The 117,732-nt window shown below is 36.8% G+C and overlaps 8 protein-coding genes across 18 annotated transcripts; 6 read left to right on the top strand and 2 right to left on the bottom strand.

Moving 5' to 3' along the window:
- The first annotated feature begins 5,395 nt into the window (after window positions 1-5,395).
- Window positions 5,396-21,459, top strand: LOC109068679 (ADAMTS-like protein 5). 2 transcript variants are annotated; one of them, XM_042728224.1, is made up of 15 exons: window positions 5,396-5,544; window positions 6,051-6,310; window positions 6,392-6,637; window positions 8,419-8,491; window positions 11,992-12,143; window positions 13,029-13,089; window positions 13,938-14,043; window positions 14,154-14,281; window positions 16,366-16,489; window positions 17,593-17,676; window positions 17,961-18,124; window positions 18,268-18,475; window positions 18,739-18,846; window positions 20,333-20,404; window positions 20,505-21,459. In XM_042728224.1, the coding sequence occupies exons 3-15, from the start codon at window positions 6,621-6,623 to the stop codon at window positions 20,831-20,833; spliced, it is 1,626 nt and encodes a 541-aa protein (XP_042584158.1). In that variant the 5' UTR covers window positions 5,396-5,544; window positions 6,051-6,310; window positions 6,392-6,620; the 3' UTR covers window positions 20,834-21,459. The 2 variants fall into 2 exon arrangements, with proteins under 2 accessions (XP_042584158.1, XP_042584157.1); XM_042728223.1 differs by lacking the exon at window positions 6,392-6,637.
- Window positions 21,460-22,171: 712 nt separating this feature from the next.
- On the bottom strand, window positions 22,172-38,363 carry LOC122137997 (serine incorporator 4-like). 3 transcript variants are annotated; one of them, XM_042728219.1, is made up of 12 exons: window positions 37,960-38,363; window positions 31,508-31,675; window positions 31,124-31,302; window positions 29,993-30,072; window positions 28,005-28,098; window positions 27,362-27,573; window positions 27,117-27,212; window positions 23,972-24,098; window positions 23,815-23,887; window positions 23,344-23,383; window positions 23,081-23,228; window positions 22,172-22,845 (listed from the first exon to the last, which is right to left on the bottom strand). In XM_042728219.1, the coding sequence occupies exons 1-12, from the start codon at window positions 37,984-37,986 to the stop codon at window positions 22,635-22,637; spliced, it is 1,455 nt and encodes a 484-aa protein (XP_042584153.1). In that variant the 5' UTR covers window positions 37,987-38,363; the 3' UTR covers window positions 22,172-22,634. The 3 variants fall into 3 exon arrangements, with proteins under 3 accessions (XP_042584153.1, XP_042584152.1, XP_042584154.1); XM_042728218.1 differs by lacking the exon at window positions 37,960-38,363 and adding an exon at window positions 33,497-34,801; XM_042728220.1 differs by lacking the exon at window positions 37,960-38,363 and adding an exon at window positions 33,449-33,544.
- On the top strand, window positions 26,462-40,241 carry LOC109066947 (huntingtin-interacting protein K-like). The gene is made up of 5 exons (XM_019083993.2): window positions 26,462-26,486; window positions 38,957-39,126; window positions 39,493-39,548; window positions 39,642-39,693; window positions 39,797-40,241. The coding sequence occupies exons 2-5, from the start codon at window positions 38,965-38,967 to the stop codon at window positions 39,890-39,892; spliced, it is 366 nt and encodes a 121-aa protein (XP_018939538.1). The 5' UTR covers window positions 26,462-26,486; window positions 38,957-38,964; the 3' UTR covers window positions 39,893-40,241.
- Window positions 40,096-44,851, bottom strand: LOC109104347 (microfibrillar-associated protein 1-like). Its single transcript, XM_042728221.1, has 8 exons — window positions 44,629-44,851; window positions 43,939-44,155; window positions 43,734-43,866; window positions 43,447-43,640; window positions 42,555-42,824; window positions 42,307-42,466; window positions 42,140-42,229; window positions 40,096-40,528 (listed from the first exon to the last, which is right to left on the bottom strand). The coding sequence occupies exons 1-8, from the start codon at window positions 44,708-44,710 to the stop codon at window positions 40,349-40,351; spliced, it is 1,326 nt and encodes a 441-aa protein (XP_042584155.1). The 5' UTR covers window positions 44,711-44,851; the 3' UTR covers window positions 40,096-40,348.
- Window positions 44,852-44,968: 117 nt separating this feature from the next.
- On the top strand, window positions 44,969-47,306 carry LOC109067492 (vacuolar protein sorting-associated protein 33B-like). Its single transcript, XM_042728222.1, has 6 exons — window positions 44,969-46,075; window positions 46,192-46,284; window positions 46,375-46,429; window positions 46,532-46,578; window positions 46,730-46,861; window positions 47,229-47,306. The coding sequence occupies exons 1-5, from the start codon at window positions 46,055-46,057 to the stop codon at window positions 46,811-46,813; spliced, it is 300 nt and encodes a 99-aa protein (XP_042584156.1). The 5' UTR covers window positions 44,969-46,054; the 3' UTR covers window positions 46,814-46,861; window positions 47,229-47,306.
- A 235-nt stretch (window positions 47,307-47,541) lies between these two features.
- LOC109065730 (protein regulator of cytokinesis 1-like) lies at window positions 47,542-58,062 on the top strand. 8 transcript variants are annotated; one of them, XM_042728217.1, is made up of 15 exons: window positions 47,542-47,654; window positions 49,907-50,039; window positions 50,127-50,249; window positions 50,669-50,902; window positions 51,011-51,181; window positions 51,256-51,405; window positions 51,560-51,707; window positions 51,795-51,931; window positions 52,000-52,095; window positions 54,883-55,029; window positions 55,227-55,337; window positions 55,766-55,873; window positions 55,995-56,171; window positions 57,101-57,132; window positions 57,830-58,062. In XM_042728217.1, exons 3-15 carry the CDS (start codon window positions 50,139-50,141, stop codon window positions 57,876-57,878), a joined length of 1,671 nt encoding a protein of 556 aa, XP_042584151.1. In that variant the 5' UTR covers window positions 47,542-47,654; window positions 49,907-50,039; window positions 50,127-50,138; the 3' UTR covers window positions 57,879-58,062. The 8 variants fall into 8 exon arrangements, with proteins under 8 accessions (XP_042584151.1, XP_042584144.1, XP_042584145.1 ...); XM_042728210.1 differs by lacking the exon at window positions 47,542-47,654 and adding an exon at window positions 49,145-49,437; XM_042728211.1 differs by lacking the exon at window positions 47,542-47,654 and adding an exon at window positions 49,147-49,437 and having other exon boundaries at window positions 55,998-56,171.
- Window positions 58,063-62,033: 3,971 nt separating this feature from the next.
- On the top strand, window positions 62,034-80,212 carry LOC109081456 (tetratricopeptide repeat protein 17). Its single transcript, XM_042728209.1, is given in 26 exon segments — window positions 62,034-62,276; window positions 62,640-62,729; window positions 62,867-63,036; window positions 63,128-63,239; window positions 64,539-64,670; window positions 65,130-65,239; window positions 65,385-65,532; window positions 65,747-65,886; window positions 66,764-66,924; window positions 67,630-67,742; window positions 68,416-68,549; window positions 69,012-69,024; window positions 69,328-69,443; window positions 69,550-69,703; window positions 69,836-69,907; window positions 71,014-71,238; window positions 72,627-72,813; window positions 73,455-73,589; window positions 74,518-74,780; window positions 74,869-75,019; window positions 76,666-76,786; window positions 76,874-77,033; window positions 77,143-77,226; window positions 78,852-78,971; window positions 79,073-79,216; window positions 79,302-80,212. Coding segments are annotated over 26 exon segments (3,597 nt in total). The 5' UTR covers window positions 62,034-62,066; the 3' UTR covers window positions 79,434-80,212.
- Window positions 80,213-96,767: 16,555 nt separating this feature from the next.
- Window positions 96,768-116,356, top strand: LOC109046841 (very-long-chain 3-oxoacyl-CoA reductase-B-like). The gene is made up of 11 exons (XM_042728208.1): window positions 96,768-97,057; window positions 105,278-105,324; window positions 105,736-105,811; window positions 110,693-110,800; window positions 111,099-111,163; window positions 111,293-111,337; window positions 112,580-112,614; window positions 113,603-113,684; window positions 113,941-114,006; window positions 114,211-114,360; window positions 115,844-116,356. The coding sequence occupies exons 1-11, from the start codon at window positions 96,901-96,903 to the stop codon at window positions 115,949-115,951; spliced, it is 939 nt and encodes a 312-aa protein (XP_042584142.1). The 5' UTR covers window positions 96,768-96,900; the 3' UTR covers window positions 115,952-116,356.
- The last annotated feature ends 1,376 nt before the right edge of the window (window positions 116,357-117,732 follow it).

Raw genomic sequence — 117,732 nt, 5'->3', positions numbered from 1 at the left:
AAAACAGGCAGATTTAACCCATTAGTGTGATTAAGATACAGACAAATGAACTGACCGGCAAGCTAACAGAGGATTGTCTGGCATAAACGTGTCTCACAACACAAACACAGACACTGTGTAATCATGGACATGACCTTGTGTTGAGTCAGAGCACAGCTGTGTTTAAACACATTGTGTTTTATGAAGATACTTAGGAGAAGTTTATTCACCCCAATCTCCTCAGGTCCCCTTCCTTTCCTGTATGTAAAATCTCCATGTTTCCCAAGGACCCCATTAAGCATATGGTGGAATGGCTGAACTTGGGTTTATTTGTCCTAGAGTGTTATCAGTAAATCTCTGCACAAAGATGCCCGATATAGTGATAGAATCAGGGAGGGGAACTCCATAGTTTATCATGACAACTCTCAGGATATAGTTTGCACAGCCATGCTACTGTGATCATGTAGCCATGGCGCTGCTGCACAAATAGCATACGTGAAATTACCCATAGCAGATCTAGACAGGTGGAGCTGGGGAGGTGGAAGGTTTCACTGCAGGACCGGGGTGCGTTCAACTTCACTTTAGACATACACTCACAAACTTCCCTTCTCCACCTCCATTGAAGTGCATTCTACTTCGTCAGGTGGACAAGGGAAGTTTATATAGACAGACACTCAACCCCTAGATTTTACTAGAGGGAGCGAAATCAATAAATAAGTATACTTCAGGAGTTCCATATACCATGATGCAACATGATTGTGACGATATGGCAGATGATGTTTAATTTATCCCACCACACACAACTTAATTAATTATTTTGAGATATAAAGGCATAATAATTGTGGCTACATTAAGTTGACTGTTTGTTAAACAAGCTGTGTTTCCATCCAAAGTTGCGAATTTAACTTGTTTGCAAAATTGGAATGTCGCATAAAACATTTGTAAATAAGCACAGATTCCCTCCTGTTAAACTGGCATGCAATATCACTAAAAAAAGTTGGTCAAGCCACAGAATATAATAATTTTCATTTATTATTTATTATAAATTACTTGCATCTCAGAGCAAGCAGACAAAACACAATAAATGTGGTCATTGCTTTCGGAGGTGGATGCCTGCTGTTTGGGAATGCAGTTGTGTAAGACAGTTCTGGGAGGCAATTATACAAAAATACTTTGATGATAGACTTTGCTTGGGCATTTCAGAATGACCACAACAACATTTCAGATGCTGTGCAACAAGATCCATCTGCTGGTTAGTCAGGTTATGCCCTCCCATAGCGCACATGACTTTTTTGATGTGCAGGGAGGAATTTATTCAGAAAATGCGTTTCCATCTCCCATTATTCCCATTAATCCTTTTTTGCACAAGACAAAAAACACTTCAAACGAGCGTTTTTTTTTGCCATCTCCATCACTCGTTTCTGATGTGATACTTCAAAAACGTGCATTAAAGCAGGGTGATGGAATTATAGATAATGTCATTGTTTACTGAAGGGGTTCTCACTATGTTTTGACTACAAGGGAAATTCCCTTTCAAGGCTGTTTTTTTGAATGACATTTGCTAGTAATTTGTTTAGAATTTTTTTAAATCTTATTTTATTCTTGCCTCCCACACTCTATTTCTGTCATGGTGTTTGTGCACATTTCTGGTTGAGTGGGGGGGGGAAACCCTCTCACACATCTGCTGCCCTCTGGGCTTTCACACTGTGAGATTATTCCAGCTACTAAGCAGCTGTTCAATATTTTAACCTTTAGCTGATGATCCTCCGAGATTTCATTCCAAATCACTCAGCTATTTACATCTTGATGAGCAGAGCCTCGTACGAAATACCGCCCGGGTCAAAATTGTTGACGTGCTTGTTAATTTTCCTATTAAACTCAATTTAAGTCAGAACATTGTTTGGGGTAAGTGCTCTCTGAGCTAAAAGATGTCATGTAACGATCTGTCAACACAATTAGTGGTTTTCTGTTCCTCTCTACTAGGAATGAAGCATGCCTTCTTGCAGTCGCTTGTTTGTAAAGCCTAAATATCATGTATTCTGAGAGGGAATAATAGAGAGAACACCTGCCTATATATAATATTAGAAGCTGTGACCTGTCAAACATCCGCCACATCTGGCATAAACCATTTAGAGCAGCCGACAAAAGTGAAGGGTCACTCCTCCAGAGACCTGTTATCATTACTGAAACTCTCAAACATTTGCGCTATCTGGCTCGCAAGGCCTATCCCAAAACAGCCCTCACCATGCAGTCATTCCACTCTCACATACCTAGTAACTGCACACAGGGAATGGATTCATTTGCACTGTGGGATACATCACTACTGCCACTAATAAACAGCATGTGAGCTGAAGGCTAGTCAGGTTGCCAGGGTAACTATTAAACTTTGCACTTGCTTAATGCAGAAGAGTTGTGTACAAATATATCTTCATCAAGAGAGAATGTGTAAACTATCTGCTGTTTGTATATCATACACAGCAATTATGTATATATTTGCATGCAATGCTTATATATGGAGTGATTTAGATGTCTCTTCATCAGACTTTTACACTCAGTAACCCCCCAGTTCTGAAAAATTAGCTCAGTTGTGAGTTTTTCGTTTTTTTTTTTTTATTATTATTTATTTATTTCCTGCTCAGAGCAAACACATTTAAGCTATATCACACAAGCAGATAATCACAGTCCTGCTGAAATTCAGACTGGCAGCGCATCCATGAACGTGATTGTTTTAATATAACAATTCCAAGAAAGTTATACAGGATCGGCAAAGGACATCTAGACAGGAATCGAACTCAGGTTGCTGCAAGCACAGTTAAGCTATATGTCGGCACACTAACCATGAGGCTAAATGCCGGCACGAAACAAATTGGTTAAACTAATTTGAATCTAATTGGTTAAATAAATGATTCAGTGACTCACTTTTGCCAACTACTGGTGAAATGTCTTTACACGCAGAAAGACTATTATATACTTTTATTTGCTTCAAAACGTGAGAAAGAGATCTTGGTTCAATTTATGGAGGATTATGTTGGCAAAATCACAAGTTGAGTACAGCTGTCAGTGTCAGTCACACAGGCATGGAACTCAGGAACATTGTCATTCCCAGGTTTTTTTATTCCCTTGTATTATGGTTACTAAAGACTATTTTAGTCTGACTGACCAACCAGGTGGTTGTTGATGGAGTTATATAACCTGGTGAAATAAATTGAAAGAAATTAAAAAAAAAAAAAAAATGAAAGTACATACACACAAGTGAAGGCCAACAAATCAGAAGATGAGTTGTGGTCTATTCACTACAGCCTCTGTTATCATTAAAGACACCACTGGGACTGCTTATTAAAATTGCTACACATTCAGTTTTCAAGAAACATGTTAAACAACCACACAAATTTAGATCATATCAATGAAAGACTGCCTTTGGCTATTCAAATCTGTATGCTTATATGCAATTAATAGTTTCTGACTGGGATCTTTGTATCTATGTAGAGATTAGAGGGATAGTTGACCCAAAAATTAATCATTTCCTCACCCTGAAGTTCTTCCAAACCTTCTGCCTTCTGTTGAACACAAAGGAAGATGTTTTTAACCAAACAGTTGCTGGCTGCCAACATTCTTCAAAATATCTTCTTTTGCATTCAAGCGAAATTCATATAGGATTGGAAGAACTTCAAAATGGAGAAATTATGACAAAAAATGGTTGTGAATCACAGAGGTTGGCTATGTTTATTGAGGAGCATAAAGATGTGGTACACTTGCTAAAGACATTTATCTGCAAGCTGAAACTTGCCATTTGAGGCTCTGGGGCACTTAAACAATCATCATGCTCTGGTAAAGTGCTTAGTAGAGTTAGCATTGCTTTCTTTTTTTTAATCAAAGGACCTAGAGACAAGAGACATAACAACGGCTGGGTCTGTGGTTTGTATGTGATGATCCATTGCAGTTGATAGCAGTTATTTTAGGGTCTGTTTCCATGGTCATGGTTGGGGTCTGCAGGAGAGCTCAATATAACTGCAGCCACTTGTTGAGCTGTGGCTTGTCATTGTTGTGATATTTCTTAACATCTTGATTGACTAGAAAACAGTGAGAGCTCAATGAATATTTCACAAGAATGAGCTTATGCCTGAAAACTTTAATAACAGAATCCCATTCAATGACTGTGCATTTTCACATTTCGGTAATTTCCAATAATTTGTAGCATGTCTGCCTTTTGTTATCCACTACATGCGGATTGTTTCAAACAACAGTTCAAATTAAATTTATGTAACTACACAGGTTATCTTACAATTATGTTCTGACATAATAGAGAAACAAATCTTCACAAACAAAAGCACTAACAGACAGTATATTGATAAAATATCTTGTTGTTTCACTTATAAAGTTATATATCACATAGATCACAATAACACCTAAACATATTCTGTTTTAAAAGCCTAACTGTGCCAGCAGTGGCAAAAAGACAATCTGTCTTCCACAAGACGAGCCTCAACAGATTGAGCCTTGAAAATGACCTATAGAAAATCCATTTAAAAAGTTAATCCCTCTGGAAGTTGTTTTCTAATGGCATGCACACCTTTCAGCTTATTTAATCTTTCTGCAACTTAAGAGACACTGCAGGCAAAAACACTGTTTTTTCATGCACCTGTCAAGTTTGAGATTTTGGGCTTAGTGTTTTTTCAGACTAGTGGAAAGAAAACATCCACAAGACACTGTTAAGTGTTTCATTTCTAGCACTTTATCTATCTGTGTCAACAGATTTCAATTACAATACATATTTTTAAAGGCTGTTTTCTCAAAATGAGTTTTTTTTTTCTCCTACATCACTGAGCCATAAATCTCCACTTCAGTAGCACTTACACACACACACCAAACTTTACATTTTTATTCCTGTCTATATCCTGAAGGCTTTTACGGAGGGATTTGTTCATATATAAATTGCTTGATTATATACATTTTAATCCCCCACAAATTGTGAAAATATAGTGTTTTCTGTCCGTTCTAAGCATTTTCTGAATTATTGCGTGACAAAAATGAAAGATAAAACTTTTGACTCTAATATGTCAAAAAATAAAATAAACAAGATTTTTTAAAACTGACATCCAATGTTTAGATTTTTGTACAAGAAATGTATGCAAATTAGCGCATATTTCATTAAATAATGACTAATTTTCATATCTAAACCTAACATTTTAAAAAACTTGTAATACAAAAAAAGTTTGTAATTATCAGTGTAATCAATCAGCTGGTTAAATAAGGCGATAACCAGGCTATTAGTCCTTTTTTTTTACCCTATTCACCTGCAGTGTCTTCCCTTAAGGCTCAGAATACAGGGGACAATTTAGTACAAGCACGTACTACAGCTACTGGAGCATTTACAGTCTGGATTGGGCAACATTCCGTTTAAGAGGGGCGTGTTTACTAGTTTTCATCGGAATGTAGGCACACACTGGGCTGAGCTTCAGGTGAATGCGGCAGCACGCAATGCTGCGGCTCTCATTCACATCAGTACAAACTCTGGCTTACTTTATTTGCACACGCCGGATCATCACAGAAGCTGCTTTTTGACAGGTAACTCACTACTACCTTATTATGCGTGCTGCGTTTATATATGTTTTGTTTGTGATCGGAAATAAGTTTTACTCTCACAGAGGATGCTCATAGAGCCTATAACGGATTAGGCTACTATAAAAATATTTCATTATGATGTACACCTTTTTCCTGATCTTTTTAACTTGCCACAATAATTTCAGTCATTTCTAATCAGAGTTTCAACTTGATTTATTAACTTGAGTAATTAAATTCAAAGTGGTTGGAAATATTCAAAAATTGATCACTGCGCTGTCACTTTGATTGTAGCCTACTGAAACAAGACAGCATCTCAATGTGATTTAACTTAACGATAGTAGGCTATATTATGCTAAGATAGCCTATATAAATGTTTTTTTCGTTTATTACTATATTATCATTATCAAGAAAAAAGTCTAGCCTATGCTGTTGAGTTTATGAATGTAATGACGCATAAAGTTTGTGCAACGATAAAATTAGAACAAACGCAATATTCTGTCTCTTCTCAGATGATGTGAATCTGAAACTGAATGTGAAATCTACAGGAGGGTCATGTGTCCTCACCGAAGAGACGTTATTTTCTCTCAATCTCAAGGAAAGCTGATGTTGTTTGTGACTGAGAGGCTCAGGTAAAGTGCACAGAAACCCACCTGAAGACAGAAGATCTGAAGGCTTGTAACCAGACCTTCTCCTTGTGAGATCGGACGCTGGACCCTGATATGAAACTGAAAGCAATTCAGTTTGCTCTAAGAAACAGCACCTTGAAAAAGTGAGGAGGACTTTAAATAATGCAAATAAGGGGAGAGGATGTGAAGCCTATATTTATTTTCAATGATTCACTTTTATTCAGGATTATGTAGGATTCCTTCAGGTTATCCTCTTCGGGCCATGCGCATGAGAAAACTTTAGGAAAAGTCCCAGCAGAGGAAACACTTGTGAAACATGGATGCAATTAGGTTTCCTGACTTTTTTGATGATAAAAACCACCGGGATCACACATCTTGTGGTCTTTACTTGATCAGATGAGTCCAGTTTCAGATCTCAAGAAGTTATTTTGTGACACCTGATAAAGACCTAAAATGCAGAAGTCAAACAGGTATGTGGATCATGCATTTCCTCTACTGTGTCTGTGTCTGAACACACGTTGATGGTTTTATTGAATTGCTGAAGGGAAGATGGAAAAGAACAAAGGAAACAACCTGGAGTAGACTCGAGTTCTCTTTTTAGTTAAGGCTATGACGTTATGATTAAAAAAATACAGTAAAAATTCACCTCTTCTATGACGAACATGTTTTCATCTCTAAATTAAAATGATTATTATTATTTGATGCTTACCATTTAAATTCGGTTAAAAAGCACCAACACACAGGAAGCCAATTTTGTCAAGAAAACATGTGACCCTTTGAAAACTATATATTTCTAATGTTTTTCATTTTTATCATCTCAGACATCCTCATTTGTTATTGACCCATATGCTTTATTTGTTGCAACTGAATTATACAAAACCAAATTTGATTTCAGTCATAGATACTTTGCAATTTTCATCATTTGCTCCACATTTTTATTATTAGTTTCTGGAAACTCACTATATTTATTGCATTTGAATGCTTTTATAATATTTTCAACTATTATAATAGCTTTTCAGTAGCCTACTGGTGATTACATATCTGTGACACCATTTTTTTTATACTGTCGGTGGCGTTTTTTTTTTTTTGTAGTGTTAGTAGAATTTTTGGCTATGGTTGAACATTTTTCTAAAACTGTTTTAAAATGGTCCCACATCCAGGAAACAGCTGTTCTAAACTAATCTAATCTTTAAGAGGAGAACAGTTTACTGTTCACATAAACTTGGGGTGCATCTGCTTGACCCATAAACAAATTAAAGACATTAAGTTCAGATTTAGCACTTTGTGGTCCGTCTGCCAGAAACCTAATAGTTGCAGACCCGTTTAAGGTTTATTATATGTGGTTTTAACTGTAAAAACATATAGCCTATATTTAGAATTTAAAGTATTATTAATGTTAAAGTCATTTTGTTTTTGTTTTTTTATCACATTGTCATGAACGGCACAGGTTTATATTCTTACCTGAAGGCTTTAGCAGTCAAAACCATAAACATTAACATCATTTAACTATAGACCTCTTGACCTTCGACCTTGACAATAAATTAAGCTTCAATATGCTAAACTGTTGAGTGCAGGCTGTACTGTTATTATTATGCATTACTTACTGTCTGTATCTCTTTTGATCCTGTTTATTCACGATGATTAGAGATGCACATGTAATCAAAGGAAGATGTATTTCATCATATTACTCTTCTGAATCAGTTCTTCATGGGAGTGTATTGTTTATAATTGACCATTGTTCACTCTGGGTTGCTATTAAAAGAAGCCTCTTAGCCCATAAGCACATGTCCACAGACGATTAATAAGAGAAATAATGTTTGTACACAAATCTATGATGGAGAAAAGAATATTGTAGTGTGTTTACATGAGTTTTCCCTATTAATCTTCTCAAATTTCAAATTCATAGACATTGCAACAATATAAAAGAAGACGGTTGGGCTTTAGCAAAGCTGTAAAGAGTTTCTGAGAATCTGCTCCTTTGATGAGTCAGTCGTTGTGTGGTCTCTTAGTATTCTGACCTCACTGGTGGGAGTCAGACTCATACTCTAAAAATGCACGTAAACATGTTTTCTCAGTGGTGGTGATTTCTCAATGTATAGGCCACACTATAAGTCATTAATCAAGAGTCTTTGATGTAAAGCGACAACACATATACAATGAGCCCTGAAGTCCGGGCTCCATTTTAAAGTCAAATAAGGTGGTTTGTAAGACTTTGTGATTAACTTACATGATTTATTTTCTCTGTCTCCAGGAAGCTGTCTCTGTGCCAGGCCCTCACTCTCATAACACTGCTGTCGTCTCCAGGTTGCCTGTCCTCTCTGCCTGTAAGATGGTCCCTATATTCCATTATCCTTCAGTTTATAGACTGTTTGCAACAGTAACTTAAATGTCCTGTCAGGCAGTTAAACTGAATTTTTAAGGACAAGCTTGAACAGTCAGTTGGGTATGCTCAGACTGGCAAGGCACGCTGCCAGGGTTTTGCTCACTTTAACTAGAGTGTTGTCTTTCCTGTTGATTGCCAAGAAGAGAGCTTAATCAGAGAAACCCGGGCAGGATCACCTAGGGGGATTCAGAGACTGGGATGCCACCCTGTATTATTTTGGAATTGCTGTTTATACACAATGCAGAAGTGATAAGTTAAGAAGAACATGACATTTGGTTTGTGCTCTATCTTTAGCCTTTAAAATGTTCTTCACCCTTAAAAAAAATAATTAAAAAAATGGTTCTTTTAAGAACTGTTCTCTGAAAGGATCTTTGAGAAACCATGGTTTTTCTATGGCATTGCTGTGAAAAACCCCAACTGGATGCTTTATTTTTAAGAGTGTATGTGTATTGATCGATATTTATATATGAATAAAAGCCTAAATTAAATCTGTTCATCATATAAAGTGACCGTGTCTCTTCAAAAGACTTGGATTAAACCCTTTGATTCACATTGATTGCTTACAATGTCAACCAAAGCGTCAAAGTTTTGGTGGAATTTATTCTTCAGTGGAGAGACAGAAATCTCTCAGCTTTGATTCAGTGTTCATTTTGACAGGCATTTTTGATTTAGTCTTAGTCTTTATCTTGAGACAAAAATCGTTAATAGTCTTAGTCACATTTTAGTCATTTGAGTATTTCATAGTTTTAGTTGACAAAAAGTCATTAGCTTTTTGTCAACTTTTAGTCATTATTTTAGTCAAACTGCAGTTCCCAACATTTTGACAAATCTGAGCAGTACGCTCTTCTGTGTCAGCCGCGGTCTGCTGATGCACTGTTTTCTTTCAAACCAAAGCGTAAATACACGTAAAAAACTTATACTTGTGGTGCGGCTGACACAGAAGAGCATACTGCTCAGATTTGTCAAAATGGTGCTACGCTGATTTGGAGAGAGACAGAGGAGAGGAATTGTTGCTTTCCTGGACCTTGACAGTGTAATTTACTTGGCAGTCTACGGGACAGTCACAAGCCTCCCTGTTTTCATCCAAGCTTTTATGGGTTTGGAACGACATGGGGGTAAGTGAATAATAACAATTTTTTTTATTTTGCGGTGGAGTAACTCTTTAAGTTAATGGACAACGAACAGTGACGTCTGGTCACCTTATCCCTAACCCTTCAGGTGCTGAGGCCATTGTTTCATATCACTAGTTCACGTTGAAAAGTATGAAAAGCATCATCAGAATAGTCCATCTGCCATCAGTATTTCAATCTGAATATTAGGAAATGATGAGAAAACTTTTTGTACACGAAGAAAACAAAAATAACGACTTTATTCAATAATTTGTATACTCTGTGTCTCTCCGTATCACCGTATCGCCATTTTGGAGAACATCCGCTGAACGCAAACTGTGCACGCATAAAGTCGTTATTTTTGTTTACTTCGCATACAAAAAGTATTCTCATCGCTTCATAACGTTACGGTTGAAACACTGATGGCAGATGGACTATTCTGACGATGTTTTTCATACTTTTCTGGACCTTGACAGTGTAATTTACTTGGCAGTTAATGGGACAGTCACAAGCCTCCTGGTTTTCATCCAAAATATCTTAAATTGTGTTCCAAAGACGAACTAAGCTTTTATGGGTTTGGAATGACATGGGGATAAGCGATTAATGACAAAATTTTCATTTTGTGGTGGAGTATCCCTTTAACTAATATTTTTCATCATCGTCTTCGTTGACAAAATGAACACTGCTTTGATTAAAATATTTTAATTTATGCTCTGAAGATGAACAAAAATCTTATGGGTTTGGAAAGACATGAGGGTGAGTAAATGATGACTGAATATTCATTTGGGTGAACTATAAGTTTCACACGTAGCTATAGGGAAAGCTTGCATGTACTACTCTGCCTTTAGTACCTTCTGGGCCTCACCCAGTCATTTTCCCTCAGTTTCCCTCCCAAGATCCAAGCTAGGTCTTGTCCACCAGTCATTATCATCTTCATTCCACTGGAATTACTTTTACATCTCCTTTAAATCAACATAAACAAGACCTATCGACAGGAGGCCAACAAGTTCATTTCAGATTTATGAATTTCCTAAAACTCTTTCCAAGAACTCCAAAGTCAACATGTCCTTTTTAAAATCTTGCCTTTGGGGGGAAGCTAGTGTTCTAAAGGTTAAAGGTCGTACATTAATCTGCTTTGCCCATGGGCCACATGGCAGACTGTCATCAACACTAATTTGAGTCTTTGCTACGGTAATTAGGGCAGTTCCAGGTCATTCTGGTACTGAAGATGGTGGACGTCGGTCATAAAGCACTATTGTGTCTGTGAGAGTGCAGTCATCTGTCGTTTTAACCCTCACAGCTAGACATCCTCACTCATTACCAAACCTCTATTCACCACAGGTCCGTAGGCTAAATAAGTTCAGGAGATTCAGACACACATACCATTTCTTCCTGTAATGATAACCTAATTAAATGAGTCCAACCGAACCTACATTTTCTGTAATATTTCCATTGAAAGGGTTAATCTTAGGAACCGGTACACAGCTCTATACCAAAAAGCAGTATATATGTGCCAGTAAAACATCCCTTTAGGGGTCGAACTTTGGAATGCAAGTTCAATGCTCTGTTTGTATGCTGAAATCTTTTCATTTTGTTGCGACGTGTTAACACGCCTCATGTGACTCTCTGAGTTGCTCAAATTAGATTTACGTGATACCGTGGATGAATATTATTCAAGGAAGACAATCAGCTGCTCTGTGTGAAGTTGTTTAACACGATAGAAGCTGAAAAACATGCTCTCCACACCTACATTACATTAAGAAGAATACACACACCTTGAGGAGATGTTATGCCTCAGGCAACCTATGGAAGCTCCTCACTCTTCACGGGCTGTTACTGCCTGTTTGTCTCGGATCAAAGCCAGCAGCGGGTCTAAGAACGATAGAGTCATGTTATCCTTGAAGACGATGAGTGGTGGTCTGATAGGAATACCGCTTGTGTTATGGAGACTGTGTGTAAAAGAGCTGATGTGGCGTCCTCAGTCGAGCACCTGGGGAACATTCAAACACTTCCACAAATGTCAAGTGCAGTCTAGCAAAGCCGATGAGCAGGAAATGTTTAGGTGGGCTCTCATATCATGTGTCTTGAGCACTAGTGTGCAGTCATTTACACTGTAAGCACAGGATTCCTTCAGTTTAGTACTTAACATACAACAAATGACTTTATGAACAAATGCATTTAACTTTATATATTTTACATACTGTTGTTTTAATGTACAAGCTTGCAAAAAACATCTCAGCACAACTTAATTTATCAGCTCTACCACCTCTGCTGTCTCTCTTTGTTGTTGTTCTGCAACCTTTAATTCACTTCTTTGTTTATACCTTTGCAGTCATCCAGAGGAGTAGAGCTGGGAGTTGAGCGACCACAGATGCACAGGCAAATACATTTCATGAACGAGTGGGCCTCGTGGGGCGGGTGGTCCGTGTGTTCACGCTCCTGTGGGGGTGGGGCCTCTGTCCGTACACGCACCTGCATCACCAGGTAAAGCACAGACTTTGTTACCCCATAACACCATCTTCTCTGCTGTCAGATGATTATACATGTGGGCAAAGAAAAATTAGTAGTCATGAAAAGTATTGGACCCTTAATTTTTCCTCTTGACCATAAAAGGCACACAATCTAAATTGCAAAACCACAATTTTAAATGGAATAGCTGATTTCATATTTCCATTAATGACACTACAAAAATATACATTTAGTGCTGTCAAACGAATAATCGGATCCAAAATAAAAGTTTTTGTTTACATAATATATGTGAGTGTATTGTGTATATTTATTATGTATATATAAATACACACACATGCATGTATATATTTAAGAAAATGTTACGTTTATATATTAAATATATTTATATATATGATATAAATGATGTAAATACATGTAAAATTTTCAAAATATATGCTGTATGTGTGTGTATTTATAAATACATAATAAATATACACAATACACACATATATTATTTAAACCAAAATGTTTATTTTGGATGCGATTAATTGTTTGACAGCACAAAATAAATATTAATAATTATTATTTCAAAAGTAATTTATACATTCTGTAAAAGAGGCTTCTTGCTCCAGGTAGGGGGCCAATTTACTCCAATCATTGTATCTTATTTCCTTCTAAATAGTTCATAGTCATATCTTAAAAGTACATATGACTATACTCCAAGGTACTAATATGCAATTTTTAAGGGCAGATTAGGTGCAGTAAAGTTCCTTTATTGCCCCAGTGACAAGCTGTTGTAGCTCTAAAGGTTCAGTTTTTGCCAATTTTTTCTGACACTAAAAAAGAAAAAAGGACGCATCCTGTGTGAACAGCCTTATGGTGTTTTACTTGATCATGTTTGATTATTGTTTCTCTCTTTAGAAATCTGGTAGGAGGGCCTTGCTCGGGGGACACCAGGCAATACAAGATTTGTAACACAAAGGTGCAGTAAATTCTTTACAGTTTGAACAGGATGTCTATATACACATACATTTCAGTAACACCTTGCATATTAGTGCTAAATATTGATAGTTTTTATGTATTTGGTTATCTATTTTGTTGTATTTTTTGCTTGGACATAAGGTCATCTAGCCTCAAACCTGTCAGATTTTAAATAGATGGTTCTCAGTTTCGTAACTTCACTTTTTGATTTATTACTTACTACATAAATTGATTCAGGCTAACATTATAACATACCAAAAAATAAAAATAAATAGTTTCATCCCTAAAATATACTTTTACTATATTTTACTCCTACTGTAAATGTGGCATTTTGATTAAAATTGCTGATTTATAAATGTTATTTTAGTTAATCTCCTGTTTTAATTTTACTTTGGATGTGCATGGTTCATATGATCTGTGTCACTATATATTGATGTCAGGCAAACAAAAGTTCCCTGTCTTGTGAAAGTCAAAAGTCCTGTGCTTGTATGTGTATGGACTTTTTTCAAATTGTGCACAGTGACAAAGAATGTACATTACCAGATGAGTAAGCTGCCTTTCACTGTTCTCTGGGACACATCAAGATGGATTAGCAGTGTGTGTTCCTGACTACCTCTGAATGTGGTTTGTTTGAGTGATTATATCATGAAACGTATTGAACCTCGCTTACCCCTGTGATCCCAATACCTGGGACAGATATTAAAAACAGGTTTAAATGGGGTTATTCATGTGTTGTGTTTATCCTGAGTCCAACAGGGCTGTTAGTGATCCTAAGAGTGTTAATGAATCGGGGCTTTAGCAGCTCTAGATGTGTGTTTTCTCTCCTGAGCTTTGTGTCTGTAACATCAGAAGTGTCCTGCTGACTCAATGGACTTCAGAGAACTGCAGTGTAAAGCTTTCAATGACAGACCCCTGGTCACTGGCAGCAGTTACCATTGGACTACCTTTCATGGAGGTCAGTGAAGCATGACTCTTCTCTTTTGAAGCATGTGTTGTGTTACTGTGTGGATTTCTCCTTCTGCTAGGTGCTTATACTGACTGAAACCTGATTTATACTACTTTCAGGATCTGACCCATGTGAGCTCAGCTGCCTGGCAACTGGACACAACTTCTACTACAACTTTGGGCGGGTTCTTGATGGCACACCATGCCAATCAGATCAGGGGACAGTCTGTGTGAATGGAAAGTGTCTGGTGAGTAGATGGTTCTTAGGACACGGCTTCTTAATAGCTAACAGCCACAAAGTACTGTGCACCCTGCCAAAAAAAAATAAAATACAATAAATAAATAAATATATATATATATATATATATATATATATATATATATATATATATATATATATATATAAATACTTATATCTACCTGATATCTACCTGATGTGACACTTAAAAAATTAATAATTGATACATAAAAATGTATAATCTATTTTTAAATGGACAAATTATTAGATATATTTAAAAATGTTTAAAACAAATTAATAAAAAATAATTTTTAAATTGACTAACAAAATAGACATTTAACAGTATTTTTAAACAGATGTTTTAAATAAAATGCTAAGTAGAAAATGTTTGAAATGTATTTAGGGTTATTGCATCATATTTCTAAGTTGAATTTGTCTATTTCACCCTCTTCTTCTGTCTAAACTTATAAATGTTTTTACTATATTGTTTCATGTGTCATGGTATTATAATAGTATCTTGTATTGTTACTTGTCACTAGCATATGTGTATGGTGTTCAGTACCATGGTGTATATCACCATCTGATACCATCAATGTACTATTTTTTCACCACAGGTATTTTTGTAAGGACAAATTAAAGTATTACAAGGTACATATTACAAAATCCGACACATATTTGTGCATGTAAAGATGACTGAATGGACCATAAGCCCCATCTAGTCCTGAAGTCATGCTGGTGTGAATTTGGTTTCCATCACATGAGGACTGGAAAGGAGACGCACATGCACAGTGGGGCCCAATCATTAGCACCATGTGGCAGATTGAATCCATATGTGTGAAGCACACCTTGTGTGTGTGTGGTTGCCCCTCTGTGAGGCCCCGCGAATCATGGGAATGTGCCACTGAGAATCATTATTTCACAAACTACCAAGATCAAGAAAGGAAAGGCAGAGAAAGAGATAAGGATGGGAGGTCATGTATTAGGAGGAGGGTCGCACCTGCATGAAATGGAGTGCACAGGAGGTCTGAAGACAAACAAGGGCTTAATTATATCCTGCAGAAATTGCTGAGGACAGTGCACTCCTGCACACCTCCCTTCTACCTCTGCAGTCTCCCCTGATGTCTCCTCCTCCACCCCCTGTGCTCTGGAGCTTAAGCCAAACTTCTGCCTGAATGGTCCTGATCCCTGCCCGGGCCTCATGATCCCACTCATGTTTGTGTGCGGTGGCTCAGAGAGGCATTAAAGAGTGTCATTCTGCTGCCCGTCTGTTTTCACCTGCCTCTATTTGGACCTGTGCACCTAAACACACACAAACACACACAGAGACCTTTCAGGATGGTGCAGAGTTACACTTATATGATGGACGTTAAAACATATGATTTCTTTTTATTATTATCAATGTTAAAAACAGTTGTGCTTCTTAATACTTTTGTGGAAATCATGATTTAATTTTTTCAGGATTATTTGATAAAGGGAAAGTACAAAAGAACAGCATTTATTTGAAATAGAAATGTTTTGTAACATTATAAATGTCACTTTTAATCAATTTAATGCATACTTGCTAGATAGAAGTATTCATTTCGTTAACACACAAAAAAGTGCATTATGTATACTTCAGTGCATACTAGGAACTGAGGTAGACTTAAAGCAGAAGGTGCAATTTACAATGTTACATTTTTTTAACCTAATCCAACCATTCTGAACACACATATAATTAAAGAAATTAAGTTGAAATGCTGAAAACTCATAAAATCAGTTACAAATGCCAGAAAATATTATGCTGGAGATTAATGGATGAAAACTAATCGTTGCTGCTCTTACAATGATGAAATCATTTTTAGTGTAGTAGATAATGCATTTATTTTGAGGGTCTTTAATCTTGGATGCTTCACTCTTTAGTAGTGTCTAAATTTATTTCCTGGAAGGTCTCCAAGATTCTGTAGGCCATAAGCTGTTCCAGTTTTCATCAGGAGCATTATGGGATCAGCATGTACTGTTAAAACAGAATGTGACGGTGCTTGATATTTTGGCTTCTAATCACAGGGTTTGTGTGTGTGTGTGTGTGTGTGTGTGTGTGTGTGTGTGTGTGTGCAGAAGCCAGGATGTGACTTGATCTTTGGATCTGAGCAGCAGGAGGACGCCTGCATGGTGTGTGGAGGCCACAACTCAACCTGCCTTCATCACAGAAGTGTTTATCAAAGCAACGGGCAGAACAACGGTCAGCAATGAATCTAACTACACTCACTTGACTTTAAACAGCAGAACCAGAAAAATAAGCTCAGAATTCTGCAGATATGTTCTGATTTATATAACATAACTTTGAAATCAATACTTTTATTTAAACGTAGTGTAAGAAATGTGAATTAAAAGTAACTGTATAAATCTTGTTTGAATAAATCCGTGTATGAATCTTGTTATTCAGAGCAGCACAACTGTAAAATTTGGCATTTAGACATGAAATCCTTAACCTACACTACTGTTCAAAAGTTTGAAGTTGAAAGATTATTTATAATGTACACACACACACACACACACACACACACACATATATATATATATATATATATATATATATATATATATATATTCATACATATATTTTAAAATATAATTTATTCCTGTTATGGCAAAGCTGGATGTTCATTTTTGTGGAAACTTTTTTTTTCTGGATTCTTTGATGAATAGAAATTTCTAAAGAACAGCATTTATTTGGAAAAAATAAAGTTTTTGTAGCAAAGCAACAGTCTTCTTTGTCACTTTTGGTCAATTTTTACTTCAACTTTTAAACTGTAGTGTAAGTGATTTCTGGGTGACTCTCTCTCTTTTTCTTCTTTATCTCACGGTTTCTCTCGCCCTCACACATATCTGTGCACTTAGAACACCGACACCTCTGGCTTTGAACTTCTCTGCATGAAACAGAACCTCTTTTAAAATCTTCTTTCATGATGGCCAACTGAAAATACAGAGCATTTACATTGGGGAACACACAGCGATAATACTGGCATTGTTTGGCCACCCAAAAAATACTTGGTTTCCCACGCTCTTCTCCGCATCTGGATTTCTGAGAGTAGGATAACAGATTCGAAGCTGCCAGCACAGACCTCTGTAAAGAGGGTCAAAAGTCAAAGGAGATGAGAAAAGAGCAGCCTGGGTCATAATTCTGCGGTTCAGTGCCTTGCAGTCAGACCAATCCATGTTGCAGCTGCAGCAAGACACACCGTGGAAACGTACAGTTTCGAGCAGGACTGCGCACCTGTTGTAAATAACTGTTTCTTTTTTCAAATGGGCTGATGCATTACTCTCTCATCTGTTTCCCTGCAGGACTGTTTGGGTACAGTGAGGTCACTATGATCCCGGCTGGAGCTACACACATCAGAGTGACTGATAACAGCAGAAACTATCTAGGTTAGAGCACCGCCTTGTGTGAGATCGCTCCAACATATGGTTCTCAGAGCAAAGTGGCAAGGTGCACCATGTGAGACAGAATTGTAGAAGACTAAAAAAAGCATTAACTTTGTCTTTATTAGCACAAAAATATATCATAATGGAGAACAATTTTTCACTATATTCTTCCAGTAACAAAACGTTGTCCCTTTATGCAGTTTGTCAGGTTGCTATATAAGAACATCTGTGATGTGGTAGTGCAATGTCATTAAAAAAAAATCACTTCTTGTAACTGTTTTTCAAAGCACTCCAGAATGGGCGCTCTCAGTTTGTGATCAATGGGAACTGGAAGATCAATGTTCCTGGGGAGTACAATGTGGCAGGAACCAAACTTCTGTACCGACGCTCTGCTGATACCTGGGAGAGTTTTGAAGTTCCAGGACCTACTCAGGAGGACATACACATCATGGTTAGCTTTAAAAAGACACACACACACACACACACACACACACACACACACACACACACACACACACACACACACACAAAAACACAATTCTTAAACCCTATTAGCCAGTACAACTGTGTTAATTTGTTCTGATCTGATTGTAGGTCTTGTCCACTGATAAGATCTCTGGGATTGAATATGAGTACTGGCTACCTCCAGACCGCTATGCCCTGTATCATGGGAGAAGTCAACTTCGGCAGCCTCACCACACATCAAACCACTTGCCCTTTGAACTTCCAACCACTACAACTACCACTACTACAGCCACAACCACCGCTACAACACAGCCAGTCACAAATCCTCAATTCTGGGGTAAAAACCATTCATTCTTAGTATTTAGGAATAAAAATCTATTAAGCTTTTGTTTAAATTACATTAGTTGTAATATGGTATTTAGAAGGATCTTATCTGTGCAGTGACAAGATCATGGATTAAGATAAAGGTATATATTTAATTTGAGTTCATTTGAAGTATGTGTGATGGTAAATATTTGGCAGAAAAGCCCCAGTCGCTTAAAGATTAATGTTAGGAGTCTTTTGTAAATACAACTGTGATTTACGAGGTCATGCCCTCAGGTCCTGCTGCTCACTGGCCTCTTCAACCCCCCTATCAACAGCAGCCAGTCCCACGTTTGGAAAGAGATGAAAACCGCAGAAACCGACTGCCTGCAATACACCGTAGAGGTTAGTACTTTATCATTGCCATTAGTGTATGTCACCGCAAATTCTGAATTCAGTCTTGCATTTAACCCTTAAATGCATACCTGCTTCATTTTTAAAGTTAGACCAACTTTCTTAGTATTCCTCGATCTATTCATTGTAAACCTTATAACAAGAAAAAAAAATTTTTTTTAAAGAAAATGTTTTTTTGGGTAAAAAGTGAATAGGGTAGCTAGTGACCCGAGGTAGATTTTAGTTTAAGTTTATTTTTCCTGCGCAACAATAATTAAATGTCTGATGACTCAATAAATGCAGTTCAACTTTATTCTTCAAGGTGACACTGTTTGATACACAACGATGATGTGATGTTTCACTCATACTTACCGCAGGCATAAAGCAAGAATATCATCAGCAAAAACTGAACTGACTTGAATGGCTTTACTGCAGAGCAATTATTGTACGCAATGAATAATAACTGTCACTGTCATCTGATGGTTGATGTGGAGATCAAAATATGAATTTTGAAGATGTTGAAAACGATAGTTTTGAGAACATGATTGAGATTGCGAATATGAGCCAGATGCTGAATGTAGGGTGTAAGTGCGCTCTGACGATGACAGCGATTGTAAAATCATCTGCTCAAATCGAACCCAAGTTTCAAATGGTAATGAAACATGCTTTATTTTATTCTTTTGTGATTGTTATTAAAATATCAGGAGAGTTTTATGCTGTTGCAGCAGTTAGCGATCCATCCGTGTTGGATAGGTCTGGGTTGCTAAAGACCCGAATATGTAATAATGATTGGTGAAACATCCATGCATTTAAGGGTTAAATACAGTTATTATTTCTGAAACGTTGCAATGTGTTCTTAGCAGCATGAAAAGTAAATCTTTTATTCAAATTGTAAATTGGTTATATTCAGAGAGCAGGTAAATAGTGCTCCCTTTATCATCAGTGAAGATGTCAATCACTTCAGTTCAGCACGAATTGATCTCTGGCTGAGTTCTGCACTCTGGTGAAAACCCCTTTTATAATCAATGAAGCTGTCTACAGTATACTGCACAAATCATCTTTTATTAACATTGTTTATTGATGGGATTCATTCACGTATAGAACACAAAACATTGTGCTGAACAAAATGCCAGCATTTTGAATGGCATTCTGCAGATTCTGTCTATCCTGAGTGCCTGATTGCAGATGTCTTTGATTGGCTACAATTCTCAGGGGACATGTTGCAAATAGAAACCTCTGAAGCTTCACTCAAAAACCATTTGCACAGGAGTGTTTGAAAGCAGGAATCTATCATTGGGTACCAAATACTTGGTTCTACCAGTACTGCAGAAATGTTTTATATAAATATATATATTTTTTTAATTTCAGTGTAAACTTTCTACAAAATTATTTCCATTATTTGCATATCATCTTGAAACTTGATCATTCCCTGTGTTAATTGTTCTTTTGCACTGATGAAAAAGTCTGGTCTTTTTTATGTCATGACATCCTTTTGTAGCCCACTGTGGGAAATGTCGGCAGGTACGAGGGAAAGGTGAGCGCCAGAGACAGTATTGCCAAAAAGATTTTGGTGAGTTCAATCCGTATGTCTCTTCAATGCCAACATAATACAAGTGGTGTAATATGCATAGTGTATTGGATGATGATAATACATTTGTCTGCCGCGACAGTATTTCGAGCAAAAGTGCTGGAAAAAGTCTATCATGGTGAGGAGACCCGCTATGATGTCCAAATCATCCACACATACCGCAACCGTTATCGTCTAGAGCACCGGGAGTTCCTGTGGGCGCCCAACAAATGTGACTGTCCCTTTTTGGAGAAGGGGCATCAGTACGTGTTGATGCTGCGAAGGCATATTAATTATGAAAACACTCTCAATCGCATCCTGTTGGAGGAGGACAGTTACGTTCAGCCTTATCGAGCACGTGAGGACGGCCTGCTGCGCCCCCTAGAAGAGCGCTGCGGTAACAGAGGCAGCAGGACTCCGTTCAGGGGGTGAACACCTGGACGATCACACTTTCACTGCACACTTATTCTGAAGTTCAACTCTTGTGCCAAAAAACTAGGTGCAGACAGAAACCCTGCTCTGACGCTGAATTGAAATCAGTGATTTTACTAAAGCATTTTGCATTCCTCAATAAGGACAGTGGACACTTTGTCAGGATGAATTATGTCTGTGGGGGCATGAGGCAAACCAAAGCAAAGAGAGTCACTAAATGAAGCACTTTAGGTGGACAGTCACCTTTTAAAACTTATACACCAAAGTAAATAATTTACACAGAATTTATAATGCCTTTTCTAGCACCACGTGTTTGTTAATGGCATGAAATCACTTGACAGCATGTATAGCTATCTTTATCATGTGCATTTTGATGTTGTTTTTATATATGTATTTATAAGCAGACAGTATTTCTAGAGGAAACATTGATTTATATATCGACTTATAATTTTAAATGTTTTACCATCAATATTTTTGCTCTTATCAACAGTTATTAAGTCTCTCAGTGAAATGATAATGAGTGTTTATGAGTCACAAATACATTTACACATTCAAGATAAGCAGCATATACATAAAACTGTCTATGGCATAGCGCTTTTGCCAATAAACAGTTGTTTTCTGCTTTATATTTGGCAGCCGTTTTTCCCTTTCATCATTAGCAGACTAACTAAGATTATCCTATTACCTTGATGTGGTTGTTTAATTATAGTCCAGCATTTCTACAAAACACACATAAACTCTAGAATGTGTTTTGTTAAAAATATATTTACAAAAATAACTTCTCTTTTGTGACAGTCACATCAAACTTTCTAACATAAACATACAATTAGGACTAAATGCTCTGGCTGTCACCGGTCTATTAAAGTCATTATACTCTAGATAACAGCCTTTTCTCCCTGTGGCCTTTGATTGGCTGAGACAGTGGGTGGGGCAAGTCCCCAGAGAAACATATATATATATATATATATATATATATATATATATATATATATATATATATATATATATATATATATATATATATATATATATATACATACAGTATATATATATATATATATATATATATATATATATATATATATATATATATATATATATATATATATATATATAAATAAATAATATATATACTGCATATACTGTATACATATATATATATATATATATATATATATATATATATATATATATATATATATATCTATATATATATATATATATATATATGTTTTCTCTATATATATGCCCCACCCACTGTCTCAGCCAATCAAAGGCAGTATATACAGTATATATATATATATATATATATATATATATCTATATATATATATATATATATATATATATACATACACATAAGCCACAGATCACTGAAATAAAGCAATGCTCACATAATTTATCCATCTTAATATGCGTAAATTTAACAAAATCTTAAATTAAAGCCTATTTCGGAAAAAGCCTATTTCAGGTAGTTTCCATATGTCTACGCTGTAAACCAATAAAAAATTCTTCTACATTTAAGAAAAACAAGAAAAAAAACATACAGACATCCAGCTTGTGCAGAAAATGTTAGTCATATTCCTTTTGGCAGTTGCAGCACATCCCCTAAAGGTATGCTTGTACAGTCTTGTACATTTTCTGTTCCCATGTTGAATTGCATTCATAGTGCTGGTGATTTTAATCCTTACAGGATTATCAGGAGGATCAATGTTAATTTAACTGAAGAGATCCGCCGTGACCCATTTCTTTTAGCGGTGGAAATCCCCAGTAACTGGCACCCATCCCCACAGTCTGTAATTCACACGCTGACGCTAACGTGGCGGTGGGAGGCGGCCCGTCTCTTGATGCGGGCGCGGCGAGGTCGTTTGTGATCAGACTGGCAGTGGCACAGGGGACCCAGGAGAAGCCACAGATACAGAAGCACGCACGCCCAGCAGGAGGACAGCTTGACCCAGAACGTGGAGTAACTCCCATGGGTGAAGGTGGTCTCCAGCACAGCAGTCTCGTAACTGGAGGGGACAGAGCAGTACGATCAAAATTGTGATTCAAGCCCTCTTTATTTTCATGTACATTTGTGTGTGCTATACGTTTGGCAACAAAATTGCAGAAAAATTCTCAAGATATTAGCTAAATCTGAAAAAATATATATATTTTAGAGATGTTATCAAAATACAAAAAATTAAAAGAGAAAATATTCAGCTCAGTATTTCTACTCTGATCTCCAGAACAGCTTTAACAACTGACCTAAACCAATTAGTGAGGGTCATCATTACGTAGAGGGAAGCCAGAAAGAAAACAAAATGGAAGAAAAAGTAGCTGTAGGCGACGCGCTGGGTCTCATTGTGGATGACTTTCTGACAGCCTTTGTTCTCGTCAATGACGAACTCTTCCTCTGACGGGACAGAAACAAAGATGTTAATACCTTCTGTCTCATACACTATTGTGTTTAATGACATTAATATGTTTGTGAAATCTATGGATATTGGAACGTGTGATATTCTTCTCACCATCTTCAGCCTCTGGGCAGCAGAAGCAACAGGAGGCTTTCTGTTCAGGACAGAGAGGGAGAGACATTCATTCAAAGACAATATATTTAAGTACAAAATTTTCGTAATTTTAATAGTTTACTTTACCAAAAAATGAAAATTCTGTCATCATTTATTCCCCCTTGTGTAGTTCCAAACCTGTATGACTTTCTTCTGTGTAACACAAAAGAAGATATTTTGAAGAATGTTGGTAGCCAAACAGTTTCCGTTTCCATTGCCTTCCATTATATGGACAAAAAAATACAGTTGAAGTCAAAGGGAAAACTGAAACTGTTTGGTTAGCAACATTCTTCAAAATGTATTCTTTTGTGTGTTCTGCAGAAAAACGAAAGTCATACAAGTGACAGAATTTCATTTTTTGAAGGGGGTTAACTATCCCTTCAAGAGTTAAAGAAGTCAAGTCACTAATATTTTTCTTAGAAAGTCACATACCTGGAACTCATAGCGGTAAACTTTTATCATCCAGAAAGGTCCAAAGACCTCAGCTAAGTATGAAGCCTCATTGCTGAGAGAGAAAATCTGCAGTTAGCCCTTCTATTAATGTCTCAATACTAATACTTCTTTTTACTCTTTGTACTGTTTTACTCACCATGCGAAGAGAACACAGCAGTACATGATTGCAGCCCCAATAATGGCCACTGCATTGCCTTCATTTTGAATCTCATCCCTGCTGACTTTGGGGTAGCACACCGTCATGTTGACCCCCTGATACTCCACTGAAAGAACACACAAATGCTGGTGTTATTCATCACACATTTATTTTTTCCTCATGTGAATTCAATTCCTGTTTTGTTTTCCCACAAACTCATCAGTCAGGGTTTCAGAATCATGCCCTTTAAGTTCCTGTCGCATTAATAGTTCACCCCAAAATGAAAATGTTATTATTTACTCACCCTCATGTCGTTCCAACCCTGTATAAGTTTCTTTCTTATGTTGAACACAAAAGAAGATATTTGAAAGAATTTTGAAGAGCCAAACAGTTGTTGGTCCCCATTGACTTGCATAGTATTTCTTTCCCTACCATGGAAGTCAATGGGGACCAACAACTGTTTTATTACCAGCATTCTTCAAAATATCTTCTTATGTTCAACAGAAGAAAGAAACTCATACAGGTTTGGAACGAAATGAGGGTGAGTAAATGATGACAAAATATTCCTTTTGGGGTGAACTATTTCTTTAACAGCAAATTCTCAGTTATTTGAAAACAGCTAATTGAAAATGACTAATTACATTTACACACTCCATTTAAGAATTCTTGAGCCCATTGTTGCTGGGTTTAGAGATGCTTTAGAGGTCTGTGGATACTGTGTGTGTTATGTGTCTAAGAGAATTCCTCTCAGATGGGATTAAACTCCCAGCATGCCTCAGGGTGCACTTCAGTCCTTTATGAAGTCATGCAGCAAACAAAGGCTAAAAAGCCGCTGATAGTTAGGGAACAAGACAGGACACAACAAGCACACATATAAACACACAGCGCCATTCACCAAATAAAAAAAAGTGCAAGAAGTCAGTACACCGTTTCAGCAGAAGTTCTGCCATATTAATCTCACCACATACGTGATATTTCAAGTCAATTTTAAGCTCTTCATCAGACAATATGTAAATCATACCAAATCCAAAACCTGCCAAATGTATAAATTATTCTGCAATCATTTTACAGCAATGGCTGTAATTCTTCTCCTCTGAACTTTATCATCAGTATAACATCTGTATTTCAAATACCCACGTGAAACACCCTCAGCTACATCTGTTACATGCTTGAGAGCTTTTCTATGACCTCAGCAAAATCTTTCTTTCGGGAAATCTCGTTCATCTCTGTCGTATGTTGAGCATGCACCATTCATCACCTTTGCAGCGTGCCACAGTTTTTTTTCAGAAATTCACCACTAATGGAGGTGAGATGACGAACCAAGAAGAGTTTTGTGGGCTCCACTGATGACTATTTGTTAATGACTATGTGTTTACAGGCAGTTTGATTCATTTTGCTGAGGGATAAATCTATTCGGTTACTCCGGTCGAGGTTTGCACCCTGCATGGAGGCTGCACTGTGAGCTTCAAATATCAGATCAGTCTGTGATCTGCAGTGCGCTCTAGAAAGCATTTTAATGTTTCATGAATAGTGGAAAGTATTTAAAAAGGCCACCAATCACTCTACAAATGCCTGTCATCATTACTGTGACTGGATGGTTAGTTATTTGGCTTTATGTTGACAGCTAGAGACAGGCTCACACATGCTGGATCCAGGATTAGTTTTCTTCCAGAACAATCAGGGTTAAGTGTTTAATGATCTTGCAAAGAGGTAAATGTGTCATTAAAGTGTTAGGTCTACTTGATGCATCAGCAATGTTGCAATCCGTTTTATTTAAGAATTGTTTTAATACTTTTGCAGAATTTATTCATATTTTGAAATATAATTTTTTCAAATAATTTCTGTTTTCATTTTAATTCAGGTTTTAGTAGTTTTGTTATGTGCTTTTGTCATTTTAATGATATTTTGTATTTCTGTTTTATCTATTATTTTATTCTATTATACCTTTATTTTTACTTCAGTTCTATTGTAGTAATGTTAGTAGGACTCAAAATATACTTTCAATTAGTTCGCAAGTCAATTCACAATTCCGTTCTCGCTCATCTGCTCAGATGACGTCTTGTGAGGACAGCGATTGGTTCTTGTCTCAAACCTTCTCAAAGGTGATTGGTCGAGTGACGAATACGCTGCTCGTGACATCTACAGTGAACTTTTCCCCACTCGATAACAAAATACTTTGCATTTATGGTGAGAAGGAAAACATTGAATAATAATAAAAAAATTAATATACAATATACAATGCCTAATTTACATGGACAGGATTTTTTTGTTGAATGATTGTTTCTTTATTTAGTTAAAAATGAACGTAAAGGCATCTCTGTCTAGCTCTGGAGGTGTGTTGTATGTAAATCTGCATCCAGTGATTGGTCAAATCATTACGCTCAGGTGTTAGCGTCAGTCTGTCATTGTCCTTAACAGCAGCTATATTGATTCAAGCGTTTACAAAATGTTTCTTTTTCCGTAAAGTTTATGCTGACCTTATACCACGGAGAACCCAAACAACTTGCCCTTAAAGGTATGGTATGCTTTAATTTATTAGTTATTATTCACCTATGTGCACATGATATGATTTCCACACAAAAACAACACCAATAAGCCAAAGCACCATGTTTTTAGATCCGTTTAGGCTATAAGACAAGACACCACAGGGTAAAAATTGACTTACAGGTGCATGCTCCTTTTGATTAATAACAGCACATTCAGAGAATGGTTTTGTATTACAAGAATTCTGAAATGTTATAGGCTATTTAAATATTGTTGATATATTTTGTTGATAGCCTATATTAGTCAAAGGTTTTTAAAGGGGGATCTCTTTTCATCACTCCTTAAATCAAAAAAACTTTCAACAACCAGAAAAAACAAATCACCTTATTTTAGGGGGGAAAAAAATGTTATATAAATCAGGAAAATTATATTTAAACAAACAGAAGTGCTTTTGAAGTGACTCATTTTGAGAAAATGGCCTTTAGAGATGTATTCTAATTCAAATCTACTGACTCAAGTAGTGTATTTTGGATGTTTTCTTTACACTAATCTGAAAGAAGACATGTTATGAGAGCAAAATAGCCCAAAATCTCAAATCTGCAGTATCTTGTCTTATGACCTGACACTGTTATGCATCTGACTAGCAGTCTTTCCGACTTACCCTTCTCTGGTGGGCGGCTGGACAGAGCAGAGAAGGTCAGGTACATGACATAGCAGCAAATGATGGAAGCCTGCAGGAGTCCTGAGCGGGGCTGCTCTGAAAGGGACAGCAAAACGGGACAGGTTGAATTATCGCAAGAGTATTCCCACAAAACCTTTATCGTTTCTTGATTCGTTTATTTTAAAACTGCTGCTATAAACTACTAAACTATTGTTTCGGTGAGAGAACAGAAGCAGATCACTAACTTTGCTGCACACAGGGAGTGACCGCAATAAAGGACATGATGGTGCAGAGGGCCAGGTTAGTCCATAGCAGGGCTTTATTCAGGTGGCATCCCGCTGGGTGAGTGTAGTATTTGTACATAAAGGTGAAGGCCATGGTGGCAACGGTGTAGAAAAAGAGGGTAGCACACATGACTGCCACGTACCACCTCTTATTCTCAGCTGCACCGGTTAACCTGGAAATGAGAGACGGGATGAGATCAGTGACGCCTCGCGTCTAAATTCAAAAGAGAATTCACAATTCCATTGTGTTAAGATGACTTTCTGCCTCAATATGGCTTGAGGTATACTCCACAAACATCTGGGGAAAGCTGGATGTCAGAAGGAAAACAGGGAGATTGAATGTTTGAATGCGTGTTTGTATGAATAAGTGAGATACCAGAGCGAGAAACAGGAAGGGAGTGAAGGACAGAGATTATCTACATGTAAAACAGTAAAACTGTGGAGGGAGACATTTTATCATTCCAGAGCAAGATGTGACTCAGACATGAACCAGATGTGGTTCTTCATAGTCTGGTAATGGGTGCTTTCCTACAGTAGTTGTTGTGGGTTATTGCAGGTTTGTTTTAGCAGGTTCTGTGTGTGTGAACCTAGTTTCTTCACTCACCAGTTTTTATTCCATGTATGAGCGAAAGCAGTGATGAGAATGAGTTGAATGAGGATAAAAGCAAAGCCTCCTACTACTCCAACATAATGCCAGGCTACATGAAGAGAGGAGAAAAGAGAAAAAAAATATTAAAGCAAGACAGTGAAATCCAGTGAACTGAGATTTATGGAACGCTGGGTTTAATTCTGAATCTTGAGCAGAACAAAGTCATACGTAAAATATTTTTTTTTCTGTAAAATGTTACACTGAATTGAACATTTTACGCACAGTTTTTGAACGATTTTAAAAGAAATGTGTTCCGGTTGTCTTTCATAAATGAGGCCCACTGAGTGAATCCTCACTTTGTGCGCTAATGGAAAATGTCCAGTGTGTTTATAGTGCCACCTGGCGGATTTAAGTAAGAAGTGCATTTCACATTATCCAGACTGGCCAGAGCCATATAATCCCATTAAGCACATGATCACTTTAGATACAGACTAGTATTCACTACAGTCTCCATGTTTTGATCGATATACTTCCTTTCCATTTATAAGTATGGATGCACAATATATTGGTATTGTATTGGTTATTTTCCGATTTTAGAGATTCATTTCTGGTTATCAGTGTTGAATATTTAATTGTACATTCTCATTTTCCTTATTTTTACATTTAGACCATCATGTTAACACTCATTTAAAGTTAATCTCTAAAACTACTTTAATTACACAGTTTAATTAAATATGAAGCAAAACTCAAAATGAATATCTATCTTACATTATAATGTTGTGATGTATTACTTGTTTCAAATTATTTATTTTAGTTTTAGCATTATTAGTATTATTAGTAGTATTATTATTATTAAGACAAAGCAGAATTCTGATTAATCATGACTTAATTATAGAATTGGCCATAACATGCAAGTTTGGGGTCAGTAAGATTTTGTTAATGAGTTTGAAATGAGTCTCTTATTTAAAAAAATAATAATAATACAGTAAAATAAGCAAGATTGATGTCAGTAATATTTTAATAATGGGTATCTAGTCAGTAAATCTGGTTCCCTGATTAGCGCTAAATCGCCATCACCTGCTTTCAAATGGACCGGCATTTAATAGACAGAGCCGTAGATCACTGACAAGCTACGCAATATCGCGTTCATTATCGAAGGCGATACATCTGCGATAATGAACCCGATATTGCGTAGCTTGTCAGTGATCTACGGCTCTGTCTATTAAATGCTGGTCCATTTGAAAGCAGGTGATGGCGATTAAGTGCTAATCAGGGAACCAGATTTACTGACTAGATACGCATGATTATATCGTTAGATATATCGCCCAGCCCTCTGGTCCATTTGAAAGCATTTTACATATTTTAAAATGTGATTTATTCCTGTGAAAGCTGAATTGTGAGCAGTCATTATTTCAGTTTACAGTGTCATGTGATCTTTCAGAAATATGCAGATATGGCATACAAGAAACATTTCTTATTATTATCAATTTTGAAAATAGTTGTACTTAATATTTGTGACCCTGGCTGTGAAAACTACATAAAATCATCCTTCTTGAGGTAAAGAACATTCTGTGAAAATGTAACCTTAATAGCTTTAATATTAACCGAGTAAGATTGAAATCATAATGAAATTAATAAATAAAATCAAACTTTGTTGCTTCTTATCTCATAATGAGATTTTGAGACTTTAGCCTGGATTACACAGACCGGGTCACATTTTCACAGAACTTAGATATATTTTATTTTCAGGATACTTTGAGGAATAGAACAGCATTTATTTGAAATGGAAATCTGTAATTTTATAAATGTTTTTGCTCACTTTTGATCAAAATAATGTGATCTTGTGTCCAAAAAAATAAAAAATAAATACTGAGCCCACAATTTTGAACTATAGTGTTATTATTGGATTTATTAGTATCAATCCGATCTTGCAAATGTAGATATCGGTGCATGCCTATATATTATTTATCAGAAATATAAGCCTTCAGAGATGACCAGCTCACCATGCAAAAAGGATTCTGTGGGAATAAAGAAGGCAGCAGCAATCATTCCAAGCATGGTGATGAACTTCACAAACCAGAACCTAAGTGAAGATGAGGAGAATAAGTGTTGTGTTAGTTTATTTATAATAAACTCAATAAACCTGTTAAATGGATGAGCCAACATGTCATATATTCATAGTCCAAAATCTGTTGGGGTTGGTCATACAAGCACCTCCAAAGATCTGGTTGACCCATGTCCATATCATGCTCTTCCTCATAAGAACTATTTTCAGCAACTTCATAGAAGAAGTTTTAATAATCTAAAGAAGAAGAAGAAGAAGTGCACCCTTTTCTACTATAGAGAATCTTTATGTGCAATGGAAAGGTTCCATAGATGTTAAAAGTTCTTTATGGAACCATAGATGCCTTTATTTTAAAGGGGTCCTGTTATGCTTTTTCACTTTTTCAACTTTAGTTAGTCTGTAATGTTGCTGTTTGAGCATAAACAAGATCTGCAAAGTTACAAAGCTCAAAGTCCAATTCAAAAGGAGAGATTTTATTTAACATGTTTGAGCTTTTAAAAGATTTGAAAGGTTGAATAGTTTGGACTACAATGCATATTTTTTCGGGATTTGTGATATCACAAAGATCGACGAATGGGACGAGACCTAGTTGAGCTGCACTAGAGAACGCAATGAGTGTTATCACTATGTCTGAGACACGCTAGCTTTCCCAAGACAGACGAACTTGAGTGGTTACAATCATCCGGGTTTAAATCGCGCTCAGATTGATTTGATTTTGAAGCAATATTTTACACTGAAGCTCACAGCAGACGGTTATGGTAAGGGACATGACATTTCCCGATCAGGCGCCGAGTGCTGTCAATCACAACACACACTGGCCCAGCTAACCAATCACAGCGCATTTTGTATTTCAGAAGGCGGGTCTTCATTTGATGCAGGAACTATTCCAGCCGTTCATGCTGGACTGGGGAGAGTGGTGTTGTAATAATGTAAAATATGTGAAAAATATATGTTTTTTGAACAACCTAGTATGAGAGCCTGTTCTAGTACACCCCCAAAACAAAACCAAGACCTTGTAAAAGAGCATAATAGGACCCCTTTAAAGAGTGTAGGGAATAATGACACTGACCCGTTATGAATGAGGGCTCGGAAATCCTGACTAGACTTCACATCAATGAGGAAGATGGCCATCATCAAGTAGAAACAAGCTGTGCCAAAACACACCCTGTAGACGGCAGAGTATCCCACCAGCATCTGACAGTCTCTTCCACCATGAGCCTCATCACACACCACGTTAAAGAAAGGCACCTGAGGACGAATGACATCTGTTATTATTGCGTGCCACAGCGTTTCTGTAGGGCACAGACTGCTGGCATGTGTAGCTAGTGTGTGTCCTGCAAAGCAGATTATCCAAGATTTGATTGGATGAGACTACAAATGAAGCAGAGTTTGGGGTGTTTACATAAAACTAGATTAGAACCACTGGAGCCTGTGCAACTTGTAGACAACTTACATTCTCCCTCACTGCCTCTGACACAGTCTTAGACAGCATGAGGCATGAGACAGTGCAGGCCAGGATGTGGAATAACGTGTACATGACCCGCGTGGTGCTTGATGATTTGACGGGCGGACAGAAGGAGCAGCACAGGGAACATGGTGCCGGGCCACAGCAGCAGCATATCTGATGGAAAGAAAAGCAGACCGGTCAGGGTCTGGGATTAATCGAGATCACTCAAAGCATCTGGATTTTTCTGCTGGATCGGAGCTGGTTGCCTGGATGAGGTCCAAGCATCTTTTATCTTCAGTTAAACCCAGAAGCATAGATTGGGCTGAAACTCAGTTCCCACTGACTTTACAGATTAACAATCTATCTTTTATGAGCATATACAGGATTTGGAATGATAACGGCACGTGTTATAGTGAAAAATCTTTCAGATATGTTTAACACTGTGCTTCAATACAATATCCTGTTGCAGTCATTCACAATTTGAAATGCAGGGAAAGGCCATCAAAATATATAGTAATTCTCAATTGAAATGTCGAGCTATGTAAATGTTTAACTCATTATATTGTGTTCCAGTCATTTTGGCCTGGACGGTTTTCTTTTTCCTGAAAAATTAATGCTAGTGTTATCACATTGGACTAAAATTTGACCTTTTTTTTTTTACTATTAGCACAGATTTTGTATTTCTCTTTGGAACTAATTGATTGTAGACCTCAGTGATATGAGCATATGCACCTCAGTTTTTCAGTGAACTTGGCCAAAATTGTACACAATGTTCACTCAAAAACTGAGGTGCAGATTAATTTGCAGATTTGGTGATAATATAGCATAGTGAGAGATTTATAAGCAATTTTTTAAAGGCCGGCAATTTTTGACCAGGAACATGAAATTAGGTGATGCATTTTTCTTTTAAAACAGCAGAAGGAATGATATACCCAAATTGTATATTCTGTCATTACTCACCCTCGAACCTGTATGGCTTTCCTTCTTCTCAGAAACACAAATGATATTTAGAAAAATTGTTCATGCAATGAATGTCAATGAAGGACCAGTGTTGTTTTGGACCTCACTGATTTCATATGGACAAAAACAGAAACATTCTTCAAAATACCTTCTTTTATGTTCCACAGAAGAAAAAGAGTTAAACAGGTTTGGATTGACATGAAAGTAAGTAAATGATCATGAGATTTGATTTGACATAGCTGTTGGCCTATGACTCAGTATATTGGTACCAGCTGGAAGATTTAATTTTATTCTTTATAGAAATTGATTTACAAAAATTGTAAAAAGGTTTTATCAGTGAATCTCACATCTCAAAGAAAAAAACAAACAAACAAGCTTAACAATGTGTTTATTATACAAACCAATAAATCATCTACCCTTGATTAAGTAATTTGCTTATTAACTAAATGAAATAGGGCTACCCCTGTTTTATCATTAATTTATTTTATAAATGTTCATTAACATTAAAAAAACATGTCTAATAGTTCACTGATGGTGCATCATTGTATTGCACTTAAAATTCACTTGAGACAAACTGTCTAATTACTATATAACTCAAACTGCTCTTAATAATTCAGTGGCAATATTCCTACAGCCAGTGAAGGAGGATGAAAACAAACTGATTCTTAAAGCTTATGATGATGGAATGAGTCATCCATCCTCTTAATTTCATTTGACAGAAAGCACTTTCCATGATGCCTGTGCATTTCTGTGGAGAGAGGAGTTTTACCTTCGCATACCAAACAACTACAATAACAACAACTGACCAAATGACTTTAACAGTGCAATAAAAATAGTAATCACCTAAAATAGCAGTGGAATTAAAATTTAAAAGTGTGTTGTTCTATTCTGGTGATAAAGCACAGCCACTGAGTTATTCAAATGAAAATGCACTAATGCAGGGCTAAATAGTTGACAAAAAAATACAAATCATCTGAAAAATGTCACCTGATGTCATTCTCACATGATCTCCATGTCTCTCGCGCGCTCTCTCACCTGATAAGCCACCATGTTCAGGAAATAGTTGTAGACACCGCTGTGGTGTAAAGCTTGAGAAGTCGACATGGCTTCTTATTTCTCAAGGACGATTAGTCATTAAAACAAGACCTCCAGAAAAAAATATAATAAATAAAAAAGTATATGCTATAGCCAGTCAGGGTCAGGACACTGTATTATCTGTAGGAGCTCCTTAGCTTTACATGAAAGAGTCCTCAGCTAGTTTCTCCTGCAGGTGTAGTTCCACAGATCCCCAAATGCGCACCCTCATGTCACTCTCGTGGGAACATCCGAACAGTCTTCCCATATCCTATACGAGCAGCCTGGTGGCATCGAATGGTGCCAGGAGAGTGTGTGAGCAAGGATGGATGCCCAGTTGCCCTCCACCCAGTGAGATTAGGCAACAAGAGCAGCAGGAGGAGGGGGCAGCTTCCATGTGTTGGCCCATCTGTCCCTCCCTTCCCCCTCGCTCCAGTGCACCAGCTCCAGAGCACAGTCACACGCACAATAGGATTGCTAATCGCTTTAGGGCAAAATAATGTAATTACTTGCGATTTTGTGACTGCTCTCTCAAAGTAGACATACCTTTGGATCCCAACTTTTTGGTTAAGTGACACCTACACAACTGTTCACTAGTCTGACTATAAAGAGTCGTATGTAATCTGGTCATTATGCTTTGACCCAGAAACAGAGGGATGCGAATGAAGCGGGTGTTTGGAGGAATGCACAGGAAAAGTGGCACAGGTCCAGTCCTGCATTTTTTTGCATACATTGACCACAGCCTAGTGTAAAATGGGGGTGCAATTCAGCAAACGTCACATACTAAATCTTCACAATTATTTCAGCTGTTATGAAGTGGATAAGAATCATATATGTGGATATTAAGCATGATATATGTAACAGTGTGTCATGTCTCTGGCAGTGTTATGAGTTGAAAATGAGCGGCCGGTAGCTCTATATTTAGGACAGTGTGTATGGGTGAGGATGTGTGCTGGGATTATCCTGGAGTTTTTAGTCCTCGTCTCAGCCTGGGTGACCTTCTCTCTCCGGTACAGTGACACACTAATCCAGACAACAAGGGTCTGGCAAACACAGGCCCACTTGAATCATTAGCCTTCAGGATCATGTACAGATTTGACATCGTACATAACTGTTGTGGTGTTGATTCAGAAATCACACTTGAAATCACTCAAATGTAGAAATTGTTGCCATTTAACTCACCCTGCCATTATAAACCTATATGACTTTCATATTTCTTTTGTGGAACCCAAAAGAATTTATTCTAAAGAAAGTTGTGGTCCAAACAACACTGGACTACACTGACTTTCATTTCATTTTATTTTTCACAGTATCTTCTGGTTACATTTTTTAAGGTGATGGCGTTACAGTGTAATTACACAATTAAGTAATGAGCAACACTAATTAAATGAATTTACAGCCCTTACTTTATATTGAGTGTCCTTATATCCTTACATATAAATTAATAATTTGATACAATGCACTTATTGTGTACATACATGTTTTTACATTGTACTTATTTGAAAACACTGTCCTGCAATTACATCTAATTAATTTCTTTAGTTACATATATAATTACATTGTTGACCCTACCTCTAACTTATATTTAACTTATTTTTTTTTTCTCAGCAAATATTTTTATCTATTTTTTTTTTTGATTAATTAGATTAATTAATGAGCAAATCATGTAATTACCTAATTGTTATTCAATATATTACAATACAACATATCCACTCCCTGGAAAATTAATTGAAAATCATTAATCAGTAAGCATGATTTACAATTTCTTTAATCTACAATGTTATTTTAAACACTTTTGGAGATTTGTAACATTTAAAATGTAAAGTTGAAACAACAAGAAGCTGAAATGAGTGAGCTTGAGGCATGAAAACAAACCTCATTGGATTTCACATCAAGCGTGCGTGTTTGGTTTTCTGTTTACAATATTTTATGTGCCAAATATAAAATGTAAAAAAAAAAAAATGTAACTAGTACTTTTCAAGTTGTAACTTTTCAATTGTAATGAGAAAAAATACAGTTTTTTTTTTTTTCAGAAATATAATCAAGTAAAAGTACAGTAATTAAGTAAAATTACTCAAGTATTTTATACCCTGGGTTTAATGTTAGTTGTTTGGAACTAAGCACAATATACATGATGCATTTCTATTTTTGGGTGAACTATCCCTTTCTGCTGCCATTTACAAGGAAAGCATTCTTAAATGTAAAATTGAAAACTTTTTTTCTTGATATTTATCTTCAAATGGCAAAACTGTCAACCCAGCAGGGAATATTCTCAGAACCTCAGCTTTCTGAACTTTCTGGTTTCTTCCAGTCATTTTAATAGAACGTTTGTCCCAAGTTATCTAGCCTTTTATAGCATTCTCATAAAAGTTCTTTATACATGTTCATGGAATTATTTATTTTTTCCTCCCAAAGAGGTGCAAGACTCAACACAACTGTCAAGGATGTCCATTTAGTGCATTTTTTTTACCTAGAAAATCTTACCTAGAAACGTAAAAAAAAAAAGAAAAAAAAAGTTGAATGTGACAGTCACCTGTATAAAAATATTCCAATCAGCGTATGCTCTGTAGGTCTGGTGCAGTAATTTGACCTATTTGTTAATGTTCCTATAAATCCAGCAAGGAAGTGAATAGCGGGATGTGATTGTAAAGCAGAACTGCATCTGAACAGAAGCTTTTCAAGTGACTGTTTGAGTTTGTTGTTTAAATACTTCTCTCAGTACAGACTCTGTGTACTATTTCAGTCTGGAAAGAACTTTTCAGAGTATTGACAGTTCCAGAGAGTCATGTGGCCAAAACCTTGCTGGACACAATATCATTACATAACACTGTTCGTGGGATGCAGCTATCAGAGTGGCAGCACATTACAGCACAGGCATTGTGTTTCTCTCTTAAGAAGAGCAGAAGTCTGTGACATAGGTTAAGAGAGGAATACATTTGTCTGTTTTTGTAACTAACGTTATGCTTTATGAATAAGTGTTATTTGTTCTGTAGATAGGATGCATAAAAATGTGTTACTAGGAACTGAGAGTTTAATTTAGCAGCTGTAATCCTTGTTTAGCTAAATCACACAGACATGAACCTTTCTAAACCAATTAGAGTCTTTTAAAGTATACAAAGTGTATACTCAATGAACCTCTAATCTGTCTCTCAGAGTGAAACACCCAGAATGGCTGGAGGTCTTTTCACTCAATAATTGGGGGCCTTGAGTGAGAGAGGGACACTAGCACACTGTTCGAACAAAAGCACGGCTGACAACATACAATGCAAATCACTCAGCCAGGCCCATGAGAAACATTTGATCTATGCCATCTCATGGGCTTTAGAATAAGTGATGGGAAACATTCACACACACACACACACACACACACACACACACACACACACACACACACACACACACACACTCTCTTCTGTAATCTGGCCTTTACAAGAATGAATGTTTACATTCATGCAATTACCAATAAATAGGGTACTAGCTGCTTGTGTTATTATATCAAATTGTATATGTGAAATATTGTCACTACATTAACTTTTAGCATTTTATAAAAAGAGAAACATATTTCATCAGATCTGATTTAAAACATCATCTGATGCAAACATGAAAACCATAAGGAGATAAACAGGTTACTCTAATGTAATATATATATACACACACACACACAAGCGAATGGTCAAGGGTCCCAGCGACTGGTTAAGTGCTTTGCAAAAATGATTGTAGAAAACATAATACATACAAAACAACAAATTAAATGTACAGAACAAATATGTTCCGTAATAATAACAATAACAATGATATAAAGCTTAAAGGAATGGATTGTTAATTCCCTTCCAAATTCTGTCATCATACAAACATCATAGTGTTTCTATGGGTCTTAAAAAGACTTAATTCACCCTTCCACAAATTAACGCCTTAAAATATCTTAACTTGGAGCAGAAAGTCATTAATTATTTTAGTCACAGAGTCACAACATTAAATGTTGCTTTCATGGCACAAATGAATATCTTCCTCAGTATTTCTGTCTTGTTAGGCAGATATTTGTTCTTGTTTTAATCATACCACAGTTTCTCAGTTTCTTAGAAAATGTTGCGTCTCCGTGTATTTTGATTTAAGAAACTTTAGACATTTACAGTGGAAAACAAGACACAAATACTGAAAATTTATGGAGATCTGTTGAAAGCTGTTTTGATGTGTTGCTAATAGAACTCATTGTCAGCTTGTTAGACATTTACATTTGCAGAATTTGATCATATTGTGTTCCCTTCATGCCCTCTTCATCTACTGACTAATGTAACAGCAACAGCTCAATCCCATCCTTCACTGAAGCGTGCTGCCCTACTAAATAAAAAATCGAGCTACATTTTAGGTCAATCTCTACATGCTGAAGCTCACACAGTGCTACCATCACATGCAGGAAAGCTTACTTGGGCCCGGCAACAGCGACAACACATCACTTCCCACAGATCCGGCTGTCAGAGGAAATCTCCACGTCCAGTGGCTGTCAGAGATCAATCGTACAGTAGAATAAACAGATTGGTAATGATGGGGAAAGGCTTCCTATCAAACCTTTGTAGCATCCCTCAAAGATGGTCAACATATTCTGGTGAGCAGAGCAGGTGCTGCACTTCAGGTGTGCTCTGAAAAGGCTTCCTTTTTTGTTAAGCTGATTATGAGTTGAGGAGGAGGTAGAAAACCCATCGTGGAAGAGAAAGGCACGTAGTAACAGACTAACAGTGTACAGTAGTAGTGTTCGTCACTGGTAAACCTATTAAGAGATCAAATAGTTACGAGAAAGCTTTTGATTAGAGATAGAACCCTTCTGAACCCATAAACAACATCTGTTTGCCTAAAAGTGAGGATGTGTAATTTTGCATGATTTTATTTATTTTGTCACAACTCCATCCTTATGACTGTAATAAAATCAACAATTCACCCAACATTAATTATTATTATTTTTTTTTTAAATGAACACTTCTCTGAATTGCTCTAAAAATATTCATATGCCTGCATCTAAATCAGAGAATAAGTTGAACTTTCAGATGAATCTCTTTGACTGGGATTCTGCTTTGTCTGTCACTGGTTATTCAGTTAGTCATATACATTTTTAAATAGTAGGTTTACATTTGGTGTTTTACATTAATGACACTTTAAAAATATGAAAATATTAATAAGAATGATATTAAAAGTTATCCCTCTTTTAATATTTTACATTTTGTCTACATCTAAATTAGGAAGTATTCACATTGGCTGATGCATCATATTGCGCATGCTTTGTATCTAAATATGTTATAGCTTAAAAGTAAATTTTATATGTTGTTATAACTATTACTGTTATTGTTAAAACACGTGACCTCTGTGGTGTGTTACATGAATCTCAATCCGGGTATTTCCATCACCGTTTCGCGTTCCGGGTGCGTGAAGAAGCAAACATGGCGGCTGAGGGAGATGTGGATCTGGACCTGGAGGCTGAGGAGAACTGCACGGGGAAACCAACAGAAAAGCCCCGAAAACATGACAGTGGAGCTGCCGATTTGGAAAGGGTTACCGACTATGCGGAGGAAAAAGAAATTTCCAGCTCGAATTTGGAAACGGTGAGTTAATACGCGTATCAGAAGCGAAGGAAGCTAGTCAGGCTAACGCCGAGTAACCATGTGCGGCGGCAGTGGACAGTAGATTTCTGAGTTAACACTCAAATAAACAGAATCACAATATTACAACGCCATCATAACGTTTTAATAATGTGATGTTCAAGCAGTGGACTGATAAGCCGGCTTAATTAGTTAGCACTAAAGAGAGAAGTGAGATTGTTTAAGCTATCAGTGTTCATTTAGGTCTCCACCTTACCTTTAAATGAGATGCTGAAGCCCGAGGACTTCTGCCTGTGAACGCTGTCATTTCAGAGTACATTTACCTATGAATGCTGTTTGAATTTCTGTCTGTCGTGTGTGTCTTTGAAGGCCATGTCCGTGATTGGAGACAGAAGATCCAGAGAACAAAAAGCAAAGCAGGAAAGGTGAAAAATATTGATGTTTGATTGCAATCATCAGCTGTATATCTGTTTAATAAATGATCATCACGACGATACTCATCTCTGTCACTTCCACAGAGAAAAAGAACTAGCCAAAGTAACAATAAAGAAGGAAGATGTGGAGCTCATTGTAAGTATGCAAAAGTGTATTTTCATGCTAGATTAATGAGTGTGTGTAAATTAGATTCATAAATATTTATATTTTGACACTGAACTAATGATCATGCTGACAGATGGGAGAGATGGAGATTTCGCGAGCGGTGGCGGAGCGCAGTCTGAGAGAACACATGGGCAATGTGGTGGAGGCGCTGATTGCACTGACCAACTGAGTGGATGTGACTGCTTCCAGATGTACGGACACATTGGACTGCCTCTTACCTGCTTGTGATGACCCTTTCCTTTTCACACTGTACTTGTTCTGTAATAAAGAAGCCTTTTTTTAAACGGTCTTTACCAGTGCAGCTTACCTCTTTGCATTTATTAGAAGCTCTGACCCTCTCTTTAGTAATGCATTCCAGGTGAACCAATGCAATCAGTGTCATAGCAGTTTATTACCACAAAACAAAAAGTCAATTTTCTTCCCATTAGAAACCGTGGAACTAGCCTTACAATTCTTCATACACAATGTAATGTTGTTTAGATGTATACAATTCAAATGCAATAAAGATGTCATGTCAATGTTATGAGATTTCTTTAACACTAGTAAAACAAAGATGATGGAGGGGGAAAAGAAGTTTAAAAGTGTCCTTGTTTGAGCTGAATTTGCTCTTCTACCATAAATAAGATTACGTCTTCCTCTTGTGCACTGTGGGCCGATCGAACACGTCTCTCACGCCCCCTGCCTTCTGCTTGAAGAACTTGCTGTTCTGAGCGCTCTCCTGAGCCCAGGCAGAATCAAATGAAGTGGTGTCCTGATCCACCAGATGCGTGTATTTTGTACGTCCGGAACGTCCAAAGTTTTTGACCTACAAAGCACATTGAATAATAAGTCATATTAGTGTTACACATGGACGCTAGACTACTACTGAAAATTCTGCTTCCATCTAATCAACAATCCATGTATTGAACCATACCCCCCCCCCCCCCTACATTATTATTTTTTTGTGTGTGTGATAATCCGTTACATGCAGAATGACATCATAAAACAAAAGCAAAGATCTTTGGCGAAGTCTGTTTCATTGCGACTTTAAGCAAACAAATCTGATTTTAGTCTCAAAAGGCAATTTCCAAAATGTGATTTTGAGTGTTTTACATTGTAAGCTTTTTGAAAAACCCAACAACACCAAAAATAAACTGAATTAAACTGTACAGCTCGGTAAGGGTGGGCAATGTACCGGTGGACACGAGCAAAAGATCTCATTTCGCTATATGTGCACTCATGTCTGAGAGACTGTTTCTGTGTGCACATGTGAAGACGGTACTCATAGGAGTAGGAGTATTGAATAATTTTGGTGCTTTATAGGCCTTGAACGGTTAAATACACACACTCGTATGTCAAAATGCCCATCTTTGCAAGTGAAAGGAAACTGCTGAGAAAGAAAACAAGTGTAGCAGTATATTGGATCCAGGCAGCTCTTAGAGTGACAGCAGTCTAATATTCCTGCTGTCTGTCATTCATGTTAATCAAACAACAAAAGAGAAAACCTCTCATTGCTCTTGAATAAATCATTTTTATAACTTTAATAAGAAATATTAACATAGTGAAGAATATGCAGCTTTCATACATTTTCTTACTTTATACAATGTATGTAGCATTTCGTATTTCTTCTACTGTAGTTTTTTTTTGTTCTACTGCTTGTAATTAGTTTTTTTTTTTTAATTTTTTTACTTAATCACTGACTGCTTACTTGTTTTCAGTGAGCTTGAGTTTTTTCTTCTTTTTTTAAATTTAGTCTAGTATTAGTTTTATGTAATATTGACACTGGTGACAAAAATTATGACTTTTCTACGATATCAAAATTTTGATATCATAAAAGGCATTATTCAAAGCAAAAATAACTATATCGTGATATATACTGTTACCGTGAAATAAAATTACTCCTATCGTGATAAAAGATTTTGGTCATATTGCCCACCCCTACAACTCGGCTAGAAAATGGCATCGATGTTGAAACCAATATGTGACCCTGGACCACAAAACCAGTCTTAAGTTGCTGGGGTGTATTTTTAGCAATAGCCAAAAAAAAACATTGGGTCAAAATTATAAATTTTTCTTTTATGCCAAAAATCATTAGGATATAAAGTAAAGATCATGTTCCATGAAGATATTTTGTAAATTTCCTACCATAAATATATGAAAACCTAATTTTTGATTAGTAATATGCATTAATAAGGAATCATTTAGACAACTTTAAAGGTGATTTTCTCAATATTTAGATTTTTTTGCACCCTTAGATTCCAGATTTTCAAATAGTTGTATCTCGGCCAAATATTGTCCTATCCTAACAAACCATACATCAATGGAAAGCTTATTCAATTAAAAATGAATTTATATAATTATTTAAATGGAAAAATTAACACTCAAGACTGGTTTTGTGGTCCAGGGTCACATATGAATTCAAACAGATGGCACTGACCTGCATGACTTTAGGTAAGATTGTTTTGTTGAAATGGTCCTCAAGGGTTGGAGCACTGAAGTCTCTCCTGAACACATCTTGCTCTTCATCCTGCAGAAAAGATAAAACTTATATTTTACATCAAGAACAGATTGTGATCAGGTAATGACGATCTGCTCATTACTCACCATGAAGAAAGCTCCTCTGTGATAGTACTTCTGCAGAAACTTGTATTTGCCCTTTGTTGCTTTGTTGGTGACGACTTTTCCATTTGTCCGCAGTTCTGCCCTACGCTCTTCCTCGGTAAGAGTGCGAAACCTCTCGATTTCTGCTTTCTCTTTCTCTATTCTGTAATTTAAGAAAAAGCCAATGTGGGATTATCATTTGTGTTACTAATGTGAAACAAACAGTTTGTGCAAATATGAGGAGTTCTCACGCTTCTCGGTCTTCTCTGTCCCTCTTAATACGCTTCAGTTCTCTCACTTTCCAGGCCTCATACTCCTCCTCCTCGTTTTCTCCGTCTGTGTCCAGAGCATCAAGAGCAGCCAGAGTACGTTTGTTCTCCTCATACTCTTTCTTAGCCTCCTCCTCTACGATCTTCAGTGTGTAGCGCCGCCTCTCTTCAGCCTGTTTTTTGGCCTCGATTTCCAGCTCTTTCTGTTTCTGCTCCTCTGCTTCTCGTTCTGCAACCGTCACTCTGTCCTTCCTGAAAGAAGTCATATTGATGAGAAATTAGATCAACTGCAGTGTGTTATTTTAGTCTTATTTCTTTATAAAATTTCAGTTCTCATTTTAATATTTAGTACCAAACTGTTGCTGGTAGCCATTCACACATGAAAAAATACTATAGTAATTTATAGTTAATACTATAGTGTTTTTGAACCATACTATAGTAAAATACTAATACTTAACAACTATAGTAATATAAACAAATGACTTTCCTATACCATACTAAGTTTTTTACAACTCTAGGGCATATTATACTACAATACACTTCAGTCTACCGTAGTAAAAACTAAGTATACTACAGTATTTATTACAGTTTAACAGTTCACTAATACAGTATGCTGTAGCATTTATTAAAGTGCTGTAAATACTACAATATATATATACAGTATAATACACTTTACTATAGATTGGGTTCAAAAACGTAGTATTTTTTAATGCTAGCTTCAAGCAACTGATTTGTCAACCATCATCATTCTTCAGAATATCTTTTTTTTCTGTTCAGCGAAAGAAAACATTTGATTCAGATTGGGAAAAAATGAACAGAATTCTTTCTTGGATGAACTGTCGCTTTAAGGTTCACTTCTGTTTCAGAAACTCACTTGCGGATAAACACCGGTTTTAACCGAGGCTCAGTTTCGTCCTCGCTGTCTGTGTATTCCTCGTACTCTGACTCAGATTCAGAGTCATCGCCAGACTTGCCCTCCTCCTCCACCTCCACCTCCAGGACCTCCATTTCCTCGTTCTTCCTCTCTTGTGCACGCTGACGCATCATTGCTCTCCTCCTCTCAATTTCCTATACAGAAGACGTAAAACCACTTATTTGTGAACTCATCTAATACATATACAGGTCTTTGCTTTTCCTAGATGTTTTGTTCAAGCGACCCACTTCATCATCGACTTCCTCCTCCTCCTCATCTTCGCTGCTCTCCTCTCGCTCAGGGTGCCACGTTCCTTCATCCGAGTCCTCACTGCTTTGAGCAATCAGCTCTGGCTCTGCGATCTGCCTGTGTCTCGCAAGCCTGTAGAAACACTTCACATTAACGCCAACAGATCCCTTTCACAACTGTATTGCACAGATGGATAAACCGTACCTTTCTTCAACATCTTCGGTCACTCGATTCAGGAGACGTCGAAGACGAGGATCAGATTTTTCCTCCACTTCAATTTCCATCTCTGGCTCAGCCTCTTTACCCTTCTTAACAAACTGGAAGTCCTCCTCTTCTTCATCCGAGGACTCCATCGGGGCATAGTCCGGTCGCTTACCCGACACATATCGCTTCACCTTCACCTTCTCCATAGAAATTTCACCTGAAGTTAAATCAAAACAAAACATCGATAGTGTCATAAGCTGTTTTACTATAGAAAGAAGCTGCTATATCTTATAGGTTTAAAAAAAAAAAAAAAAAAAACATTTAAAAAAAAAACATGCTCAAATGGATACAGGCTTTCCCCGAGCACTGTTTGAAGCTTTCAGGACTTTGTCATGTTACTTTTTTCGTCATTTAATAACCACTGTGGTGGTTTATTATTGCAAAGTTACCAAGTCTTGTAGTCAGGTAGTTTTCCTGAAGAAAAATTAAGTGTAACTGTTACATAGTAACAGTTGTTTAATTTTTCTACAGTAAAACTGTTTGTTACAGTAACTATGTGAAAACTACACATGTGCATGTATCAGTTTAACTACAGGGGATTTGTTTTAAGACCAATAATTTCATGTTTTTATTACTGCATCAACACATGCTAACAGTCAAAGCTAAGTGTTTCTCAAACAAATACGCTACCTTTTTCATTGCGGATCGGCACGGCTCCTGCCGTCGACTGAATCGGCGGCTGCTTGGCATTTAATGCGTTTGAGCCTGACATTTTGGAGAATTCACGCGGGTCCCTTTACACTAGAAAACAACACAATCACTGAACATCTTCGTAAAAATTCTGTTTACAGTCCTTAATCCGCTAACATGGACGTCTCGGAAATTGTATGCCAACTGGCATCCGCACGAAAACTCGTCCCCGGAAACACTTACCTGCTAAGTAGTTCCTACCTTTAATTGCACTTTTATAATTCAACAATTTTTTTTTTGTCCTGTCCTTTCCTTTTGGTGATAAGTTGTCAGCGGAATAACAGTAATCAGGTAAAAAAAAAGCCATATATTCTAAAATCATTACTATTATTTTGAAAACGTGTTCTATACTTCCTAAAAATCATAAATTAATATTTATGTTCCCATTCTCACTCAAATTAATATCCTATCTCCTTCAAGCAGTGTTTGCTATCAGGATCATCATTTCACTTTTATTTTGTCATTTAATAGCTGTGGTTTATTCCACACAGTTACAGTACCAAAACTTGTAATCTAATAGTTTTTCTGTAAACTAAACTATGGATACAACATGACACATCTCGGAAATAAAGCACTATCTTTTATATTTATTATTCATATTGATCCATTTAAGAATATTACACGATATGTGACACAAGTCACATTTAACTTTAATTTCATTTCATATCTGTGCAAGCATTATACACTTATATATTTTTTTAATAATACGAATGTATTTAATTAAAAAAAATTCTAACACTAAAGCTAACTCAAAAATTCACATTCAGTCGTCATTCACCCACCCGATGTTGTTCTGGGTGACTTCATTAAGCGGAACACAACAGAAGATGTGGAGGAAATCTTCATCAGCATCTCCTCTTGTGCTCAACAGAGGAAAGAAAGTCACCACAGGTTCAGAACCACTACAGGGAGGGCTGAACTGTCCCGTTAGGGTAAAGAACATCCCATGATGATCAGTTACAAAAAAAAAAAAAAAAAAAGTTATGTGACATCATCACAACTCCACTCCTCTCTCCAAAAAGAGCTGCTGCAGTTTCTCCTCGAGAGCTGCACTGGTGCCACGGAGCCCTTTTACCACCCGAGACGCCCACACAAAGTATTCTTGAACCCTTTCCGCTGTCCAACCTGTCAACACAGATGCAAGACAGTATAATTAGAGGCTGGAAATGTATTCATCTCCGGAGCAGCAGTTTTAAAGTCTCACCTGTGCGAGTGCAGCGATTGAGGTCCCGCAAGTTATACAACTTGTCAGCTAGTTTCACTAGCTTGGCCTGATGGCTGCGGTGCGGTGCGTGCTCCACTTGCAGCCGTATTATGGAGACAGATTTGTTTTGTTCTTCCACTAGATATTGGTGCAAGTGAATCCATGATGAAAAAGAAAAACCAAGTAAGATTTCCAGGAATTGTTGAAGACTGAACATAAGATGGCTTGATAAGTATGAGATCATGCAAATCTGAAATATGAATTCTACAACACGACACTGTAATCTCACCCATTTCTAGATTTTCTCCGCTCTTTCCCATATATTAGCATTACTTGAAGGCTTTGAGACCCGTGAATGTATCACCTACACTGAAGAACATATCAACAGACAGGTATGTAAAAACAAACACTGTTATTGTTATAAGACACTGGTATGATAATGCTACAATAATAATAATTCTTGAGGAAACTCTGTCCATCAGGTGTCAATGATTGACAGTCTAAGACTCCTTTGCCTGTTGTCCATCACAGAAAATGGTGAGTCTGATTCATTCTTGTATATAGATTCAATGTCTTAAGCAGTTTATTTAATGAACATCTGTTCAATAATGTGTTTAAATGTGTTTAATTCTCCCAAAGGTCTTTTGTCCAAAGACTGTAAATCTCTTAAAGCTCAGTACCTTCAGGTATGTTTATATTTATGAACTAGTCATTGACCGAAAGCTTCCTAAAGCCATATTATTTTATAAGAATGCCTTTAAAATGGATGATCTTAAATTACTGAAACTCTTTTGAGATTATGTTCTCTATGATGCTGTAAGTTGTCTCTTGTTTTAGAGTTATTGTATAGAGCACCTGCTGACGTTTGCAAACCTGAGGCAGCTGGGTCTGCTGGAAGAACAGCAAGCAGAGAAACACTGACAGTGATGGAGAGTAAAGTGGGGAAACTCGTCACTGACAAGACTGTAGGTGAGAATGTGGGTAAGTGCAATCTCTCATTCACTCTCTCTCTCTCTCATATTTATTACATTAACTACAATGTACACATGCATGCACTGGGTAGTTTCTTATGTTTCTAAAAAAAAAAAAAAATTCCTGTTCAAAATGATGCTGTTAACTTCATGATCATCTAATCTACACATACAGATACCAAAGTCAGATGAGGAATATGATCTTCGTGTTCCACGAGACATGGCATATGTTTTTAGTGGTGCTTATATTCCTCTGAGATGCAAACTGATCGGACAGGTTAGCTTTCAAAGAAGGCTTGGGCTGCTTTCTTGTTCTTGCTAAGCAACATTTGAAAGTGTTTGCTTCTGGCCTGTGCTGTCCGCAGGTGTTGGAGAGAGATGGTTGGACAGGTCTGGAGGAGGTTGCACGCATGCTGAATGGACAGGAATTTGCTGTAAAAGGTTTGAACAAAGAATTTGTTTGTATAAAGCTGTTTGTAAGCCAAGTAACATAATATGATGGTGTAGTATTTCAGAATATATTCATAATTATTTAGAATTTTTATCACACATTTTTGTCAGTTTTCTTTTGCTTAGAAAACTATTATCATCATTATTATTAATAATAATAATTTTTTTATTTAGTTTTTTTTCTATCAAGCCTTCATTTCCCGCTCTTTTGTCCTGTTTTTGTTTCAGGTGGCAGTAGTTCAGGAGCAAAACTGATGCTCAAAGGATTGTTCCAGTGATGTTTCTTGGTGGCTGCACCTTCAATGAGATCTCTGTACTCCGGTTCCTTGGCAAGGAAAGAGGTAAAGGATTCTAGAATGTATTTTGTGTTTTTGTAAATACTTATTACGTAAAAAAAAAAGGGAATATATGGTTCATATAAAATTGTCCATTTGAAAGGTTGCAGATTCATAGTGGTCACTACAGCCATCACAAACAGTGCACGGCTTCTGGAAGCATTACTGGATAACAGTGCTTGAGTCTGAGAAAACATTCCACAAGAGGACACTTTATGATCGATTCCAGGAGAGGACAAAAAAGACAGAATATGCCCTAATTATCCCGGACACCTAAATCATCCCAAAATTAATGTACTATTAGAGGGGATAGTAGATCTTAAAGGGATAGTTTTTTACCCACCCTCATGTTTCAAACCTGCATGACTTTGTTTCTTGTGCAGAACATAAAAAATATATTTTGAAGAATGTTTGTAACCAAACAGCTTAGGTGACCATTGACCTTTACTGTACGGGGGATTAAACACTGAAATGTTTCTCAAAATATTTTTATTTTATTTTTCACAGAAGAAAGAAAGTCATGCATGTCTGGAACGATATGAGGGTGAGTAAATTAGGACAGGATTGTCATTTTCAGGTGAAGTGTCTGCGCAGGTGTCATCTGAATTTATGAATGAAGAAAACTGCACTTTTTAAAAATGTTTTATACAGTTTGTTCAGAGTTTGTCATGCATGTAATAACTGATTCAGGACTGACCAATTAAATAGTTACTGGTGTCAGGTGTGTCTTTTAGCTCCAGTCAATTGAGTGAAATGTGCATATGGTCAAGTGGAAGTTAAACAGTTTATTTTTTAAATGCACAACAATGCTGCATACAATATGCACACAAATATGTGACCCTATACCACAAAACCAGTCTTAAGTAGCACGGGTATATTTGTAGCAATAGCCAACAATACATTGTATGGTTTAAAATTATCGATTTGTCTTTTATGCCAAAAATCATTAGGATATTAAGTAAAGATCATGTTCCATAAAGACATTTTGTAAATTTCCCACCGTAATTATATCAAAACTTTATTTTTGATTAGTAATATGCAATGCTAAGGACTCAATTTGGACAACTGTAAAGGTGATTTTTTCAAAAATCGGATTTTTTTGCACCCTCAGATTCCAGATTTTCAAATAGTTGTCTCTCGGCCAAATATTGTCCTATCCTAACAAACCATACATCAATGGAAAGCTTATTTATTCAGCTTTGAGATTTCAAAAAAATTACACTTGTGACTGGTTTTGTGGTCCAGGGTCACATATGGTACATGTGATACACTTTGTTATGAGATGTGTTTAATGTTATTTATTATGTAAAATAAATTCAACCTATCATGAAAAGCAGCTAGTTTTAAACACAAATGTCGTAATGGAAAAAGCTAACAGAAAAATATGCAAGATAATAGACATTAAACATAAATAGTGCAATGAACAGAGACACAGGATATTCCTTAATAAATAAACGGTAAGATCGACCATTATTATTGCTGCACAATTATTTATTTGTCGCTATACATTACCATAGTACATTATTCATGGAAAAAATAAGGAGTGGTCGTTTAAAAATGTTTCTGAGGTCATGCAGGAACAATCCGTCTGTTTGACACATCCTCGCGCATGCGCAGAAAAGCTCAAAACAGCCAATCAGAGCAGCGGCGCTGTTTTGACGCATATTTTGAATCAGACAGAAACGGTGCGCGCACAATTGTAGGTGCGAAGACTGTACAGTGAAATATTCCTTTATAAAATACAAATAAACAGCGAAGATCCTTGTCCTGGGGCGAGGATGAGGAAGAGGTGAGTATGTTTGCTGATATGATATGATATGATATGATATTAATCTACGAATGCAGAGACACAGATTTAAGCATGTGTGTCATTTGATCAAAATTTAGCTTGAGTTGTAACGTTAGCTTGTTTTGAAGATGATAACATTAGCATTGTATTTTAATGCACACACGCGATTAACGTGTAACGTTACTGCTGTTGTCAGATAACAAGTGTTTTCAGCTCTTTTAACTCCTCCAGCTTGTATGAGTGGGTGGGTTGTATAAAGTCATAGCAAACATTTTATACAGTGCTTTGTGCATTCAGTGAATGAACATATGAAAACGCATTTCTAAACACCTGAGTAGATAATGATGTAGTAACTGTTAATGTTATTAATGGACGTAACTTAATCACTGGTGGATATCTATAAGTACACATCTGTTAGAATAGATGTTTATCGACGCTGTGTTTCTGCTCTTTCTCTAAATGACTTCAGTGAGGTGATTGCTGCAGAGTCGGTGGCATGTCTGAATAAAGCTCTCTGCCACCTGAAGGACATCTGGGAGGAAATTGGCATCCCGGAGGATCAGAGATTAGAAAGGACAAATGTGGTTAAGAATCATGTCAAAGTGAGTGTTGAGTTGTGCTTGAGTAACAACTGATGAATCCCAAGAAAGAGTGTTTTCAGTGATGAACTAACAAAACGTGTACTTTAGAGTCTTCTGGACATGATGATAGCTGAGGAAGAGAGTCTGCGGAAACGTCTGACGGCCAGTATTGAGAAATGTCAAAATGAGTTGAGTAAATTGTGTTTGGAACTACAGCTCCCCCCATTTCAGGTAAGTTTTTGCTCTGGATACAACCTTTAAACAACACAAAATGTTAAAGCAGCACAACAAACTTTTTCCTGAGCACCAAATCATTATATAAGAAGGATTTCTGAAGGATCATGTGACACTGAAGACTGGAGTAATGCTTGCTGAAGATTCAGCTTTGTCATCACAGGAATCAATTACATTTCAAAATGTAAAAGTTATTTTAAATTATAATATTATTTCACAATATAACTGTTTTTACTGTATTATTGATCAGATAAATGCAGTCTTGGTGAGCATTAATGATTCTAAACTAAAAAATGGCTTCGTAGCTAATACACTAAAAGCCACATAACTCCGTTTTTGATTTTATGGGGTCCCTCCAGAATGAAAAAAAAACAAACAAACATGTTTTTTGTTGTTCTGGTTCATTATCATTTCAGGAGGACAGAAGTAGCACTATGCTACAGCAGGAAAAAGACCTCCGGACACGTCTTGAAGTGATGTTAAAGGAGAAGAATCAGAGAACGCAAGCACTCAAAGCCTTCACCGAGCAGGATCAGGATCTGTGTGACCTGCTCTGCTTCCAGCCGTTTTCTATCTCTGCTGATTCTGTTCCGTCCCTGGAACAGCTGGAGAAATTCCGTCAACACATCTCCTCTCTCACTGCTGAGAAAGTATGACAATACATCTTTGTTTTAAATACTACACTCTCAAAAAGGTCTCAGTCTGTTATTGAAGTACTGTGTTCAGTTTGATATACAGTGTTTTATATATATTTAAAGGAACGAAGACGTAAGGTATTTGTCACATTGAAGAAGCAAATAATACTTTGCATGGACGATCTGGATCAGTTGCCTGAGACCAGTTTTGAGAAGGATGTCGTATGTGAAGATGAAGAGAGCTTTTGCTTGTCTAAAGAAAACCTTGATTCACTCAAAGTCCTCCTTCACCAGGTGCAACAAAAGCTGAATCTGACATACTGTAAACATTGTTAAGCAGTTATATAATACAGTATTTATCATTTCAGTTGGAGAGCAGAAAGGCAGAGAATGAACGTGTCTGTGGCTCTTATCGGGAGAAGATCCATGAACTATGGGAACGGTTGCAGATTCCACAGGAAGAGCGTGAAGCAATTTCTGAGCACATGACCCTGTCAAAAAAAAGAAACATGGAAGCTGTTAGTAACCTTTTGACAATTTGCCTCTATGAAAAAAAATAGAGAAAATAAACTTGATTTTCTCCCCTTACTTCAATTATACAACGTTGCATGAATTAAGGCTTCCAAATGTCCAATCATTGTATTAAACAATTTTTATGTCCTCTACTGTCAGTTACAAGCTGAGGTCAAACGTCTTGAGGAACTGAAGCTTAAAAGTATTCAGAATGTTACTGAGGCCATTCGGAACGAGATTGCGGTGTTCTGGGATAAGTGCTTTTATAGCACTGACCAACGGCAAGCTTTTGTGTCCTATTATGATGGTGAGTTGTCATTTTTGTGAATTATTTACACTGTTGACTGTCTTTTGTAATGGAATTAAGGTTTAAAGGGTTTTTTTCTTCTCTCAGATGATTTCAGTGAGGAACTCCTGAGTTTGCATGATGCAGAAAAAGTGCAGCTTAAACAGTATTATGAGGATCATAAAGATCTTTTTGAAGGTGTTCACAAATGGGAGGAAAGCTGGAGACTTTTCTTAGAGCTTGAAGTAAGTTGAACTGACTGAAAATATTCATCAAGTTTTTGCATCACCTAACACTCTGTGTTTTGTGGTAGGAAAAGGCCAAAGATCCAACCAGATTTACCAACAGAGGAGGAAACCTTCTGAAGGAGGAGAAACAACGGGCTGATCTGGTCAAAGGTCTCCCCAAGGTAATTATGACACATGTGTACACTACCATACAAAAGTTTGGGGTGAGGGAGATTTTAAAAAATATATATATATATATATATATATATATATATATATATATATACACAGGTCCTTCTCAAAAAATTAGCATATTGTGAAAAAGTTCATTATTTTCCATAATGTAATGATAAAAATTAAACTTTTATATATTTTAGATTCATTGCACACCAACTGAAATATTTCAGGTCTTTTATTGTTTTAATACTGATGATTTTGGAATACAGCTCATGAAAACCCAAAATTCCTATCTCCAAAAATTAGCATATTTCATCCGACCAATAAAAGAAAAGTGTTTTTAATACAAAAAAAGTCAACCTTCAAATAATTATGTTCAGTTATGCACTCAATACTTGGTCGGGAATCCTTTTGCAGAAATGGCTGCTTCAATGCGGCGTGGCATGGAGGCAATCAGCCTGTGGCACTGCTGAGGTGTTATGGAGGCCCAGGATGCTTCGATAGCGGCCTTAAGCTCATCCAGAGTGTTGGGTCTTGCGTCTCTCAACTTTCTCTTCACAATATCCCACAGATTCTCTATGGGGTTCAGGTCAGGAGAGTTGGCAGGCCAATTGAGCACAGTAATACCATGGTCAGTAAACCATTTACCAGTGGTTTTGGCACTGTGAGCAGGTGCCAGGTCGTGCTGAAAAACGAAATCTTCATCTCCATAAAGCTTTTCAGCAGATGGAAGCATGAAGTGCTCCAAAATCTCCTGATAGCTAGCTGCATTGACCCTGCCCTTGATAAAACACAGTGGACCAACACCAGCAGCTGACATGGCACCCCAGACCATCACTGACTGTGGGTACTTGACACTGGACTTCATGCATTTTGGCATTTCCTTCTCCCTAGTCTTCCTCCAGACTCTGGCACCTTGATTTCCGAATGACATGCAAAATTTGCTTTCATCCGAAAAAAGTACTTTGGACCACTGAGCAACAGTCCAGTGCTGCTTCTCTGTAGCCCAGGTCAGGCGCTTCTGCCGCTGTTTCTGGTTCGAAAGCACACGCCTGTGCACGGTGGCTCTGGATGTTTCTACTCCAGACTCAGTCCACTGCTTCCTCAGGTCCCCCAAGGTCTGGAATCGGTCCTTCTCCACAATCTTCCTCAGGGTCCGGTCACCTCTTCTCGTTGTGCAGCGTTTTTTGCCACACTTTTTCCTTCCCACAGACTTCCCACTGAGGTGCCTTGATACAGCACTCTGGGAACAGCCTATTCGTTCAGAAATTTCTTTCTCTGTCTTACCCTCTCGCTTGAGGGTGTCAATGATGGCCTTCTGGACAGCAGTCAGGTCGGCAGTCTTACCCATGATTGCGGTTTTGAGTAATGAACCAGGCTGGGAGTTTTTAAAAGCCTCAGGAATCTTTTGCAGGTGTTTAGAGTTAATTAGTTGATTCAGATGATTAGGTTAATAGCTCGTTTAGAGAACCTTTTCATGATATGCTAATTTTTTGAGATAGGAATTTTGGGGTTTTCATGAGCTGTATGCCAAAATCATCAGTATTAAAACAATAAAAGACCTGAAATATTTCAGTTGGTGTGCAATGAATCTAAAATATATGAAAGTTAAATTTTTATCATTACATTATGGAAAATAATGAACTTTTTCACAATATGCAAATTTTTTGAGAAGGACCTGTATATAAATACGTTAATTCAGCAAGGACTCTTAAATTTGAAGCTTCTTTACATTGTTTGAAAGATATCTAATTTTAATAATCTTTTGACCTTTTTTATTCATCAAAGAATCCTGAAAAAATGTATATGGCTTCTACAAAATAATTAAGCAGCACAATTGTTTCAACATTGATTATAATAGAAATGTTTCTTGAGAGCCAAATCAGCATATTAGAATGATTTCTGAAAGGGATACTCCACTCCAAAATGAAAATTTAGTCATTAATCACTTACCCCCATGTCGTTCCAAACCCGTGAAAGCTTTGTTCGTCTTCCGAACACGATTTATGAGATTTTGGATGAAAACCGGGAGGCTTGTGACCTCGTGACTGGCAAATAAATAACAGTGTCAAGGTCCATAAAAGGTACAAAAGTCGTCGTCAGAATACTCCATCTGCCATCAGACGTGCAATCTGGGTTATATGAAGAGACGGAGACTGGGTTTGTAAGTGAAGAAAACAAAAATAATGACTTTATTCAACAATTCCTTTGTCAACAGTCTCCTTTGTGTCTCTCCATATGACTGTATGCTGCGTATGCTCTTCTGTGTCAAGGATGCACTGTTTTCTTTCAAATCAAAGCTAAATACACATAGAAACAGCGCATCCTTGTGGCGCGGATGATACAGAAGAGCATACACAGCATACGGTGATATGGAGAGACACAGAGGAGACTGTTGACAAAGAAATTGTTGAATAAAATTGTTATTTTTGTTTGTATTAAGACGAACTAAGCTTTTACGGGTTTGGAATGACATGGGGGTAAGTGATTAATGACAAAATTTTCATTTTGGGGTGGAGTATCCCTTGAAGGATCACTGAGGACTGGAGTAATTGTTGCTGAAAATTCAACTTTATTTATATTTAATATAACTGTAATTTATCATAGGAATAAATATATATTAAAATGAAAAACAGCTATTTTTAAATTTAATATAATATCTGTTTGACTGTATTTTTGATCCAATAACTGCCGTCTTGGTGTCTTTATAAACTTTGCCAACCTCTAACTTTTGGACAGTAGTATATTAGGTTATAAGGTTAGCCATTAGTAATGGAGTCTCTCTCATTTAGCTTGAGAAGAAGCTGAAGGCTGAGATTGAACAGTGGGAACATGAACAGAACAGAGAGTTCCAGGTGAATGGTCAGAAGTTCATGCAGTTTGTTACTGATCAATGGGAGACGTACCGGCTGGAGAAAGAGCGGGAAAAACAGGAGCGGGTATGTATTTCACTTTACTGGGCATAGGAATATACCTGTACTCCAGAGCTGTGAACTAGAATTCTGATTTTATACATTAACCCAAATTTGCTGAGTAGTTTGAATTTATGAATTATGCATTACTAGAGAATGACCAGTTCTGAAACCATGAAGATTTAATATTGATAGATTTTCATAATACAATAACTTTCATGCAGCAACTAAAGAAGAGTAAGCAGACAGAGGAGGACATGGTCTATGGCACTGTGATCCGGACACCAACTAAACGAAGATTTCTGGGCAGCACAACACCTTGTAAACCTCGAAAGGCAAGTACAATAGGACTATTTTTCCTGATGAAGACAGCAGAATTCAAGTCAATGTGAAACCCTGTTCACAGCCCTGTAATGTGTCATATTTCTAGGGATGCACGATAAATATCGCACAATATTTAATGTGCATCTCATCAGTAAAGCCGGTTCTGTAATCAGCGGTAAATCTCTACTGACGAGATACACATAAATATTGTGCCGATATTTATCGTGCATTCCTACATATTTCTGAGTGAAAAAGTGTATTGCAATATAAAACATGCAAAGCAGGACTTGACTTTATCCATTGGAAATTGATTGGGTTGTGAAAAGTGGGTGTTCATGTTGGTTTTATTCTCATTAAACACCTTGATGAACACATTTTTTATTTTAATTTTAAATGAATGCATGGCTGTTTCAGTATTAACTCTTTGGCGTTTCCTCAGCTAAACGCCACCTCCAGTACTGGCACTTCTAACAGCACTATCCGATCTGTCTTTGGTGGTACTGTCTGTCATTCTCCTATATTGCGTCCTCCGATTTCAGCAAGCAAGGTCAGTGAACGGCTGTAACAACACCATTGTTCTCAAGCTTTTAATTAACTAATTTGCCCAATCCTTTACTGATGAACAAAGTTAATGTGTAACTTCTTCCCTTACACGTCTTTTTTCAAAGCAGGGCAATGTGAAGACTCCAGACCATGGCAAACCTCCTCATCAAGGTTTGCTAGAATGCAATAAGGAGAATATCTGTCATCTAACTGGTGGTGTGGCTGGGATGACGAAGGTACAAGCTAGTCCACTGCGTAACTTCAGCATTAACTCTGTCGCAGGCACTTATTCAGAATTTCAGGTGAACTCGTCTTCATCTTCTCCATCAGTAACTCACAGTCTGGTCAAAGAGAGCAAGAGCTTGAACTGAATTGTGTTTTAAAGGAATAGCCTTAGAAACCCAAAAATTACAATTTGCTGAAAATGTAATTGCCCTCAGGCCATCCAAAATGTAGATGACTTTGTTTCTTTATCAGAACAGATTTGGGAGAAAAAAAATATATTGCATCACTTGCTCACAAATGGATCCTCTGCAGTGAATGGGTGCCGTCGGAATGAGAGTCCAAACTGCTGATTAGAACATCACAGTAAACCACAAGTAATCCACGTGACTCCAGTCCATCAATTCATTTCTGAAAAAAAAAAGATAAATCCATCATTAAGATATTTTAAACTCTATCCGTAATATTGCTTTCTCCAGTTAAAAAGTCATCTTGTCTGAATCCGGAGAGAAATATGCACTCTTTACAAGAGATAACAGTCTCATATCTGTGGTTTTTGAACAGGGGATGGACTTGAGGAAGCATTATTATGGATTATGGACTATGGCTAGACACAACAGTTTGAAGTTAAACTGTGTAAATGATGGATTGGTTATTTTTTGTTTTTTACAACCATGCAGCTTTTCACTTTACAAGACGTTAATTAATGGACTGGAGTGGTGTGGATTATTGTGATGTTTTTATCAGCTGTTTGTTCTCTCATTCTGACGGCACCCATTCACTGCAGAGGATCCATTGGTGGGCAAGTATGTAATAATACATTTTCTCCAAATCTGTTCCCAACAAACTCATCTACATCTTGGATGGCCTAGGAGTGAATGAATTTTCAGCAAATTTTAATTCTTTGGAGTGAACTATTCCGTTAAGTGTAAAAGTATATAAATGCCTATTTTTAAAAAAATGATGATACTGGCATAATGTTATGCTAATAAAAAACTTGTTTCTAAAGGAATTTGTCAAGCCTGAATCCATAAAATCAAGGTTTGTTAGAGATTTATTTCCAAACATCCTCAATTTTGTCTAACTGTATGGTTAAACACTGCTTAAACACACTTTGATGTGCTAACACTGTATGTAATCACTTTTACTAAAGTAACACTTTTATATATTTAACTAAACACTTTTATAAAGTATGTAGGGACAATGCACTTGGATGTTAATTACTGATAAATAACCTCTTATGGGTTGATCGAGACTGACAGGGTATAAAGGGGTTTATTTTGCAGTAATGATTGGCTGACTGTATTGTTAAATGAATACTGAACTTACCGAATTATATCTAATATAGTTACATTCTTTTAACAGAACAGGCAAGTAGGACATGTTCCATATGATAAATTTATACAAACAAATAAAGTTTTCATGGACCTCTGAAGGCATTTGTGATGCATGTATAATATCTGATTAGTTGTGCTTTTATACATCCTCTTGTGCTCTCTTTGGCTGTGTTTTTTTTTTTATTTTATTTTTTTCCTAATCCACATTTATAAACCAAGACTATCTATATTTATTTACAATTCAGTTAATGCCTGACTGCCATTATCTGTCACTCTGTCTTTATTATTTTTTGCCTGTAAATATATCCAGTATATATTATGAATTACATCATTTCATATCAGTGTTCAGATGCATATTTTCATGTCAAAATGTCTCTTAATCTGTCATTTTCTTGTCACAGCGAGACCTCTCCAAGTCATCTAAATCAAAACACGTACCTGAAATCCTGAACTCAACCATCATTAAGCTTTAACTCTACTGCATGCATGCATACTAGGACTGGGATCTTTAGATGATGGCTTATGGGTTCTTGTTCTTTTAGCTTTAGCTATGCATTTTATATGTAAATGAAGGTAATACAGTAACGTAAAAAGGTTTTTTCCCCCCTTCCTGTTTTTTTTTTTTTTTTTTTTTTTTTTTTTTTTTTTTTTTTTTTTGTCGCATTGTTTTTTTTTTCATCATCAAACAAATTTTAAGATTACACAAAGATAATGCAAGTAAATACAAAATGCAGTTTTTAAATGATTATTTCATTTATTAAGGGAAAAAAGCTGTCCAAACCTACCTGGCCCTATGTGAAAAATGAATTGCCCACTCCTGTTAAAAAAATGAAAGAACTGTGATTAACCACATTATTTAAGAAAGCTAAGTTAAATTTCACTGGTCACACCCAGGCCTGAGTACTGCCAGACCTGTTGAATCAAGAAATCACTTCAATAGAAGCTGTCTGATAAAGTGAAGCATGCTTAAAGAACAACACATCATGCCACGATCTAAAGAAATACAAGAACAGATGAGAAACAAAATAGGTGACATGTATCAGTCTGAAAAGGGTCATAAAGCCATTTCTAAGGCTTTGGAACTCCAGCGAACCACAGTGAGAGCCATTATTCACAAATGGAGAAAACTTGGAACAGTGGTGAACCTTTCCAGGAGTGGCCGGCCTACCAGAATTACTCCAAGAGCACAACGACGACTCATCCAAGAGGTCACAGAAGAACCCAGAACAGCATCTAAAGAACTGCAGGCCTCAGTTGCCTCAATTTAGGTCAGTGTTCATGGTTCAACAATAAGAAAGAGACTGGGCAAAAAATGGCATCCATGGGAGAGTTCCAAGACGAAAACCGCTGCTGACCAAAAAGAACACAAAGGTTCATCTCACATTTGCCAAAAAATAACCTGATTATCCCCAAGACTTTTGGGCAAATATTCTGTGGACTGATGAGACAAAAGTTTTGCTTTTTGGAAGGTGTGTGTACCATTTCATCTGGCAAAAAACCAACACACATAAAAAGAACATCATACCAGCAGTAAAATATGGTGGTGGTAGTGTGATGGTCTGGGGCTGCTTTGCATCTTCAGGAGCTGGATGACTTGCTGATGGAAGCATGAATTCTGCACTTTATCAAAAAATCCTGAAGGAGAATGTCCGGCTGTCAGTTTGTGCACTCAAGCTCAAGCACACTTGGGTTCTGCAGCAGGACAATGATCCCAAACACAGCAGCAAGTCCACCTCTGAATGGCTCAAGAAAAACAAAATGAAGGTCTGGACTTAAATCCCATTGAGATGCTGTAGCATGACCTTAAACCGTCCATTCGTGCTCAAACTCTCCAATGTGGCTAAATTAAAACAATTCTGTAAACAAGAGCAGGCAAAAATTCCTCCACAGTGATGTGAAAGACTCATTACTAGTTATCACAAATGCTTGATTGCAGTTGTTGCTGGGTGGCACAACCAGTTATTAGTTTTCACATACTTTTACTTTTTCACATAGTGCCAGGTAGGTTTGGACAGATTTGTTTCCACCTTAATAAATGAAATCATTATTTCAAAACTGCATTTTCTATTTACTAGGGTTGTCTTTGTGTAATATTAAAATTTGTTTGATGATCTCAATCTTTTAAGTGTGACAAATGTAAATAATTATAAAAAAAAAAACAGGAAGGGGCAAAAAACATTTTACGGCCCTGTGCATATTTAAATGTCTTTTCGTGGGATTCTACATGTATGTTCACTTTAACACTAGGACAAGCACTGCTTTATATGTACTTGTAACAAATGAATGTGCATTTTAATGTTACAACTGCTCAGCTGTTCCTAACAAATTAAGACTAAAGAAATATTAAGTACTTGTTATTTCTCATTATTGGCAATATTGTCAAAAACACAATGTATTTTAATGTTTCTTTTGAATGTTTTGCACAATGTAAAAATAAAAACTTTATTGCATTCTTTATTATATTGTACAATTCACTTACAGTTCACTTCTGAACATTCTGTGAGTGCTGTCATTATTTTAGTCACACTGTTTCTACTGTTCCTAATATCTAAGATATTTGAATCTTGAAATCTGTTTTATTCCAAACAAGTTTCTGTATAATTTATGGATTTAAGCAGTTGTTATATTCTTCAAGCATATAAATTCACATCCAGCTGTTGCTCTTATTTAGCAACTTGTTAGCAATTTTAAAAATAATGAGTAAATTACATATAAGGATATTAATAATTGAGCCACCATAATAGAAGGCTTTAATCTTACTAGGACAACTGTATTCTGAATATATTTGTTTTTGAACAGAAAACTGATCAGTTGGAAAAATCATGGTTAGGCTACAACCCAAAAATATAAAAAAATAGCATTAGCTTGTCTAACAGACATTTCTTGCTGGAAGAAGGACCATCACCTTCAACTCAACCTTGCCAAGACAGAACTGCTCGTGGTTCCAGCAAACCCATCGTTTCATCACAATTTCACCATCCAGTTAGGCACATCAACCATAACTCCTTCAAAAACAGCCAAAAACCTTGGAGTTATGATTGATGATCAGCTGACTTTCTCAGACCACATTACTAAAACTGTCCGGTCCTGCAGATTTGCTTTACTCAGCTTCAAGAAGATCATGCCCTTTCTTTCGGAACATGCTCTGTCCAGGCTGGACTATTGCAATGCTCTCTTGGCAGGTCTTCCAGCCAGTTCTATCAAACCTTTACAATTAATTCAGAACACGGCTGCAAGATAATTTTTTAATGAGACAAAAAGAATGCACGTCACACCTCTGTTAATCAACTTGCACTGGCTACCAATAGCTGCTTGCATAAAATTCTAGGCATTAATGTTTGCCTACAAAACCACCACTGGCTCTGCACCCCTTTACCTAAATTCATTACTTCAGACTTACAGTATGTGCCCTCTAGAAGCTTGAGTTCTGCAAGTGAACGTTGCTTGATTGTGCCATCCCAAAGAGGCACAAAATCACTTTCACAGACTTTTAAATTAAATGTTCCCTCCTGGTGGAATGACCTGTTATTTATTATAGAATAAATTATAATAAAAAAAAAGCAAAAAAAAAGACCTCTAACAGTAACTTGCTCTATTCTTTTTTTATTCTGATTTCTTTTTATTTTTTATACTTAAAAAAACCCTTTATCCGTGTACTGCGTTAAGCTAACTGGGACTTGTATAGCACTTGCGTATAATTGCTCTTTTGTTGATTTAGATTTCTTCCATTGTCCTCATTTGTAAGTCGCTTTGGATAAAAGCGTCTGCTAAATGACTAAATGTACATGTAAGATTAAAGATTTTAAGTTTTAAGTCATTTAGATTTTAAGGAACCCTACAAATACCATTACAACCATTACAAACCATCAGCTTTTAACTATTAAAACCATCAAAATCATTTTCTGAAGTGTGTTTGGGGACATATTCCATTAGGATTTAGCGGTTTTAACAAGCCACCAATAGAAGGCAACCAATTACCAGTAGAAACCCACAGGGTCCATTACAGTTTCCATTAAAACCAAGACAAGTTCCATTATAACCAGTAAAAATTCCGTGATGGTATCTACTGTTTTTTGTTTTTTTTTTTCAGCAGGGAAGTCTCCATTTATAGAAGTAGAAAAGAAAAAAGTTAAAAACCTCAAACAAATGAGAAGCTTACAAAACGGCAATATTCTGGAAAACATAAATTTTTCACAGTTTCACAGATTATTTCACTTATAAAGTCTCATGATATATATATATGCAAATTTACAAATATAAACCCCAACTTTGTATTGCTCAATGTAATTGGTACGTTATATTACATTGTGGGTATATTGTATTTAATGCCTCCAAAATGTGTGATTGAGTTGTACATATAATTATATACTTGGCATTTATTGACTTTTTTCTACTATGGGTTTTTAATTATGTTATAAAATATTGTTCTCTGACTAAAAATGAAGGGATTGCGTTGACCGTGACTATAACATAGTCGTTTAAAACAAGCGTTTTACGCAAATGGCATAACAATGGTCATTTTATTATTATTATTTATTAACTGGAAAAATAAAATGAGTTTGCCAGTTTGGCGAATGTTTGGGTTATGCAGATTGGGCGGGATCACTCTGTAACCCGGAAGCAGATTGTGGTGAGTGAATGACGCGAACCTTTAGGGTCGAATGGACAGACGGCAAAAATATGGCGGATGACAAGAGCAAAAGCATAGGCAATAATTCCACTAATAAACGGTTCTGGAGCCGTTCCGTTCGCGGAGCGGCGGTGGTTCTTATCTGTGTACTGTTGGCCGAGCCCGCGCGAGCCACCACGCACTGGGTGGTGACGGAGGACGGCAAAATCCAGCAGCAGGTACGAGACTGTGTCGTGTCTAGTCACTCCGTCGCTCTCTAGACTGTATTTACAAGACACGATATTAACGGTTCTCAGCCGTCACTTTCTGATCTGATTGTTACTCACTAACACTGCTTTATACAGCTGTCAGACAGATGCGCGTGTCGATGTGCAGACAGCTGTCGTGTGCTGCTTGTATTGTCAGCGCACTAACGTTAGTGTAGTGCTTCAGTAACACGGTCCAGATCATCACCTGATTTGGCTTCTTGATGTCTTCTAATCTCTGACCTCATATCTTTCCGATAGTGAGTGACTCTTGCTCAAAGCATGTGTGCGCATTGATTTTGTCTTTGCCTTTTTCATGCTCCCTCTCGTTTTCAGGTGGACTCTCCTCTTAACTTGAAACATCCCCACCATTTAGTTCTTTTCATGCAACAAGAGACTCGTGTGAACTACCTCAAGAAGTTAGAGGTGATGTTAAGCCTCACACTGATCATAACCTAAAAGGATCTTTTACGATGTTCTTTGTCTTGAAGAAGGCAGCTCTAGAAGTAAAGGTATGCTTCCCTACTCGCTTGTCTGACAGTGACTTATTGTACGTTTTACAGAAGCAACTAGTTGCTCAGAAGATTCACATTGAAGAGAACGAGGACCGGGACACTGGTTTAGAGCAGCGGCATTATAAAGAAGATGCTGACTGTGTCACAGCTAAAGTTCCTCTGGGGGACTTGGATCTCTATGATGGCACTTTTATATCCCTGGAGAGCAAAGACATAAAGTAAGCGGTGTTTGCTTGTGTTTTCATGGAATTATTTTAATTGTTATAATCCAATGTGACATTATACGGTTTTATTGTTGCGTTTTTCTAGTCCAGAGGATTTTTTGGATCAGATATCACCTCTACCTCCGGACCTGGAAAAACCTGACTGCGCCAATATTCTCGATCTCCCTTATAGCATTCATGCATTTCAGCACCTCAGGGTGAGTGCTTTAAGCTTTACCCAAAGATACACTACTGGTTAGAAGATTTTATAATAAGACTTTTATGCTCATCAACCCTGCATGTATTTGATAAAAAAAATAAAAAAATACAGTAAAAACAGTGATATTGTCAAATGTTATTACAATTTAAAATATTTTCTATTTTCATATATTTTAAAATGTAATTTATTCCTTTCAGAAGACATTACTCCAGTCTTCAGTGTCACACGATCTTTCAGAAATCATTCTAATATGCTGATTTATATACATTTATTATTTAATAAAAGCAGCTTTGATGAACATTAACCTCTTTCAAAAACATTAAAGATATCATAACTATTCAAAATGTTTCACTGGAAAATGTAGGAGTGAGCTTGCAGTGTAGGGTTTAAACAGACTAAATGACTGGAGACATTCTGCATGCGTCACGAGAGAAGTCTGTTGTTTTCACTAGAAGGTCCAGTTATGTAATTTTGTTTTAACATTATTTGATCAGCAAATGAAACATGCACAGATTAATTTTTCCCAATAAGGTCTATGAGATGCATTTAGAAAATACAAAGGAGAATTAATTTCATGCCAACTTAACAATGAAACATGCACAGATTAATTTTTGGCGCGCGTTATTCGCCAGCGTTTTGCAACGCGTTTTTTTTTGTGTTCACACCCAAGCGATTTTCGCTGACGATGAGCCGAGTGAACATGCAAATTCATTCCCTGACATTAGATGGCACTTAATGTAAAACAGAAATACTAGAAATACTAGTTCTCTTTTATCAAGATTTTTGTAATCGCTGTCACGTTTGTCATATAGTTCTTTGTGTTCCAACACCAACGAGACCAGCAACTCTACATTCATCTTGCCTTGCAGTCTTCTTCGTCTTATTTCTTCCCGGCAGTGTAGACGCTAATTGGCGTATATCTTCTTCGCCGTTACGTATGTGTGCTCAGCAAGACAGTTTTTTGTGTTTGAGCGCCCCCAAGTTGTGTTTTACTGTAACTTCAGAAGCTCCAGACACGTGTGCAAAAGCGCCATTCTCATTGGTCGTATAGTTTTTGACGCGGTGCGTCAAACCAAAAAAAACGAACCCGAGGCGGTTTTTTTTTAAAAATGACGCTTTTACGCGTGGCGTTTTTTTCGCGTCGGTGTGCACACTCACATTGGCGCCCTTTGTTTAGTCACGAGGCGTTAAACGTCGGCGAATATCGCGCGCGCGAAATTCGTCCCGGTGTGAACAGAACTTAACTCTCAAACATGGGCTTATTGTCTTCTTGCTCGTTGTTTTGCTTCCTTCTCAGGGTGTACAGGAGAAGGTAAACTTAACGTCACCCTTGCTTTCAAAGGATGACCCAATCTTTACCTCCCTGTCTCTTAAGTTGGGACAGAGTGTGGATGAGATTGGGCATCGGATACACCAGGCCCTTCTAAAAGTAAGTTGATTTGCTTGATTTCTAAAGTTCGGGGTTCTCACCTGAAATGTTGCAGTTGTGATTTCTAGGCCTGGAAAAGTCTAGTTTTTTCTCTAGTGACTGGAAATCTTTGTAGTTATGCTCTCCTAATGTAAGATTATTGTGCTTCATAGGATGAAACCCAGCATTAAAATGCACAAGAAGGAACATTATTAGCTTTGTGTCACAAAGGCGTCTTTGTAAATCAAAGCTAATAAATATTTTTATGGCACATAAAGTGCTTCACTTTGAGCATCTTTGCTTAGAAAGCCGAGTCCTTCTTCTAGCCACAGTAAATGTCAGGAATTTTTAAGGTTGCATGATATATCAGTACTTTTTCCTTTATGGTTCAGTTTTTCCTCTAAGTTGCAGTTTTGAAAGGCTTGTAGATAATAGCAGAAGTCAGCTGAAATTGTCATTGTCTTTTTCTCACTTTCTAAGAATTCCTCTTCATGGGTGCTTTATAACTTGGCCTCCTTCTACTGGCGGATGAAGAATGAACCCAGGCGAGCTATGGACTGTGTGGTCCGTGCCCTCCATTTTTCTCCAAGGTAAAGTGAAAAGGCACATGGATACAAATGGCAGATGTATAGTGGGCATAGCTTATCAACAGTGAAATCAGTGTTTTGTCACCTGCGCAAAGACTTGCATAAGTTGTTTTACATAAATTTGTATGTACTTCCTCTCTTTTTGTAGGCAGCACAAAGATGTTGCTCTCATCAATATGGCAAACATACTTCACAGAGCACACTTCTCGGCTGACGCCGCCATTCTCGCCCACGCTGCTCTGGATCTCACCACCGATCTCCTAACCAGCCATTACACCCTGGGCAACATTTACGCTGTGAGTGCAGCGCTTTGAAGAAGAGGAATGGTTTCTGAAAATACAATTTTTAAATGTTTTTGAACTTCCTCATAATCCTCTTTGCACATGCACTTTCTACTGGACAGGAAATGGCAGTTTTTCTTTAGTATCTGATTTCCTTTATTGTATCAAATGACACTACTTGCAATTCCTTGATGCATCTCTTTCTCCCTTCCTCCCATCTCTCTGGTAGATGTTGGGGGAGTATAATCACTCCGTGCTGTGCTATGAGCAGGCCCTGCAGGCTCAGCCTGGCTTTGAGCAGGCCCTGAGGAGGAAACATGCCGTCCTCTGTCAGCAGAAGCTGGAGCAGCGGCTTGAGGCTCAACATCGGTAAGACAGACTGTTTGTTTTCTCATTGACTGCTGTGACTTTGACTCTCTTTTTCTGTGCAATTACTCTTGAGTCTCATTAAGAAAACCATCTGAGTATGGAGTAGCCTTTTTCCTAATATTGAATGGCTCTTGTTCTTGTACTACAGGATGGCTGGAAATTATGTAGTTCAATCTCAAGCAAATTTTATGTGAAAAAGAAAAATACATTCAGCAAGGATGCATTAAATGATCAAAAATGACAGTTAATACATTTATTGTTAATAAAGATTTCTGTTTTAAGTATTATTTTTTTAAACTGTGTATTTGATAAAATCCAGTGTTTTATGATTTGTAAGAGACTTAAAAAACATTTTTAGCTAATCTTACTGACCCCAAAGATTTGAACAGTAGTGTACATTAATATGCTTCTGATAGATATATTAAAGGCCAGTCTAAAAATGTGGTTTTATACGGCTTATGTTTTTCTATCCACCAGTGGGTCCTAAATTGTTAAGATTTATTTTCAGTAGGGGCAAAAAAGAGAACCACAAAAAAATTATATTTGTAATGGGCTTTAAATGACACTAGAGGTTTGATTAAACAAAAAGTTATATCCGTTACATGTTGAAGTCGACTTACAAACTAAGAACCACACATCATGTGTTAAACACAGAGTGAAGTGTGAATGTATATTTTGTGATATTTGTAATTTCTGACACAAAATGACAAGCAAATGACGATGCTTTCCGATTGTAACATTCAGACTTAAGCATTTGATTTCTGGCAGTGATGATAAACATTTTGCAGTTGTTTTGTTGATGACAAGGAAGAGGGCACAAATTAATCTTATGAATCCTGTGCTCAAAAAAGTGCATCTTCCCTGACTCTTTGTCCAGGTCTTTGCAACGCACCCTGAATGAACTGAAGGAGTACCAAAAGCAGCATGATCATTACCTGAGGCAGCAGGAGATGCTGGACAAGCACAAGCTCATTCAGGAAGAGCAGATCCTGCGAAATATCATCCATGAGACCCAAATGGCTAAAGAAGCTCAACTTGGTTAGACTGCATGTTTTACCTTTTAATTCCAGTCATACAGTTTCTGTAACATAGACCCAGTGGGGACTTCGGAGTAAGCAGGGCACGTGCGTGCCGTCATGTAGTCATTTGGAAAGCATCTGGTAAAGGGAGAAACATAATTTATTTATGTTATTAAGATGGTGTGTTATGATTACAACGCAGCACGGTGTCCATCAGCAGATGTCGCTGTTTTACTGTCATAAATGTCTTTTTATTGTTGTTAGCATAACTGTTGCAAATAAACATACATTTTATATTTTGAAAAGTTTTTAAAATATGCTATATAATATATAAAAACTAATATATATAAAAAAAAATTTAAAATATAAAATGTATTTTTTTATGCCGGTGTCCATCAGTGAATCTGCGTTGTCACGGGAACATGCCAGCTGACGATAATGAGGAAATTACATCGCTCCCTCTGCCCAGTGCATTCCAAAACGACTACATGATGGCACGCATGTGCCCTGCTCACTCCAAAGTCCCCACTCCAAGAGGATAGGGATGGTCACTTCCATTTGGAATTTGCTCCGTGAACCATTCGATACCGATACTCATGCCGGCACACCCCATACTGGATAAACAAGTTCCGCAAGCCTGCCAGGTCTAGTTGGCGCCACGTTTGATCTCTTCCCCTGTTGATTGCATAAATGCGTATAATAGGACTTCAATGTTTTGTTTCAGGAAATCACCAAATGTGTCATATGGGCCAGCAGAAGTTCACCCTGCACTGCCCGTATGACTTGCCTGTACGGTATCACCGTGGAGAACTGTTTGAAAATGTCCACTACATTCAGGTGAAACTGAAAACACACCGTTTCCATTTGTTAATATTTAAATTATATATTTGTTAATAATTAAATGTTGAAGTAGTTTACTAAATTTCTACACAATATAATATTTAGCCAAACTTGCAAAAAGTATATTCATTATTTAAGTTCCTATGGAGTTTCAGAATTTGACTTTTGCATGTCTAGAAAAAAACATTTAAAATTGGTGAATTAAAATAAGAAATATCTTGATTTTTAGTTGTTGTAGCTTATTTAAATCCTTGAATCCTTGAGGGCGCCTTAGGAGTGTGTGGAGGCCCCTTAGTAGACCCTGGCCCTCTGGTTGAGAAGCATTGGTCTATAGTAATGCCAATCCACAAATTTCAGTGGACAAGCAGTGTTTCATGTAACAACAGTGGAATATATTATTGTTTTGTTTTGCGTGTCCACTATACCCTACTTTGACTGCTTGCAAAACTATTTTTGTATGCAGATCAGAATTAAACAAATTAGCTGAAAATAACTTGTTTATAAAACGGTTGTATGAAAGCAAAACTTTACATGTGATAATGTTGATGATATTCAGTATAACATCAGTCTTCTTTGCTATATTGCTTAAGTGTCAACCTCCTCTTTTTCTCTGTGTGTGTGTGTGTGTGTGTGTGTGTGTGTGTGTGTGTGTGTGTGTGTGTGCTTGTAGTTTGGCGAGGAAGTGTCAGTAGCCAGCAGTGTTGCTCTGGTGTCCGAGTTGAGTGTGAATGAGAGTCACAGTCCTGAGCAGTCCTACACCGTGTCTTTAGGACGGGAACATGGGGGTAAATGTGAGACAATGAGGCCAACTGGGACGATGTGAGAGTGTGTAGATTTTTTTGGTTGTGTGTTTTTTTTTAGTAAATCGTTTTTTGGTGTATACTATTTTATAATTGTATTGAATATACTCAAAATGGTGGAAGGTTTAGCCATAAAATATAATTATCTTAAAGGGATAGTTCACCCAAAAATGAAAATTCTGTAATTAATTACTCACGCTTGTGTTGTTCCAAACCCGTAAGACCTTCTTTCATCTTCGGAACACAAATTAAGATATTTCTGATGAAATCTGAGGGCTCTCTGACCCTCCCATACACTCATACTCTGACTCTCTCATGTCGTGGACACTCTTGCATCATGGAACTGTCGTGAACGCACGTCCACAAGTCCACAAGTGACACAGTAGAGGCAAAAACGTGGAATAAAGTTGTTATTTTTGTTTTCTTTGTGCAAAAATAGTGTTCTCGTAGCTTCGTAACATTACAGTTGAACCACTGAGGTCACATGGACTACTTTGTCGATCATCTTGGTACTTTTCTGTGCCTTCACTGTGGTAGTTCCCTTGCTGTCTATGGGAGGGTCAGAGAGACCTCAGATTTCATCACAAATATCTTAAATTGTTTTCCGAAGATGAAAAAAGGTCTTATGGGTTTTGAACAACACAAGGCTGAGTAATTAATGACAGATTTTTCATTTTTGGGTGAACTATCCCTTTAAAACTAGTTATCTTGGAATAACTCGGAATTAAAATCATTCAAGCATAATCTTTAAAAGTCACATTCTTTTTGTTGTGTGTGAACAGGAAAGTCATACGGTGCTGTGGCCCAGGAGGTCAGACTGTGCAAAACAATTCCCCACAATTCCCCCTGTGCACCTGCTTCCCACCTATTACCTGCCACCTGAGTCCCGCAACTTTAAGTAAGACGTGGCACTGTGACATGAACACTTATGTTACATACAGTATGCAGTCACAGAATCACAGAGCATTTAACATATCACCTTGTTATCTTTTTCATGTTACCAGGGCTCTGAATATCCTCTTGGAGAGCAAAAGTCCTCCATCATCAGCAGCAAAGACACCGGACTGCAGCTTTAAGAACCTTGTCACTGCTAGAGACCCACTGGAATCTCTGGCCTGGGCCTTAGAGAAGGAGCTGCCTGACCCACATGCTGCTGAGGTATGAGCCAGCTTACTCAACACTGTCAGTCTGAATGCATTCTGTACCGCACCCTTAGCTTACCTGAACTATTTTAGTGTGTGGGAGTGTTGCGTTTTCTCAGGTGAGTCATTCTGTGTGTGTTTTATGCAGGTGTTGCTGAAGCGCAGTGGTGGGAGGAGTTTGGAGCAAACTGGAGCACTGATTGCTCAGGCTCTGGACAAGGTAAAAGAATAATAGTTACATGTGGCTCATGTTGAGTACATTAGCAATTGCACTATTTGCTCTTTGTAGATAATTAATTAATATTAAGTGAATTGCAAATTGAAGATTTTAATTAGTATGATTCTGAAAACTGAGTCAGCTGATTAAAAGTGGACAAATGATGTAAGGATGATAGTGTGGATCTTATGGTAATACTGATAAGTGCTCAGTACAGATAGAATTGAAGAATCAGTATACTTTATAGTATTTGTATTTTTTTTTTTCTTTACAACGTTTATAGTTACTGTGGATTACATTAAGCTCAGAAAAGGATGGAAAAAAATGCTATGAATGCACCATAAAAGATGTCATTTTGTTAAAGTGTTAATATAAAGTGTTCAGAAGCCATATGATAGTTTTTTGTAAGTAATAGACCCAAATGTAAGACACTATTGACTGATTATCATTATCTCGGCTGCAACTTTCAAATCATACACAATTACACATATTTTGAAATGTTATTTTTAAATTGTAAATTTTTTCAGTTCTAATCACAACCATTACTCCAGTTGTTAGTGTTATGTGATCTTTAAAATCCCTCAAACCATTCTAATGCTGATTTGTTGTTCTAGAAATGTTTTTATTTTTTGTTTTATCAATGTTGAAAACATTTGTGTTGCTAAATATTTTTTTTCAGTATATTTAAATGAATAGAAACTAGAAATAGAAATCTTTTATAACAGTGTAGAAGTTTTTACTGTCACCTTTGATCAGTTTTATGCATCTTTGCTGAATAAAAATAAAAATAAAATTATTTGGGGGGAAAAATGTTGACCCAAACAGTGGTGGTGTAGGTTGGTGCAATGATGCTTTTATAGTACTGCTTTGGCCTTTTAGGACAATGATTTCTATGTGAATATTCTTTAAAAGTTATTTTTGTGTATGTGTTTCACTGAAAAAATATTGCAACTTAATGAGCATGAGTAAATAATGACAGATTGAAATTGTTAGCTACTCATAATTGGTTGTCAGATTGTCTGCTTGTAACATTTGAATGTAAAACTAGGATTGTGATAGTAAAAACAAAAGCTTTACCGAAGGTCAAATGGAATGTCCTTTTCTCTCAGATGAGTGGGCCGCGGTGGATGATGCAGAATGAAGCAGGTCTTTTCTGGCGTGCTAAAGGAAATGGCACACAAGCTTTGGCGTGTCTGCGTCAGGCGCTTCATTCTGCCCCTCCTCAGCACAGAGACATGCCTCTGGTCAACACTGCCAACCTGCTGCTGCACTACGGCCTGCATGACGAGGCCCATGAGCTGCTGCAACAGGCCCTGCAGATCAACCGCTCAGAGGTATGCACTGATTCTGATCTATAAGAAGAAGACTGTTGAACACCACACCTTTTCAGCACAGACTACTGCTAACCAGTTTACACTGTAAGTGATAACATAACTAGGTTGCAGTGTAGACAGCTTGTTGATTACAATGTTAAGTACAATTTTATTTTGACATGACACCCATGGAAATATTCCTTTGATGCCACAGAAGAATTTAAATGTAAGACATACAGTGTTGTTAACTAGGGCTCACAATTAGTTAAAATATCTGATTTTGAATTAATTGCAATTGAACATAAATATTTGCAAAGAAGTAGGGAGTAGGGTTAAAAAATCTAAAATATGGTCATGTTGAATAAGTCATTAATATGTGCTTTATAAGTACTAATCAGCAGCCATATGCTAGTAATATGCATGCTAACAAGCAACTAGTTAATAGTGAGAATGGGTCACTAAATTAAAGTGTTACCAAGTTTGTTTCTACATTGGATCAAATTTGGAGAGAAATGTAGCTTTACATTTCTTGCTCACCAAAGGATCCACTGCAGTGAATGGCTGCCGTCAGAATGAAAGTCCCAACAGATGTTAAAAAAATAAAACACTAGCAATCCACACTACTCCAGTCCATAAATGAATGTGTTTTGAAAATAAAAGCTGCATGTTTGTGATAAACAAGTCCATCATTACGACGGTCACTTCAAACATTAGCTTCCTATTAATTAGTCCATAATCCAAAATATTTTGTTCTCCATTGAAAAAGTCATCTTGTCTGAATCAGGAGAAAAATATGCACAGATCAAGCATTGTTTACAAATGAAAGCATTCTGAAACTTTTCTAACCAAATATGTCAGTGGATTTTGATGAGAGCGGTCTTAACTGGGTGAAGCATTATTATGGATTATGAACTCGGTAGACTCTATTTTGGCCAGAAGTGATGGTTTAAAGTTAAAATGCCTTAATGATTTATTACAAAAATGCAGCTTTTCCCTTAACAAGACATTAATTGATGGACTGGATTTGTTTTGATAACTTATGATGTTTTTATCAGCTGTTTTTGAACTCTCGTTCTGACGGCACCCATTCACTTGAAAAAGATCTATTGGTGTATCAGTGATGTAATGCTATATTTCTACAATCTTTTCCAATACAAGCTTATCTGCATTTTAAATGATTTCAAAACATAAATTAAATTTTTCAGTTTATTAAATGACATATATATCCCCGGGCGCTGGATATAGCTGCCCACTGCTCCGGGTGTGTGTTCACGGTGTGTTCACTTCTCACTGCTGTGTGTGTGCACTTGGATGGGTTAAATGCAGAGCACCAATTTCGAGTATGGGTTACCATACTTGACAAATGTCACGACTTAAATGTATCTTTCTCTCTCTCTTTTTCACACCAGCCTCACACCCTGTTAAGTCTGGTCAACGTTCACCTCTCTCAGGGAAACCTGACTGGCGCTCTGGCCATGTTTCGTCGGGCCCTGACTCTCACAGTTCACTGTCCCCAGTGTCGAGCCAGCCTGCCTCTAATGCGCTGTCTCCAGTTTTACCCCTTCCTTTACAATCTCCAGCACCAGGCCTGTCCATGTAAGTAGACTCCTTCCAACACTGAACCAAGAGTTCCCCCCCCAGACAGCTACCCTAACTTCACCCTCCTCCATCACTCACTCTTTCCTCCTCCCTGGTGTTGCAGCCTCAGCGGCAGAGTGCTCAGCGCCCTTTTTATAGCCAGGCACTGTAATCTTTGAGCCAATTTTAGACTCTTTACCATTGCATCTTCTATTCTGGGTTTGCTCCATTCCCTCTTCTGCTCCCCTTTTCTCTTCTCCTCTGCATCCTGCACTGCTCCCCTTCTCTAGCTCAGCTCTCTCTCCCCTGGTACTCTTCTGAGTGAGAGAGACTTTGAAATAGCGAAATCATGTCCTCAATAATTCAGGGCACTGAAAATAGCACAGGCTTTATTTAGATGCTGCTGTGCTCTGCAGACAAAAATGAACTCATTGTCCTCTTGTCGTTTGGGGAAACTCTGAGCTATTGATTTAGGGATTAATATGGCAATCCCCTTTTAAAACTAACACACTTTTCACTTATACAACAATGTGAATGGTGAATGTGTGTCCAAGTGTCTTCTGTTTCTAACTTCATATAAATAATGCAGTTGTATTGATTAGAAAAATCTAAATTAAGCTGAATCGTGTGTGTGTGTGTGTGTGTGTGTGTGTGTGTAGCTGGCTCTGGCTGTGAGGCAGAGGAAGACACAGAGCTGGAGGAATGGGACACGGCCAGCAGCAGCAGAAGGCAGGAGGCCTGGGACACTGATGCCATGCCTGTGTCTGCTTTAGAAGACTCCCTTCTCTTTGAGAGTAAGATTAATAATGAAGCAAATGGGGGCTTCTTTCTCTGTGTTTGATGTTTATATACAATACAGTGGACTCAGTTTAACATTCTGAGACCACTAGCAAAAATACTTCTATGTTGCATTTTTTATTAGCATAACAATTTAAGTGCGTTCACATACTTAATGTCACAAGTGTTTATTCCATTAGTGAATTCCATTGATTGCATTAAATCTTAAATATCTTATTTATTTATTTGTATGATTATTTTTTTTACATTATAGCATTTCTTTTTGACATTATTCAAAATCCTAAATCTTTGTTTCAAGGTTTAAATGAAATTTTAAATCCTAGAATTGCGGTCACAGATTTTTAGACTCCACTGTATATCTCCGCTGAGAATTGGAAATGTTGCGACAGTTGTCAGACAGAATTTGACCTCATCAGTGTTCACATTAGCAGAATCTCTGCAAAAATTTATTCTAGAAAAATAGGTCAATATTGTATGTATTGCAATGTATGAAGCACATCTCTCACAGAATTCACTTTTATACCAGGTAGCTTTCTGTTGGGAAATGTGGCAAAAAAACTTGAACTTGCTGTGAAATCTGAATATGGAAATTTTTTGCTCTCATGTGAAATTCACAATTGTGTGGATTCCTATTAAAAATGTGTGCCATATGATATAGCAATGTTAAAGATTTATGCTTGCATATTTTATACTGTTTCATATTTCAAGTTGTTTCACTTACTATTTTTAAACAATAGCTGGCAGAATACATGAAGTTTTTTATTTTTTTACAAACAGTCATTGTCAGATTGAGGATGTCAGTCCACATGGAAAAGAATGAATTAAATCTTCTGAACAAGGACTTCGGCTGTGTGTTTCTAAACAAGCAGCTCTCACTGCTTTCCTCTTTACCTTTTCTCTCTGTTACTCTCTCGTCTTCTGCAGAGGTAGTGGTGGACAGCAACGGTTCAGGGGAGGCGAGTGGGCAGGACAGGGTCCGAGAGCAAAAGACTGACGGGGTGCAGGAAGAGGAGCAGGACTGGCGTCTGAGAGAAGAGCTGATAGGAGCATTTGAGGGGGCTCTGGACATGAACGGGAAGACAGGGGACCTACGAGGCATCCGCGTGCTGAAAAACGACAGGGTCATGGGGGCGAGAGGCGGAGGACCCTGCTTCGGCAACTGTGAGGATGATGAGGGAGCTGAATGGGTACGTCTCTCTGCTGAAATGTTTAAGAACTTTTTGTATTGGTAATCAAGAAGAATTTAACTGTTTCCTGTTCTCTTCATTTCTTCAGATAACATTCCAGGTGAAACGTGTGAAAAAGCCCAAAACTGATACCTCGGAGGGCTGGGTGGGAGAAGGAGATGTTCGTCAGGGTGAACCTGCAGCAAGCAACTCCATCCTTGAGATCAGTGGACCCACAATCCCCTCGCCTGGACCCTCAGGTGCTGAGAATGAACTGCCTTCCTACATTACATTTAGTATTGTTTATATACAGATCTTAATATTTCAGATATTTTAACTTCTAAAATCTATTTGTTTACCTTTTCATTTTTATTTCATTTTTTATTTTTAGTCATTTTAGTCCAGCTAAAATTAAATTTCAGTTAGGTGCGAAGGCAACATTTTAAGTTTTTCATCTAATGTTTGTTTTATTTCAGTAAACAGAAATGATTTTTATGGTTTGTTTTAGGGGTGAAACGGTACACAAACATGACGGTTTAGTGCGTAACTCGTTTTTGACATCACGGTTCGGTATGGTTTCGGTACAGCAGGAGGAAGAAAACTAAACATAAATTTCTTCTTTTTAAATTAAACAATGGTTTACTGAACAAATTGCTCTTTCTGTAAATAAATTAAATTATAATTAAAATTTTCTTAGGGGTAAAAATCTACCTCAGATTCTGCTTCAAACTAGGGAAACCTTTTACATTACTATAAGTTTACAATTAACAACAGAGCCCAAACTTAAAACTATTTATTTTAACTATAATAATTAACACTCAAATAAAAAAATTGAATGCAAATATGTTTTTAAATTAACTTCTAAATTATACAATTTCTAATTGTTGTGGTTGTCAAAGCTTGTTTCATAAAATATTTATTTAAACATACATTAAAGGTGCTGTATGTAGGATTGACACCGAGTGTTTGAACTAGGTATTGCAGTCCAAATTCAAAATATCGGAGAAGGTTTTTTTCACCCGACCCCTCATCCTCAGACTTGACACACACGCAGGTTGCCAGATTGACAACACAAACAGGAACGAGCGCACTTGACGATGAATGAAATGAAATACGCTGTGTTTTCCGCCAGCTGGCATACCGAAATACAACGGGGTAAACTGGCAGTGGGTGGGTTTCACAGACCAAAACAGAGACCGACATTCCAGCCAGGAACGCACATTTTCAAAGGTGAATAACTGACTGTAGCATTGTTTTTCAGATAAACAAGTATGTTAACTTAGCATGTTTCTTAAATATCTGCAAACATATTATGGTATTTTTATGCTTTAGTAGTCAAAATCTTACATACAGCACCTTTAAATAATTAAGATATTACTAACAAGTAAGGTAAAATATAATAAAATATATAGTCTAATATTTTGCAAAATGCTCTTCACTAGACTTCATTTCTCTAGCAAATAACGAGCTGTGGACAGGAATGTTATTAATTGGATTTGATTTATGGAGTGATTTGTGAGATTTGGTTTATGAGGAGGTTTTTGAGTTGTATTTGAGCAATTATGTGAGTGGTGAGATGTCAATTCATGTTTATTTTGCGTTAAAACTATTAGTAAAGAGGAAGGGATGATCGTGCTCACTTGCACTCTGTGCTGCTTTCAGAACTGAGGCATTTATACTGCGATATGTCATGCCGCATCAAAACGGCATTTATTGTCTGAATTGCCTGAAAAATGAAACGATTTTTGCGTACCGAACCAAAAGACCCTTACCAAAAATTTTCTTTACGAATACATGTGCTGTTGCAACCATAGTTTGTTAACAATAACGCTGACACCGAGATGATTCTGCTAGCACTGTAGCTGCGAAAGGCATAATGACGTCATAATATTTTATGTGTGTTTAGAGAGATGGAAGGACTACAGCAGTCTGGGTTGGCCCGGTCCAGAGGAATGTCAGCGCACACGTCGTGTGGACCTCACAACTGTGGCTAGTACCTGGCTGGCTGTGTCTGCCAAGAACATAGAGTAGGATATCATTCGTAAAGTCATTCTGTCAGAATACTTTCATAGCGGGCTCTTTTCCACTAACATATGACTCTGAACTCCTCCCAGTATCACAGAGCATATAGACTTTGCCACACCGCTTCAGGAGCCAGCAGTGGAGCCGGTGTGTAATGCCAATCTCCCTGCCAGTATGCACACACTGGACCATCTGAGCGGAGTGGCCAACCGCGGAGGCATTCACTATACTGGAGAGAGTCAGCTCAGAGAGGTGTTTTTTAATCCTCTGTTTACTGCTTAACTGATTCTGAAGATCTGAAAAGTTCTGACATTTGTGAAGGGCTGTTTTTTCTCATCTCACCCTCATTCTTCTGTCACAGGTGTTGCAGAATCTGGGAAAAGATAAATTTCCCTCGCAGTCTTTTGAACAAGTGGGAACACGTATTGCAAAGGTGTTGGAAAAGGTATTACTGAGTGTTTGTTCTAAGAATGTAACTACAAGTGTGGTCACATGCTCTTGAAAAGTTGCCTTCAGTTGGGTTAAAAAAAAAAAAGTATTTTTATAATCTAAATGAAATCGTACCAGTCTGGATTTTGCAAAGACGTGTGCTGCTTTTTAAAAAGTTTAGGGTTGGTAAGATATTGTAATGTTTATGAAAGAAGTCTCTTATGTTTATCAAGGCTGCATTTATTTGCTAAAACATATAGTAGACTATATTTTAAAATTTAATTTATTCCTGTGAGGGTAAAGCTGAATTTTCAGCAGCCATTAATCTAGTCTTCAGAGTCACATGATCCTACAGAAATCATTTTAATGTGCTGATTTGGTGCTCGGTGTTGATTTAGTATGTGATTAAAGACAGTTGTGCTGCTTAGTATTTTTGTGGAAACTTAGGCCCCGTTTACACTAGTGCGTTTTCATTTTAGAACGCATAACTTTTGCTACATCGTTTACACTACTCCAGTGTTTTCGACCCCTGAAAACAGAGACTTTTGAAAACGCTGCAGACCCTGATTTAGTTTGAAAACTCCGGGGTTGCATTTCAGTGTAAATGGACCAAAACGGAGACTTTTGAAAACAATGACGTAGCTGCCAACAGTCGCTCTGCGTATCCTTGAAAACCATTTAAACAACAACATCATGTTACAATGTAACATTGTACATGTAATGTAATGTTACCCATAGATTTATAAGTAGATTCCCCACTCGATCGCTCTAAGCATGTAGACGTGTCCGCGATCTAAATAACAGGGGATCTACCTATTCATATCTATGGTTGTACCTGCATGAATGGTCACGTGACATGTGTTTTAGGTTGTGTAGTGTAAACGGAGATTGTTTCTGAAACGCAGCGGAAACGCTAGTGTAGATGAGGATCGTTTTCATTCTAAAACTCAGTTTTAAAATGAAAACGCACTAGTGTAAACGGGGCCAAAGTTACTTTTTTCAGGATTCTCTGATAAATAAAGTTCAAATGAATGTTTACTTTCTTTTGTTGAGTAAATTTTTTCTTAAAAAAAAAAAATAATCTTTCTGAACCCAAACTTTTAAAAGGTGCTGTAGGTAATGTTATTGTAGCTTTATCCATGTTAATGGAACTAAAATTATATCCACTAAAATGTCATGCACCTTATTTTTAACAATTAGAACTGGTGCAGCTGTTTGGAACTTGAATGTGTGAGGCCTCCGGTTATTTTTCCTGTGCAAAAACAGTCTGTTATGTTGTTTGATATTGCGAACTGGTATTTGTTATCAAAATTCATTATTGTAATCATAAGCACACTGGTTTGTAGCACCAATAGCTTTAGTTTTTACTTTATAGTTATTTACCTTTAGCGACTAATGAATCAGAAGTCTCGCACATTCAAGAAAATAGCTAACTTCCGTGTTGCAAAATAAGGCGGATACTGGGACTGACAGACAGGACTGTAGCTGGACTATTCAAAAACCCAAACGGATGATAAAACTGTGCATGTAAACATACTTTATGACTGTTTGTATGTCTAGCTGAGAACTACTCAATGGAAAGTGTATCAGTGGGTAATAGATTGTTCCATTTCATGATCTGGGCGATCGTCTATCCATTAGAATCAGACGTCCTGGGTTCTGTCCAGCATGGCGGCATTGTACTGGAGGGTGAAAGGTCAGGGAAAGAGAGCCATCGACTGCCTCCGCCAGGCTCTGAACTACGCTCCTCACCACATGAAGGTTCTGCTAGTTCTTCTGTTATTAGATTTCGTCTCCATTGACTGGCTTGTACAAAAACAGATCTTACTGCAAGATATGAATATTTATTTCTGTTGTGTTAGGATGTGCCTCTCATCAGCCTTGCCAACATCTTCCAAAATGCGAGGCTATGGGAGGACGCCCTGACTGTGGCACGCATGGCAGTGGAAATTGCTCCTCACTTTGTGGTGAACCATTTTACTCTGGCAAATGTTTATATAGCTATGGTAAGTGATTTTTCAGAGTCTTGTGAAGGATTTTTATTGATGTTAAGTGATGACTGTATTTAATATGTACTTAATGTCTTCATAGGAGGAGTTTGAGAAGTCCATGCATTGGTACGAGTCAACTCTAAAACTCCAGCCAGAATTTGGGCCAGCCAAAGATCGTCTGCGCACCATCCAGTGCTACCTCCTCTCCAAGAGGGACCGGCGAGCTCCCTGAGGACACAACATGCACACACACACGCACAAACGTAACATTAACATTGCTCCTTAATCTTAGCTATCAGTGAGGAACACAGTGTTTGTTTATTTGTTGTCTTAATTTCATAAATATAGACCATATCATTACTGTTTATACGGTTGGCATTCAGTTGAGCTATGAAAGCGGTTTCCCTTTTTTCTGATCTTTACAAAAATTTTATGATGTTGTTTTATGGCTTAAGGGTTGTTTATTTCTGTAAAACATCTTAATATTCCTATAAAGGGATATTTTGGCTGGGGTCGAGATTCAATGTTTGAACGTGTCGGACTGCATTTGAATGCTATTTCTTTTAACAATAATACCAATAATACAATGCATCTTTTAGTCTCACCATATCCATATGTCCCTCTCTCTCAGCAATAGCTGCTAGGTGTATAAAGATGTCTTTAAATGTTATTCAGAATACAGATTGTTAAAAAAAACACTGTAGTCTTTTACTTTACACAACCATTCTCAGATTTAGTTATGTCTAATGGTAATAGTTCAGGCTGTTGAATGCACTTCTTGTATCTGCCATCAGGGCAGGCTGAAGCATTTGGTACATCCTTCTGCTGCTTTTTATTTTTAGCTAAAAAATCCAATACTGCAAACATGTGGAAAGGAGAAATTCCCCTGATGGTGTACTGTACTGCTTTCAAACTTAGCTGACATGGAATAAATCATTAGTGTTCAGGCTGAAGACAGAGCCACTGCAAATATTTAAAGTGAACAAAATATCAGTAGCAAAATGTGTTTTTGAGATTTTTTTTTAACGGATGTATTTTCCTTTCGGTTTTCAAAAGGGAGTTTTAATAAGGAGATTGTTCTGCTCAAAGTTATAAAATACACTTCCATTCACTTTACTTTGGACAGCTGAGCTATTGACGCTAAGATCTGATCTGTACTGTTCTATTTAATATTTAGAAAGTCAAGATGAACATTTCTGTGTCCATAGTCTATATGAGAACATACAGGTTCCTCCGAAATTAAAGTGGACATGCGGTTTTTAAAGACGTGTTTATGATTGTTTTCTGATGATTTTGCTCAATTAAACTTGAATCCCAGTTCAGAACTGTTCAGCGTAAAATGTAATATAATTTGCGCTAATGTGTCTCTTTTAAAGGATCTCAACAACCTTGTGAATGGGCCACATTAAAAAAAAATCACCAAATCAAGCCCCTTGAAAAACGTTTAATGTATAAAAATGTTATTGGGATACACTTTGTAATAAGTTTAGTGTTTATAATTGTTATTGGTATATAGTGTTGATATGTTTTGATTTTTTATTAATTTTTGCTGGTAGACTTGTATTGATTTTTGTTGTTGCCCAGGTAGTAACAACACCAGGTAGTCTAGCTGAGTGGCACACATATAGGAGAGCCCCCACCTTCCCAGCCCCATCAAATCCGTTTTACCCAGAGCCCCGCCCCCTCTCTTTGTCAGCTGAATTAATTTGATACTATTTTTGAATTTCTGCGTTTCCCAGGGAAACCTAATGACGCAATGACGTCAATGCGGGTCAATAGCACAGTGATAGGCTGGTGGCGGGGAAAGCTGTGCTCTCCACCAACAGAAATGACACTGCTGTATCTAAGAAGCCCTGGTGTCCATTAAATTAAACATAAAGAGTGTATATATATATATATATATATATATATATATATATATATATATATATATATGTATATATATATATATATATCTGTAACGATGAATGAATGAATATAAAGAATGAAAAACACGTTTAAAAATACACTACAGTATGCTTTATTACACAAGCTCGTGGTAAAACACTGATAATATAATCATACAGTATATACACATACAGTAAATATATATATATATATATATATATATATATATATATATATATATATATATATATTTTCTTCTTCAGCAAATTTAGGTAAATTCTTACCGTGAATATGAACATTTTCCATTCACAGAGTCGTGTTCTCGTGTCTGTCTATGCAAAGCAAGTTTGCGGGGTGCCAGCCATCCTTTAACTTCTCAATAACCAATTTCAACCCCCTCCCCCGAATACATGAGAAAGCTGATACTTTCTCTAGGTATTTCTCTTCATTCAAAAAAAGCGAGCGAGCTCATTCACGCAGTGAGCACTGTGGTCCAAATGCAGGCGCTCGTCTGTGTACCCCGTCTTGTCTAGATTCCTCTGTGAACACTGTGCGAACATCGCTTCGCACTTCGATGAACGAGAACATAAGGTGAGTGATGTTTGATTTCTTTCTGTTTCAAGTTCTCAACTCATTTGGAACTTTATTTTGACTTCGGATATCTTTTAAAGTGATGAGATGTTGAACTAGGTGATAACTGCACAGAGTTTGTTTGCTTGTTGTTGGATTGTAAAGTAGGCTTTACAGAGTCCAGATCAAAACTACATCGGAAGATGCTACTTTTGTGCTTTGCAAGATTGCAGCCACTTAAAGTCTCACGCTTCGGTTTGTAGGCTATTTGTGCGTTGTATTGAGTCTTTAGAATTACTTTTTATTTATCTCGATACTTGGCAGAGTGTTATAATAGTAGCAGATTACTCGTCCTTGATATTAGCGGCTCATTCACAACTTTAAATCCGATGTTCTCAAAGCGTGTTGTTCTCATTGTTGCCGAGTGGTCACGATTCGCGCTGTTGTAACATTTATGAATCGCACTGACATCTCCGGTAGCCTACCCTTTTAGCTTTTGCAACGCTTCTACTACTTTATAAAAAAGAGCAAACAAACAGATGGAATAATGAAACAAGCTTTTTTTTTCTTTTCATGAAGTCAGTCGTGTTCATGTTTTAATCCTCCTAACTTGAGTTGTAGCAGATGAGGAACATGCGAACCATTTTCAAAACTGTAGCAAATCAGTTCACTGAATATGCAACCTGGACTGTCTAGACCGTCTCAACTCTGTCCTGTTGCACCCAGTATAAACAAAGAAAGGACTTAAGTAAGAAAGCGTTCCCTTATCAGTCGACATGAGCGGACAGAGAGTTTCAGCACCACGGACAGCGACTACCTCAGGCCTCGGCTCGAGAGCGTGCGTCGGACTACATTTCACGACAAACAGTATGAAATATGTAGCAATAAGTCTGCTGCATGAACGCAATGACACTATGGAACACGTATATATATATATATATATATATATATATATATATATATATATATATATATTATCCATCTTGCAAATCTTTACCCTGCATTTGCACACACACACACACACATATATATATATGCATAGTCTACTATCTTTTTGCGTGTTGCAGGGTTCTTGCAAGGAATGCGTAAACTCTGCGCTACGGCCACAAATTTTGCAGGCAAGGCGCCCAGCCCAGCCTTCACTTCTTGATATTACAAAACGACGGTGTCCATTTTTAGACGTTGTAACTGTTTGTTGCGTTTGAATGGATGCATTGTAGGTTTTGTGACAGATGACTCTAAAATCTCTTTGATAAATGTATAGAAAAACAAATCGTGGCATCTTGCTGCGCCGTCGTGACGTAGTCTGGGTCTTGCATGAGGCCTCTGATCCAGAATTGGATTTTACTGGCAACGACTGCACGTCTTTGCATCATCATCACCATCAGCCATTGGCACACCTATTTTATCATTGTGTGTGTCGGGTGTTATTGTATAGTCTGGTTTCTGAGTAAGCTAAGATTAGAAACGTCGTTTTTGTCCATCTGTTTTCAAGAGTTTAATCATTGTGTACATTCTTGCTCATACACTGACATTATTGACGTGTTTATGTGGTTGTCGTGAGGAGCTTGAGTGTTTCTTCTTTTGCTATAAATAATGTTTACTTTTTTGCCTCAAGTATTTTTCATGCTATCGCCTTAAACGATAAAACAGCCACCGAATCCAGAGGTAATGTCTTTCATTAAGGCATCGACGAAAGGAGGAGAATATGAACGTGACGTCAATGCAACTGACGCAGCTTTGGATAAAGGAAAATTGAAGATAAAGGAAACAGAAAAATAGTTATTTTCCGTATATACATAATTGCATTATGAGTTTGTGTATGATTGTATCTGTTATCGGTAGTATCGCCTGGATGCAATTAATAGGGGCGTAACACTTGCTCAAATCAGAAAAAAAGAAGAAAAAAAAGAACAGTAACTAATCCGCATCCTTTTGAAATAAAGCAGAAATCACGATTAGTCTTTTTAAAAGGGTGCCATGTCTCCATACCCAAGCGTCACGATCCTTTACGCAAACCGCGTTAGAGAGTAGACGTGAACGCGCATGTCACGGTGATCACGTACAATTCCTCTGAGGAGCATTTGTGAGTGTTTTTTTTTCTCCAAGTGCTCTAAAAATAGTAACAGCTTGATCCAGAAATAGACAGGGGTATCACCCTCATATGCAGCCTTCGTTTTGAGGCATAAAAACACACCAGGACAGCACGTTATGCCCTCGTTGTGTCCTTGAGATATTTCCTTGTGTTATTGCGCGTTTCATTCAGTGCTGACACAATGTATCTATGTATGTGTCTCTCATCGAGGGCTCCCTCCACCGGCGAGACCTCTCGCTCTCCTGGTGACCTCGGTTGCATGTTCTGGCTTGAAATATGTATTTCTGGACAGTTTTGTGGTCACTTTTTGCATTCAGTGAGTGAAGCTGGAAGGGGATCACACTGGCGCTTTGTTTAATAACGAAAACTCTCAAATAGGAGACCAAATGTTGCCTGTTAATTTACAATTTTTATCATTCGTGGCTGAAATCACATGATGAAGTCTCTATAATGAAGAGCTGTCCGCCATCAGTGGTGCTGAAATCCGTCGACTTACACTCACAACGTTGCAGCTATAGTGTCCAGTCCAGACCTGTACCAATGAATAAAACTGTACTTTCATGTCCTTAGTCATGTGGAAATTGTTGTCTAGGCAGAGGTTTTTGGTCTTTATAGCCTGCACCACTCACTGAAGACTGCTTTGGTGCATCTGACCATTTCCTCAATAATTCAGTGTATCACATACGTTTAATAATTCATTCTTTGCACGCGATCCTGAGGTTAGTCAGGTAACCCTGCTGAAAACACCATCTTAAACCAGCCTAAGGTGATTTGCTAGTCTTAAGTCTGACCAAGCTGATTGAGACGGTCTCCCACCCTGAAAAACTAAAACCAGCTTGGATCCCTTTAGCAAGGACCTGTGAGAAACCATTGAACCTCAAGATCACGTAGATGGTGACACCTTAGTCTTTTGTGTGTGTGTATTCGCCAAAGAGTCAAAATAAGCAACGCTGAAAAAAAAAACCGGTTTGTTTATAGACCCAAATGCGTGGTCTTTGTAAATTCAGCTCGTCAGACTAAACATTTAAGACTAAACAGACAGACTAAAATCTCGGTCATACATACGGTTTATGTTTATCACTTCAAAGAGCAATCAATTCTTCACGTTTGGCAAACGTATGAAGTGGGTAAGAGCCCAGCGCTCCTTGGTAATTCGTTTTTGGCGTGCGGTTTCATCGGAAACAGCACAGATTGGCGAGTCGTGACTGCTAAAGTGAGTAATGCGCGTCGGCTGCGTCAGTAGGGGCAAAGCGCTGGGTGCCGGAGACAGATGGAGGGAATCGTGACTGACTGGAGACTTCCACAAATGAAGCCACAACCTCATAATGTCACCACGAGAGCGCTCTCTGTTAAGATTAGACTTAAATGTTAGGGTCTCGCTGTTCTCCCCTGTCACTCTCAGTCCTGACCTTGGAATCCGATGGCGATTCTACACATCCAGAGAAAAGCGAGCGTAGGGCTCTCTGGTTATAGAGTGTGCGTGTGCGTGTGTGCTCGTGAGGACGAGGTTATTTTATGGTTGTGTGTGTGTGTGTGTGTGTGTGTGTGTGTGTGTGTGTGTGTGTGTGCGTGCGTGCGTGCGTGCGAGAGATGTGTGGGGTATCCAAATATAGCCAGACTCAGAGAATGATGTTCATTATTTTATGAGACAAGGAAAGGAGGAAGCTTTGGTGACTACAGACCTTGTACACACGGATCTTGAGGAACTTGTGGTGAGTGTCCAACTGGATCATTTTGATATTTATCGGCGGTGGTGATGCTTATTATTTGATACGGATAGATGCATTTGTATTTTAAATAAACCATTCCAGATGCTTTGGCTTGATTCTCTTAGACTAACACATGGTAAACAACTGAAACATGTATAATATAACACTTTTATTACTGAGATATGTCATAGCGACGACAGGTTGGCACATTCGGATTAGAAAAGCGCGACAAAGGCAAAAATAAAGCAAATTTATTAAATACATTTTGCACACCGGTGGAGAATTAGTTTTCTATATTTTTCCTTTTTTCAAAAAGGGGGGGGTGGTTGTTTTAGAAGAGCACGGATTGGTCGAATGACGAGTTTTCGTATGCTCCAATGAAATCCTTCACTGCTCTCTATTTACTGTGAGCTGGAGCGCAGTAAACCCCCTCCTTCAACAGATCTATCGACTGACAGGAGTAGATCAGCTTTTTGCTTAACCACATCACGAACAGGAGAATATGTACAGTATGGCCATAGGAAGGGCATCGGAGCACGGATGAATGACGGTGCGCGGGCTCGGATGGGAAGGGAGTCGTACACCAGAGCGGATTCTGTGCATTTCTGCGCGAATGTGTAGAACTGGAGTCTACTGCACACGGTCCGGCCATTGGCTACAACAACATGGACTGTTAGTAATTATGGACCAAGCCTGGAACTCAGATGTCACATTCAAAGCGTACGGAAAAGTCTTTCACGAATCTTTTTGCGGTCTGGGCTTGCTGTTCTCAACTATCAATGGGAAGCCCTTACCCCAAAAAGCATTTGCGGAGGGCACACACAGCGAATAATAGAAGAAAGCTCTCTCTTACTTCTGCTCCTCTTGGACTATCATCATACTCATCGCCAGAATGGCAAACGTTGCAATTCTGATGAGTGCTATGTGATTATTTTTTTAACTGGGGGAAAAAAAATCCACGGTTTTCACTATTTTCTTTATTTTTTTGAGTCTGGCACACCCATTTCAGTATCAAGTGGCTCCAACCGCGCCTTATCAATTTAACATGTGATTTAATTCTGAATTTTAACACTAAGGGTTGGGGACTGCATGCTTAATATAACTAAAATAAACGATGCGATGCTTAACGGTTTTACAATGTGAATAAACAACTGAATTAAAGCACCAATGCAATAAAAAGAATATTACATCTGGATCGTGACATCTTATTTGGAGTTTTGCAGAGACGCAGCTGACGCGCGCGCAGGTGCTGTTGCATACAGCTCGTGGAACATCAGTTGTGTTTGGAGAGTTAGCATACAATTTTCATACACGATTCGTGGCACTCCAACGTGTTTAAATTGAAATATAGTCAAAGCAGCCGATATATAGACGGACTGATCCTTGACTGACTCCTTGTTAAATTAAATTGAAAACACGCATGTTAGCTGCTTGTTAGACTAGTAGTGTCACGTGCCCTTACCTGTGCTCAAAATTTGGGAGCCGGAGTTATGTTGTCCAGATATAACATATGGCTTGTTTACACTTTGTACACTGTAAAATTATTTTTCGAAGTTGTAAATAAAGCAAAGATTATTACAAGAAAACACTACTTACTGCAAAATTCAGTGTACTTCAGTGTGTTACTTGCAGATTCTTTGTAATTAATTGGAAAATTTACTAACAATTTATGACTCAAATTTTTTTCTAGACCAAATTTTTTGTCAGTGTAGACAGATTAATTGCACACAAGATAAAGTGAACTAAGGGAGTCTTCATAATCCACCCAGACTTCCTAACATTAGATTTATCCACACTTCATCAAGTAGAACACACACTCTGTGTTGTGACATTTAAGGAAAACCTAACTGAATCGTTTAATTATTATCATCATGGCATAGTATGACAGCCTCTGATAATATAATAAGACGCAAAACAGTATATATGTACAGCAGTGCTGCAAGCATGAAAATGCATTATTCAATGCAGTAGTTAACTATGACAGTAATATCATAAAGTTTTAAGGCAAGTTTTCTACTGCTACGTGTCCAACATTATCCTTTGAGATCTGTGATTATGCATTTTGCAAATAGTGGATAATATGTGATTGTGCTTGTTTCAGAACATGCTATGTCATGGCTGACATTTAAACTGTGGTAGTTTAGTAAGGATCAAAGACAAGGGGACTCTGCGATTTAGCTATATGATTTATCAAGTAATTGTTTAATTGACTATGATTTCAAAGCTTTGCGGTTTGCAAAAAAAGTAAAGAGAATTATTTGCTATATACAAATACATGAGTCATATTTTTGTATGCGTGCTGACAGCACTTTCCTTAATTTCTACTTGTCTCTAATTGTCAGAGCAATCAAAAATGGCCTAACAAATATATATTTCCAGACTATTTTATGACAAAACTGCGCCATCAATGTTCAGGCCTTTTCCCGTTCTTGTTCCATTTCATGTTCCAGTCACGTTCTCTTATCAAGCAGAGATAAATCACTTTGTCTTATATAGTAAGTACTTTTAAATAAAACTAATGTATAACAACAATGCATGTTAATTTGTGTGCAGGTTATTCTGAGCTAAAACAGAGAGAAGCACACACACACACACACACACACACACACACACACACACACACACACACACACACACACACACACACACACACACACACACACACACACACACACACACACACACACACACACACACACACACATATAAACACACTCAGAGAGAGAGGGAGGGATGGGAATCCAAGCGAACAGATCCAGCCCATGCCTAAATAACAGATGCCAGGCACGTGAATAATGGCATTTGTGTGTGTTTTCTCAAATGCATTTGTGTGTGTTTTCTCAAATTATTATCATGTCATTGATTTTATAGCTACGGGATATGTAACATTTATGGATCATCTTTACTTTGTCTTTTTTTCATAATGCTTTAGACTGCAACCAGATTGCATATTTAGTGTAAATATTAAGATTTACAGTCCTGTAAGCTTTGGGAATTGTTCATTTTTATGTTTTATAACTAAAACATAACAGGAGGCTGACCCCCATCCTCTGACTCTATGTTTAAGCAGTGATGAGCTCATATCGTAACTCCTCAAAACCATGTATACAAACAGTGGATTGTTATTTTGTATTAACTGATTAATAAGAAAATAAATGTTTACAGTGACAAATTATGTTTTAATTCTCATTAATTTTTGCATTGGGGTAAAATATTTAGACAATCTAGACTGATTCATTTGTTTTGGTAAACACCCAGACGATCCTTATGTTGTGATATCCTGCACTGTTAAAGCCATTTCTACTAACAGCTGATAGTAGTTACTAACAGTTACTATAAATGATGAAGTCTTTCAGAGCAGTTTGTAAAAAAATATATATTTTCCAATGTGTTTCAGTTGTCTATGCATTAGTGCATATTGACTATGCCTTTCTGTTTTTAGTTTCATAAATCTAATTTTAAAATCTGCGAAGTAAATTATTAATCATGTAAGAAGCAATATTAAATATATATAAAATGAATATGACTTGTATAGGAAGCCTTGATACAGCACTTTACACATGTATAAACTCAGGCTTTTGCACTACGTTATTAAAGAAAGGCCCAAAGCTTACAAACGTATCTGATTTTATTATCATCTGAATTTATCAAATAACTTTCTGGTTGAATAATGCATTTATGATGTGCTCAACTTATTTTCACATACTTTTTTTTAAAGAAATGTGAACGCAAAACATTTTCAATTAAAACTTTTTTTTTTTTTTAAACATGAACATTTTCTAATATAGAAAATGCTATGTTGACAATTTATTTTCATGTATTAATAATAATACTATTATTAATTAAATAATACTTTTTTAAAATTAACATTTTGTATGATTTAACACATTGTTTAAATTTGCAGTTTCATGACTTAAAGCAGGTTGTGGTGTGAACGTTACTGATGTGCAGTAAAGCATGTTATCAGTCTAACTGTCATTGTAGGATTTTGAACAATAATACTAATTAAATCTCAACAATACTTCACTCTTTATCTTTCTTTCTTTCTTTCTTTCTTTCTTTCTTTCTTTCTTTCTTTCTTTCTTTCTTTCTTTCTTTCTTTCTTTCTTTCTTTCTTTCTTTCTTTCTTTCTTTCTTTCTTTCTTTCTTTCTTTCTTTCTTTCTTTTTGTTTTTTTTTTCTTTAAAGTAAAAGGCCTAACAAACTTTTATAAGGGATAACATTTCCCCCCAGAACATAGAAAGAAAACAGATTTGTCCTTGTTGTCTAGTAGTTGTCTATATCAAATCACATTATGATTTTTCTCACTCTTTGTCTGAAAGTGCTTCAGTGACATTCAGATTCTGCTGGATTTATTTAAAAATATATGGATTCTCAAAATACACTTCTGTACATCTGTACATATTTTGTTACATTTTAATGGACATGCTTGACACAAGTTTTGTCTGATATAGTTGTTTTTTGACTCACTATTTTACATCATAGTAATTTGAAATATTGCAAACTCACATTGAAAATAATCTGATGATTTTTAAGTTATGCACTTTTCAGGATTAAACAATTAAGTCATGGATGTATCTGCCAAAATAATACTCACGGCTGAGATGTGCAGTGAACTGTCTGCATTTTTTCTTACGGGCCACCTAGAGATCTCCTTTATAGATTTTTTTTTTTTTTTTTTTTTTTTTTTTTAATATATGTGAAATAGAATGTGGGTTTATTTAGAGCTTACAATAGACATTGGATTTTTATTTATTTATTTTTTATTTATTTATTTATTTATTTTTTACCGTACCTCACGCTTCAAGTCACTTTGAAATATACCTATTGTTCAGTATGCTTTCAGTAAACCACATACTTCTCCTAAATCTGACCTATTCAGACTAGACAATGATAATTACAGAAGAACATTACACTTTACTGCAAATAATAATTTCTCATTTGCACAATTAAACACTGGGATTCAGTTTCAATCCCAAAACAAGAGCAAAGGGGAGAGATCTGCATCAGCACACTCCAGTCGTTTCTGTCTGCCATTTTTTATATTTTATATTTTGACATTTTAAATTATACATTATATATTTTCAGAGCTACTGAATTTACAGAAAATACTGTACATTGATTGGCTATAATCTGATAATAAAGAGACTTCTTTACATGTCTTTTTAATGACGTTTTACCTTTTTTTTCAGGCATCTTAAAATGATCTAGAATGATGAAAAATGTAACCTAAATACTTCTTCCCTTTCCACTTTATTGTTTGAAGTTAAAGCCATTTCTACACATAACTCATTTAGACTATTGAAATGAGCTAAATAAATCAGATCAAACTCAACTTCTAAAATGTGTTAAATAATCCTAAACTGACTTTGTTTGAAATAATTATTTGCTATCTGTGAGATCTTCTGCTTACATCTGTGTTCAGTCATTTTAATTGTAAGTCATTTTATTTGAATTATTTAGTTGAATTTAGGTTATTAGTGACATTTTTATAATTTAGTTGCATTAAAACCTGCAGCTTTATGCACATTTTATTTACATACTTATATTTATCATTATTTAATAATTTATTATTATTACTGAAAACACATTTTTTTTTTTTTTTTGTTATTTTTTTGATTATTCTTATATTTTTTTTTTGTTGATTTTTTCTTCTTAATTATTATCCCTAATTTTTACAATTAAAAATCTTTTTTTTAATTATGGTAGATTTGCTGATATTATGTCATATCGTGCCCCCTCAAAAAACTATGAGTTTGGAGGGAATTTGGCAGATTCAGCATACACACACACACACACACACACACACACACACACACACACACACACACACACACACACACACACACACACACACACACACACACACACACACACACACACACACACACACACACACACACACACACACACACACACAGACAGACAGACTGAGACTAATCGATTACATCTTTACCTGTTACCTAAAATATTTTGTCTGTTATTTCCATCTGATTGTCCAAATCATGTAATCCGAAAACATGGAAATGTCAGCTTTCCAGCATTTTGCTTATACAATTGTTACTCTCCTCTTCGTGTGTAATACTGTGCATCTTTTACCTTTGCTCATCCTTTTATTGCTTGTAAATTTAAATTAAAGCTTTTAAAAGTAATAAAACTGACTAAATAGTCATACCTGTGTCCTTTCTGTCTGACATCCAATATATTGCCAAATATTGGGCCAGGATTACCAATACAAACCAAAATGTTGTTTATTAAGAACCAGATACATTTATGTGTTATTTTTGGCATATTAAAAATTAAAGCGCAACCATAACACTCAACACAGGCATTAATATAAAATGTTAAACAAGTTTTCCTACAGGTTATGCAGGCATAACTTCATAAACATTAGACGCATAAGAAACATTTTGTCCCATCATATAAATGCTGATTATGGTTTATTAAAATATACAAAATTCACACTGATCTGGCCTGTGTTTCCCAAAAGCAATGTAAGCATCATAGAAATCATTTGCATCAATAGTTTATATGTCAATCCCTAAGTACAAAAACCTGCCAAATTTCTTTTTGTGGATGTCCTAAAAGTAATTCAACAATAAAGTAATGATTTTTTTTTCTTAAATAAAATGTAGGCTTGGCTTAAGCTTAGACTGTAGTAATAATAGTTGTCTTTAATTAAATATAATAGAAGTTTATAGTATGTTACAATGAAGGTGTGTGTTTTAGGTGTGTGTATCCATGTTCAAGGATCTGATATTTCAAACTATTTATCTGTGTTTCTTGTTCAAACACTCTGGTTGTCTTGTGTCTTAACCTGCCCACTCATACAGTCTTCTTAATCAGCATTGTCTTCTGTTGTTTGCAGTTCTTTTTATACATTTTTTTGTTCTGACTGATGAGTTATAGCTACCTGAAAAAACAAATCTGCCAGAATTGTGAAAAATGAAGATGCATTGTGAAAAGAAAACTGTACTTACTTTAAATGTACATGAGTTCTGTATGAAGCATGTTTATTTCAGACATTGTAGATGAGTAAATAAAAAACCAAGACAAAAGTGAGAGAAAAACGGAAGCAATTATGTGCAGAGTATGTATTTTAAATTTGACATAATGTGAGTTATTAGTGAGAACCACAACTACTACTACTACTACTACTACTATTAATATTAATAGAATGGTTGTGGTTTTGGAATTTGTTTTTTTTTTTTGACTTTGTGTTTACAGTATAATATTTGCATGAAATATCTCATTAGTATTTCTTGTTAGATATCACCTAAAACATATTAACTGTTTATTTTTTTTTTCAATAAACTTTGACTGCTGAGTTATCATCAAATGTACCCTCAACCTCACACACACACACACACACACATGCACGCACTGGCACTTCCATTTTTTTTCTTTGGGCACTCTCCATAGGCGTAATGGTTTTAATACTGTATAAACTATATTTTCTATCGCATTTCACCAACCCTACTCCTAAACCTACCCCTCACAGGGAATTTTCTGCTATTTCAGATTTTCAATACACTCCATTCTGTGTGATTTATAAGCTTGTTTCCTCATGCGGACCAAAAAATGTCACCACAAGGTCAAAATTAGCTGGTATTACTATACTTATGGGGACATTTGGTCCCCATAATGTGATAAATACCAGGTACACACACACACGCATTGTGTTGACATGTTTTATGGGGGCATCCTATAGGCGTAATGACTTTTATACAGTACAAACTGTATATTCTTTCCCATTACCCTAATCCTACCCCTAAACCTACCTCTCACATTTTAAGATTTTTAACCCATTTAAGCCCACCAGCAACTATAGTTGCAGCAGTTTATAGTTGTCATTTTTCTTTTGTAAATATTTTTCTAGATGTTATCCATGTTTTATTTCTCAATGACATGCAAACAAACAACCAAATAAAGGATTTCAAGGAAAAAAAAAGGTATTCACTTCCTTCCTGTTACATGAGGCTGTTAAGTTCCTAGCCCTACTTCCAGGAAGCATGGCGAAGGCAAACACTCCCAAAGAAATGTAATTTTCAAGTTACTAATAAGTATTTTTTGTTGACATATATACTGTATATCTACATAATAATGAAGGTCTCTAGAATCATCCAAACAAAACAAATCTTCCAGGAGATCTATAGTTTTTTTTATACTTAGTCAAAAGTCCAAGTAGCAACTATAGTTGCCGGTGGGCAAATAACTTGTAAGTACATATCATGGGGAGATGGGGTATACTGTGTTAACAGGTTAATAAATCAAGGTTATTGGTCGTTTAGTGCTTTTTCCTTTCATAATATCCCACCTAAAACATAACTTAACCCTTTAACTGACATCTCTACTGTACAGTAGACCTTAATTTGATAGGGAATAAATCTGTCAAAAGGAGACGAGAGAGCAATCTTTCGACAGCTCTACTGCCCCACTTCTGTGTCTGCTTTTGCCATGAGGGGTGGAGATTTCCAGTTTTCAAGTGACAGCAGCAGTTTACTAACTTCAGTCAGTCACACAAAAGGAAGAATGGAAAGATAAAGAGCCAACACATGGGATTAATTGATGTAGTTAATCTTTTTCTCCTTTTTATGACATTATGTCTTGTAAAGGGCAAAATATTGAGGCCCCTTTATCCAGTTTGGATGCGTTTCATTCTAATTGGTCAAGGACCCTAATACATTTTATGACTAGTAGCTTATGGTTCCATTATAATGTTGAAATTCAGACAAGTAATGAGTTTATATTTACATAATTATATGAAATCACCTATTACAGTCAGCCACTGAATACTATGGGCCTAAAATAAATGCGTAATTTTCTTTCAGGTATACCTTTTTTATTATATAGATGTAATATTTTCTTCATTCTATTTATTTGTATTTATTTATTTTCATTTAACACACTTCTAAGAATGAAAATACCTGCATGTTCAATAATAAGTAAATTAATAAACAAACAATCATGGGTGTAGCCTACAAATGATACTTATATAAATAATCATATTTTAAAAAGAATATCATTAATTTCATGAATATCAAGGACTTTTGTCAGGGTTAATCCATTTGACCTAATCAATATGTGCCTATTCATTAAATATATGAGATTTTACATATTTAAATCACAGAGTATAGTATGCAAATATGTTTATGTAAATTTATACATCTACTTGTACCTTCACTGCAGTACTCCTTGTAGGCTACTTATCCGAAAACTGCTTACATAAGGGAGAATTCTGCCATCTGGAAATTGTGCCATCGTTTCATCTTCAAGTTGCAGACTTATGAGTTTCTTTCTTCTGTTGAACACAAAAGAAGATATTTTGCAGAATGTTGGTAACCAAACAGTTAAATGCATAATTTTCATTCAGGTATACCCTTTTTAGTATATAGATGTAATATTTTCTTAATTCTATTTATTTTTATTTATTTATTTTTATTTAACTTATTGATACACAATACCCTGTTGGGTCACCTTAATGGCTGCACTTTGTTCTGCACTATGTTCCACCATTTTAAGACAAATGGATTTGTTGTATTATCATATTCAAGAGATTATAAGCTAGATGCAGCCTTTTTTGGGTTTGCATCAAATGTTCTTCTACTTTTATGCATGTTAAATTTGTTTATGAATAAAGATTGATCTGTTGAAAACAGTTATTTTGAGTTAGATGCCAAATGCTCTCCTCCAATTCAAATTTGACATTGAAGGGGTGAATACAACATATTTGCCCACCGGAAACTATAGTTGCCACACATTCAAATACGATTTTCAAGAAAAAAACAAAACAAAACGAAAACCTGGGAAAAATAAATGCAGAACATGCTCACATAGGACACTATTAACATGACTATATGTTTGAAGCCATTCAGAAAAATTTGGACACAAATGAGTTAAAAGACTTCATCCTGTATGATTTATTTTTCCTCATAGAGACCAAAAGTGTCCTTACAAGGACAAGGATTTTGGATAATACCATCTTTATGTTCAAGTTTTCACTCACAAACTGCAGGAAGCTCTTGCAATGCATGTGTGTTGTGGACATGTAAATCTGTCCTGAAAATGTAATACTCACATTTCACTGCTGGTTATATATGCTCTTTATAATTGTGTATGTGACAAATAAAAATCTTGAATCTTGAAATGGTTCTTTGTGTTGTCGTATAGTTTTTTTTTTTTTTTTTTTTTTTTTCTAATCTGTAACTGTCAAGGCCACCTCATTACCAAGTTTTTGGAGCTTAACCATTCAACATCACAGACTGTCAACACACTCTCAACAGGTAAATGATTTATTTCGTAATCTATGAATTGTCTATAAATTTTATTTTTCTGAAATGTTACTGGTTTCCTACCAATCAAGTGTGAGCAGCTCTGTTCAGCTGAGGATACTTCTCTCCTTTTCTCCTCTAAGTAAGTAACAGTGATATTGAATTTATGATCCATATTGTTAGATTTTGAAATTACTATTACTTACTAAACATGGCCAAAAATAAAACAAAAAACAAAAACAGAATTGTTTTAAACAAATGGAAGAGACACATTGCAACTCTAAATTAATTTGTGTATTTCTATCCTCATGCTGTGGAGAGATACTGCCGCTCATAATGATGGGCATAAGGGTATCAATCATAGAGGATTGTGAAGATAGTTCACTGGAACTTGATTAAAATTGACTTCACTGCATTTATTTTGTGTTTTATTTCTTTATGTAATTATCCTTATTCAGTGTTGTTGTTATTGTAAGATCCCTGTCATTTGTGTTACAAATTCCCATGTCAATAAAATAATAAAAGTCCCTGACACGGCTTGCCATTTTTTAAAATGCAAAACCCTAACAGAGTCTATAAGGTGTTTTAAGACCAGGCAGACATAATAAGAATAAGAAATTATTATATATATTAATACTAATAATACTTAAAACAACAACAACAAAATCTTAAACTGAATGTTCTTTCTAACACTGTTAAGGTCTTATGTAGAACTTTCAAAGCTATGTTCTTTATGGAACCTTATAAAAAGTGTTCTATTAGCTTTAAAAAAAGGTTCTGATATTGTTGCAAGCCGAACAACCCCAAGATACCGTTTAGAACCATTTCTCTTAAGAGTGTGTTTCTAAATGTGACATTTTAATCAAAGATCTGTCGAATGCATATAGGATGAATCAAACATTTGAGACGTTCATATTTCTTCAGTATCTCAATGTTCTTTCTCTATAAGAGATGTGAGGTGTGATATAGAGAGGAGATGTGATATAATATGAGAGAGGTGTGTTGTGAGAGCGAAAATATGTGTTTTTAGCGGGGGCGGATGTGCTTCAATCCATCCTGCACACTAACGTGCCGACAGCGTGCAGCATTGGTACATCTATCGGTATTTGTAGCAAACACAGTGAAAGCAGTTGTGATCTCGCGCGTGTGAGACACATTTGACTGTGTTATGATGGAGCTGCTGACAGATGCACTGTACTGGATCGGAGCTGTCACTGTGGCCTGGGTCTCGGTGAGCGCTCTGTGCTGTCTGCTCAGCGGGATCCGCGTGTGGATTGTGGGCAATGGAAATTTGATGCAGGCGACCAAACTCGGGAAATGGGCAGGTTGGTACACACACTGCAATGACAGATGAGGCGAACATTTTCATTATTATCAGGCAAGCCGCTTTAACAATCAGCCACCAGTTACTGTGTGTCATCATTGTAACGTGATGGTCGTACAATGTTTCATTGTGAAGCACTTCATACAACATGTGTCAAAATAAGGGCGGGAACTTAACTTTTTTTTTTTGATTTGCTATACTTTTTATACTGACTTCCACTGAGACCGTCTAATCCGCTTAACGCATCCACCTTGCGATAATATTGTTTCCGGGTCCTCTGCTGCTTTGGCTGAAGATCTCGTTGCTTCAGCGCAGTTCTGCGTCCCTTGCTGTTTAAACAGAGCTTGAATGGAGGGACCAACTAGAACCAAATATTAAGATGTTTGATTTGCCTTTTAGGAACCACTTGTCTAATAGAATGATTGCATTACAGAAATACAGACATAAATGCAATCTTTAATGAGTTTTTACTTTAGTATTGCTAGGCTAAAAATATTAAAAATAAATATTGAGTGGTTGAAAAAACAAAATCTGATTAAACCAGACCGTAAATTTGCATTTTTAAATTGTGGTCACAGTTTAGTTTGGGGATCAATTCTCACTATTAATCACCAGCTATGACTTTTGCCTCAAACTCATAATTTCCTGCTTATTAATAGTAAGGTGGTTTTTAAGTTTAGATATTGGGTATGGATCTAAAATATGGTCACAATAAACAACCAATGTGTTAGTAATATGCATACTAAAAAGCAACTAGTTTGTAGTTAGTATATATATATATATTAGTAGTCACCAAAATGTGTTCTTGTCTTAGGACAACTTTGGTGAACTTTTTTGATCCACTTCAAATGTTGACTACTATATATGTATGTATATGTATGTGCCTTTCTCCCGCAGATGCAACAGGTTCTTAAAAAAACAAATATATATATTTATTTTGGGGACCTTTTGAACCTACAACGAGCATTGAGATCGTTAATTGACTGGAAATTTTTTTTGTTGAAGTCATCAGTTTGCATTATTTCAAGTTATTTTTAAAATAATCCTGGTGACACCTTTGTAATAGTGTGAGTCTCTTTTTATCTGTTTGGTTCAGTTCATGGCTTATAATGCTTTCCTATGGGGAAAATATTTCTGGAACCAAGGCCGCTGAAAAAGTGGACAGGTACTGCTGCATTCTGTACCACCAGCAATTCAAAATCAGGTAGCATATCAATGGTTAGCATGGCAAGAAATGTGCTTCCCATGCCATTTCGTGGGGTATTTTTCTTGGGATATAGATTGTTAATTGTAAAGTTACAGAAGCTCATAGAAGCACAAGGTCTTAAAGTATTTCATGGCTCTGTGTCTTAACTGACATGTACTCTCTGTTAAATGAAGGTGATGGTGACCAGGGTGGAAGGGATCTGGAGTTAACACTCTGCCAATGACTTTTTAGCACAGGAGTGGGAGTGATCCTCACACTGTAATCATTTTACTTTATACATAGACTTGACTTTTGACCAAGGGCTTATCATACGTGGAGTTCCAAAAGTCCATCATTCTGTAGAGTTTAGACCAGTTACTCCATCAACATGCTTTACACTGATTTTGACTTTAGATCATGGCTAATCACATGACTTCCTGGCTGTTATAAATTTTTAAACTACTTCTAAATGGCAGCTATCGATCCTCCAATAACAAGTACTGATCATGTCAGAGATTATCAGTCATCTGTGAAAATCTCCTTTGAATTTGTTATGGGTACTTAAATGCATTTAGTTTTTACCAATATAAATCAGTGCTTCTCAACATTTTTGACTCAAAGGACCCCGCAATAGGGTCCAACACAACATTCCGAGTGTAACTTTTTGTTAAGAGAAACTGATTCATTTTATGATTCAGAAATATGTTTTCAGGGGGAAAAAAGTTTAAGCTTTTTATTTATAATGCGAGTTAGATAGAAATAATAATGAAACTTTCTTGAAAATTCATTGAGCCCCCATAGTGGACTACGCTCTTGGTTTGAGAACCATTGATATAAATAGAACATGGTTATGGTGATTCATAAAATGCAAGTCGGCTGAAATGATATTATCTTGCTGTATGTGTGTCGTTTTCTGACTAAAAGCAAACAAAAAGCCATTTTTTTCATTCATTTTAAAGTGGTTAAGCAAATAATAATAATAATCATAATAATCGGCAGGGATCCCCAGACCAATACAATTAGTGTGCCTCATCTATTTTAAAACCCACGTGTCGCCACTGGTCTGGAATCATATTCGGTTGATTTAAGCAAATTGTTCTTTTGATCTGGTTCTTTTTAATAAACTAGTTGCACCAGTTCTGAAAAAGTTCACAGCTCCAGTCAGCACAGATCTGTTAGTCAATCAAAACAGTCACTCACTCTCACTTGAAACATACCTGTGTATATGATCTTATGATGCCAACTCATTTTTGTCAGCTAATTCAGTGCTTCAGTTACTCCAACAGTCTACTGAACTGAGGAAACAGTTTGTACTAGGACTGAAGAACTGATGAGCTGTTGATTCGAGCGTGCGTAAACTGAGCGCTTGAATGAAGGGACAAAATGAAAACTTTGTCATTGTTTCCAAAAAAACGTTCTTAGATAAATATTTTACAATAGAGTTGATCTCATTCTTTTCCACTGGCCAAAAAGTATTTCAATTGTTTTAAACAATTCAAATCAAATTTAATTTATGCAGTTTTGCTGATAAGGTGAACATCTTTAAGCTATTTTTAGCATATATGTTTATTGCAGTGTAAATAGAATTGTTTGATTTGGTGCGTCCCTGACAAAGTAGCTTATTTTAAAAAGAAAACATGCAAATTACCATTTTCTTCAAGTTGTATCCTTCAAATACAGTGGTATTTTTCATAATGTTGTGGAGATGGCTTCACACGGCATCAACACCTCCGTGCAGCTGCGGTTGTACAGTAAGATATTATCATTGGACCTATTTAAACCGGACAATGGACCGTTCCACCACATCCAGCAGTGTCCGCCCCAGTATCGAAGTGCGCATCATTGATCATTGTTCTCACTAAAATATGTTCTCATAACATGAGGTCTGCAGTTTAGTTTAAAGATGAATTAATGTGCACCTATAGCACTCCTCATTGTCATTAAAACAGCATACTACAGGAAAAGTGATCAAGCGCATCCACTAAACATGCCTAAATTCATATAATTTTTAACTTGTGCGTAATGACTTTTTGTAATTTCAGTGATTATCTCCATTAATGCGAGTGGAATATTTAATGTAAATGTGTATATTGAAATGAAAATTCTGACTCCAGGAAAAAGAGTGCGTACGTATGGTCTAGAATGTCTGTACGTTGCGTACATATTTACGGCAAGTTTATTTTTTGTAAATTTTGATATGTACGTGGAAAATTGCGTACACATTTTCTATGCCCATTTTGTGTATACGTGAGGTTTATAAATGAGACCCCTGGTGAACCGGTTGTTTAAACCAGTTCATTAAAATATTTGTCCGTAAGAACCAGTTTTCCTGAGGCTATGGATTATATAGGTAGTAGGTATAGGTTTTAGGTAGGGCTGGGAGATATATCGAACGATATGATCATGCGTATCTAGTCAGTAAAGCCGGTTCCCTGATTACCGCTAAATCGCCATCACCTGCTTTCAAATGGAGCGGCACTTAATAGACAGAGCCGTAGTTCACTGACAAGGTACGCAATATCGCGTTCATTATCGAAGATGAATCGCCTTCGATAATGAATGCGATATTGCGTACCTTGTCAGTGAACTACGGCTCTGTCTATTAAATGCCGCTCCATTTGAAAGCAGGTGATGGCGATTTAGCGTTAATCAGGGAACCGGCTTTACTGACTAGATACGCATGATCATATCGTTCGATATATCGCCCAGCCCTAGTTCGATATATCTGCCAGCCCTAGTTTTAGGTAATACTGTTGGAAATCATGTTCAGTTTGTTGCACTGACCAGTTGTTTCGCTTCATAAGACCTCTTCAATATATATATTCAGAAACCATGGCTGGACATTTTGTGTTGCCTGTATATGCTTTTTTTGACTTACAAAGTCACGTTTGCTGTGGACTTGAATTTTTAGTATCACCAATTTTTTTTTAAATTTATTTTTAGTATCACACCTTTTTTTTCTTTTAGTGTTCTACTGAAAAAAAACAACAAAAAAAAAACATCACATACTTCTTGGATGACCAGAGGGTAAATAAATTCACAGCAAATGTAAACATTTTGGGTGAACTATCACTTAAATACCAGGTAATAATATCTTGATAATAATGCCATTGTCTTCATTTCTCTGCCATTATTATCTGAATGTCTCTGTGTAGCTACTTTTGTGAATGAAGGCGTTTGCTTGTTGGATGTAATTGGATGACTGAACGAGAGCTGCAATTGGACATTTGAGTTCTCGTGTGTATTTACATCTCATGAAGAGCACCCTCTGTAAAGTGCCTCATCTACTTGTTTAACATTATCTCCCTTCATTTAGCCATCTCTTTTACTGTCATTCCCTCCTCTTTCTCATGGAACGATCTGCAGTGTTTCCTCTGCATCCTTTCTTTCTCTCAATTTCTCTGGTGCTTTTACACTGCTCTGTTATTAACTGATAAACTTAGACAAATAGATATATATTTTATAGCAATCAGTCAGTTGAAAGTTACACTTTTATATACACACACACACACACACACACACACACACACACACACACACACACACACACACACACACACACACACATATATATATATATATATAAGTATAATGTCTGAACATAAACTGAGGAAGTGCAGCTTTACATCTCATTCATGTCCTCTGTAAATGTGATTCATCTTTATTCCAAGGAATCCGCATGGTACACTGGCTCGTCATTTACTGAGAATTTGAGTCAAAAATACTGAAATGCGCATACTACACGTACGTACAGTCAAACACATTTCACTACAGTGACATAATTATGAATAATTTATTGGCAGTATTTCAACAGGAAATGTGGCGTTGATTGCAATTCTTTAATGACATGGTTTTAATTGAAGGCTCTTCCTCTCTTGTGCACATTGTTCTGAATGCTTCATTAATAGATATTTATGAATTGCTGTAACGCTACTGTACTGCACACTCGATTGCAGAAGACATTCACATAGTTCTCCCCCTTTCTGAAAATATCTTGCCTCAGGGAAAAATAAATGCATCTCGCTCTATTTTTAGAGCAGCTGATTTTAAAACCGTCCTTTTGAACAGTGCTGCTGATGTGAAGCAAATAAAGCCGTCGAGAGTGGCACGTGGCACCCCATGCTATTTAAAGAAGCATGTTACTGGGAGTGGGGGCCCAGGAGACACTTTGAATCCTTTGCTGCGGCATCCAATGAGGAGGGAGGATCCCGGTCTGCGGACGGAGAGGGGTGTGCTATTACATAACACTGCAAACATGGGAACATCCAAGGGCAGTGAGGGATGGCACTTTTTGTTTTTCTCAAAGTTTTCCAGGTTTCAAAGAGAGAAACTGTCTGCTTGTTACAACCCCTTGAAAATTTTTTTTACTTTTTTTTGGATTAGTAAGTAAACTGTAAACTGACTTTCACAATGTGTAGAAAATTAAAAATAAAACTGCATTATTGGCAGCAGCTATACATTAAAGACAGTCGGGTGTATATATAGTCATGTGTACCATTCTTCATTCTTGTGGATTCATTCACTTACTCTTCATTGTGTGACATGCAGCTGCAGTAAATGTCTCATCATATGCATGGCTTCTCTGTACCGCTGCACATATGGCCTGGTCCGTGAGCCCGGGAAGGAGGAGTGCAGTGCATGTGATGCCGGGGGAAGCTGAGGCTCGTTTGTATTCAAGTGCTGCAGCTGTTCCAGACGAGGCTGCAGTGCTTGCCTGGTATTTTTAATCTCCTGTTCTTTTTTTAGCCTTCAGAATATTTAGCAGCAGCAGCATCAGTGTGCGCTGTGAGGGGGCGTCTTCACTCTTATAAGATCATTTCTCAGTTGACCAGACTCCAGCATTTAATCTTTTGATATGTAGCTTGAGAAGGTCGACAAAAAACACTTTTTTTTTTTCCATGCTTGTGATAACCCGCCAGTTACTAATGTGAAATTAACAAGGGGTGTTTCCCTGTTGCTGCCTCACATGTTTGCAAAACTGAAATGCTTCTAACATAGTGGTTTTAGTAAAGGTTTATTTTTTATTTTTCTTAGTTGTTTTTCATATGCCAGACAGGAAGGGGCCGTGTCTGACTAATGTACAGTTTGTGTGAGAAATTAATGAACTCACTTAGCTGTTTAACGTCATTGTTTAGCTCTATACTTTAAAAATAACTTGAATCACACTGACCCAAATTCCTCATCACTAGGTTTGGCATCACCTTCCAAAGAGTTTTCTTTGACATTTTCTAACAAATGATGCTCAAAATCTGTAAATGTTTTTACTCCGATGCAGGCTTAGTGCTATATCTCAGAAAATATTGTGCCGGATTTAAAAAAAAAATAGCTGGAACCCTTTTATTGGGGTAGGTTTAGTTGTTAATATATTATACACTACTGTTCAGACATCTGGGGTCAGAACACTTGTGCAAGGATTTATTAAACTGGTCAAAAGTGACAGTAAAGGCATTTATAATGTTACAAAAGGTTTTAAATAATCGCTGTTCTTGTGAACTCTAGTCATCAAGGAATCCTGAAAAAAAAAATCTATATATAAAAATAAATTCTCACTGATCACGAACCTTTGACTGGTAGTGTAATTTAAGATCAAGTTTAGTATGTATTTTGTTTGTTTGTCATGTTCCATTTGTTTTTCATTCTCAGTGAAATAATTCAATAGAGCTGGAAACGCTTATAAAATAGTCAAATGCATTGCATGTTGTAGTATTTTTATATTCTGTTTATCATTGTGTGATATTTTGTTAATTTTTTTTTTTTTTTTTTTTTAATTGGTACATTCCTTATGTTAAAGTTTATGGAACACATTACAATACATTGAAATTTCTTCATACATTTGCCTTGGTTTTAGTGAAGGACAAGGTTATTTTGCCGTTATGAAATTCAAAACATGTTAGAACCTTGAAATGCAAGACAATCACATTTCTAATGTAGTTTGTTGATTGTGCAATACCTATACTAGCCATTGTGGAAATCAAGATATTTTTGCACCTTTCTGCAGACATCTTCTTTACACTGGATGTCTAGTTAAACTGTAAAGTACAGATGTGATGCGATACAACAGCGTTAAACACGTGAGGTCTTTTTACCAAGCAGAGTTTTTCTGAATAAGACTCTCATTCATTCACATTTTCAGCGTGTGTTTGCAGACATTGCTCCGGGTGTGTTATGAGATTTGGCCATAGAACAGCATTCATACAAAATTTCCCCCTCTCTGTCCTCACCTAGCAGTACACGCTCGAAGCGTTTCGTCCCAACCAGTGTTTTTTATTCCTCCGCTCATGTGGAGTAATGTATTGTAAATGTGCTTAAAAATAACTGGGAAAATGGTTCCCTTGCCTCTAACTGTGTGCCGCCCCCTCCCAACTGTACTCTCCGTTAGCCGCTTGCCTTTCACTCTTCCCTTTCTATTTTTAACTGCCCCCAGGATCAGTCCTCATTCGCTCCTCCCTTGCGCTGTCTTCTTGTACGTCATCCACCCCTCCCTCGCCACACTCTCTTGTGTTACTCCAGCCGGGCTGCCCATGTAAATCTTTAATCAGTGCTGGCATCTCTGACACCAAAGATGCCAGGCTGAAGGGTGGGGATGTGTGTCCCGTGTCCTTGATGCCCGGTGAACAGGGAACCGAGCATGAGTTCAAGCTTTTCTGCTCTTTCTGTAAATGTGAAGCCATTCCCTCTTTGCTTGTCTCCAAGTTATTTTTGCGAAGGGGAACTGCTTTTGAGGGGTGACAGGGCTTGTTGTCTAGGTGAAGCCAGCTAATCAAAAACGCTGTCTTTCCATGCTTTCATCAGCAGACACCCTGGTTTAACAAGTCTTGAGAGTCCCTGGACTCTTCTGTTTAAGTCTAAAAAAGTTAGTTTTTATAGTCAAATTTAATGACATCTTTCTTTTCTCACGAAAGTAAGAGCTTGCACTGTTTATCAAAATGCGTAATTACACCTCCTTTCAGTCTGTCTTTACACATACATTGAGGGGATGTGTATTTAGTCAGTTTGATCATTTACATTCTCCTACATTCTGTCTTTTCTCTATAGTTGTGACTGGGGCCACCGATGGAATCGGAAAAGCCTATGCGGAGGAGGTAAGATTCCTCAGGTTTTATTTGTGTCCCCCCCCCCCCTTCACAGAAATCACAATGAGTCATCAAACTAGAGGTCTCTGTCAGAGTTCAGGGAAAACTCCGCTCTCAAAGGTTTGCCTCGTACAGTCGACAAACCGGCAAGCATTTGCCACCCTGCTGCTTCTCATTTCTACCATTTGATGGCCTTTAAGAATTGTGCTTTTTATTATATAGGCCTGCTATTTTGAATGATTATACTAAACAAGATCTGATTCTGTAATAGTGTACTAGGATGAGCAGGATCATTTTGATGGTAGTATGAACAGAAATGGATGATTTGATTGTGAAGGCTAGATTACTTATGATCTGATCCTGAGCGATTTAATGTGTAATCAAAGTAAAATAATGTGAAATGTTTCTGATTCTGTGCAGCTTGCTCGACGAGGTTTTGCTATCGTTCTCATCAGCCGTACTCAAGAGAAGCTGGATGACGTGTCCAAAGCTATCGGTAGGTATCTGCTTAGACCTTTTTAATAGAACGGTTTGGACCTCTTTTAATAAATGCAAGCAGAATTAATGTTTTCATATATCATTCATACAGTTGTTTTGACAGATTTTCATGAAAGTGCGTGTATTATCAAAATGTTAGTTAATATGAAAAAATATACCTGCTCCCAAACATGCATTAATCATGTGTGAAACATCAGGACATTTTGTGCTCTTTTAGGGAAAATAAAGACATTTATTTACCATAATAGTTTATATTAACTAAACCAGTTCGTTAAAGGTGAAAATAAATTACACTGATTTATAACAGCTACATAGTACATGTTCTTTTTTTATTATAGATTACTATTATTCAGAGTGTGTGTAGTACTTTTCTGCAAGATTATCACTTTATTTAAATTTTTTATTATGCATATGGACAATTAGTCTATTTTGCGTGCAAGGAAATTACTGGACAAGCAAAGCAACAATCTCCAAATGGCCAAATATCGTTGGGTTAAGCCACCACTCTGTTTATTCATTATTTAAAAAAATCTACTATGAAATTAATACTCTGATCACTGTGTGGTCCTAAGTCTGTTGTTGTGTGTGCATTGTGTTGCTGTAGAAAAAAAATCATTAAATAAAAACAAACAAACAATTGAATCATTTACAGTTATATACGTATAATCCATTGTTGGTTGTTCTTTATACCACTGGCACCGCAAGAACAAAGCAAAAGCAGGATCTCCTAGTATGGCATCGTTGAATGAATGGAGCAGCAGTGGCTGAATCGCACATGCCCCCCCCCCATTCAATTTTTCTTGTCCTTTGGTTGGCTGACTCCTGATCTGAGGAGGATGGCATGATTTAGAGCATGCACACACGTGTGTGCTCCCATGTGCTGGCAAATGTGCGCTTGTGTTTGCTTGTGTGCAGAGGCCCTGTGGGGTACCTATTCGTGTGTGTGTGTGTGAGAGAGAGAGAAAGTCGTGAGCAGCGAGTGCTGCTCCTGTTTGTGAGGCAGAGAGTGTCTCCCTCTGCTAAATGAATGTGGATGTTAATGAGCGGAGTTATTTTTAGCTCTGTGTTGAAAGGCAGGCACTCTGCCAATTGAGCTGCCTGGCTGCTGCAGCAGAGTGCGACTTCACAGATGGAGGTGGATCCTGGAGATGTCATGGCGGGGATGAGCGAGAGAGTGAGAGAGCATCGAATGGAGGAAATCAGCCCAGTGACCTCCACTGAACACTGGCAAATACAGTCATGTGCATCTTTTATCGGATGCAGTTGGAATTATTTGACAAAAGTGATGGACGTAATGACACTTACCTCTCTTACATGTGTGGCGTAGTCCTCCAGAAGGGCGGGACTTCTGTATGGTGTATATTTTATTATACTTGTGCTTTATACAATATTTATTAAGGCTGAAAGATTATTTAAATTAAACTAATATCACAATATGGCTTATTGGGGTTTGATGAAATAAATATGAGGTAAAATATGAAGCTGGGCACTGTAGAGATGTAACGGTAAATAAAAATGAAAAGTTCTTATGGTTATTGTGACCAAAATTATCACGGTTATCAATATTATGACAGTATTGTTAAAATGTGCTGTAAATGTACAAAAAGTATTGACACAAATCATTTAATCAAGTTTTATATTTAAAATTGAATTATCTAATAATGTGTATTCAAATAAATTTAAACTTTGAAAAGGTGTCATGAAATGTTAAACCTCACATTTCAGTCTTTAATAAAGAAAAGGGTTAAGTCACAATGATAATTGATCAATTAATGATTTTATGTATTATATCTGCCCCATAAACAATTCTATACAGTATATACAGTGGTGTGAAAAAGTGTTGGCCCCTTTCCTGATTTCTTATTTTTTTGCATGTTTGTCACACTTTAATGTTTCAGATCATCAAACAGATTTAGATATTAGTAAAAGATAACACAAGTAAACACAACATGCAGTTTTTAAATGAAGGTTTTTATTATTAAGGGAAAACAAAATCCAAAACTACATGGCCCTGTGTAAAAAAAGTGTTTGCCCCCTAAACCTAATAACTGGTTGGGCCACCCTTAGCAGCAACAACTGCAATCAAGCGTTTGCGATAACTTGCGATGAGTCTGTTACAGCACTGTGGAGGAGTTTTGGTCCACTCATCTATGCAGAATTGTTGTAATTCAGCCACATTTCGAGCATGAACCACCTTTTTAAGGTCATGCCACAGCATCTCAATAGGATTTAGGTCAGGGCTTTGACTACACCACTCCAAAGTCTTCATTTTGTTTTTTTTTTCAGCCATTCAGAGGTAGACTTGCTGGGGTGTTTTTGGATCATTGTCCTGCTGCAGAACCCACGTTCGCTTCAGCTTGAGGTCACAAACAGATGGCTGGACATTCTCTTTCAGGATTTTTTGGTAAACAGCAGAATTCATGGTTCCATTTATCACAGCAAGTCTTCAGGTCCTGAAGCAGCTAAACAGCCCCAGACCATCACACTACCACCACAATATTTTACTGCTGGTATGATGTTCTTTTTCTGAAATGCGGTATTACTTTTATGCCAGACGTAATGGGACACACACCTTCCAAAAAAACAGCTCGTCAGTCCACAGAGTATTTTCCCAAAAGTCTTGGGGATCATCAAGATGTTTTCTGGCAAAACTGAGATGAACATAGTGTTTTTTTTTGGTTATTGGTGGTTTTCGTGTTGTTTTTTTGCAATGCTGAGATTTTTTGCCCAGTCTGTTTCTTATGGTGGAGTGATGAACACTTACCTTAACTGAGGCAAGTGAGGCCTGCAGTTGTTTGGATGTTGTTGTGGGGACTTTTGTGACCTCTTGGATGAATCGTCGCAGTGCTCTTGGGGTAATTTTGGTTGGCTGGCCACGCCTGGGAAGGTTCTCACTGTTCCATGTTTTTGCCATTTGTGAATAATGGCTCTCACTGTGATTAGCTGGAGTCCCAAAGCTTTAGAAATGGCTTTATAACCTTTTCCAGACTGACAGATCTCAATTATTTTCTCATTTGTTTCTGAATTTCTTTGGATCTCGGCATGATGTCTAGCTTTTGATGATCTTTTGGTCTACTTCACTTTGTCAGGCAGGTCCTATTTTAAGAGATTTCTTGATTGTGAACAGGTGTGGCAGTAATCAGATCTGGGTGTGGCTAGAGAAATTGAACTCGGGTGTGATAAACCACAGTTTTAACAGGGGGGCAAACACTTCTTCGCACAGGGCCATGTAGTTTTGGATTTTGTTTTCCCTTAATAATAAAAACCTTAATTTAAAAACTGCATGTTGTGTTCACTTGTGTTATCTTTTACTAATATTTAAATTTGTTTGATGATCTGAAACATTAAAGTGTGACAAACATGCAAAAAAATAAGAAATCAGGAAAGGGGCCAACACTTTTTCACACCTGTGTGTGTGTGTGTGTGTGTGTGTGTGTGTGTGTGTGGGCCAACACTTTTTCACACCGCCAAACGTGCCATTTTCGCAGGACACGTCCTGGCCAGGATTTTTATATTGCCTAAAATATCTACGTTTTGGCTTTGTTTGCGCTGCGCAGACCAATTGTTGTTTAAATTACCGTGAGAGCTCTAGAGAGCAGACGGCTTCTTGTGCTTTTGAATCGCTCTCACGGTACTTTGATGTCATAAACCGATCGGTATGCTCAGTGCTGCTTCAAGTCCAACACTAATATGTACACGTATTTGCATCGCTTTGACCATTCTCTGTAGATCCCAACTTCTTACGCACCACGACTGGTCGATTACGTACAATGTCTGCATGTTATTGGTCAAACGATCATTACCGTCATTAAGTATGAAAACAGGAAACATAAGCCAAAACCTGGATATTTTAGGCAATATAGAAATCCTGGCCAGGACATGTCCTGCGAAAATGGCACGTTTGGCCACCCTTGTGTGTGTGTGTATGTATATATATATATATATATGTGTATAATGTGTAAAATCCAAGCTTGTTTTTCATCAACCAGTCAGGTTGGCATGCAAATTCGGTAAGTTTTTTTGGCCAGACAAAAAAAAAAAAACGTGCACAGGCTGAATGTAACTATCTCCACTCTCTGACAATAGGTGGGGCTTATGGAAAAGCAGAATTACAGCTGTTTCCCATAACCTCCATGGACACAGTAGCATTGCTATTAATGCTACCTTCACGTGTTATCGGAATTATCATAAATACATTAGCTTATTTTTATTTATTATTTTTTTTATTAATTTTAATTGCAATTTTTATCTGAAGATTTACCATTAGATTGATCCAAATCATGCAGCCCTACATCCACACAGCATTTATTTTGTATTTACATGAGAAACAGAAATTTGCAGACATCTGTTTATCAATCAAGTGGGATTTGACTAATGCTAATAGCTTAACAGTGATGGCATATTGGCTAAAATATCAGTGTACTAGTATTTTATACTGATGATTGTGCCAAAATGTACCATTTTTCCCAAATGTGTCTATTATTAGGATGTGGTATCTTTTTTACCCCATGTTCCTAGTGGGATTTTCTGAGTCACGTCAAATTTCTTTCAATGAAGCAGAGCAGTGTCTACCAGAGCGAGTATTGAGTTTTTTCATTCACTCTCCTCTCACTCGTCCATATCCTCCGAAATATTCCGTAATTAATGTACCCTACTTTTACAATAGATTATTTTAGTGCATTTTACATAACTATCATTATTTAATATTTATGTTAGTTGATTTATTGGAAATTTTACACTGAAAACAGTGTCTTGCTTTCATCAAATCAAACCTATGCAAGACAGCGTTGCATCATGTAGTTAACATTCTATAACATTTCTTAAAGCTCTTGCATTCCTAATGTTTTGCAATTGTCTGCTTTTCGTTTTTCCCCTCCAGAGAGCAAGTACAATGTAGAGACCAAAACCATTTCTGCTGACTTTGGATCTGTGGACATCTACCCTAAGATTGAGTCTGGACTGGCCGGACTTGAAATAGGAGTTTTAGGTATATTACATATCTGTAATTTAGGTAATAGTGGGATGCTATACTGAGTTATTTGGTTTTGTCCAGGACAAGATGTTCTGGGCTCAGACAGCGATACAATTTTTATTTTTTTTAATAATGAATTGTCTCTTCAGTGATACTTTAATATTTGCTGCCAGCTATAGGAAGGTGGTGGGAACTACCTGTGTTTCCAGATCTCTTTTTAAAATATCCATTTTTTTTTTTTTTTTTTATTATTATTGCTCAAGGCCTTTGCAAGTCTGCCCTTTAAATTCTTGGATGTCTCTTCCTCCTGCAGTTAACAATGTTGGAGTGTCTTATTCTTACCCAGAGTTCTTCCTCAACATTCCTGATATTGACAGTGTGAGTTTGTGTAGCCTTTTGTGCATTATGCAAAATTACCATTTGATAAATAGAAGTGTAATTGTCTGTTGTGATCCGTTTTGTTGTTGATTATTTTGGTTGGTAACGTATTGACAGTTGTGATTGCAGTTCATCAACAGTATGATCAACATCAACATTACCTCAGTTTGTCAGGTAAGAGAAATTAGCTTCTCATTCATGTCTTTAGAAACAACCTTTACTCATCCACTGAGAGTCTGCAAACCAAGTGTATGTATAAATTAGAGATGCACCAGTACGAAATTTCTCCACCGATACCCATAGCTGATTATTCAGAATGACATCTGCCAATACTGATAAAAATATCATCCAAATAATGTTGTAAACTACACTGGGACAATCGCATGGTACATTGCTATAATGTTTTAGATGTTTATTTTAATGTCCTGTAATGTAAGTGCCTCAGTTCATTTAATTTAAGAGCGTTAAAACAGCATTTATTGTTTGAATTTTGTGATAAAATGGACAGGTTTAAAAAAAATAAAAAATAAAAAATGATCAGAAGTAAGAGTGCACAAAGGTGTGATTACTGGATAGGGATGCAAATTGCAAATAATGTTTAATAAAGGGTAGTGGACCTGGCAACCCTGCCTTGAACTACTGGAAATTCACAGGTTGACTGCATTAACTGAACAATTTTTTAAAGTAAGATTGTGTTCATGTGTTATCGACAGTTATTACATAGTTTTTTTTTTTTTTTAATTTAATTTGCTAAGAAATAATAATTTAGTTTTTGTTAATTTTTTTGCTGGCATGGTTTTAAGACTCCTATATAAATGCCATCTTTGCAGTAATATTGTCTGTCCTGCTTCCTTTGTATAACCTTACTGTGTCTTGGCGTGCCAAGTTTCTGAACACAAAACAAGTGCTGTTGGCACTTTAAAAAAAGCGATCTTATGTGTATGTGTTAAAGCATTTATTGATTTGGTATTAGAAAGTTGTAGAACTCCTTTTTGCACTAAAAAAAGAAGGTTGTGAGTTCTGATTGTAACAGTGTTTTCATTTTACACTAAACTTTATCAAGGAAAACATGATTGCTCATAATGTGATCAACAAATATGACTCATTCATGAAAAATGTATACATCACTTCCTATATGATGCTCAGGAAAGTTGAGTGTAGCTCCCTGCCTCTGCAGTTCTTTATTATACAGCCAGTCTATGCTGCCACCTTCAGGATCCAAAATGTATTGTTCTGTGCAATGTGTGTGGTTTGCAAAAATACATGTCCATTAATAGACATGGGACAGTGTGCTTTCATGCATATGTGAAATATTACTGAAAAGATTGTTGGAGTTGATCAGATTTTAATTTATTGTGCAATAGCTTTTAAACCTTGTAGATATGGTTCATATGCTCTATCCCTGCACTATTGTAGATGACACGACTGGTGCTGCCCAGGATGGTAGAGAGGTAAGCTCAGAAATCACCAAACTATGATTTATGTTGACATTCAAAGTAGTGTTTGGTAAAGCAGATGGAATGATTCTTATACTTGTAGCATTATGACTAACTAGTAGGCTCTGTCCCACAGGAGTGTGTGTCATGCAATTTTTTATGTGGTTATTTTTGCACAGTTTGGTCATCCCATGCTTACGCAGTGGTTTTGGCCTTTACATCTTGCACACTTCAGTCCAGTAATCATGAACAAATGTTCCACTTTCACATACTTTGATCTGTCAGACTGCCACTGATTAATGTTGCATGTTGATGATAAGCTGTTAAAGGGATAGTTCACACACATAGATGTTTTGAAGAATTTGGGTAACCAGACATTTCTGATCCCCATTGACTTCGATAGCATTTTTTTTTCCATACTATGGAAGTCATTGGGGACCAACAACTGTTTGGTTATCCACATTCTTTAAGATACCTTTTTTTTTTTGTTTTCAACAGAAATTCATACATGTTTGGAACAACATGAGGGTCAGTAAGTGATGATAAAATTTTCATTTTAGGTGAACTATCCCTTTAATTACATCTTATGGCAGAGGCCTACTGTGTCAAGATGAAATGATACATAGATTTAATGGGACATTTTTCTAACCAATGTAATTTAGTTAGGGTTTTCCTTAGTTTGGAGAATAAAAGCCAAGTAAAAGTAAAAATATTTGTAGCTCCTCCCATCTAGAGCCCCAGAGTCTGGTGTGCACTAGTACATAATGCAACAGTATGTACTACAGTGGCATGGGCACTGGTTGCCATAGCAACAGGGAAGCAAGAATCCATTAGCAGGTACCAGTGTGTTAGAAGGGATAATTCTGTGCTGTCAAAAGAGTCAAGTGAAAAAGGAACGACTACATTGGACATTTTTAAGCACTGTTGTCTGTGTAAAACATGCTTCTGTGCTGTTCTGCTACAGTTTGAACATTAATGGGTGAAACAACACAACTTTTTCCAGGTCTAAAGGAGTGATCTTGAATGTTGCTTCTGCGAGTGGCATGTACCCAGTTCCACTTCTCACCCTCTATTCCTCCTCAAAGGCAAGTCATCTTTCTCTTATTCTCTCTACCATTGATCAGTTTTTCGATATCTTTGTGAGAAAGGTCTTGTCTTTTGTTGCTTATGTTCTCAGAGGATGTTGCTGTATAGAAAATGTTTAGCAGCACTATTTTGAGCAAATAAGTTGTTAATATTAGAATGCTACTGCAGCATGATGCTCTTGGTTATTTATTTATTTTTTTAAAACATTGATGATGTTAAATAACCCACATTACATGATTATTCTCATACCCCCAGGCCTTTGTGGACTTCTTCTCCCGTGGACTTGAGGCTGAGTACAAAAGCAAAGGTATTATTATACAGGTGAGTGACAATTTATTAACAGTAGACATCAGCATATTGTTGTCTGAAAAGCATCATTTCAATATGCAAAGATGACTTTTGGAGTGTCATGCCATTTGAGATACGTAGTGTATGATATTTTTTACTAGTAATGATGTTCAGGTCACCCAGATTTATACTGTTTCAACTGCTTATACTGATAAAGTGTCTTGTGTATTGCCTTGGAGTGTGCTGCCATTTTATGTGACGACGAAACTGAGCAAGATCAGGAGGGCCACTCTTGACATTCCCACTCCGGAACGCTACGTTAAAGCCCAGCTGAGCACTGTAGGCCTGCAGACTCAGTCGAATGGTTACTTCCCTCATGCCGTCATGGTGAGACCCTCTTAAAATGCATTCATCTTTAATTCAGTGTTCAGGTTTACAGTGAATTCGTTATACAGTATTGTTCAAAAGTTTGGGGTCAGAAAGATTTCACTAATGCTCAGCAAGGCTGCATTTATTTGATCAAAAATACAGTTAAAAACTGTGAAATTGCAAATTATATTACAATTTAAATGAATGTTTTATTTTAGTATTAAATATGTTATAACATTGTCTTAAAGGGATAGTTCACCCAAAAATGAAAATTCTGTCATTAATTACTCACCCTCATGTCGCTCCAAACCCGTAAGACCTTTCATATTCAGAACACAAATTAAGATATTTTTGATGAAATCCGAGAGCTCTCTGACCCTCCCATAATAGACAGCAATGTAATTAACATGATCAAGGTCCAGAAATGTAGTAAGGAGATCGTTAAAATAATCCATGTGTCATCAGTGGTTCAAGTGTAATTTTCTGAAGCTACAACAATACGTTTTGTGCGCAAACAAAACAAAATCAACAATTTTATTCAACAAGTCATCTTCTCCGTGTCACCCTATAGCACCATTTTGGAGAGCATCACATATGTATACAACGTATGTATGTTGTTTATGTTCAGATCAAAGTGTAAACAACATATCCGCGTATGGTGCTGCTGACACAGAACAGCGTATGTTGTTTACATATGTGATACTCTCCAAAATGTTCCTATAGGGTGACATGGAGGAGATGAATTGTTGAATAAAGTTGTTATTTTTGTTTTGTGTGCACAAAAGGTATGGTTGTAACTTCGTAAAATTACAGTTGAACCACTGATGTCACATGGATTATTTTAACGATCTCCTTACTACGTTTCTGAGCCTTGTTGTCCTTGTTGTCTATGGGAGGGTCAGAGAGCTCTCGGAATTCATCAAAAATATCTTAATTTGTGTTCTGAATTTAACCGAAGTTTGAACTGGTTTGGAACGATATGAGGGTGAGTAATTAATGACAGAATTGTAATTTTTGGATGAACTATCCCTTTAAATTCAAATATTTATGCCTTTGATGGCAAAGCTGAATTTTATACCAGCCATTATTCCAGTCTTCAGTGTCACATGATCCTACAGAAATCATTTTAATATGCTGATTTGCTGCTCAAGAAAAAAAATATTTTTGTAGAAATGGTATTTTTTTAAGTTTTTTTTTGATACAGCCTTTTTTTTTTTTTAAATGGTATTTTTTTAAGTTTTTTTAAATGTCTTTACTGTCACTTTTGATCAATTGAATGCACCCCTGCTAAATAAGGGTATTAATTTCTAAAAAAAAAAAAAAAAAGTCACACGGACTCCAACTTTTGAACAGTAGTGAACATCCTACAAACTATACTTTAAAGGACCATTTTGAATGATGAAAGCTTTTAAATGATATAAACTATAGTACTAAAAGTGGACTATTTTCATATCCTGTATTTTGACAGTCTAACAAATCTGTTATTATGTCACTGCCACAGGGTTGGGTGACTACTGCTTTGCTTCCTGCAAAACTGCTCAACAAATATGTTATGAGCGTGGGGTTGTCCCAGCGTGCACGCTATCTGAAGAAACAGAAGCAAGGTTAGAATCAGAAAAAAAGGACAGACAGAGGGATGAAGGGATGGTGTGATTAAACGAAAGGAGGGACCAACCAAAAAAAAACAAATCCCCAATCTCTCTCTGTCAGAGACCAAGAGCAATTACACCCAACTGCTCCTGAGATGGTTCAAAACAAGCAATGTATTTTCCAGACATTAGAGTGGTTTATTTAGTCATAACTAATCAAAACATGATTTGCTTGAACAGCCTTTGCTGAGACCAACACAGTTCTTATTAGCTTGAATAGCTGAAGTTGTTTGTATCCTAACAGTCACTAACAGCATTGATCAGTACAGTTTGTTTGGTTTTCTTTAATGTTTAAAGAGAGTAAATTAGTAGTTCTCTGGTAATCGTGATCTGATGAACATGAACAATGAAAACATTTTTCTCAATCTGAATGCAGTGTCTGTTTGTGCAACAACACTACCATTAACATAATCAAAAGATTTACAAGTGATATGACTGAATTTAGGCAGGTTGCCCACAATCATTTAAAAATCGCATCTGCAGCGTCTACAAAATTGTGCACTTATAATTCTTGGTCCATATTTGCTTTTTTTCATCTGACTTAGCAGTTGTTTACAAACTAAATGCTCTACATGAACTATTTGTGCCCATCCCAGATGGCAGTGTGCATTCTATCTTTAGAGCATCTTTTTGAAAGGCGATGTGACTTATATTGCACTAACATTGTTGTGGAACGTTTGTGTACGTCCTGTGTGGTTAACTTTGTTATGCTGGTGCTGCTGGTGACAGCGTCCTGTGTGGTTAACTGACAACAGTTTATTCAAAAGCTAAGGCTGTTGTTCTGTTATTGTCTGGTCTATGACAATGCAGTATTTGCTCCAAATCGGTTCTTAGAATTCCTGAATTCATCATTATAAATGAAACGGTCACAAATAACTTTTACAAGATAAATGTCTAAAGTCTGCAAAAGGTGGAACGTTTGTGTACGTCCTGTGTGGTTAACTTTGTTATGCTGGTGCTGCTGGTGTTTCTAATAATGCTTCTAACACTTATGTTTGATAAATTTTTAATGCACAAAAAGGGAGCTGATATAGTTGACCATAATATATATTATAAATCAATATATATTATTTTATTGCACATGTGTTTGTGGTAAAATGATAAAGATGGACTGTGAAGGTTTAGTCATTATTCAGTAAGACTATGTTGTCGTGATGATTTTGACATGGCTTAATTCCCTAATAGTCGAATACCATAAATAGAAGCAGAATCGTGTTCTGAAGTAGCATGATTTCTGAATCATAAAAAGATAATTGTGTGCTTCAGTGGAAGCAAGGGTATCTTAATTTATGTACAAAGTGTTGCACAATCATTGTCACAAAATTACAATACTGTTCAAAAGTTTGTGTGGGGTCAGTAATTATTATTAATATTTTTTTTGGTTTGAGATATAAAGGAATCAATTGTACTCATCTAGGCTCCATTTGTTTAATCAAAATACACTATATTGTGAAATATTGTTTAATTTATTCCTGTGATGGCAAAGCTGACTTTTCAGCAACCATTATTCCAATCTTCAGTGTCAAATGAACCTTCAGAAATCATTGTAATATGATAATTTTGGGGATCCAGAAACATTTCTTAATATTATTGATATTGAAAACAGCTCAGTTGCTTAATATTTATGTGAAAATGTAAAAAAAAAAGGAATTATGTGATAATTAGAAAATCTTAATTCATTGGAAATATAATTTTTATTTAATTTAAATGCTGTTACTGTCACTTTTGATCAATTTAATGC

This window comes from Cyprinus carpio, chromosome B7 (assembly GCF_018340385.1).
Source record: "Cyprinus carpio isolate SPL01 chromosome B7, ASM1834038v1, whole genome shotgun sequence".
Taxonomy (NCBI): Eukaryota; Metazoa; Chordata; class Actinopteri; order Cypriniformes; family Cyprinidae; genus Cyprinus; species Cyprinus carpio.
Note: the sequence above shows the minus strand (reverse complement) of the source record. Positions and strands in the feature narration are given on the sequence as shown.

What these genes read in the sequence shown, in the direction of transcription:
- LOC109068679 (XM_042728223.1), top strand. Translation starts at nt 6,261, where the DNA reads ATGAAACTGAAAGCAATTCAGTTTGCTCTAAGAAACAGCACCTTGAAA. An exon ending in GTTGCCTGTCCTCTCTGCCT is followed by an intron (nt 8,492 to 11,991) that starts GTAAGATGGTCC and finishes ATACCTTTGCAG; the next exon opens with TCATCCAGAGGAGTAGAGCT. An exon ending in TAACAGCAGAAACTATCTAG is followed by an intron (nt 17,677 to 17,960) that starts GTTAGAGCACCG and finishes TGTTTTTCAAAG; the next exon opens with CACTCCAGAATGGGCGCTCT.
- LOC109104347 (XM_042728221.1), bottom strand. Translation starts at nt 44,710, where the DNA reads ATGTCAGGCTCAAACGCATTAAATGCCAAGCAGCCGCCGATTCAGTCG. An exon ending in AAACCGGTGTTTATCCGCAA is followed by an intron (nt 42,825 to 43,446) that starts GTGAGTTTCTGA and finishes GACTTCTTTCAG; the next exon opens with GAAGGACAGAGTGACGGTTG. An exon ending in ACAGAGGAGCTTTCTTCATG is followed by an intron (nt 42,230 to 42,306) that starts GTGAGTAATGAG and finishes TCTTTTCTGCAG; the next exon opens with GATGAAGAGCAAGATGTGTT.
- LOC109046841 (XM_042728208.1), top strand. Translation starts at nt 96,901, where the DNA reads ATGATGGAGCTGCTGACAGATGCACTGTACTGGATCGGAGCTGTCACT. An exon ending in CCCTCTATTCCTCCTCAAAG is followed by an intron (nt 113,685 to 113,940) that starts GCAAGTCATCTT and finishes TCATACCCCCAG; the next exon opens with GCCTTTGTGGACTTCTTCTC. An exon ending in ACTTCCCTCATGCCGTCATG is followed by an intron (nt 114,361 to 115,843) that starts GTGAGACCCTCT and finishes TCACTGCCACAG; the next exon opens with GGTTGGGTGACTACTGCTTT.
- LOC109065730 (XM_042728210.1), top strand. An exon ending in TGGTCAAAGGTCTCCCCAAG is followed by an intron (nt 52,096 to 54,882) that starts GTAATTATGACA and finishes TCTCTCATTTAG; the next exon opens with CTTGAGAAGAAGCTGAAGGC. An exon ending in GCACTTATTCAGAATTTCAG is followed by an intron (nt 56,172 to 57,100) that starts GTGAACTCGTCT and finishes TTGTTTCTAAAG; the next exon opens with GAATTTGTCAAGCCTGAATC.
- LOC109067492 (XM_042728222.1), top strand. Translation starts at nt 46,055, where the DNA reads ATGATGAAAAAGAAAAACCAA. An exon ending in AAGAACATATCAACAGACAG is followed by an intron (nt 46,285 to 46,374) that starts GTATGTAAAAAC and finishes TCTGTCCATCAG; the next exon opens with GTGTCAATGATTGACAGTCT. An exon ending in TTAAAGCTCAGTACCTTCAG is followed by an intron (nt 46,579 to 46,729) that starts GTATGTTTATAT and finishes CTCTTGTTTTAG; the next exon opens with AGTTATTGTATAGAGCACCT.
- LOC109066947 (XM_019083993.2), top strand. Translation starts at nt 38,965, where the DNA reads ATGGCGGCTGAGGGAGATGTGGATCTGGACCTGGAGGCTGAGGAGAAC. An exon ending in CAAAAAGCAAAGCAGGAAAG is followed by an intron (nt 39,549 to 39,641) that starts GTGAAAAATATT and finishes TCACTTCCACAG; the next exon opens with AGAAAAAGAACTAGCCAAAG. An exon ending in AGGAAGATGTGGAGCTCATT is followed by an intron (nt 39,694 to 39,796) that starts GTAAGTATGCAA and finishes TCATGCTGACAG; the next exon opens with ATGGGAGAGATGGAGATTTC.
- LOC122137997 (XM_042728218.1), bottom strand. Translation starts at nt 33,565, where the DNA reads ATGTCGACTTCTCAAGCTTTACACCACAGCGGTGTCTACAACTATTTC. An exon ending in CACAGAATCCTTTTTGCATG is followed by an intron (nt 28,099 to 29,992) that starts GTGAGCTGGTCA and finishes CTCTTCATGTAG; the next exon opens with CCTGGCATTATGTTGGAGTA. An exon ending in CACTCCCTGTGTGCAGCAAA is followed by an intron (nt 27,213 to 27,361) that starts GTTAGTGATCTG and finishes TGTCCCTTTCAG; the next exon opens with AGCAGCCCCGCTCAGGACTC.